Source organism: Emydura macquarii, unplaced genomic scaffold, assembly GCF_026122565.2.
Source record: "Emydura macquarii macquarii isolate MOO-44397 ecotype Brisbane River unplaced genomic scaffold, CSIRO-AGI_Emac_v2 contig_480, whole genome shotgun sequence".
Classification (NCBI taxonomy): domain Eukaryota; kingdom Metazoa; phylum Chordata; order Testudines; family Chelidae; genus Emydura; species Emydura macquarii.
Genome location: NW_027130617.1, coordinates 1,912,501 through 2,023,536, shown reverse-complemented (window position 1 = coordinate 2,023,536; position 111,036 = coordinate 1,912,501). Strand labels below are relative to the sequence as shown.

At 38.2% G+C, this 111,036-nt stretch overlaps 1 protein-coding gene across 1 annotated transcript; it reads left to right on the top strand.

The window, feature by feature from the left end:
- The first annotated feature begins 1,895 nt into the window (after positions 1-1,895).
- On the top strand, positions 1,896-66,796 carry KIF14 (kinesin family member 14). The gene is made up of 29 exons (XM_067538302.1): positions 1,896-3,177; positions 4,073-4,327; positions 7,716-7,803; positions 14,310-14,408; positions 16,899-16,951; positions 17,392-17,422; positions 18,006-18,113; positions 20,082-20,198; positions 21,567-21,685; positions 23,400-23,572; positions 25,611-25,758; positions 25,861-25,924; positions 26,181-26,365; positions 32,613-32,715; positions 32,915-33,075; positions 34,380-34,527; positions 35,086-35,238; positions 36,086-36,212; positions 36,939-37,032; positions 37,533-37,671; positions 40,341-40,441; positions 49,709-49,803; positions 51,771-51,995; positions 52,148-52,332; positions 52,963-53,121; positions 53,555-53,677; positions 59,368-59,442; positions 60,975-61,104; positions 63,176-66,796. The coding sequence occupies exons 1-29, from the start codon at positions 2,021-2,023 to the stop codon at positions 63,559-63,561; spliced, it is 5,001 nt and encodes a 1,666-aa protein (XP_067394403.1). The 5' UTR covers positions 1,896-2,020; the 3' UTR covers positions 63,562-66,796.
- The last annotated feature ends 44,240 nt before the right edge of the window (positions 66,797-111,036 follow it).

Here is a 111,036-nt window from a genome sequence, read left to right as displayed (position 1 = left end):
CCGCCATCAGTGTAGACATACCCATAGTCAGGAGTGATACACATCTGAGTGTGTCTTGTCTGTCAAATTTCTGTAAGAAATTACATGGACCCCAACACTAGTGCCTGAGTGCCTCTTGAATGTTTTAAAAAGTAAGAAGTCTCCCCTCCCCTTTTGCCGTCCTGCAGGACAAATGGTTTGGTTAATTGAAGGTTTTCTTTTTCTTCTCTGTTGTGTATGTGTAGAACATAGTGTAAGAAATACCTTTGACTAAAAGGGTTTAATAAAGAACATCGGATACAGGTAAAGAGTAAAAAAAAAAAACTAGTTTTATTTCTTTAACAGGTTTGCAAAGCTGGGCACAACTCCAGAACAAAAATCTATTCTGAAAGGAGCGCGCCCCTCCTTTATTATTCAGCAGTATATATTTCCTATCCCGGCCGAAAGAATCCCTCCCTTCGTTCCCCATTGGCTGGGTACTAAAAGGTTTACACCTTTCGCGACCGCCTACTACATACATTGTCTTTTTCATACAAACGTCATTCCATGTTCATGCTAATGAACCAATTTTCTATGCAGGGTGTGCGATAATATTCTAACACCTCATTACGCATGCGTCTTTTAAGGTGCCTTTTTGACCTTTTTCTAACGGGATTGTTTGTTGGCATATAGCCTTAGCAAAAGCGGGTAGACCTTGGTTTCTTTGTCTTGTGGTTTGCCCTTTATCTGTATCCAGGCGCTTGATGTCTGTTCGGCCTTCAACTTCTTCTTTATCTATTAGCCCCCCTTCTTTTCTTTCTCACGCATTTCTTAGGCTTGAAGCTGATTAAGTAACTTTCTAAGTTAATATATGCATATAGCAAAAATATTACTTTTCTATACCTACAACTATTTTATTTCTTTTAGACTCTTAACTCTTTCAATAGTGAGGGAAACATAAGCTATAGAGATGAGTTCTGCATTTGATTCTGAACATAATGTGGTTACTAGTCATTCTCATCTTTTCTGGTTCTGAATTTCAGTCTAGGTACAGTTCCTTTAAAAGATCTGCTTCCTACATTCATAGGCTTCCTCCTTTTGGTTGATACTTCCATGGTACCAGTGGAATTTAGTGGTTGTGGGAAATGATGATGATGAAAGGGAGAGGCAGTTTCTTAGGTAGCTACAGGTAATTCCATGGAGGACTTTGAATATCACGAGAAGAGTCCTTGAACTGGATTTTCTTCAATTGGCAACTGGAGTAGAGAGTAGAAAAATAGGGTCATGTGCCCATGGTAACTAGCGTTACTAAGTTGGGCTGCTGTGTTTTGTACCATCTGGAGCTTTTTCAGGATTTTTGTCTAATTTTTAGGGTAGATCAACACTACAGTTGGAGATATGATTGCAGCTCATGTAGTCGTACCCAAACTAGCTTTAATCTAGCTAACCTGGCTAAAAACAGCCATGAAGCAGTGGTGGTGTGGGCTTCAGAATGGGCTGTCAAAACCTGGGTACATACTTGTGTTCTTAGCCTGCACCACTGGATTTTCACTGCTATTTTTAGTGAACTAGCTAGATTAAAGCTAGTACAGGTATGCCTATGTGAGCTACAAATCATATCTCCAACTGGAGTGAAGACCTACTCTGAGACATGAATTACAAAAATCATGATTTGTCATGAATGTATGGCTCACTCTGGCCAAACTTGCATCCAGCAGGGTGAGGTGCAATGTTGTGGCCAGTCACATTTATATCAAATACATTATTTGTGTCTTTTTTTTTTTTTAATGTGAGTTAGAAGGGGGATACCATTTGCTTTAAATGCCAGGCTGGATAGAATATTGCCCAACAAAGGACTTGAATACATTATAGTAAAAATAACTTGCATTCTTCAGGATAATTACAATAAAAATGTTTGCTTTGCTTTTACAGATTCCATGTAAACGCTGGATGGCAACTCAATCTACTGTAGAGAAGATAAAATTAAAAAGCAAGTTAATCTCTTGAAGACGCTTGGGTTGTATATTTTAAATCCTAAAATTAAAACGTGCTTGAAAGCAAAATGCCTATATACACAGTTCCTACTAGAAACCACACTGATGTGTTTGGTGTTTCTTCTCTTCAAAAAAATCTTCCACAAAGTACCTTCACTAAAAGCAACAGGTTTGGACAGCATCTTAAATCACAGGTGCCAGAAAATGAAAAAGATAATTCACTGTGTCTCTCTCTGACTAAGACCAAAGAAATAAATAGGACCTATGTGATTTCGGCCTGTAAAAACGCACGTGATACTTCAGCTACATTTAAACCTGAAGGTAGATTAACACTCCAGAGAAGAACTGGAGTAAGCAAAGAAACCATTTCTACTGAAAAACAGTTGGAGGAGAACCCAGCACAGGACATTGAAAATACCCAAACAGAGAAAACACTTACTCTACAGCGACGTGTAAGGCCTGAAGCAATAGAGAAGCATAAAAGAAATAAGAACAGTGAACCTGGGATAGAAAATAACGATTCTGTTGTTGCACAGACAAGTAACAAAAATGTATTTCCACAAGGCATTAATATTAATGACACCTGTTACATTAAACCTCGTCATCAGTTAGTTGAAGGTCAGACAAATGGGAAGAGATGCTCTGATCTGAAAAATAAAGATTCACTTGCTAATCTTAATGGTTTAAATGGAAATAGGAATTGTAAATATTTACAATCTACGACAACTATTGCTGATGTCCAAATTCAAAATGATATTCCTAGATCAGCACATTTAATAGCAACAAAACTAGTTAACAGGACCCCAGGGATAAAGCTGAATGAAAAAGATAATTTTAATGAACTTACTGGAAAGGAAAGGATACAAAATTCAGTTGCTAAATATGACAGTTTGGAAAGACAAAGGACACCTAAGGAAGGTGGTAAAACAGAAGAAGTTAAAGCTATACCAAAGAATGGCACTCTTCAGGATGCTAAAAGTCCAGCTATGTCTACTCTTAGGAACCGGACACCTTGTCTTCAAGTTATACAGAAAAAAAAACCAAGTTCATCCAACTCTTTGTCCATAAATAGAAGTGCCAGGGCAGAAGGGAATCCAATATTTATGCGACCTGCTGTACTTAAAGAAGAAACTGTAGCTCAGAACACTTGCACAGAGGAAAATCCTCTCCAAGTAGAAAACAGTAAAGTGACTGTGGCTGTACGAGTAAGGCCCTTCAGTGACAGGTTTGTAATCAACTGTTTTCAGAGATTGCTTTCTCCAGTTTAAAATAGTTTCTACAGTATATGTTCAATAGAATGGCTATTAACTTGGTGGAAGCAATGTAATATAATTTTTAATTTGCTAGCAACGTTTCCTGAATCATTTCAGTCAGTTGTCTAGGTCAGTGTTTCTCAATTATATTTTGCCGCGGCACCCTTGCGCGGCCATGCCATACCCTCCGCCAACAAGTCCAGGAAATCTTCCCCTTTTCGGCGGCTAGCTCTCTAAGCTGTTTTCGGCGGCGCGCGATTTCTGTTCATTTCGGCGACGTAGTTCCGCTTTTTCGCCCTTCAACTCAGCCCGCGGAATACTATTTGAGAAACACTGGTCTAGGTAAACAATTACAGTGTATGGTTAGGAAGGATGTAGCAAATATTTTATTTGACCATATTAAAAATCTTCAGCTTGATTCTAACTTCAACTTTTCATTTTAGCTTAGGTCTATTTTATAAACTAATGAGCTTAATTAAATTTGTAATATCATAAATCTGAATATTTTCATACATATCAAGTAGACAGTATGGTCCTTCCATTAAAGATTTTCAGTCTCTTGACATATAATGTATATGAAAAGATCTGAAAGGTTTGAAGAAAAAAGCTTCAAGAATCACATTGATGTAGCTTAGAGATGGGAAATCACTGGTAGAAAATGTTGCAGGTCTGTTCCATGTAAAAGTCTTACATTTATTTTTTTTCTGTAGAATTAAGCAGTTTTTTATTAGATGATAATATTCTATGTAAATGTAAAACACTTTGATTCTTAAGAAAATAATTGATCATAAAATGTGATTGAGTTGTAACGTATTTTGTTTGTAATGTTATGTTTTTCTGTATATTTTGTTTTTGTGTCTTATTTAGAGAGAGAAAAGAGAGAGCACTCCAGGTCATCTCCATGAGTGGTCCAGAGACAGTTGTGCAACATCCAGAAACAAAACAAGCATACAACTTCATTTATGACTTTTCATTCTGGTCTTTTGACAACTGTCATCCTAACTTTGCAAGCCAGGAGACTATATATAAGGCATTGGTAGTACCACTCCTAAAAAGAGCCTTTGAAGGATACAACACCTGTCTTTTTGCTTATGGACAGACTGGCTCTGGAAAATCATATACGTAAGTTTCATTGCAAATGTTATGGTTTGGAAACGTTTCTGTTGGAGCTAAATTTATAAGTCACCTGAATTTATAAGCTTGCTAAAAGAGACCTAGTTTAAATGGGTTTGTAAATAATTGAGCTGTTAAGGTTTTGAAAATATGCTTTAAATGTAACACTTTTAATAGAAATAAAGACAATCATAGCTGGACAAATATTATTAATTGAATACATTGTTATGCTATTATATCAAGGGCTACGTACTTCCATCGTTTGAACTAACGAATACAAGTCTGAGGCACTGGTTTCAGTTAAAGTAGAATTAATATGGTTGGGTCAAGCAACATTGAGAAAACCATACTGAAAAAAGTCATCTTAAAACCAGTAACAAATGTATATCTGTTAAGGATCTTGGATTTGAATTCCTGTGTTGCATATGGGTAATAAGATCAAATATGTATCAATGTGCTTAGAGGATACTGATAGCACTTGGCAGGCAACTTTATCAAACCCATAGAGCAGTGTTTCTCAATTAAATTTGGCCACGGAACCCTTTTGAATTTGATAAATAATTGCGGAACCCCCCAAATCTTAACAGTATTTTTACATATGGGGCCAAAAAAAACGTCGAAATAAGCAAAGGTCAGCGTTTCTCAATTAAATTACACTTACACTCGATACCCTCCGCCGAAAAATCCGGGACATCTTCCCTTTTTCTGCGGTGTGGAGAACAGCTGCTCGCAGAACCCTAACAGTGTTCCCACGGAAGCCCAGGGTTCCGCGGAACACCAATTGAGAAACACTGCCATAGAGGCTTTTGGCTGGAAACGCCTCCAACTCTCAAAGGATTCTTCTTTACTTTACTACTTTATAAAGCCGGGTCATTTGAGATTTTCAGAAGGTCAGAATTGGCTTAATTTGGCTCCCAGTGAAGTTAATGTTAAGGTTAAGACTGAGCACTTCTGAAAATCCCACTTTTTTGTTCATTGTAGTTTGTCAATTTTGTGTGAAATTGACGTCTCAGTGAGTATGGTGCTTACTAAAAAAGCCCTTTACGAGGAAAGTGTTATGGCTATGGTTGCTCAGGAATAAAAGGAAGGAATGTTTTAAGGTGATCCTAGTTTTTATAAAAAACACAAACCAATACCAAATATTTAATCTAAAGAAAGTCAATGGGAATTTTGTATTAGACACACTTTCAACTTGAAATCATCAATTTAAAAGAAAAATTTCACATACTATATTTCCCACTGACTTCCCCAGCCCATTTTAGTGGTTTTACAATCAAATGTTGGGCTATATCTTCACTAGAAATGCTGCAGGTGTGCCACTGTAGTGCCTCAGTGTAGACACTTGCTACAGCGACAGGAGGGGTTCTCCTTTCACTGTAGTTAATTGACTTCCCCAAGAGATGGTAGCTTAGTCAACAGAAGAATTCTTCTGGTGATCTAGCACTGTCTACACTGGGGGTTAGGTCAGCTTAACTTTTTAGTGTAGATCTGGTCTGAGTCTAAGCAAAGTTTTGGCAACATGAGTATGGTGACTAAGGGCTGCTTTTTGTTTTTCTACACTCTTAGCCCAGCAAACCCCACCCCCAGAGTAGATGCAATGAAGACTGTCTACACTTGCTGCCAAATTTGGTGGCAGTCGATGGGAAATTCGCAAGCTACGTAAAGTAAAGCTACATAGAGTAGCTTGCATATCTCCCATTGACTTCCTAACTTCTACTTACTGCAGTGTCTTGAGTTCACTGCACTGACAGCAAATGCCCTCCCATCGATGCAGTGTTACTCCACCTGGCAGAGGTGGATTAGTAGTGTCGATTTCCGGGTTGATTGAGCGGGTCTCCACTTCCACTCAATTGATCCAGATAAATCGATCTGACAGCAGTGAATTTGCTGCCATCAATGTAGACATAGCCTTGGTGTAGATGCAGAAAAACTACTATTGGCACATGCTGCATCTACACTAGGGTCTCCGCTGATCTAGCTATGCTGGTATAGTTAGTTTAGCAAAGCATTTATAGTGTAGACAAGCCACCAAGTTTGCCTAATTTTTTCTTTTTTTGTAAAGTGTTTGTTCCATTGTTACTACCTTTAATACCCAATTCCTCTCCCACTCCTACATATCTATCAAGGGAAATGGACTAGAAGGAAAGAGTAAAACTGACTATATGCAAAGTACTGTCAAATGCACGAAAGTAAACAAATGGGGGGAAAAAAGAATAATTTTCCTCTAATCTTTTTCAGTTATAATTACCTTGAGCTATTATTTGCAAAAGTTGTAACTGAAAATATCTAGACAGAAGTCTGATTATTTTGCCATTATTTGAAACCCTAATTTTTACTTGCAATATTAAGTAAAGTTGAACAAAAAAGATATATTCAATACTTTCTGGAAAGTGTAAAATTGTCATATTTGAGGCATGCTTCTTAAAAGCTTGAAAATGACTTGTTCTCTCCTAACTTTGTCATTTTCTTTCTGGCAAATATTGATTTGTACCCCTCTGTACGTCAGTTCTCAGATGTTGGCACAACATTTGTGCAAGGTTTTAATTAATTTATGATCCCTCTTTAATAGAAGTACACAAGATGTAGTTCCTACATGAACCATGGCTGTTCTGTGTGATTTTTTTTCTTTTTATAAACAAGTTTTTCAGTGGCTGAGTGGGGGAGGACAATGAAGAGGACATGTTCATATTAAACTAGGTTATATTTTACATTGTCATTTTAATGTTTGACACAAACTAGTGCAGAGTTGGGACTGTAGTTTCAGCACAGATTTCTTTGACCTATTCCAGCTATTAATGTAAACATTTAATAACTGAGTTAATGCCTATTTTTTCCCCCAAAATGAAACTGAAACTGAAAGTAAAGATGCAGCATATTTAAGGTTGAGACTATGAATAACTCAAATCAAGGGGGTTATGAACTGGAGATAATGAGGTGATTAACATAGGAATAACTATGCCAAATTTATTTTTGAACAAACTGGTGACTTTAAAGTGAACAAACTGGCCTCTCTATGCATTGATTTTTATAAATTTTGGTGTGTACTTTGAAATGGTGCTAAGTATCACTCTTTCATAAAACTAGCAGTAATGAGTTCAAAAAGTTGGACTAGTAGGCAGGGTTTAAAAGGGAGACCCATAAACTTCAATTTTCAATCTGGGGGATAAATTGGTTTGTATACACCAGTGTTGAAAGATTAGGTATTGATATTTTTTTTCCCTGATACTTAAATCTCTGATTTATTTCTATAATTAAGTATTTGTATAATTTAGCAATGCATCTGGGATTTTAACAACGATAATATGGTCTTAAGTACAACATGATTAATATTTACACTAGAAAGATGCATGTAAATATCCTCTTCTAAAGAACTACAAATGTGTGTCCTCTTTTGCAGGATGATGGGATTTGGGGAAGAACTAGGAATAATTCCAAGATTTTGTGAAGATCTTTTTACTAAAATAGCACAAAGGGATACACAGCAGGTAATGTGTCAGAATGCTTATTTCTATTGTAAATGAATTTAATTAGAAAGCCACCGGTATATTGTTATCAAGGATTTTTATATTTATTCCTTTTATTCTACTTTTTAGTGCTATTTTATTTCCTCCTAGTTTCTGTACTCTGCGGCTGCTTTAAATTATATTTTTGCTATAACTGACAAGCAATATGCTCTAAACAATCCAAATAATATATTGTGCTACAGTCCCATATCAGGAATAATGCAAAAAGATTTATGTATATACTATTGGTGCTGTTCCAAATGGTTTGGAGTTTTTTCATATATACATTTGTCTTTACAAGATATCAATTTACAGAAAGAAGGGTAGATAAAAATCATGGCATATCTGATGGTGATATATAAAAACAAAACTCAATCAGCAAGGATAAAAATAAATGATTAAAAAAAGAAATAATAGATAAATCTGGAAATGCCCACACAACAGAATATATAAAAGAACTGGTAGTGAAAGCTGTAATAAACCGTGAACAAAAATTCAACTGTCACTTGCGCAGTTTTGTCACAGACAATCTTGCAAATGTGGCAAAGATGAGAAAATACTTAGAAGAAGGAACAGAAGGATGCTCCTTAATAACATGGCTGCAGTGCCCATTTAATGCATCTTTTAGCCAAAGACTTAAGTACATCTTCTCCAGGAATAAAAGAAGATGTTTTTGAAGTCGCAAAATACTTCCATAACAACCATTTTGCTTCAGCTTCGCTGAAGAGAGGAGGAGGATCCAAACTAATTCTCCCTCAAGATGTTTGATGGAATTCTGTAGTTGATTGTTTTGAACAATTTATTAATTACTGGCCTATTCTCATAAAACTTTCTGAAGAAAACCATGATAAAATAGATGGAAGTATCTCATCCAAAATATCTAACATTAGATTAAAGAGGAATGTAGAGGATATGCTCAGTATACTGAAGCTTATATCCATAGCCTTAAACAAACTTCAGAGAAATTGTTGCTGCATTACTGATGGTATCGAAATTTGGAAGGCACTTCAAGAGACATTGAAGAAAAATACCTCACCAGAAAGTTAAACTGCAGGCAATAAAGAAGCAAAGGGATCAAGCACTAAATCCACCTCGTTTTCTTGCGAACATTGTTGACCCAAGATATAAAGGTAGATGCCTAACTTCTGAAGAAGATGCTGCTGCCATGGCATGGGCATCTCAAAATCACTCCTCAGTTATGCCAGTCATAATACATTTCAGGGCTGGAGTGGAACCATTTAAACAGTACATGTTTACTGATGATTTGAACAAAGTCACTCCCCTGAATTGGTGGAAATCATAAGCCAGGAACCTTGAAACAGAGTTCCTTCAGTTGCTAAGCCAACTTTTCACAGCTGAAGCTTCCTCTGCAGGCAGAGAGAATATTTTCTTCATTTGGTATTATTCACTCAAAGCTAAAAAATTGACTGGGAGTTGGAAAAGGCAGGAAAACTCGTATTTCTGTTTGTCTATGAATAAAAATGACAGTGGAAGTGGGGAAGATGAGAGCTAGTTGTAGAAGTTTTAAGGACAGCGTATGTTTAGTGATGTGATGACTTGTCTGTTAGAGTTAATAAACTTCTGAAAATTAAAAAAAAAAACTCAGAGTTTAAGAACAGCCATTAGCTGGCAACACAGGAGACTGCTGCAATTGCAAATGTGAAACATTTATGTAGCATTTAAGATTTAGTTTAATAAAATATAAGTGCTATTGTGTGTGTGTGATTTAGTTCTTACCATTCCTAATGTATTGCTGCTGCATCTGCAGCTTGACACAGGTAATGAGTCATATGTACTATTTCCTAAATTAATAAAAATCAAGTTATCTAAAAGATTACACAAAGTATTCCCTCCTAGATGTTGTAAAATGCTGTACTGAGTTGTAAATTAACATGTTTTAGTGATCAGATTTGCGCCATTGTTTAAGAAATGTGAAGAAGTATTAGTTGGAAACTTGATTTAAATCAATTATTTTCTCTTGGTGATTTAAATTGCCTTGATTTAAATCAATCCACCCTGAATTCAATAAATAAATAAAACTATTAGTGATTACAACCTAATGGCAGCTATTTTTGTTGTATTTAAAAAAAAAACAGCTCCCAACTTTTGTTAGTGTGAAATTTAAAAGAGAGATTTAAGAGATCCCCAGTATAAATGGCAGTGGTTACTCTGGGTTTCTCTATTCCTTGTTTTGGCAATATGTCATGTTGTTGGACAAGTCTGCACTGTTTTCCTTTACTCAGAGCACAGCTTATTTTAATGTCAAGACCTCGTTTTCTTGCTATGGTATGTGCTATTGAGAAGACAAGTATAAAATGCCTTCTTAACTTAATGAATGTAAACCCTTCATCATTAAAACTATTACAACAATTAATTTTGGAATAAGCAGGTGAGCATAATAGGAAAAAAAGAAAACCAAGAAAAAGAACCAAAGTTGGAACAATTAGATTAATTGTTATATCTGGTTATATTAAAAATTATTGTGAAGTCATCTTTTAATTCATATAAAGCTCCAGGATTACTTAAAATCAGTTCCTTAGGCCTGGTGTGTACACAATTTTTGTATCTGCATATGTGACTTTTACCAAAATAGTTATACTGACACAACCCCTAGTGTGGTTACAGTTATATCAGTTTCAAGATGCCTTGTACTGGGGTATAGCTTATTTCCCATCCTATATGGGAATAGCTGTACCAATATAAGCACCTATATCCTGATATAATTGCATCCTCACTAATGGGGTTGTACCACTTTAACTATCACTATTATCATAGTGCTAAGAGGCCCTAGTTATGGAGGACTCCATTGTGCTAGGGCCTGTACAAACATAGAACAAAAAGACATAGTTTGCAACCTAAGTATAAGAAAAAAGACAACAGATGGATCTAGAGATACCAATAGAGGAGTGCAAGGAAACAGTGAGAGAATACTGGTCAGAATGAAAGACAGTGATCCTGGTATACCTGCATCTTAACCATTTTTGTAGAGCATTTTAAAGAGGGATTTCAAGGAGGATAATCAGGTAGCTTTATTTATGGAGGTGGGTAGGCTGCGAAGAGCTTTCAAAGTGAAAACAAGTAGCTTATGTTTGATAGATACAGGAGGGGGAAGACAGTGGAGGTGTGTAAAGAGAGGGGTGACATAATCAAAGTGATGAGCTAGGAAAATGATCTTTGAAGCAGAATTCTGAATGAATATCAGTGGGACAAGATTGCATTTGTCAAAGCCAGAGAAAAAGATGCTGTAGTAATAGAGATGCAAGATGACAATCTGGATGAGATTTTAGCTTTGTGGATAGATGAGAGGCTGTATTTTAGAGATGTTATGCAGAAAGAATTGGCAAGATTTAGACATGGGTTGGTTGTGAAGGCCTGAGTGAGGTCCAAGTCGAAGATGACACCCAAGGGTATGGACCCGACTGACAGGACAGGAAGGATGGTGGTGGTGTCTACAGTGATTGAGTAAGAAAATGGTGTGTGAGAGGGGGGAGAGGAGAGGAGATTAAGAGCTTTGTTTAGCCATGTTGAACTCCAGCTAACAGCTGGATATCCATGAGGAGATTTTAGTTTGAACGAAGGAGGCAGGCCTGTGGTAGAAAGAGCTGAGAGTCGTCAGCACAAAGATGCTGTTAGAATTTGTATTTACAGATGAGATTGTCCTGGGACCCCTCTCTGGATAGAGTGCTGTGGAACCTCCACAGAAAGTTGGAAGAGGGAATGGGGGGCATCCTCCAAAGGACACAATGAAGGAGCAATTAGAGAGGTAAAATGTCATAGACGGCAAGCCAGGACCAAGTTTCAAGAAGAGCATGGTAGACTATGTTGAAGTTGGCTGACAGATCGAGGATGAGGATGGTGTAAGGTAACTGGTAACTGGTCAGTTGAGTATAGGGGGCAATAGCTGGATTGAAGGAGGCCTAGGATGGAATTGGAGAAGAGGAGCTCTAGGCAGTGATTGTAGATAGTGTGTTCGATGAATTTACAGATGAAAGGAATGGCAGTTAGAGAGACAAGTGGGATTAAAGGGTTTTATTGGTTTGGTTTGGTTTTTTTAGATAGAAGAGATGAAAGCATATTTGTATTGTGTAACTTTTGTGTTTAGACAAGCACTTAGTTTTAGTTGGTCCACTGAATCCACAGTTGGAAGAGCATTCCATAAAGTTTCTAGGCCCTTAACCCTAGATTTATTATCCAAAGAAAAAATGGCAAAAAATCGAGTCCCAGAGAGCAGATAGAAACTTGGAGGAGAAAGATAAAATGCAATCTTTGTCCCAAAGTTTCTCACAATACTCAGGTATATCATATATAATGTTTTGACACAATAACTTACATGGTGAAATGAAGATAGCTTTTTCAGTTGTTTGGACATCAGCACCTCACATCTGTCTTATCATATAGTTTATATAGATAATGCTACTCTTCAGTATAATAACCATCTCCATTTCTCAGAACAAATGGTGGTTTGTTTTGTTTGTGTGTGTGGTTTTTGTTCCTCTGTGCTATCTTGTTTGCTTCTTTCAGGAAAGGATCAATTATAATTTAGTGGGAAGTTTTTTAAATACTCCATATTGGATCCTACCTCCAATCTAGGGTTCATAAGGCAACATTGTTACATCTGTTGCATTGGTGCTACCTAGAGTAACATAGGTCAAGCCAATTGAAGAAAGCAGTTGCATATGCTGGAGTTTGTGGAAGAGCAGGACAGTCCCATTACTCTAAGTTAGTATGTTAGAAATGATGCTGAAGCTGAATTGTTTATTGAGCCAAAAAGCATTTCAAGGAGAAAAATTGTGGTATTCATGTGGAGAGGAACATTATCAGATGGAGACATTAGCAAGCAAGAAATGATCCAAACTGAAGAATCTGCAACTAGTTGGAAATAAATACTACAACTTCTATAATTTTAGCTTTGGAATTTCTGTAAGGATGTCTAGCAAGAGAGGCACCAGGGCTGTTCAGCAGGTTAAGATGTGTTCAGACAATGACTAATCTGTATGTGATGCTGAATGATAACTTGGTATGTACCCACAGTGCTATCTAAAGAAGCCTGGACTGAAATTTTGTTGAACGATTCTTATCAATAGGAATTCTTCCAGAGATGTGCTTTTCTTGTTTCTATGGCTACTGGGATTCAGGCTTTGCTAAGATTGAATTCCTAATAATTTTGCAGAGAGAGCTGTGTTTTGGTATTGTACCTCTTTTTTTACCTAGAGGAGAGGTGTTTGAAAGAGGACTGAGCGATAAATCTCACCTTGCTACAAAAATACAAGATATAGTCCTTGGTAAGAATGATGTGGGTGCTCCCTAGAAAGATTGTTTTTTGAACCTTTTCTTCAATTTATAAATCTGATATTTGAGAATTTGTGGCATTGAAGGAGATATTAAATGTAAAACAGATCTGGCTTATTTTCACACCTTATTCTGATGCTATTGTCCACAATACGTAAAGACAGAGTAGAGACGCAAGTACATGTAATTCCTCTCTTATAGGACAGGAAATGCTGTGCACAAGTCTTTGGTGACTAAATGTTAAATTTTGCTGATAGGCTATAAAATATTGAAGGTAATTTTCAGTGAAGTTTATACAGAAAATTTTCTTTGTTTAACCTGCTTAGAATTGCTTTATCTATTGCTGAAGTATTTTTCGGCATATCAGCATACATAAGTATATTGGTATTCACAGAAACAAAACCTACTAATCATTTTGCTTTACTGTGAGGCACAGAAATTATAAAAGGTTTGCTACGCATTGAGGAATCTAAGAAATATATTGCTGATTTTAGCAATAAAGAGTATCAAACTATAGTTTCTAATGAATGCCGATGTGGTATAAATGACCGTCTTTGCTTATGAGCTGTGAATAAGTGATTCTGTTCTCATAAATAATCTCAGTTCTGTTTTTCTCTATTAGTTTTTTACTTCAGTCTTCTTTGCTCCTTAAACTATGCATTTCAATTTTATAAATACTATAGGAGTTAAAGGGAAAGTGGGTACTTTCATGAAAAATCTTCATTCAATAAAATAAGATATTTGTGGATACCAATTATAACAATGCACATTCCTTTTCTGATTTTTTTAGGTAAAAAAATCACTGAAGCATGCTAGCTCCACCAGTCAGAACCTTTATTTCATATACTGTATGTATCATACTGTGGAAGTTTATTCCATGAAGGAATATGGGACTCCTGCAGGAGTGAATAAAACATATTTTTATGCATTAAAAGCACAATGTTGGCATTTCTGAGACTGATATTTTTTAAAACATGACCTTTCACAACTGTGGAAATCAGTGGATGGAATTGTAATACGTTTGTATACTTAAGATCTCTTGTCTAGGATGTTTTTTCTGTTGGAACATGACTTCAATATGAAAGGTTGTAATGGTGGTGTAGAATAGTGGCAGCTTCCATTGCATTTGTTGACTGGAAGTGGCAAAAGATGTCTGGCAGAATATTTGACTAAAATATATATATATATTTTTAAATTAGATTTTGTATCATCTTGAAATGAGCTATTTTGAAGTCTACAATGAGAAAATTCATGATTTGCTCATCTTTAAAGCTGAAAATGGACAGAGGAAACAACCTGTAAGTTACTACTAATAATATACACTCTTAATAGATCTGTCAATATACAATCTGTAGTGGCAACTGTCTTCTTACTGTGAGGATATGGTAAGCTTTCTGTCAGGAAAGCTGAGAAGTTGCTGTACAGGTGGGTCATGTAGCAACATCATATGTGGTGTGCTCAGTGCTTTCTTCTTACTTGCTCATTTCCTAATCTTTTACCTTGTTATAAAAGCTACTAAATGAGTTACAGAGAAGATGGTAGACATATTAGACTTCTGTGAAACAACTTTAGCTGTGTACTCAGTGCTTAGAGCTTATACTGGTGCAATTTTTAAAAATACTTACATTGATATGCCAGTTTCAGTAGAATATTGTCAAATTTTAAGATAGTTTTTAGTTTTAAAGTTGTTAAATATTGACTGAGCAATATTCTACACACTATAGATTTTATTTTTCTCCACTACTGCATGATCAAAAAGCTTTCAACAACAAAATGAACATATAGATACTGACTTTTGGGGGTCTCTGCTCACCCAAAAGCTATTACTAATCTGTCCACCTTTCTTCTATTGCTATTGATGATGCCACTGCATAGAAGAAGTTAAAAAGAGAACCAAGGTTATTTTTAGTATAAGTAACAATGTGAGAAAGCGGGAATCTGCAGCTAGGGCTTTAATTTAATTTTGTCTCTTTGCCCATCAGCCGTCCAAGTGGAGGAATTTATTTTTTTGAGGGTTGCTCTCTGAATGTTGTCTTTGAATTATGGTTGCTAACCCTCCAAGATTGTTCTGAAGTCTCCAGAAATTAAAGATTAATCTTTAATTGAAGTTTGTTGTGATGAAACCTCCAGGAATATATCCAACCAAAATTGGCAACCCTTCTTTGTACCAATCTAGTTGAAGCTGATAGTTCTTTAGATAGCATCTGAAAGAAACACACATTTAATCCCTGCCTCAAAATTGTGATTTGATGCTTTGATTTTTGTTCTATCATTTCTCTAACTCTCATTCTAGGATTTTTGGGTTCTTTCTCTCCTTTTGTGTCCTCTTCTTCTACATTTACATTCTGGGGTTTCTTATGTATTACCTCACCCCTCTGCTTTGGAGGAGCAGAGCAGAGGCCTCTGCTTGACACAGACTTCAGCCTGTCCATTCAGCCCTAAAGCCTTGTTTTAAGTAGGATTTAAAGATGTGATGTTAAATTGAGCTAGCTAATTAATTCCTTCTGAAACTCTACTCAAGGCAAGGCAAGCTGCTAAATTACTAAACTGTGTTAAAGAACAACTTGGCCTAGAAGGTATTCGTTAGTTTGGTTTAGCTAATATGATCTAATAATATACCTTTAAATCCTAGTGTAGATAAACCCTAAGGCTTTGTCTTCACTTTAATTAAAAAGTGTGTTTTACCGAGAGAAAGAGATCTTGATGTAAGATCCTGGTGGAGATCAAGGTACAAGTAATTTCTACCTTTCTGTAGCAAGTCAAGGTCAGTCCTCTTTTCCCCCCCCCCTCTAGGTTTGACCTTGACTAGCTACGCTGAGGTAATAACTGGAATGCCTTGCTTCTGCTAGGATTTTACATCAAGATAGTTATCTTGATGTAAAAAACACACCTCTACATCTTCACTGCAAAGTCCTAAGGAATGGGGTTCAGGAAAGTAGAACAGCGAAAGAAGGTTGAGAAGGAAGTAGTGGGCAAACAAGGGGAGAAACAAGCACAGAAGAGGACCATGTAGGATCTTGTGCTGCCTGTAAAAGCAGAATATCATACATGGAGAAACGAGAGAGAGTAAATAAAATGACAGAAGTGGTGGTGGGAGGACTAAAGAGGAGAGGGAGATGACAAAACCAAGAAATGGTGAAGAGAACAGGAGGGAACAGCATTTATTACACAGCATTTATTAGTGAAATGCATTTCTTTTGTATTGAGCACTTTTTAATTCTAGTTCTCTGCAGAACATCCCACAGCTCTGTTAAATTGGGAGGGCACAACTCTGTTAAATTGGGAGAGTTAGGTTGGATGGTGATTTTGGCAGAATATGTTTGCTGATGGACTTAGGCTAAATTTCTATTCAATCTTGGACATGTAACTAAGTGTGCTGCAGGTATTTTTAAACTTCAGTGTCACAGCAGTAGAGAGTGTTTATGTCAAATCTCTGTTATGAATTTTCCTAAATATTGTTTTGTCCAAGCGTTGTTGCATATTTGGTTCTAACTGGTAAGCAACAGTATATTGAAGTTTGTGAGCTATTTTGGCCTGCTTACTTTGAGAACTCATTTTCAGTTATCCTGGTAAAATAAAAGTTTTATTATTCTTGTAATGATGCTACTCTGGAGCATTTTTTTTTTTTTAAATACACCGCTCCTCCCCCCAAAAAACCCTCTCATACTATGACGTAGAAAAATTATTTTTCTTAATTAGTTCGTTGTACTTTTGAGATATTGTTGCATAATTCTTATTAAAAATTTGTATATTTGAATAGCTTTTTCTTTTACAATTATTCTCAACAGCTCCGTGTAAGAGAACATCCAGTATTGGGGCCATATGTGGAAGACTTGACAGCGTAAGCCTTAACTATTGTGATTCCAGTAAATATATTGGCCCGATACTGCAGTAGAATGTGCTGGTTATGGTTCTTATGCCCTTGTGCAGTGCCATTGATTTAATCGAGGCTCTGTGCAGATGTAAGGGTCCATCCTAGCAGGATTGGGCAGGACCCTTGATTCTGCAAAAACTTGAGCACATGCTTAACTTTATGGACTGAATAGTCTCATTGAGACCAATGGAACGGCTCACAGTGAGTAAAGTTAAGCACATGCAGGGCCTAAGATCTTTCCTAATCCCAGTAGGGTGGATTCTTGCATGGAGCCTTGATAAAGTGGGGGCCTTGGTGCATGTATTTGTTTATTTATAATTCAGTAAAATGTTAAAATTAAACCACTAATGACTTTTGTAGAAACATAACAAACTATTTTGAACCAAAACTATGTATTTATTTTATAGGAACATGGTCAGTTCTTATTCTGATATCCAGGTAAGATGAAAAAGTACTAAAAATCAGTCTTTTAATAGCTATAAGTAAAAATCTTTCTCTTGTCTCATGATTGTGCCTTTCTTTACTCCTGAATGCTTGTTTTCAGTGATGGTAAAGTGAAACTTACAAAACCTAGTCTGTTAGCCTATGGCATATTATCTGATCTTGCAGCTTGACTATGTGTGGGCAGACACTTATGCCCATGTGAAGTTACTTGCAAGATTGGGACTTAAACTTCTCATTTTAATTTTTCATTTAAGGTTAGACAAAAGTAGTAGTGGTTCAGTTTTTCTTTTGTTAGCCCCAGGGTTGCGAAAAGTTTGCCCAATTTTGGTGAAAACATACCAAAAAGAGTAAAATGCATCAATAATGCTCAAAACATTGATTAATTTTGGCATCCTACATAATTTACATCCCCAAAGTATTTTGTGGGCTACCAAAATTTTCCTTTTTAGTGGCCCACACGACTGCCAATACCAGCATGTAGATACAGTAATTTGTTCATGATTGCACATCTCTTTAAACTTTTGTTAGCTGCTCAGTGTCCTTTCACTTCATATCCTGTTTCTTATCTCATTATCAGAGTTGGCTGGAACTGGGAAATAAACAGAGAGCAACTGCTGCCACAGGCATGAATGACAGAAGCTCTAGATCTCATTCTGTCTTCACTCTTGTGATGACACAAACAAAGGTATATCGTGGCTGACTTTTCTTTTCTTACTGCAATAATGTGGTGGAAAATTCAATTATTTATTGTGTGCTGCCTAGAAAAGAATGAAATAGGGGAGGGTTGTGTTAAATATACTGGGCTGAATAAAGTAGTAGTAGTCTGGCTTTCTAAGCAGCCAGGTCTGGTTAACTTTGTATACTCACAGTGCTATTTTTTTAAAATGAGCATTGTAAACATGTTTGAATCATACTGAGGGTCCTATCAAATTCACGGCTGTGAAAAATCCATTTCACGGGCTGTGAAATCTGATTTCCCCCATTAAATCTATTGTAAGGGAGGGAAAGGGCTGAGAGTGCCACAGCCAGGGGCTCCTTCCATGCACCATATTCCAGCTGAGGAAGGATGGGACTTCCTGTTTCCATGCAGGAGCCGCTCCTAGGGCTGGGGTCAGACCCACCCCTGGGAACCTCCCCCAGCTTCAGGAAGCTCTGCAGCTGCTGAAGGCGGAGCTTCCTGCAGCCAGGGAAGGTTCCTTGAAGTGGGTATGACCCCAGCCCTTTACCTCCCCAGCTCCAGGCCCAGTGCTAAGGATCAAAGGGGTGGGCTGGATGGGGGTGACCGCGGGGCCCCAGGTGGTCACCCTCCTGTAAAACTGGCCCTGCCTGCCTCCGCCCCCTCCCCCAAATACCATGCTACTCTCATCTCTGCACTGCCGCTAGTAGTGGTGCTGTCTTTAGAGCTGTATGCCTGGCCAGCAGCCGCCACTTTCCAGCCGCCCAACTCTGAAGGCAGAGCTGCTGCCAACAGCAGCACAGAAGTAAGGATGGCAATACAGTGACACACCTACAGTAGCCTTGCACGCCGCCCCCCACCTCCCCGCCCATGAACTCTTTTTGTCATGACCCCCACAGTTACAACACTGTGAAATTTCAGATTGAAATATCTGAAACTGTGAAATTTGCCATTTCAAAAATCCTATGACCGAGAAATTGACCAAAATGTGCTGTGAATTTGGTAGGCTCCTGCTCATACTATAAATCTTTCAGGACTAAGACACTGCTTTTTCTCATGTTTCTACGCTCCTCCTCCCCCCTCCCACACACACACCCACACACACAATGTTTATGGCTCAGTTATAGTAAGAGAAGAAAATCCTATAATATACAGCTTTGAATGTTTATGTCCCAGTGATGTTTCCCACTTACATGACCTGGGTCAGACATGGGATAATGCGAGGTGTTCCCTGGGGACTGTTAAACGAGGAGCTACTGAAACACACCTGTTCACTCAGGTCAGTGGCACCCTTCCCCAGCAGACACAGGCTTTGCTCCCTCCCCTCCCCCATTGTTTTGTACATAGGAAACAGGTACTCTCCACAGAGAGACGAGCATGGAGAATGAGGTGAAGTAGATAGAATCTTTTCCCAAGTCTATGGGCCTACAATTTTCTCCTCCCACAAATATTTTCCTGATCTTCCTCAGTTGCTGTCACCACTATACTTTCCCCTGTCTTCCCCACCATGGCCAGTATATAGGTCAGTGTCCTTTTCACTCACCAGTGGTTTAGTCCTTCACCAACTGAAGCCAAAAGCAATTTCTAATGATTTCAATGGGTGCTGAATTGAAGCCCAAGTGAGCAGCTGTCCTGATATGCTCCTGAGAGGAGGTAGCAAACTTCTAGGCTGCCTTTCACTTTTTTAGAGTTCTACTTATGCTTTCATGCTTATGCATGTGTGCTACTGGAAACTCTCAGGAGTTACTGTCTCTTGATGCTATTTATTATCCTCACCTTACTCCTCTTCTTATTTAAAGTTATACTATATCTTAGATTACAGTCTTGTTAAAAAAGTAAAATGAGAAAATATATAATGTATTGTTTAAAAGTGAACAGCCGGACAGATCTGATGCTTCACAGGGTTTTTATTTTAGTGATGTGTCATTGAAAAACATTTAATTTTGCAGACTAACTGCAGTAATCTCTTTGCTCTAGACAGAGTTTGTGGAAGAAGAGGAGCATGATCATAGGATTACCAGTCGTATAAATCTGATCGATCTAGCAGGCAGTGAACGCTGCTCTACATCTCAGACCAGTGAAGAGAGGATGAAGGTAAACTGCATTTACAGTTTTGTGACAAATGGTTTGTCACAAAGAGCACAGTGTCAAGAGGCCATGAAATGAAAATGCTTTAGGGCTGCACTTGTAAGAGCAGACCTGTTGGTCTCAGTGTTGAATAAATCTTGATGTAGCAGGGTATTTTGCATTGCTGCTCTGGTCTTCACAAGACAGGAAAAAATAACATGTAGTGTCTGCTGAATATTCTGAACCATTCATAGAGGTAAATTTAACTTCTTGCTTTAATTGCTTATCAGTTTCATAAGCATAATTCCCATGACTTAACTTGCTTTCTTTTGGATCTGCTACCTTTCCATATAGAACTTTATATTTTCCCTCAATGTTTACTGTTTAAAATGTCTGTGTGTAAATTATTATTGATCTGAGTCTCACATCACAGGTTCAGTATAAATACTGAATCCATGTGTAAAACATCGCATCTTCTTTAACTCGATTTGATTATACCTAAATATAAATTAGCATTTTAAAAAAAAGACAGGAAATGGTTCTCTTGGGTGGTGTTTGTATAGGAGGCTTGGACGTCTGTTGTTTGTATTCTAGTTCTCTTCCACAATGTTAGCTGTTAAATGCTTTCTTTAGATTTTATCCCATTATCGCAAATTTGTTGTAACTTTACAAAACTTAATTATCTTTTATGTCTGTTTGCCAGAGGCTGGGAATGGCCAATGGGATAAATCACGTGATGATTACCTGTTTTGTTCATTCCCTCTGAATCACCTGGCATTGGCCACTGTTGGAAGACAGAATACTGGGCTAGATGGACCAGTGGTCTGACACAGTTTGGCCATTCTTCTGCCTGAAGTAGGGTAGAAAACACTTGCTTAACTTTGTTTTCATAATGCAAAGAAGCTAAAAATATGAAGGGAGAGTGATCAACGTGTGCACAAGTACTTTTCCTAACCTGCTCTAAAACACAGTCTGTACACTGTTCAGAGTCAGAACTCACCCCTTTCTTGTGTTTGGCTTTATTAACAAAAAGAAATTTACAATAAAATAAAATTTATCCCAAGCCTTCTCCCCAGCCTTCCCCAGGGCTGTTCCTTGAAACTGCTTAGTCCAAAAGGTAGGTTTTCATTACATCGGATTGAAGATTCTCCCAGGCTACTCTCATTTCTGTTATGAGTGGTGGATTTAATACACTACTTCTGCATCAATGAGTCAGCATGATTCACTTAGCATCTCCCAATAGGACTAACAACACCTGTTAACAGGATAGGTTCAGAGGAGAATGCTGCCAGCCTGTTGCAATCTGTTTTATCAATTTGCCAGTAAAAAAAATCTTAGTAGTAATGTTTTATATTCAGAATGATATTGTGCATTTATTTTTTCTGCTTTATATAGGAGGGCATAAGTATTAATAAATCACTGCTGACTCTGGGGAAAGTTATTTCTGCACTTTCTGAGCAATTTCAGAACAGAAAGAGAGCTTTCATTCCTTATCGGGAATCTGTCCTTACATGGTATGTATATTTCATGAAGAGCTACTATAAAGTAATCAGTTGATTCTGTGGAAAACAAAGAAAAGGATGAGAGTCTTATTAGACTGTAGATTCATGCATCTGTAGACTCTCACTTCTACAACTTGTCTGAAATAATTGTGGGTGAAGTAAAGTAATCTAGAAAAATATTATTATTTCCATGTTCGGTTAATTGTGGGTACATTGAGACTGGTATTCTTCCTCAGCGTTCTGTACTGTAGATGAAGAAATGTTTCTGGTGCCTTTCCTTCTCCTAACAGTGCCCTCACCTCACTGCTGTTCCCTTGTCTCCTGGCAGTGAAGAGATCGCTTTCACCTTTCTAACATGTGTTGAACACTAAAACTCTCTCCTACGAGAGCAAACAGTCCCTTATTCCCTGCTTGTATTCTATTATTTGCTGGCCTTTCCTTAGATGTTCTTTTCTCACCCAAAGATAGATTTGTCAGCAGGTTGCTGGCCTAATCGAACTAGTGACTGGGTCAGGCAGGTCACATTAGGAGCACAGTACAAGAGAGAAGGCATGGTTGGGACTCTATGGTCTGATCCCATCCCTGCCTCCTACCAGCCAGAATCCTTCCTCTCTCTTTGGCACAATACTCTCCCAACCCCCATCACTGGCACTTATCTAGTTTCACAGTGTCATGCACCTGGGAATCAGATAACTTTTTAAAGATTAAGGAAAAACCCTAAAACTATCAATTGCGGTCAGCTGAGTAGTTCTTATAATACTGTTGTTCATCTGTCTCCTAGAGATTAGCTGGTAGAGGCAAAGGGCTTGGAGCTTATGCATGCCTGACACCCAAGTTTTAGTCAGAATAGGGCTTTCTGTAAATAAAGGACTTTAGTTTCCATTGCTCCCATTCTGGCAACCAACATAAATATTAAATCTGGATTAGGAAAAATGTAAAAATGCACAGGGAGAGAAGCTTCTTTATTCAGGAATGGAAAAGAACTTGGGCAAAGTAAAAACTATTTGTCCTCCTGCCTTCCTCTCTCATTGTCCACGCTAGAAATGTGTGCTGTCTTGCAAATTGCTCGAAGAACTAGAAATTGTTGGCAAATTTTAGACGAGAAGGCAACAGGGATTGTGTAATTTGGTATGAGATCATCATGAGATAGAAAGTTTGAGAAGCTTGTTGCTATTAGAACCTGAGGAATGTCATATAAATTATAAATCCATTTTAATGCAATTTTGTCAGTAAGAAATGAAAGCAGTTGTCATATTGATTGCACCAAAAATTAATTTATGACCTATTCCCATAACTCTTCAGATATTTCATCTGAAATTTTCCATGGTGCTGCTGCACCAGTGAAAATATAAACAGAGGCAGGCATGTTTTATCTACTAGGTTTGGGCATTTGGGATCAATGTTTTCCAAAAAGAGGAGGGCATAAATGGAAAGCAAAAAAAATGTTGGTGTGTAACAATTTCAATGGTTTGTAAGAGTCTTAAAGAATAATAGGGTGAAGTTATTTAAAGGTATAAGAAGTTAGTTGGTTGAATTCTCTCAAAGCATAAGAAAAACTTGAGATGCATCTGTAAGTAGTAACAGGCTTCTGATCTGGATTTTGAAATCTGGCTGAAAATCATCTTAACATAGGCTTTTTTGTATTTAATCCCTTATGAACTCTGAGACGTTAATTTGGTTTCAATGCTGGGAATAACTGTTATGTTTCATTTTCTTGTCAATGAAGGCTACTAAAGGAAAGTCTTGGTGGAAATTCAAAAACAACTATGATTGCCACAATAAGCCCTGCTGCCAGCAATGTAGAGGAAACTCTTAGCACTCTTCGATATGCTAAACAAGCTCGTTTGATAATCAACGTTGCCAAAGTAAATGAAGATGTGAATGCTAAATTAATCAGAGGTAAGATGGGATTTTTTATTTGCAAGCATTTTTAACTGAATTGTCTATCATAGATGTTTATATTAATGCCCTTTTGTAGTGATTGGCAGCATATTTGAGGTTTATTCACTTCAGTATTTTCTAAGATTTTTTTCTAAATAACTGGCTTTAAACAATTCACAGGCTTACTAATACTTTTAAACTGAAGATACTAAAATTGTATCAAAGAAAAGTAACTTACATCTCAGTATTTTTATGTCAGGTTTTGTTTTTAAGCTTGAACGTATACCATTTGCAATAATTAGTTTGTTTCAATGTACACACTCGTATAGATCTGACCGTATCCAGTTAAATGTATTCATTTCACACATTTCATTCAAGCAAACCTAAGTTTTTCATCCATTTATTTTTGTTCATGAAATAAGGAAATTAACCTTAGTTTTTACATGTAATTCAACATTTTGTTTGAGATTTTAAATAAGAGTCGGGAAACTCAGTATGATTCCCACAGTGAAAGGTGGTCCAGTTAAAGTTGGATTTCCTAAGGTCTGTACACTTAAAAATCTCAGCTATAATGTTGCTTTTATGTACAGTCAGATTGTGGTACAGTCACACATGATGAAGAGCACCTTACTGCACAAGCAGTCATTGAAATCAATGGGACTACTAAGTTGCTATGCAGTGTGAACAAGGAGATGAGAATCTGGCCCTTAATTTTCTCCATACAAAATAGTTTATTGTTCCCTCTGAGTGGGATCAGTAGCAACCTGCTTAGATACATGCTACTGTACTCTTATTTAGAACACTTTTGTATTTTGTAGACTGTAAGTGTTCATTCAACCTGAAGTTTCCCTTTTGAAGAGAAAATAGCTTCTCTGGCATTTAGTCATTGTATAGGGTTAACTGAAAATGGAGACGGAAAGTCTTTTTTTGCAGAAAAGAATAGTCAGACGGACTTACTATTGTGATCTCAGTCAGTCTGAACTAAGAAATAATATAGAGCTGCATATATAATCAGTGTATTACCTGTGGGAGCGTTAGTATTGCAGCCAACAGGCAAGTACAGACTAACTTGCAGTGATACTAGTGATGAGTATTAGGAGTAGCATTGTGGAAACTGGGGTGTTCAACTGGCATTACCCTCATATTACTACTCTATCCCCTTCTTGTTAGGTTTACTTGGGAGGGTTGGGTTACCACTACCTCTAGTGGTGCTTGGGATTCATGCTCAAGTGTTTTTATGTAGAGATGTAATGTGTTTGAGTGACAGTAGTAATTTTTTTTTACTTAGAGTACTTGATTTTTGCTTTGTTTACATTAAAAATAAAAACAAAAGTACATGAGAACTCAGCAGGTGTTGCATAGAGGAAATAAATATAAATGAAAAAGTGATTAGGTGGAATGGTAAATAAAAGGAACCATGGTGTAAAAATGAGATAGCGAACCAGTTGTTGTGTGTTCTAAATTAGCAGCTTCTTGAGGAACATTTTATGCAGATTAGAAGGTTGAAAATCTGGCAGTACTTAATTGGAATCTGTCTACATGCTGTATAATCAAATGAAATCAGACGTAATAAGCTACCTGTAAGACTCTAATTAATCAGTTAATTTAGCTAATGGTTCCTTGGAGGGAAGGGACACCTCTTCAATTGGTGTGACCTGTGTGTTTCAGAGAATGGCATGATATAAATGTGACGTCTAGACTTTATACATGGCAAACTGATTGTTTTTGGTTAAAGACACTATTCATTGTGCTGTTTATCTGAATATTTAATGGTTCACATTTCAGGAGTAGAGTGATGTAAAAAATAAATTATTTTCTCTCTATTCTTAAAAGTAACAAAAAACCCACACTTTTGCAGCTAGATGGATATGTTAAAGCTTAGATGGGATACTTTCTATTTAGCATAAATTCCGTGGGATTTTGCCAAAGTTAGGATAAAATCCTCAGACTTCCTGGTTTAAGAAAATCAGGTTTTTAATTTATTAGACACCTGCTTAATGTAGGGGTCCAATGTTTGGTGTAGAAGCTGAGGTATATTTTTGTTTTTCAAATGTAGAACTGAAAGCAGAAATTGAGAAACTGAAAGCAGCTCGGAAAAGTACTCTAAATACAGATCCTGAGAAATACAGACAGTATCTACAAGAAATAACATCTCTAAGGGTAAAACTACATCAACAGGAGAGGGATATGGCAGAGATGCAAAGGTGGGGTAATCATTTAATGTCTTCTGATTAGTAATCTTGTAAATACTGGAATAAAATATCCCTAAACTAATTATTTTGGTTTCTTTTTCCTAAAATGCTAAGGGCCTGGAAAGAAAAATTTGAAGAAGCAGAACAGAGGAAATTTGAAGAAAAAAAGGCATTACAGGTTCTCTTTATTCCATAAGAATTAAGGTAGTATAGAAATGTTTTTAACACCAGTAAATCTCTTAACACAAAGAATTGAGGTTGTCCTAAGAATCATCTTTCCTAGTCTACATTTCTGTTTTGCAAGGAACAGTTAATATTCATTCTCTTCAATTCAATGGTTTAAAATTAGATATGGTACAGTAGGCAGACTTTAATGATGTATGTTTAATAAATACACAAATCTCTAACGTTTTATTTTTGAATCTATCACCTAGAAAGCAGGAATTACATTCAAGATGGACAATCGTTTGCCAAACCTTGTCAATCTCAATGAAGATCCCCAGCTCTCTGAGATGCTGCTGTACATGATAAAAGAAGGACAAACTACAGTTGGAAAGTACAAACCAAATTCTCGTCATGATATCCAGCTATCTGGAGTGTTAATTGCTGACGATCACTGGTATGTGATATCCTAAAATGAAAGGTCCTTCATGTGACTGTGAGAATGGGCTACTTCTTTCTCTCTCTCTCTCTTTTTTTTTTTTTTTTTTCCTGGAGCCAGTGTCCCTCTTAGGTATGTCTTCACTGTTAGCCTGGGCTAGCTTAGCTCTTTGCTCTTTGCAGTAGGGACACTCCAGCTACACTATCTGTGCCAAACCCATGTAACTGCATCCACAGTGGTGCTGGATTAGCCAGTGTTCGGAGATGGATTTCTGGTGCGATATCTTACACATCTGACTGCTGCATTAAACTGGGCTGCTCTGTGAATTAATTCACAGGATGCGCAGTCTCTATTATCTAGCGTGGAGCTGTTGTTTGACCAGAATGATAGGCATGATGTGGTTTCTTTTTGGGGATTCAGTGAAAGCCACTCTGTGTTGTCTGGTGAACTTTTTCCACTTCTCCCTAGAAATTAAGTTAATCACTGCAAGCATGTATCTGATCTCTGCTATTTAGTGCAGCAAAACTATGTTCTTAGTGTTGACGTAGCTAAGTTGTCTGCTTAAGGCTGAAAAGGTTGAGTGAAACACGGTCATATGATGCTGTGTATAGTAACTTCTCCTGCTTAACAGAAAGATTACCCAATCCTGATGTACCCTGACTACTATCTTTTTTTGTTTATCTAAATGAGAATTCAAGTAAACAAGAAGAGTTAAGATCCCAAATTCAGCAAAGCATTTAAATGTGCTTAACTTTAAGTGTGTATATATTCCCAATGAGTTTGGGACTACTCACGTATTGAAAGTGAGATGTGCTTGAGTCACTAATAGGGATCAGTGTTCTGTTTAGCTCTATAAAACACTTTTTTGGAATCAGCAGGGAAATTTTCACTGCCACGCATCCCTCTTAATTTTGTTCATGTTCTTTGTCAAAGTCAGCCAACATCAGTTGTAATATTGCCTCACTTCAAACCTTTGTATACTCATCTGCAAAACAAAGAGAAATTACCTGTTAGGAAATAAGAAGTTCAAAATTAAAATACATTAATGATTCAAATGAAGGATACGATATCAGTTCTATACAGAATAAAATTTGCTAAATTCTTAAAATCAGAATGAAATATATGCTGTCATATCTGTTTCAGAATTCCATTATTTGGTGTGCCATCTTTGCATGTAATCTCAACCTAATTTCTATTTCAAAATACTTCTGTTTTTGTTGTCTGTGTATATCAGATAAGCAGTACTTCAGAGAATCTGAACAATGAAGGATTGTAAATGAGTGGCTGTTTCATCTAGCTCCCTGGTGGCCTTAGGCAGCCCTGCATGCAACCCCTGACCTCGGTTTCCCATTTTGCATCCCCAAATAAACTCTGCACAGGGTTTTTTCCAGTCATGAGATCATCGAATCATAGATTAAAAGGGACGGCAAAGGTCATCTAGTCTAACCCCCTTGCCAAGATGCAGGATTTGTTGCGTCTAAACCATCCAAGACAAATGACTATCCAGCCTCCTCCTGAAAACTTCCTGTGAAGGAGTTTCCACAACCTCCCTAAGCAGTTTGTTCCATTGTCTTATTGTTCTTACAGTTAAGAAGTTTTTCCTGAGTTGTAATCTAAATTTGCTATGCTGTAATTGGAACCCATTGCCTCTTGTCCTGCAGTCTTTGGCAAGAAATAACAGCTTTACTTCATATTTTTTATGGCAGACTTTCAAGTATTTGAAAACTGCTCTCGTGTACCCCCTTAATCTCCTCATTTCCAAACTAAGCATACTCATTTTCTTCAGCCTTTGCTCATATGACTTACATTCCATCCCTTTGATCAACTTTGTCACTTACCTCTGGATCCTTTCCAGTTTCTCTACATCCTTTCTGTACATTGGTGACCAATACTGAACATGGTACACCAGCTGAGGCCTAATGAGCACCGAGTTGAGTGGTACTGCAATCTAAAATTGCATTTGCTTTTTTTGCAACAGCATTGCATAGCTGACTTATGTTGAGGTTGTGATTTACCACAACTCACAGTTCTTCTTTGAGCAATGTCCCCGTGGGTGCTCCACTTCAGGTTTTGGCATGTCCCCGCACCCTCAACTGGAGAAATTTTATCAGCAGTGCTCGTCTTGGTTGCACACGTGTCGTCCACATCTTGTGGCACCATTGGCACCTCATTCTGTGTGCACAGGACCCGACCCCCTCAGTTCCTTCTCAACCATCCGTGGCCTGAGATGGAGCTTTCAGCAATCCTAACTTTTAGCTCATTTTTAGTGTTAAGATAGAATTCAAATAGCATAAGTGTCATTTAATAGTTACTTTTCCCATTTTACCTAGTTTAAAAAAAAAATATTTTTCTTCCCCTCATAGAATGGAATCGGATGGACACTCACAATGTGTCTGATGCCTGATATCACAGCCATTCTCCAGTGAGGAATAAGATGAGGAAGAAGAGGGTGTCTTCTCCTCTCACTATTCCTTACCTGTTAGACCAGCTTCCAGACCCGTTAGATTGAGGTCCCAATTTAGACATGAAATGTAACCGTGGTACAGACCCCCTTTCTCAATGCAATGGCCTCAGTGGGATGCTTGATCTGCATACACAAGATAATATAGCACATCTCCTAGTCCTTTCAGGGCAAGGATAATTTTGCCACCATGGTCAACACAACCTACTTCAGAACCACCACCCGAAACAACTGAAGAGAGAGAGGAGAGTACAAAGCAGGAAACTACACCTTCTACTCATAACTACAAGATGCATAGCTGCAAGATTGACAGCTTCTGTAGTTCTGCATAGGACATCTTGACTCCACTCCTCAGGCCTGCCAAAGGAGTCTCAATCCATTGTAGAGGATCTCCCCTTTGACAGAGAGAAATTATTTTCTGGAAGGACGGATGAGGTTCTCCAAACGTTGAAGGATTCATGGGCTGAACACTCACTGTCTACACACCTGTAACAAAAAGAAGGCAACACAGGTATCAGCCATACTAACATAGATATAATCAATACAGAACACATCAGCAGCAGTACGAACCACAAAGATACAGACAGAGCTCAGACTATGACCATCCTAACCACAAACTTCAATGTTGCAGTCGGCATCTAGGAAGCAACAATTGTGAAGATTTGGGCGAGGGTCTGAATGACGTCTCTTACCAGACAGTGCTGATAACATCAACCAACCAATTTGGACACTTTTTACGTCCTTTCCATCACATGTAGGCATCTATTACAACAGACAAATGGGCCCTAGAGGTTATATTTTCACTCACATTTACCTCTAACCCACAACCCAACTCCCCCACCCCATCCCTCTTCAGGGATCCTTCTCACGAGCACCTCTTATGACAAGAAGTCTACCACCTTCTATATGTAGGTGCTGTAGAACAAATCCTACCACCACACAGAGAGAGGGATTTTTATTCTCTCTATTTCCTAACTGAAAAGCAAAACGGGTGATAGAAACCCATTTTGACCTCAGAAGGTTCAACAAGTTCATGAAGTCCAATGATTCTCAGGATGGTCACGGTGGCAAACATAATACCAGCACTGGATTTGGGGTACTGGTTCTCAGTCCTCGACTTACAAAATGCTTTCTTCCATATAATAATTCATTCAGCCCACAGACGATTCCTCAGATTTACCTTGGGGAAAGACCAGTATCAATACAAACTACTACCTACCCTTCAGCCTCCACAGCACCGTGAGTATTTTCCAAAATTCTCTCCATAGTAGCTGCACACTACACAGGTGAAGAGTACTATTTCCATACCTGGACAATTGCCTGATAAAAGCTCAGACCCAGACAGAGGCCATTCAGGTTACTCACTGGACAATGGTACTTTTCCAAAGTCTGGGGTTAAAGATAAACATACAAAAATTGACTGAAACCTGTCTGACAAATGGGCTTCATTGGCACTCACTTTGACTCATTGGAAGCCCGAGCGTCACTACCAGAGAATAGGTTTCTCATTATAACCAACTTAATTTTGTTAGTGACAACCCATCCCAAGATATCAGCATGCACATGTCTCTAACTCCTGGGACACATGGGGCTACCACATTCGTAGTATGACATGCATGTCTACATGTGCGCTGTCTTCTGGGTTGGCTCACAACTGTTTACAAACCACACGAACATGGTTTAAACAGAAGACTCTTGATGCCAAAAAGAGTCAGACTTGTTACAATGGTGGACACAACCCAGCAACACAGACTCAGGGATTCCGTTCAGTTAGAACGCACCTTCGATAATGATCACACCAGACGCATCGTTGATAGGTTGGAGAGCACACCTGCGGAATCAAATGGTTCAGGGCTGCAGGTCACAATCCGAATCATGCCTACACATAAATCTACTAGAACTACTCACAGTCCACAATGCATGCATTCATTTTGTGCCACTCATAAAGAACAAGACAATAAGAGTGATGACTGAAAACATTGTGTGCATGTTTTACGTAAATTGACAAAGGAACATGATCTCACCCCCTATGCACTGACGCTATGAAGCTCTGGAACTGGTATATTCAGTGCAATATCAACATTTCAGCTCTAGAATGCCAAAACATTACAGCACATATAGTCATCAGACAATTCGGCCACGACCACGAATGGGAAATGAACAACGTTATTCTGCAAGACATATTTCAACAATGGGGACACCCAGCCATCAACCTCTTCTTTGCAATATAAAATAATCACAAATTCCCACAGTTCTGCTCCAGAGCAGGCCTAGAAAAACACAGTGAGGGATGCCTTCCTTCTCAAATGGGAGACACTATTTTTGTGTGCATTCCTACCAATACCAATGCTATTAAGGAAAATACACACCGACAAAGCAAAGGTGATTACACTTTATTACATACTCTAGATGTAAGATGCGCAATAGTGTTTACCTTGACACAACTAAATCCTTCAGAAAATCCTTGAAGCTCTTCATATGCAGGTTCTTTGAGATGTGTGTGTCTGTGGGTGCTCCACTACCCACCCTTCTTCTCCTTTATTTTGGAGTTCAGTGTAAGAACTCTATAGTAGAGAGAGAACTGAGGGGGGTGGGTTGCACATGCGCAGAATGAGGTGCCAACGGTGCCGCGAGACAGGGATGATGCATGCGTGACCCAGATGAGCCCTACCCTGTTACAAAGATAAAGGAGAGACTGAGTGGCAAGTGTTCATGATTTACCAATTCCTCAGTCATTAGCCATCATGAAGCACAGTAGTGATTCTAGCTGAGATAAAAAAGCAAAATTATTGCTATATATACTTACCAAACCAAAAGTATCTGAATGAATTTGTTCTGTTGAAGAGAAAACATAAATCAGAATTTATTGTATAGTAAAACATATATACACATTAGTGAAACTTTCATGAAACTTTCCATGCCTGAAGAAATTTGCATGAACTGAGAAATACACTGGTAGCCCTTATTAAAAAGATTTTTTTTTTTGTGGGGGAAAATGATTTTGTGTAAACTTTAATATTTCCTTCATTTATGGATAATCCAAGACCTGACAAATGCTTTGTTTGTTTGAGGAGGAGAATGTTGACAAAGGAGACTAACACCTGGTGTCAAGAGCTTTAACTATTAAAAAAATAGTTCAAATTTTGACTAGAAATCTGTATCTTCCAATATATAAGTAGAAAAATGAGCCTTCTAATATAAGAATAGCAGGAAATATATTTGCAGTTTCTTTTTAGTCAAAAGGTTTCCCCTTCTCACTTATGAATTATATTGGTTAAGACTCCCTAGATGAAATACATTTTATCTCTGAGGTGTAGTTGTACATTGGCAAAATTATATAAATGATGTATAATGTGCAGCTCTCATTCTGCCTAGAACTGCTTATGTAATACAAGCCATTTAAACAACATTACTTAAAGAAAAGATCTGAGGAAATGTGGTATGATGTGAAGCTTTCTTTGATAAAGTTTTCCATAACCCTCAAGTACTTCATTCAGTATTTCAGATAGCAGTAAATTACATTAAGTATTTTAGCAGCTGATGTATTTAGACTGAAACTTACCTTGTTCCAAAATGAGGATTGATTGTTACAAAGCAGTATAGTTGATGTGTATGGTGTAAGAACAGAATATTGTAGCATGAACTATACAGTCAATATTTACGGGGGAAGGGAGATTCAAAGTCACATTATCTAAAGCATGAATTTCATGGTTAGCCGGAGTTAAGCTACATAATTTTTTTTTTTTTTTTTTTTTTGGTTCATGATTAGCTATTGCTGTCACATCTGATGTTTCTCATTTTCAGTGTTATCAAAAATGTTGATGGTAGAGTGAGTATTACGCCACTGGGAGAAGCAAAGACATATGTTAATGGGAAACACATTTCAGAGCCAACAATTATGCATCACGTAAGTTGACTGGTGGAGGAATAAATATGTTAATGCATGGCTTTGAAAACACCTGGCATGAATGGTAAATTATCTGTTGACTGCAGATATTAAGAAGGCTCTTGAATTGTTCATCATGACAGATTACTGGATATTTTTATTTTTTTTATATTTGATTGTAAGGCAAGAAACTGATAGTAAATGTGTCTGTATTTTGCAGGGTGACCGGGTGATTCTCGGTGGAGACCATTATTTCAGGTTTAATCATCCAGTAGAGGTTCAGAAAGTAAAAAGGACATCTTGTGGGAGTACCCTTTCAAGTGATGGGCCAAAAGATTATGAATTTGCAAAAAATGAACTGCTGGTTGCACAGAGGTCACAGTAAGTATTGTGGCACCTTCCAGGTTAAAAATAAACTGCTCATCAGTTTAACGCAGCATGCTGTCTTCAAGAAATATAAAATATATTCATATAAACTACATAAGAATAAGTAAAAGTAATAATGACAAGGTCACTCTTTACTTCTCCTAAAATCCGTAAGTTTTAAAAAGTTGAATAAATGGACACACAAAATGATGTTGCAGTGATTTTATAACCATGAAACATTTATTTTCATAATCTCTAGCTGTGGACTCTTTTTTGATTGATTGTTTGGAACTGTAATACTTAATTCTTATGAGATTTCCATGATAAGCCTGAATTCTACTTAAAATCATTTTCTCAGATAGAATTTTCATGCTTGACAAAGGATTAAATTGGGAATTTATTCCACTACAACAGTCAGACTTTCGTAGAGGGTTATTCCAAATACAGATTCTGATATGTTTAATGCAAAATGGGTGAATGTGAAGCTGAGGGGCAGCCTCTTTAATTTCAGCACAGGGAGTTGGCAGAGGCCCTTAATACTTTCCTGTGGCTAGGCTCTATGTCATGGGAAGCACACAGATGAGGAGTGGCGTCATGGGAAGCACACATGAGGAGCAGTGGACAGGAGGGATACAGGGTAGCCATTCTAAAGGCTCCCTCTACCCAACCCCCAATATAGTTTTGTCTGCAGGCTTTCTCTTCCCACTCTGATTAGATCAGAGTAGGAGCAGAGAGTACCTTACTTTTTATAGAGCAGAAACAACACCAAGACGATGATGAACAACAGTTGTATCCAACTGTAAGTGGCCTAGCCATCTTTCAGGGTGTTATGGAGTGCTCAGGTGGGCCTAATTGGTGTCATATGGGACCCTGTTTGCCCACAGAAAGCATGTTATCACCCCACTAGCCCTACCCATGGCACTTGGAAATGTGCAGTCCTCATTAATTTAAGGTTGAGCTCTTCTAATCCATATGACTGTCCATTTGTGAGTTTCTACAGCAGATGCTATTATGAAAGATTTTCAATAAATCAGTTCTTGAAATCAAATGCAGTAAAATAGACTTAAAATCTAGCAGCTGTGGCTAACTAGTCTTTTTTTCACATGTGTGTGATCCTGAAACTAACATGGGGAATTTCTGAACTACAAAAACTTAGAACACCCACCACAATTAAAATGAGAGGTTTTTGGACCTAAATTTCTCTTTTGACAGAAGAAATAAAGTAATGAATATAGTATTTGTTAGTCTTTTTAACTCATATGCAACATACTTAGAAAGGTTAAGCTAACATTTTAATTTAAATTGCTCACTACTTCCAGACTTGAATCGGAAATTCAAGAGGCCCGACTGAAAGCCAAAGAAGAAATGATGCAAGGTATCCAGGTTGCAAAAGAGATGGCTCAACAAGAACTTATTTCTCAAAAAGAAGTCTACGAAAGCAAGATAAAATCACTAGAAGCAGAACTGGTAAATTGCTGTTGCATAATTAAATAAAAAGATTGACTGTGTAATCTTTTATGCTGTGTCGCATGCCTGAACAGCTGAATCCCAGGCTCTAACCCCTCCTCCTTTGAAACACTTATAAAAGTCCAACTATTGCACGAAGTATTCCAGCTATAATGCACTCTTTTTGCATTGGGTTTTCATTCTTTATTGTATTTGTTGTTCTGCTAGTCTGCATGCGACTTGGGGCAAGGACTATTATAAGCAGTGTACAATTTGCCTAATGTATAGAACTGTGTATGCTGGCTTTATATAATTAAATAGAGGCTAATATATGGTGGGAAAGTGATAAATTTATGGTACCTTATTTCTCTGCAAATGTACTATAGGGTATAATAGTTGATGTTCATTGACTGGGATATAACCTCCTATTGCTGTATCTCAGTAATCTATAGTGGCCGTAAATATCTCATGGACGAAAGGAAGACAAGACCCTAATATTTATCTTTAGCGGATGGGTTTGATGAGCTGAAGCATCTGATTTTTTCCATACCCCATTCATTCTGTCCTTTCTTTTTCTAGAGAGAAGAATCTCATAAGAAGCAAATTCATGAAATGGCCAACCAACAGACTGCTAACAAAATACAAGAACTGGAAAAAGCAAAGCAACATCTTGAGATGGAAGTACACGTCAGCAAAAAGCGTCTGGAAATGGAGACATTAGCCACTAGACAGGTAATTTTAAAGAATATACATTTTGTATGATCAATCATATATTTAAACATAACATTTTATTATTTAACTTTATTGGCTCTCCTAAAAATAATCCTTTCCAAAATGATTTTAAGATAGATATGTCTCATTTACCATACGTATCTGACCTATTATTAAATCAGCTACTATTTGGGAAATGAGAAATAACAAGGTCAGCTATCATTTTATGTAATGGGGGCTGTGTTGCTGATATTCCAAACTTAGGAGAACGTTGAGCTCACCAAAAAGTGATGGCTTCAGGCATAAGTACAAGCAATGTCTAGGATGCTAAGTATTTGGGGAAATATCTGAGGAAGCCAGAATACTTTCAGAGCTTGTTTCATCAAATAAAAGCATGAAAGGAGATTGGACAGCACTCCTGAAAATGAGGAATTATTCCTAAATAGTATTAATAGATTTTGATCCAGGTTAGGTTTCTACATTTGCTGACTATAGTAGTCACTAAAACTTCATTATTTTTCATGATTGCTAGTGCAGATTTTCTTTCATCTTTAAACTTCTGATAGATTTTTTTCTTTTTAAAATAATTGATACAAAATTGCGTTCTCTTTTTCTTGACCTCAGTAGTCTCATTTAAATAGTAAATGATCCAACGTATACATGAGAGCATCTGAGCAAAAAATTATATCAATGAAAATTGATACAATTTATATGAGGCTTCTTAACGGATGTAGTAGAGGGATCAGATCAGAAAGAAGTTGATTGTAAAGCTTGCATCTTCAGAAAATGAAATAACCTCTCTCCCTATTTTATCCTTTGCTTCTTGTAAAAACATTGTCATGGATGGATCTATATTTCTTTTCTTCAGGCTTTGGAAGATCATAATATTCGTCATGCAAAGATTCTTGAAGCTCTGGAGGCTGAGAAGCAGAAAATTGCTAAAGAAATAGAAACTCTCCAGCAGCATCGTGGAAATGGGGATAAAACTATAACTAGTATGTGTGTGTGTTTGGGGGGGGGGGGTGTGAGAGGTTGTGTGTGGTGTACTTTCACTCCATTATTTCCTCTGCTGTTGGGCAATGGAGAGGTTTTCTCTTCCCAGTTGCTGGGAGTTTACTTTCTGGCAGACAGATCTCTATACTCTCCGCTTTTACCATCCTCCTTGCAAGAAAATTCTTGGGTTTCTGGCTGAGATGGGATCCTAGTAGTTTAATCTCTTATGCTAACATGTTGTCTCAGTGGTGTTGAAGTTACAAGATCTTCATCTTTATTGTTGGGATGTGATCCTTTCCCTTCCTGAGACATGCATGTAGGGCTAGCATGGTATTTTGATTACATTTGGTTGGGCTTGGTGAATAAACAGGAACATGTAGATTAGCGTACTTCCTCAGCAGACCCAAAGGTTCTTCCATCATCCGACAGTCTAGGCTTTGTGGGAAAGAGCACAAAACACAGTTGTGGAGGTTAGAGGACCAGAACAGGAAGGTAAAATGTATTTGTTTTAAAACCATGCTGGTATGATACTTGCCATGATTTAAATGGCAGTCCAGTTTTGAAATATTCTTTGAAAGTGTTAGCTGTCTTTTTGTATTTTCAGTAAATTGGAAGTCCATGAGACTACCTTGTTCACTGAACTCCTTTAAAGGTCTCTCTTTTCGGTCTCTAATAATTTCATTATGATTGATTGGATCAAACGTAATCTTATATATATTTTTATTTAGCTAAGCCTAACTGGAATTCCATGAAACTCTCTCTGATGATCCAGGAGGCCAATACCATTAGTAGCAAATTAGGAAAGCACACAGTCTTCTGTAGGTGAGTATCTGAGTTACCTAATTCACACATAGGGCACATGTAAAAAATAACTAAACTTTATATTGGATGTGGGTGTATCTTTTTCTTAGAAGACTTTTGCTTAATAGTCTTACCTCAAACCTGTTCTTCAAACTAGCTTTCCCAAATTGAAACAAAAATATATCATTTATTTTATGGCCTGTTGTTTGCAAGATATTTTGAATAAACTGATTTATAATTAAAACACAACAGAAAAACTTATATTTAAGGCTTTGCAAGAGCCAGGATATTTTATACTATTTTGGAATTTCTCCCTTGAATCTGACTCTCTAACATGAAAACTTTACAGAACCAACCTGATTTTAATTAGCCCCGAGATGATATTTGTTACTTAATGAGGCCAAATTTTCAAAAGTAATCTTTATCTGCTATTGGCAAACTATTAGCTTCATAGTGTTCCACTAGTCCATGCTTTTCTTAATTTTGGTGATCATGGTTTTTGTTTTTATTTTTTTAATTAGACATGATATATCAGAAAAAGGAAATGGCGCTGAACCTTCTGTTCGAGTGCAGGTTCGTAACATCAAGCTGGGAATTGCAACTTTCTGGAGCCTGAAGAAATTTGAATACAAGCTAGCAGCAATGAAAGAACTCTATGAGGTCTGTAAGAATTGAAGAAACACTTCACTAATCATAAACATTTACCTTAGGATATTGATGAAATCAGACAGGAATAGAGTCTAGAATTTGTCCAGTTTTAATGAACTAAACATCTGTGCTTTTTATGTGGGGTAGAGGAAATCCTAATTTTTACTCAGTTTTACTCATTTTAGTTTTTACTCCATCCTTTCTGAGGCAAAGCTCTCATTTGCTTAGTAAAAACTGAATAATAACTTTTGGACTTGGACCCATGTTTGTAAGTGGTGCGTGTGCATGCGTGCTTATACATTCTGAGAAAATATTGATTGTAAAGGTCTTGTGGATTTTTTTCAAATGTTCACTAGTTTTGGGATCTTGCTAGCCAAACACATAATTTGACATTCAGGCAGTTACTTGTTTTCATATGTAATCTTAGAGTTTCAAAGTGGGGGATCTTTGTACGATTCTTTATAAAGTGGTTGTGTTCATGGGATTGTAGTGTAAATTGCCTGTGTTCCAGGCCAATATGTCCTAAAGAGCACCATGGATTTATAAACTGTGTAAAGTATCAGAACTGGTAGCTTAGGAAGCCTAGTGAAAAGTCCATCCAATCTGCTGGGCCTCTTCAGGTTCCTTCTACTTTTAGGAAGGCAACAAAAGGGGCACAGAAGATCTTCTTTCTGCTCCATTCCAGTTCTCATTTCATGAGCTTTGCAGAGCATAGTATCCTCTCTTCAGTGTGTGTAATATGTGAGAGTGTAATCACACAGTAAACAAACAGTAGATGGTATCCAGAGGTGAGAGCTGGCTGCAGTGCCAAAAGGGTCCAAAGCTATTAAGTGGGACTGTTTCAGTGTGTGATGCTCTTGATATATGCATACTTGTCCTTTTTTCCTTTCAACATTTATTTTGTGCATAGCCTCATGTATTGTTGGGAAAACAATGTGCTGTGTCAAACATATAATCAAACATTTAGATGTTTGCTGTTTTTTAAATCAAATTTCTTCACATTTAAAAAATGCTAGTTCTGATGGAGGATTCAGGCCATGTCTAAGCTTCAGAATTTTGTTGACACAATTTACGCTGGCATACAACTACTACAGTTAGTATTTTGCTTGTACCCATGCATACTTAGCTCCTTGTGTTGGTGCTGCACATACTCACCGGAGTGCGTGTCGATGCACAGTACTGTGTACCATGGGGAGGTATCCCCGTGTGCATCCCACCATCATTCAGTGCAGTCTCTTTTGGGTAGTTTTGGCAATGCAAGGTGGGGTAGAAATGACTCGCGCAGAAGTGACTGGGAGCAAAGGGTCAATTTCCATAATGCAGTACTCACCATCTCATAATATCTCTATCCCATAATTTTTCGTGCCTATTATCAATTTCCATGAACTTGTGCGAGACTTGTTGCTGACTGCCATCTCTGACAGAAGCATGGAGCTTACACAGCTGTGCATTGTTGTCATGGATGTTGCAAACATGGGATGCATGATTCTCCGGTCTTTGCAAAGCTGCAAGAAGAACCGCAGGGATGATTTCTTGGCAGTCACTATGCTGTGGGACATAGCAAGAACCAATCAAGGTTGTTGGTGGCATTCACTGAACCGCTGCAAATGGTGGAGCACCATTATTGGCCCAAGAAATGAGCACTGACTGGTGGGATTACGTCATAATGTAGAGTTGGGATGATAAGCAGTGGCTGCAGAACTTTTGGATGTGCAAAGTCACATTCCTGGATCTTATGTGCTGAGCTTGCTCTAGGCATCCAATGCAGGGACACCAAACTGAGAGCTGCACTAATCAGTGGAGAAACAAATGGCAATCACACTGTGAAAACTTGCAACACCGGATTGCTATCAGTCAGTGGGAAAATCCATTGTGAGGGCTGTTGTCATGCAAATGTTCAGGGCTATCAATCATCTCCTGCTACGCAATACTAGAGATCAGGTGCTATTACATATGGAAAAATATTGCTAGAATTTTTATGTAATTCTAGGTATCATCATAATGCAAAACATTTTAGTGACATTTTAAATGCACCTAGTCTTTATAGTTCTGCCTTAGGCTATGTCTACTCTAGCACTTTTGTCAGTCAAGGGTGTGAAAAAACACACCCCTGACCAACGTAAATTTTATTGACATAGCACCAGTGTGGCTAATGCTATGTCAGTGGGAGACACGCTACTGCCTCTCGTTGGGGCTGGTTTAATTATGATGATGGGAGAGCTCTCTCCTGTTGGCATAAAGCGGCTACATGAGAGACCGTACAGTGGTGCAGCTGCAGTGGTACACCTGTGCTGCTGTGAGGTCTCTAGTGTAGACATAGCCCTAGAGAGTGAGCTGTAAAGTAGTTTTGTCCTTAGCTCTCCCAAATCCAGGAGGCTGGATAACATTGTCTTTACTAAACTCTTACCTTGTTTGTAAAGTCTAGTGTGGACACTCCATAAAGGTTTGTAGCCTGGAGCAAATGTGCGGAGATGCCAAGTACTTCAAGTTACTTGGCAATCAGTTAACTTGAGACATAAAGGTATAGTGCAGACTTACCCTTAACAAGCAGGAAAACATTTATTTCAAAAGGCAAATACTAATGATAAAGACAGCCTACTTTCTTTACAAATTGCACACTTTTATTACACTGTTCCTTTCTTTAATGTAGCTAAAAGAACTGGATTTCCTTTTCCTTTCAGAGTAACAGTAGTAACAAAGCTGATGATATATTTTATGATCCTAGTGATGAATGGGAACTTGACCTTACAACCACATCAGCTTCCTCCTTTTCCAGAAGAAGGTAAATAATTTATTCTAATTTTTACATTTAAAAAAAATCACATTTTCAAAAACTTGTTGATTTGTATAATTGTTTGAATAAACATGTTCATGTCCCATTAAATATAACTTTACATTCTTGATTTTGTTTGCTGTATTACAGTGCTGTTGTTTAATGTTAAAAAATATTTCCGATTCAACTTGTGTATTACTGAGGAGGGTGGAATTGCACTAATATAATACCTTAATGAGCTCTGAAGCTCTTTTGCATACATTATGCCATGTATTTTAGGAATGGCTGAAGTATGCTCTTCATTCGTATTAGTGATTTTCCTGTTATGAATGTGATGCATTTAGCAGTGAATTTTTTTGTATCTTTTCTTAAAATTGACTTAGAAACAAAGCTAAAAGGGGTTACTCCCCATCTTGTTACTTTATGGTGTACAAAGGAGGCTTGAAAGATGTGGGGTTTCTTTAATGTTTTTTTCCTTATGTTTTCCCTTGGAAATATCAAGAATGTTGAGTCTTGCATCTTTTGCTGGAAGTCTATTTTAAGGCTTGCCTGCAATAAAATTTTTACCTAATTGATTGCAAATTAAGATAGTTTAGAGAGTGTCCAGACTTACTTTTACAACCAACCAATCAATTAATTTCTTAGGTTAAAAAAAAAATAAAAAACCCTTTAGACAAACATTTAGAGAAATCAGTCACGTGGACTTGGCTATGTCTATACCCAGTATATCTAGTAAATTTAAAAAAAAACAAAAACCAAAAAACCCCCGCCTTTATTAATGCAGATTTAAGATTGCCTGTGATAGTTGATGCCCTTCCAGAACATTGAGTTCAGCAAAACTCAAACTTGTGAAAACTGGGAAATACAGAATTGAGGTAAATGCCTACCTAGCCTTAACTCTGCTGTCTTTCAGTGATGCACCAATAAGTCCATAACAGATACTCTCACTTGCCTTTGCTGTGAATTGAATACAAGCTCCTTATATTCTTATACATAGCTTAATCAAACCACACTTATTTCACACCTAACTGCTGGCAATCCCCATAGCAAAAAGACCCCGGGACCTGCTAGTGACACAGTCTACATAACGCAGCGATGAAATGAGGCATACTAGGTCTATCAAGGGACACGTTCACTTCTTTCCCTTTTTTTCTTGTGCTTCTTTCCTGTGATTACACACAAAGGGGTCAGGGAGAGGGGCTTACACCACCCCCAGAGGCTCACAGCCTCCCAGCTCTGATTGTATCACAATCACAACTCTTCCAAGTTGCTACAGCTTCCTCCACCATTCAATTACTGCTACACCTAACACAGTGAATAAAGCTGGAGTACATGCAGATAATTCCCAGTGGCTATTGCCAGCTCTGAGGGGCAGTGCTAAGGTTTCATGGCCATAAACTTGTTTCTGAACTTTTAAAAAAACATTCCCCCCACCGCAACCTCAGTCAACGTTCATACATCATGGAAAATTATAAAATAAAAAAGGGTACCTTTCAAGGCAGACTTAGAGAATAGGCATGTTATAATTTTTATGTTTTTTTCAGAAGCTATAATATCTTCAACATTGTAGGACTATCAAGAAAGCAGCACATCTAACTAAAGAGAATAGATATCATTCATACACAATAGTTACTTTATAATCCTAAATCTTGAAGCTGTTTTTTTTTTTTTAAAGGGAAAGATGAAAAATACCAAAAATGTATTATAGCCTAAAACAGATTTTTTTTTTTTTTTCAGATAATGTTTATAGGTATCAGTAGTACAAAACAGTGTCTGGTTTGAATGTTTTATTTACACTTCTATAATTTAAAAAAGTAAATTGCAGCTAAGTCATGATCTTGTACATGAAGTTCTAGCCTTGTAATAGTGTTTGACTGAATTGCAAACTCCTGTAAGTAGTCACTTATAATGTGCTGACATCCTTAATTATGGCTTTGCTGCAGGGCACAGATATGATACTGTTATTCTGCAGTAAAGCAGTTCGGTTCAGCTGATTGTAAATCTTTGTATGCATTGTTGACAGCCCAAAGTAAATTCTATCCTGAGGTTAATTAAAAGTTCTTTAAAAGGAATATGACAGGCAGTTTCTTTATTTCTAGTCTAAATATTGGTTTAACAATAGAATAATGTTGGAATGGCAACAGCTTTCCTGGTTGTAGTTGCTTGCTGGACAGTAATGGAATGCTATTCCTGTGCACTGTCAGTCTCAGTTGTGTATTTGTTCTGCCTTTTTTAAACAATATCCTGTTTAAAAGTGAATTGAAAGAAAAGGCTTTGGAACTGTCCACACCTGAGTTCAAGGTTCTGTGTTACTTTTGTAACACTTGGTGAAATCACTAATGGTGAAGGAAATTGAATTCAATATACTGTTTAGGAGTTTGAGATGTTGGCTGATCATAGCAGGGAAAAAAGAGAATACTGAGCCTCATGGCATGGAGAGCGAGTAAGAGTTCATTTTAAAATATATAGATTTAGGTAATTAGCAGTTTCTGTTTTTGAAAAAGCATCTGTGTCCTTTTGGTGCCAGCCAGGAGATGTGGGGTTAGTTTGTCCAACCAGCAAATAGAGAAAAGCAAAGCTATTGTGACTTATTCCATTAAAAAGGAAGCTGGATGGCTAACTGTATGAAGTTATTTTCTTTTAACGGGGTCCAAAAATCAGCCTTTTTTCTAAAGGGGCAGGTCCAAGTTTCATGATGCTAAGCTCTATGAACCCAGGAAGAAGCAGTCCTTTGTTTTCTCCAGGTTTTAGAAAGGAAGGCTAGTCCAGGGATTAGAGCACTAGCCTAGTACTGGGGAGACCTGAGTTGAAATCCCTGCTCTGACACACTTCTTGTGTGACCTTGGGCACGTCATAGTCTCTGTGCCTCAGTTCCCCATCTGTAAAATAGGAATAATAGTTCTTCCCTACCTCACAGAAGTGTTGTGAGGATAAATACATTATAGACTGTGAGATGCTCAGATAGTAAAGTAATGGGGGCCGTCTAAGTAATGGGGACTGTATAGGCTTTTCAAATAGATAAATTGAGCATCACTTAGTCTAATTTCTGTTCAAATGAGAGGTCAGTCTAGCTCAGTCAGTGGCTTCTCCACAGGAAAAGTCCTGAATCTACAATGACTATTCTTCAGCTATGGCTACTAGGTTTGTCCTGTTGTGAATTCCCTTAGCTTGAGATTTCCAGGTACTGTCTATATCTCCAGGTTACTTCACTCAATTTGCCTCAGTCTAAGGTCAGTTAAACTGCCAGCCTCCAATGTGTGCAGGTGTTTTTCTTCGAATGCTTGCTCATGTCCATTCCTTGCTAGATTTTGCATAATTTCCACACAGTTGCCAGAAATATTTTTCCCTTAGTAGTATCTGTAGGACCACCCTTAGCTCCCGCTGGAGCCCTGCGCACGTGCCAGTATAAGGGGTACCGCTGGCCCCGCACCCTCTCAGTTCCTTCTTACCACCTGTATCAGTTGCTTGAAACGACGTTCTTGCTCTTGCAGGGCTTTCCCAATAATGGTTTGGACTCTGATCTATTGTATATAGTAAGCAAATGTATTTTGTAGGCATGTATATAGCATAGGTAGTTGTTCCAGTCTTAGAGGTATGTCATCCCAGGGACAGGGCATGACCCAGTCTCCAAGTTCCAAGGTGTGCACCTCCTCAGGCAAGTCTGTGCCTGTGAGCGACCCGCATTTGGCCTCTGTAAAGTGCCTTGGGGAAGCTCACGTTAAGGAGAAGTGTAAAATCTGCAGGGGCTTCAGACCAAGGACCCAGAAAGATAGACACATTTGCCTGAGGGCTCTACTAATGGAGGCAGCCCTCAGACTGTCCTCGGAGCCATTCTGTTCCAAATTGATACCGAGTACTTCGGCCTCCGTGCAAAATGTGCCACTGGCACTATGCTCTTCCAGGCTCTGCTCTCCTTCCCCAGTGCTGAGGAAGAAGTGCAAGAAACAGCATGCCAGGAGAGGGAGCTCTCTGGTACCAAAGAGGGACAAGAGGGGAGTAACGGACGTAGTGAGACCCATGCCAGGCCACTCATCCTCTCCAGAGACGAGGTTGGCTCCAGAGACCCTGCTGACTGCGCCGAGCCCGGTTCAGGACTTATCTCCGAGTCTGGGGAGCGGTCTTGGTACCTCATGCCTGCTGTTTCCCTTGACTCTGGAGGCCTTTCAGGCTGCAAAGGACTTGATGTCCCTCCCAATACCGGCCACCCCCAAGGTCCCATGCTGGCCTGGACTACTGGGGATGGAATGGCTCAAGGGGCAGAGAGCTTCTTCGCGGCACTGGCTGTGGCGGCACCTTCCTCTGCATGGCCCCACTGCAGCAGTCCCCGCCCTAGTGTCGGTCACTGATTCCCCTGGCACCACCTGAGGGTGGAACCAGGCATGGCTTCTTCATGGTCTCCTGGAGAAAACTCCTCTTCAGAGTCTGAGGTGGAGTCCTTCATCCCGTCCATTCGTCCTGTTGTATCCTCTAGACTTCGGGACTGGCTTCGCAGTTGGTGCTTGGCCACTGGGACAGTGGCCCATGCAGTGGCAGTATTGGAACCCGTAGGGCTTTCCTCTGGCATAGGGACCCCCTTCTCAGTGGTCGTACTTGGTCATGTCAGAGAGGTGAAATACGGTACCATCTCAATCGGCACTGAGACACGGTCGTGGAAGTGACCCCAATGGAGGCAGTTCAAGTGGAGGAAGAAGCATTGGCCATTTCCATGGTGTTAGCCGCCTCATCGTTGTCCCCAGATGAAGTGGTAGCGGGCCCTTCTAATCCACTCCCACCAGATGATTTCAGGACCGTTCACTGCAAACTTGGGACTGGAGGTAGAGGAACTGAAGGAGTCCACTTACAGCCTAATTGATATCTGGGCTGCAGCAACTCCCTCTAGAGCAGTGGTTCTCAAATGGTGTTCCGCGGAATCCTAGGGTTCCGTGGGCTGAGCGGAAGGGTTCCGCCAAGAAACTACCGCGCTGCCGAATGTGAGAAAAATCCGGTGCCGCCGAGCAGCTGCTTGCGCGCCGCCGGAAACGGCCCTGAAAGTGCGCCGCCGGAAACAGCCCTGAAAGCACGCCGCTGAATAAAGCAAACACCGTGCCGCCGAAAAGAGGAAGATTTCCTTGACTTTTCGGCGGACGGTATGGCATGGGCGGGCAAGGGTTCCGAGGGCATGGCATGGGTGCGCAAGGGTTCCATGGGTGGAAAGAAATTGAGAAACACTGCTCTAGAGTGACCCTCCCAGTCAATGAGGTGCTGTTGTTGCCAGTCAAGACTCTATGGTAGACTCCTTCCTCTCTGCCCCCACCTTGAAAAGAAATATTATGTACCGGCCACCAGGTTTGAGTACTTGTTTTCACATTCCCCCCAGGGTCCCTAGTGGTGGTAGCTGCGAATGAGAGGGGCAGCCCAGTGTCACCCCAAAGAATCAGGAGGCAAAGAAACTAGATTTGTTTGGGAGATAGGTTTATTCCAAGGGCAGCCTGGCATTGCTGGGGAGGTACGATTTTAATTTGTGGGACTCAGTGGCCAAGTTCAAGGACTCCCTGCTGCAGGAGGTGAGGCAGGAATTCATGCCAATGGAGGAAGGCAAGACAGTGGCTAGGACCTCCCTTCAGGCAGCCCTGGATGTGGCTGACTCAGTGGACAGAACAATGGCATCGGTGTTCACCATGAGGCACAGTTAATGGCTTCAGTCATCAGGCCTCTCATACAAGGTACAGCAATTGGTCCAGGACCTTCCCTTCGAGGGCATCACTCTGTTCTCTGAATAGATGGACTCCAGGTTGCATGGCCTCAAGGATTTGATGGCCATGCTCTACTCTCTGGGCCTGTACATGCCTCTGGCTTCCAGGAAGCACTTCAGGTCTCAACAGCCTCCCAAGTTTTCTGGGCCTCCCAGGATTCCTATAAGAGGAAAGGAAAGAGCTATAAGTGTAGTCAGCTGTTACCTTCCACTTCAGCCTCCCAGTCGGGCTCAAGTAAATAGCTTGGTGGGTGTCGCAGGCCATTTGAGGGTACATCTAAGGATGACATACCAGGCTAGACTCAGGATCCACCCCTTCCCTCTGTTTTTGGACCGCCTGTCTTCCTTCCTCACTGTGTAGTCCCATATAAGATTGGATCTTTGGGTGCTCAGCACTGCATCAGTGGGGTACACCCTACAGTTTTTGTCTGTCCCTTCCTCCCACTCCCTGACCTCATCCCTCTTCAAGGACCTTTCTCAAGCAGCATCTCGTCCAGGAAGTGGAAGCCGTCCTAGACATGGGGCCATAGAGGAAGTTCCTTAAAACTTGAGAGGGAAGGGGTTTTACTCTTGATATTTCCTAATCCCGAAGGCCAAGGGAGGCCAGCCTGCAGCCCGTTCTGGACCTGCATCACCTCAACAAGTATCTCAAGAAATTGAGGTTCTGCATTGTTTCCTTGGCCTCCATCATTCCCTACCTGGATCCAGGAGATTGGTACGCCACCCTTGATTTAAAGGATGCTTATTTTCACACTTCCATCTTTCGTGGACACAGGAGATTCCTCTGGTTTGTGATGGGTCAATGCCACTAGCTATTCACTGCACTCCCCTTCAGCCTGTCAGCAGCCTCACGTGTTTTTACAAAGTGTATGGCTGTGGTTGTACCTTACCTGAGACATCGAGGTGTGCAAATCTACATGTACCTTAACGATTGACTGATCAAAGGCTGTTTGCGACTTCAAGTCCAGCACAGCGTTGGTATAGTACGGGCCACCAGTTGTGTGCTGGGCCAGTTCATAAACAAATGAATATTGACTCCAGTCCTAATACAGAGAATAGAAATCATAGGGTCAGTGTTTGCCTCCATTCAGGCCAGGGCCTATCTGCCGGAGGCCTGGTTCTGAACAATGTCAGATCTAGTCCCCATGTCATAGTTCACCTGCTTATGACTGCCTGGGAGTGCCTCAGGTTGCTAGGTCATGTGACAATGTGTATATATGTGGTGCAATACATGAGGCTATGCCTCAGACCCCTAGACTTGTGGCTGGAGTCAGTTTATACCTCTGCCAGATGCCACTTGGATCAGTTGTAACAATTCCCTCTACTGTCTTAGCGTCTCTGACTTGGTGGGTAGACCCACGTTTGATGATGAGTGGGGTGCCCTTTGCAGCCCCATACCTGTTGATAACCATGGTTTCGGATTCTTCAGACCTGAGTGGGGAGCCCACCTCGGCAGACTCAGAACCCAAGGTCTCTGGTCTCAGGAAGAGCTCTCCCTGCATGTAAACATCAGGGAATTCAGGGCGATACACTTGGCCTGCCACGTGTTCCGTCCCTAGCTGTCAGGCAAGGTCGTGCAGGTCTTGACAGATAATATAGCCTCGATGTTTTATGTCGACTACATACTTTAGATATTAGATGGGCCCTGGTCTTCTAAATTGAAAGGACTAAGCCCTTCCGCTTTTCATAGCTGTGTCTGACAGGAAGAAAGAACTCCCAGTGTCATCCCAAAGGATATTGTCCTGGATAGCTGCCTGCATCCAAGCTAGCTACGAGCAGGTGAATGTCCCGCCTCCGGCTATTGTGACAGGTCATTCTACAAGACCGTAGATGGTGTCAGCAGTGTTTCTTGTACACATACCGATCCAGGACATCTGCAGGGCCATGATATGGTTATCAATCCATACCTTCGCGTCCCACTATGCCATTCCCCAACAGGCCTGTGACTATGCCAGTTTTGGAGAGCAGTGTTGCAATCAGCATGTCTGAACTCCTAGCCCACGTCCAGGGACACGGCTCATAGACTTTAAGGTCAGAAGGGACCAGTATAATCATCTATCTAGTCTGACCTTCTGCACAACGCAGGCCACAGAACCTTGTCCACCCACTTCTGAGTCAGCTAGTATGGAATGAACAAGCACTTGAAGAAGAAAAAATGCTTACAAACCATACGTAACTGTTCTTTGGGATGTGTTGCTTGTGTCCTTTCCATGACCAGCCCTCCTTACCTCTCTGTCAGAGTTACTGGCAAGAAGGAACTGAGAGGGTGCAGGGCCTCTTATACTGGTGCATATGTACCACTTAGAGAAAAAAATCTTCAGCAACAGTTCATATGGTGCATTCTCACCTAGCATGGGATGGACATGAGCAACACATCTTAAAGAACAATAGTTACCAAAGGTTAGTAACCTTTTTCCTCATAAACTCTGATAACACTATAGTGGTAGTATGTTTGATCTGTCTGGATAGCACCAGGAACTTCACATAGCTAAGGGAGAGCATACTACTGTTTAAATCCATGTAAGATAAACCTGCTATCGATAAGTCTGATGCATCCTGAACCACCTATGTTGCTAAGCACAGTGTCTGTGTAGGGGGAAGTTTTTATCTAGTCAGCAGGGATTCTGACCAAATCATCACGGTGCTTAAAGTTGCCCTTCCTTAGGGAGCCATTTGCTAAAGGGATAAGGAGTAGAACAACATGGCATCCCCTTTGTCTGTCCCTAATTCTTCTCAGACACCATAGGAAAGAAGATTGTTTTGTTTTTTTACTGCGTGTTAGTTAGGAGGGAGCCTAGGGTTTATCTTGCCCAGCAAACAGATGTGATGGTAGATACCATGCATTAGCTAATATGTGGTTTTAAAAAAGTCTTTTTTTCTTAGTGAAGACAAGATCTTAGTGGTTAGTCCAGCCTCTTTCCTTTGTGCCTGCTGAGGTATCACTGTTCAGAAACTAAGGTCTCTGCTGTGCAGGCACAGAAAGAGAAGTTATATTCTCATTTTCTGTGGCTGAGTCAAAACAACCACCCACCCAAAGAATTCTAGGATTGAGGGTGTGACTTGTCAATAGGGCAAGTAGGCTAAAACATTATTCATTCATATTGGAAGGATCTGAACTTGGAGGGAGGAGACTGTTGAGGAGGGTAAATTGTAATATTTTGATTGGTCATCAATCCTGCCTGTATCATTGAATTGAAGGGGATCCAGTCTAAGAGTGAGTCACACAGGAGTGCTAGTTGGAAAGTGGGGCCAGATCCTCAGCTGATGTAAATTGTCATAACTCCATTGACTCAAATGGAAGTATGTCACTTTACACTAGATGAGGATCTGCCCTGATCTTTATTTCTTGGCTCAAGTTGCGTGTCAGGGGACAGCGACTACTAGTACATCGAGGGTCTGTGCTGTTTTGATGCAGTCACTGAAAGGTAAATGAGATTATCACTAATCTTAAGGCAAATGTCTGCAATTTTCCACTGACCTTCTGGAATAAATATAAATAAGGACCAGTCTCTCTTGTGTTTTCCTCCTACTCCCCCATATTCTAGGAGCAGAAGTTTCATGAAGAACAGGAGAATTTCTGGATGTTTGTCAGACATAAAATTGCAGCCAATCCAGAATCTACACACTTCACACTTATCAGGTGATTTTTCTTTTGTATGTCAGATTACCTTTCATTTCATAGTGAGAAGTTGGAAACTTATAATTTATTAATAGTAACATATGCTTGTTTAATAATTTGAGCATTTATTAAAAAGAAAATGGGAAGCCTGACATTTTACTAGTAAGATATTCGTATTTGTAGTCTGTTCATGTGCCTGCCTCTAGACCGTATAGCATTCTTTGCCTCAATCTTTGCATCATCCTTCTTGAGGATAAAACCCTACTGAGCAAAGCTCCAGGCTATCACGCTGAGGGGTTTTGGCTGGAAATCACTACACTTATATGTCTACACTGCAGCACTAATTCGAATTAGCTTAATTCGAATTACAGAAAGCGATTTATAGAAAGCACTGCAGACTGTCCACACTACAGTGTTTGTGCTGGTTTCTTGCGTCCACATTGGCCAGCCTTAATTCAAATTAGAAAGCAGTGCAATGTGGGAAGCTATCCCACAGTGCAACTAACCATAGAGGCTGTTGTGATGAGTGTCATCATCCCAGGATGCAGTGCTGCTTCCCCCACCCTCTTCCCCCACCCCCCAAACAAACAGGAAAAGGATTTTCATGCTGTTTTTGTACTCCCCTGATCGCCATTGCTGCAGGCACGTGGAGCCAGCTGAACTATGCTCTCATTTTGACCATGACAAGTCAGTTAGTATATTAATACAGTGATACAAATGTTTCCATTTCACTGATGGAAAGCATGATATAATGTATCCACATGTAGCACTGTGACTAAACTCTTAAGAAAGTATCAATATCCATGATTGGCCACTGAAACAATGTAGCAAAGAATTTCCTCTCACTGCAGGCATTTAAAACTCATTCACCATGCGGGGAGGGGGATGGGTGGTGAAATCTTTCAAAGGGACAAACTTTAAAGGGCTAAACTTTCAAAGGGACAAATCTTAAAGGGACAAACTGCAAAGGGCTTGCTGTGCAGTTAAAACGCATTCACCACGCGGGGAGGAGGGTGGGTGGTGAAATCTTTCAAACCCTTAAAGAGACAAACTGCAAATGGCTTGTTGTGTGTGTGTGGGGGGGTGATCACAGCTTGGATTTTAAACCCATTCACCGCAGGAAATGAAGATTTAAATCTTCCCGGGGCTGCTTTGGGGGAGGGTACTGAAATGAGGCATCATGGGATACAGTCCAAAGGCCAATTAATTTGAATTAAGTCCCATTGCATCCACACTCTCACTAATGCGAATTAACTGATGCACTTCAGGCGCTAATCCACTTGCAGAGGTGGTTTTATTAATTCAATTTTAAAGACTCCTTAATTGGAATTAACAATGCGCAAGTGTAGACGCAGGAGTAATTAATTCGAATTAAGGGACTTTAATTCGAATTAAGCCACCAGTGTAGACCAGGCCTTAGCCACTGAAGGTTAACTAGGATGATACTACCATGCAGATCCTACTGTTGGCTGTACCAGAGACTATTAATCCCAATATAGTCACCTAATGATTCTTTGCTTGAGATGTTGCTACTTACTCAACTTCTCTGACATTGTGTCTGGTTTGTTGGTTTGGTGCTGCAAATTTCAGAAATTAAACTTTAAAACATATGTTTTTCAGATATAAGAAGTTACTTGAGTCTCCCAAATATTTATACTTCTATGTATTCACTCATTTTTGTAACCGCTGTGCTTTTATTTTATCATAGCTACTGTTAAGTGCAATTGGAAAGGATAGTTTTGTGATATTGCATATCACTTTGTTTTACTTTAAAAATACATTTATTTTCTTTGTATGCTTTTTCATTTAGATAATACAAACTTTTATGTATATTAAATTTTCTCAGCAGAAGTATTTCTAATTTATTTTTCCTAATTATTTTCATCCTTCAGTTTAGATAGTTCTTTCTGTCCCTACTAACATGGTCTAAACAGACCCAGTATTATTGTAAGGAACTTTTAATTCATGTTGCTCTTCTATTAATACAGGCTCAGTCAATAAATCCAGCTGCATACGTTCAAGTTCTTCTGAATTATTTCTACCTGGAATTTGCAAAGAATTAATTGGTTCAGCTTTGGATTTCCTAGGACAGAAACATGAAGAAGAACAGAGTATAGCAGACAGTCTTCTAACTAATTTGTTTACTATTTATACTGGAGTAACTGCCATTTCAAATGCCTATGAACAACAAGATGAAGAAAGTCAAGAGAATTGTAAGCTTAATTCTTACTAATATAAACAAAATATTCCACAATGTTTATTCTGTCATGTCGAGTGAAATGATTATTTACACATAGCAAGTATAAATGTTCCTGCTTTCATTTGGAGACCTGAGATTCTGATTGATCTTCCATTTCTTTTGTAGTTTTCTCTCTTGATCATACTGCTCAGTCCTGGAGCATCAGAATTACCTCTGCTTTTGAACAACTTGTGGTTCTAACCAAGCATTGGCATAATGGTTTCCAAAAGTGCACTGATTCTGTAAAAATTGATGAAGAATTGAGACAGGAAGTAAAAAATATGGGAGGTTATTTACAATTACTGTTGCAGGTAAATTATATCTGCTATATTTTCATATAAACAATAGAAAGAAAAGAGAACTATATCTAAATGTATATACTTTTATTATATTATTGGACATAGACTTTGCACCAACAATCTGGCACACAATGCATGTGATCACAAGCTGACTTGGTAAGATATGTGATGATTAAAATCAGCTATATGCATGTTTATCTCCTCTGTGAATGCTTTGCTGGATGAATAAGTATACTGCATTTCCCACAACCATGCTCGATTATTATTCTTTTAAAGGATTCTGTCTCTGGATATTTTGTAACTTGATTGGTTCTGAACAGACATTGACAAGCCTTTATATATAAACTTATTGATTATGGATTTTTTAAACCCATTTATTATTCCATCTACTCTGTACTAACATGTATTTGCAGTCAGTTTTTAATGCTGCAGTATAATTGTAATAATTTTTCTCTGTGGTTGCAAGGTTGGTTCCATTTTTAGTTGAGACAATGGCTGAGCCACTTATCGGTAATGTAAGGATATAATATTGGTAATGCTTCAGGATAGTTTAAACACTGCTTTATATACATGTGATTGAAAACCTTTACACTTTCATCACAGAAGTTTTCTGACTAAATAATTACTATTTTCATTTTTCAGGGTTGTTGTGCAGATATATCCTCAATGGTAACAGAAGCACACAACAAAATAATCCAAACAGTGAAACAAGCAGGAAAACATATAGGACACTTGATAGCACTTATTGGATCTGACCTACACCTTTCTGAAGAAAACAAAGATGATGCAAGTATCTCAAAGGTAAAAACAAAATATTGTTGGATACAGAACGTTTCAAGATTAATATCACAACTTTTTATGGACAGTGATTACTTCATTGGCTCAAAATTAAAAGTATCTTTTGAATACTATAGGAAGTATGTTCTTCACAGTAGCAGTTTGAAGATGAGATTTAAAATAATGTAAATGTCCCCAGTCAGATCTTCATAGTTACACTGTTAGTGTATTAAATGTGTATCTTGGTCATGTAATATCTCAAGATACAGATTTCTGAAAGGGAAAGCATTATCAGAGTCCTACTGACTACACTAGATCTAATTTGGGCATAAAGGTTAGTCTGTCTGTCTGTCTGGTCAATTTGCCTAATATAGCGAAATGTTACAAACTCATTGACATGCAAATGTCAGTTTTTAAAACCATTATTTGAACATTAAATATTTTTGAATATTTTTAGAAAGATTTTATACTTGTCATTTATGATGGAGTACACTTAGGACTGGAGAGTCTCTTGGATTCTATACAGAAAAAAACAAGGGAGATGCAGGAAGAACTTCTGAAACAGCACCCACAAAATGAGGTGAGAGAGAGAGTTTGTGGCTCGGGGGTCAGAGTTTATAGTGGTATCTGTAAATACAGCATAAAAGTAATCTGTATGGGTTGGAAATGTGTATCTTGGTTTGTGAAATCCTGGAGTTCATACAGTAATAGTATATGGTATGGTAGTATAGATTCTGTATGCATGCGTATTTGTTATAGATAAAATCTCTATGAGGTGTATCTTTGTTGTTATAATTGGATCCTTTAAAGGTATTGTATCAACTTAAACAACACGATCCGGTCTGAAAGTGTTTTGCCTACTGTTGTTATGAACAAAACCTACAATACTGTTAACTGGAGACAACTGAGGGGAAAAATATTGACCCTAATCCTTCAAACAAGTTTGCACAGTTGGCCCCTTTTGTTCAGATGGAGTCCATTGAAGTATTCAGTGTATTTTCAGTTGTTTACTCTGTGCATTTGACAGTGCTTTTTGTATAAAATCTCACTGTATCTCCTTTGTAGCCACTCAGCTTCCCTTGTTATTTGTGAGAGTCTTTCACACAGCAAAAAGGGGAAAGAAACATTTAGTGGAAGGAGAAGGGAAAATATCATAAGATTACAAAAATTGGCAGGGAGAGTCAAGGGCTCATAGATATGTGAAACTATTTTTAACTTATTTTTTGAAATTGACTATATTTCATAATACTAATAGCAAGCACATATCTGTTGTTACTGTGCCTGCTGGTAGTATTACAAAATCCTGGCTTTAGACATCTTTAGAGGGTTAAGATAACAGTATTTCCTACATGCTGCTATTATAATTTTAGCTTCATTCAGCATTGTGCCTAAACGGAGTAAGTTTAATGTAGTCCCAAACTACTCAGATGTTTAAAGTTAGGCATGCACTTCAATACCATGCTAAATTGGGACCTCCAAAAGGATAGTGGCTTATTCCGAGTAAGCATCTAATAATATGAATTCCAGAAATGTTTTGTTCATTTTCAAGTTAGCAACTGGAATCAGGAGTAACCATCAAAAGCTTTTTGGGTTGCTAAGCAGCTTTGGAATTTTCATTTTAGCAGCTGTGCTTTATTAAGTTATAGGATCACTACAGCAAATATATTTGACATTTTAATGAGCTGACCCTGCCACCTCCCCAGACTGTAATGTAAAAAGAAATGACACCAATGTTTAACTTTACATAAGACCTCAGAGTTTAATTATTCTTCATAATGTAAGAGGTGTTTTTCATATTCACTTTGAGCAATATGGGTAATATTTTTTCCTGGTGGCAACTGTGATATTTTAAGTATACATTAGGCAATAAAAGAGTTTGGCATGAAAGCATTTGTAACAGTATTCAAACATCATATTTTTCAGAGCAATGTGGTTAAAAAGTTGAGGTTTCTATCTATCTTTTTTTTTTAATGCAGGTTTTTTGGTTAAAATTCGTAGCAGAAAATCATAAACTGATCATTTTAATTGAAGATAAACACGGTTGTCTGGGAAATGGTAGAAACAGTATCTTGACACTTCAGTGAAAATATTTTAAGCCCTTCTTACGTGCAGGAATTTTTTTTAAAGCAAATTATTGAAGAGAGGCCACCTAACAAGTTTCTTTAAAATAAGGTGCATGGTCTTGGTCTTGGTCTTCTCCTATCATGCATATTTTTTAGGTATGTGACAAATCACTGAGATATATGGTAGGGAGAGTTACCTAAAAAGGAAACAAAGAATAGGTTCCGCAGCTAAATTTTTTCATGAAATATGTACTCAAAATAGTCTAAAAATTCAGGAATGCAAATTACAGTAGCCCTGGTGAAGATGCCATTGATACAATGGATAATTCATGTTGACAGTGACTCTGGCAGCATTACAGGTAACATTTTAAAAGGATGAAATGATCTTCAACTAATATTAGGCACATAGTTTACATGCCTCTTTTCAGCTGCAGGGCACACATGCATTCTTGTTCCACCTCTTTCCCTCTGTGAATAAATACTTGTATCTTGGACGGATAGCGTGCAAGGCAAATCCTACTCTTCAGATGTGTTTGAAGCTCTCTTGTCTTCCGTTTACTTTGTACGGGCCTTTCCATAATATGACAGCTTGAATAATCTGCTTGCCAGTGGCAAGTAAGAGAACTTCCTTGGCAAGTGGGGGGTATCTAGGGTATACAATTCTGCAAAATTTGTTTCGATTTTTAAAAAGTACTGTTCCTTATACTTGTGGAGTAAACTTTCCAAATGTGACCCAGAGCAGTGGTCAGTGGCTTCTTTAGTCACTAAAAACAGCTCTCTGCTCTGGTCCGTTCCACTGCTGCCATTCTTAACCCTCTGAACACTGGCCCAGAGTCTTTTCAGTTTCACTGTTGTTGCTTGAGAAACCTGAGAGGAACAATAAGAGTAGCCTTTGGAGCTATTCTCAGAAGAGGAAAAATAAAAAATGAAGACTAAGGTTGAGAAGTGAAGAAACCTGCTCTGCTCACCCAGGACCAACTCCTAACATCTCATCCACAACATTCTCTCCCTTTCCTCCTTCCTTTCCCCATCTTCTTATTTACTCTTTTATGCTACTTTTCTGTAGCCTATCCTTTTATTCTTCTTCGAGTAGTGTCCTTATGGGTTCTCCATTGTAGGTGTCTCTGTGCCCCCACGCTGATGATTGGAGATTGTTGGTTGCAGTCTGTTCTGTTTGCGCATGTGCTGCTCCCCACCAGCCATGAGGCTAGCCAGCACGTGCGGGCATTCCTTTCTCAGTTCCTTCTCAACCATCCCTTGTCTAGAGACGGAGCTAATAGCTGTCCATGAATCATTCATTCTCTTAGATTTGCTAATTTTAGCTTCTTTTGAAGTTCCTTTTTTTTCTTTACTTGTTTGTATATGTTTTGACCATGCCTTTAAAATAGAAAAAAAGAGCAGAAAGGACTCTTTCACAACCCCTGTGGAAATACTCTCCTTCAATTGTCCCCTCAAGGACCACTGAGCCCCCTGAGCAGACAAGGGAGGAGCCACTAGGCAAACTGGAGGAGGAGGTCACTCCTCAGGCCCAATTATCGTCATCGTCACCGGACAAGACAGTGATGCCCCCTCCACCATCTATGGTAGATGACTTTAAACTTTTCCAAGAATTGGCACAGAGGGTGGCAGAGGCTCTTCAAATACCTCTTCAAGAAGTGGCCGAGTCACATCACAAGCTGGTGGACATTTTCCACTCCTCCACAGCTTCCAAAGACCTTGATTAATGAGGCCTTATTGGACCCTGCCAAGGCGATATGGTAAACCCCCACATCTGCCCCTCCAATTTGCAGGAGGGTGGACAAAGAAATATTATGTATTGGCAAAGGGCATGGTATTCTTATTTTCACACCTGATCACAGTGGACGCAGTGAATTCTAAGGGACACCAGCATCACTTTAAATTCTCCATTACTCACTAAAAGTTCACCTACCATCAATTTCAACCTTCCACTAGCAGATGGAAGGATATTCCATCTTTTCCCATCCAGCTGTGAGGTTTCTCAAAGGCATAGCGAACCTCTTCCCACAACCCAGGCTTCCCACTTCTCCATGGGATCTCAGTCTGGTGCTAAAAGGACTTATCAGACCACTATTAGAACCCATGGCCATGTATTCTTTAACTTACCTGTCCATGAAACTGGTGTTCCTTATCACCATCTCTTCAGTGAGAAGAATAGGGGAATAGCGGCTATGATGGCAGATTCCCCCTTCGCTGTGTTCTTTCCCAACAAGATCACATTTAGACCACGTCCAAAGTTCACCCCCAAGGTGACTTCTGCATTCTATATAAATCAGCTTATTTATCTTCCAACCTTTTATCCCAAGCCTCATCAACATAATAGGGAAGGCTTCCTCCATACGTTCGATGTAAGGAGAGTTTTAGCCTTCTACTTGGACAGGACAAAAGCGTTTAGAAAATCCTCAAGACTTTTCCTCTCCTTTTCGGATAGATCAAAAGGAATAGCTATTTCAGCTCAAAGGCTGTCTAAAGGGGGTCTTGGGCTGTATTAAACTCTGTTACCAACTGCATAATGTAACCTTCCCAGTTTCAATACGTACACACTCTATGAAGTTGGTCTTCTCATGAGTCGCCTTCTCCAAGAGTATCGCTATATCACAAATCTGCAGAGCACCTGCACGCACCTTCGCAGAACACTACGTCATCCTGGAGGATTCAGCTGCAGACGCCAAATTCGGTGCCACGGTACTATCCTCCATTTCACACTCGACTCCAAACTCCCAACCACCAGTGGTGGGGACTGTTTGGAAGCCACCTACAGTGGAGCACCCATTGGGATGCTACTTGAAGAATAAGTAGTTACTCACCTTATGTAGTAACAATGGTGCTTTGAGATGTGTCCCCCAGTGGATGCTACACAATCCACCTTCCTCCTCCTCTACTTCGGAGTTCTAATAGTTGACTCTGCAGTAGAGAAGGAACTGAGGAGGGGATTTCCTGCATGTGCAGGCAGGATAGACTGCTACCAAAAATCTCCAATCAGCAGCGCAGTGGCAGAGACACACGTACAGTGGAGCACCCATAAGAGGAAACATCTCAAAGAACCATCATTGCTGCACAAGGTGAGTAACCTTCTGGTCTTCATCTGCCCTACATTCTTCACCCTGCCCTCCTCCTCAAAAATTCACTCATCCGTAATCCTCTCCCCAGCTTTGCATCATTTTTCTGAGTGCAGGTGGCACACTCAAGGCACAAAACAGAACGAAGCAGGGGCCAAGCCTTTCTTATGCCATAGGGAGTCAGTGACCATGGGAAATAGGCTCCATAGCTGCAATGAGTGCTATACAGCAGACCACCCCAGGAGCTAGGGATGCATTTTGAAAACCTCTGTGATAGCCTTTGTGGAGAGAACACAGCTATATTGATAAGGAATTGGAGAATGAAATTGTTCAGTCCATGGCATAATTCAGGCTTGAAAACAAATCTTTTGCACAAAATGTGCAAATTCTTACAATAATTAAATCTCTTTTAACACTAATCAAGAGCACAGTAGGAAAACTGGTGCAATCATGTATGTCTTCTCTCACAACCAACCCTGCTTCCAGAGAGAGGGATTCACTCTGTCTGCCTCTCCCTCTCTGCAACCCAATGTTATACTGGACGTTCCACAACTGGCACTGCTCCCAAGGGAATCAAACTCTCTCTGTTGCCAGAAAATTACATTTGTATTTTTTGTTTTTTTTCCCAAGGTGGGGATTGAACAACCCACCTGCTAAATGCTATTGTCTTTGCTTGCAGCAGAGACCTATGGAATCATAACGTTGTTATACACACTGCCCTCCAGTGAAGCTAACATGAAACCTCAAAAAGAAAAGTGGCATTGCCATAATCCTACCACTGAGAGCTATGATGACGGTGGTATGATTACAGTGGTCACTTCCTTTAGAAAAAGTTTAAAGATCAGTGTCTTCACATTTGCTCCTAGACTAAAGTCTACTGTAGACTTATTCAAATTTTTGCATACACTTCTTATGAACACTGTAAAGTGTTAACTTTTTTATAAAATGGTTGAGAGTTATGATAGAAAATTCACCCTCTAATTATTGCTTGTGCTGTAATTCTCTTCTGAACACTTTCCTCCTTAGTTGCATGTGTTCATTGTCCTGTCTCTGGGATATAGGTTTACAAATTTTTCTTTCTCTGTGCTTTGAATAATGCATACAAAATAATTAAAATTCCCTTTTTATAGGTTCAAAATCAGATGATAAATAATGCTGTGGCTTTCGCTAGATCCCTTGAAAATACAGTATCTGACTGCAAAAAGGTAACGGAAACCATTCACAAAATTACATTTAACTCTTAACTTTAAACTTTTAAAGAAGAAACCATTTAACAAGAAAGAGAATAAAAATCACTACTTGTATGCATTGTGGCCGAGTTCATCTTGCTGTAAGAACTTTATATTTTACATTTCTTGTCTTAATTATTATCTTAACTATCTTATGGTTGTATAAATATAACTTTTGCATTTATTAGAACAGAATTTTTTCATTATTGTGCTTTACAATTTTTAAAGTAACCCTCCAGTCTACTTGAATACTTTGTGTTTGTCAACAAAATGGTGGAGAACTGTAGATACAATTTATTTGTACTTTTAAAAGCCTTGACAAAAACCCTAATGAGGCTAATAAGTAAACTAGGTTGGTTGTGTGGTCAGAAATAAAGTATTATCATGGATTAGAAGCTGGTTCAGTGACAAAAGAAAATTAGGAATAAATTGTCACTTCTCAAAATGGCAAAAAGTTAAGTGAGGTGACCTAAGATTCTGGGGTTGCCTGTTAATAGTCTGATAATAGGGGTGATGAAGAGATTGCAGAATTTGCTATTGGCAGAATTTTTTAGTATATTTCTGACTAGAGATCACTGAGGATCTCCAAAGGGACTTGAAGTTTAGATGTTTGGGTATTGTGTTGTGGATTGAAATTCAGTGTTGACAAATGAAGGGTAATGTACATTGGATGGAATACTTTGAATTTCTCATAGATGTTTGAGTTTTAAATTGACTATAATGACTCAAGAAAAAGACCTGAGGAGACTTTCAAAGGACATATGTGCCTATGAAAATCACCCTCCATGTCACTCTGGACAGCCCAGTGAATGCATCTGCTTCTTGTGCAGCTGCAATCAAAAGAGCAAATAAATTGTTATATAAAAAAATACAAATATTTATAATGGTGTGATGACATTTTCTAAACTAATTGTATACACTTACCTGGCATACTATCTCCAGTTCTGGTTGTCTCATCTTTGAAATGATACAGTTGAAATACAAGTGGTTCAGAGACATACAACCAAATAAAACACTGTCACTTATAAATTGTTAAGCTGTATTTGTTTCGTTTTCATTATTTTTTGTTTGGTCTACCTGAAATAATTGATTTACATGCAATTTATCTTATCAAACACATTTCTATTTATTTTATAGTGTTTTGTGTTAAATACTAGTAGTACACTCAGTATGAGGTAACACAGCCTTGAGTTAGCATTTTGATTTACTTTGAATCAAGAAATGGAATATTGACCGAGTTATTTGAGTTATTCATCCCCTGAATATCAAAAAATGTTCTAGGATCTTAGTTCCAGCAGGTGACTTCAAGACTGGCAGAAATGGCAACTCTTGCTAAAATTGTATTTTGAAACATAACTTCAACAATCCCGTGTCCCCTTAATACATAGCACCAGTGAAGTGCAAAACTATGAACTCTGGGTATGAGATTTGTAGCATCAGAATGCTAATCACAAAGCATTACTGATGTATATTATAGCTTTCAAATAAATTGCTGTTTGTTAATGCAGAAAGAAATGGGAACTCGATTAAAAGAAGAAGAATCTGCCCACCAGGAACTAAAGAAGGCAACTAATGTTGCTTCTGAATTAGATCAGTGCATTGATAAAGTCTGTCAGATCATTACTACTTCATTACAAGGTATGTAGCTGAGTTGCTATTTGTGTTGTATCAGAAAATTGTACGCTAAAGGAGACCTGCAAAGCTTCTTTATTTTGTATATATTGTAGGTCAGAGTGGTGGTTATTTTTAATCCGTTTGGTTTTTTTATGTTCTTTTTTCAGTAGATGCAGACGTATTCCACTTAGGTGTGTGTGTGTGTGTGTGTGTGTGTGTGCCCAGTGCAGCAGAGCTGGAGCTGCCTAGCAGTACCTTTTAGTTTGAGTAGTGTTAGTTGTAGTAGTTTTTCCCTCGCTGGGTTTTAAACATTGTCCGTTGTGTGGGCAACTGATTCCCACATGTGATGCTTGCTCTGTCTTGGCGAGGCCAACATCAAAGCATTGTGCAATCTGCAGATGGTTTAAGGAATGGACTCAAGGGCTGCTATGTGGTTGTTGATACATATGTTCATGAACCATAATTACATCTTCCAGGGTAGATGCAGGCTTTGGTAGGGTGGTCCTGCAGTCCTTGTTTAGATAGACTCTGAGCCCCACTTCCTGGGCGGGGGGCGGGGGCGGGTACTGCTTGTGAGTCACCTAAATAGAATGAATGTCTGCATCTACTCGAAGAAGAAGAAATGGTTAGTTACCGTAACTGTGGCTCTTTGGGATGTCATGCAGATGTATATTTCTCAACCCACCCTCCATCCCCTTGGCATCGGAGTTTTGTTCTGAGCTTTTGGTGCAAAGGAACTGAGGGAGGGTCGGAGTGGTGCTGCTTCATGTAGCCAGGCATACAAGGCATAAACGCTGCCCTCTCTACAGGTACTGCTAGGCAAATTTCTCAAGTTCTGTTGTGTTGGATGCATTCACACTTAAGTGTAATACACTCTGCATCACATAGTGAAGAACCACAGTTACAGTGAGTAACCATTTCTTATGGCTATCAGTGTCTGTCTTGTTTCTCATTTCTTCTGGACGTCCCAGAGTGGTTCAGTTTCTTTTTTTGCCCTTATCTGAAGGAACGTAGGTGTTGAATCTTTAATGAGACCGTCTCTTCTCACTGTTTGATAGACGTTCATGTCAAATAGGTGTTAACAATAACAAAGTTCTAAACTTTGTAAAATATTAAGCAGTCTGATTAATATTCCCTCCCCAGTTAAATTTTTTTTCATTAATAACAAGGATGTCATAAATGTACTAGTTCTCCAGTCACCAGTAGTACTTTTAGGAAGAAGGTAAACCAGACTTGAATTTCTAAGATGACGACAAGCAGGAGAGAAACTTCTTTTTGTTGAAAAAACACTTTCAGGCATATAAAGAAGCAAGTCACCTATACAAGAATTTAAAGTATTTGTTCCATCACTTCAACATTAATAAGAAGGAGAAATTACAAGTTTTAAGTCCGTTACAACCACTGACATAGTTAACTACTGTGTTTTCAAGTTCCTGGTTTCATGTGACCTGATTACCATAAGATAACTTTCCTTGGGATCTAGTCTTCCTTATGTTTAATTATCTATTATGTAAATTACAGAGTAAGGGACCGGGCACAAATGAAAACCATTATTCCCATGATACAGTCCACCAGATCAACCTAGAGTATCAGCATTTCTTTGGTGGCTCTTGCAGAATTTAAAGATTCACATGAAATAAAAAATTAGGTTTCTACTACACATGGTTGAGAAAAGAACCTTCTGAATAGTGAACCAACAGGATACTATCCTACCGAGTCTACAGAAAGACTAAAATGATATCTTTATTCTATTCATATCAATTCAGTGTTGATTCTGAAGCCTAATTTAAAAAACACTGTCAACGTTGTTAACCATTTTACTGCTGATCATGTTATAGAAAACTCCAACTAGCTTCTTTTGGACTGTAAGGTAGACCTTGTGATTGGTCGGCCTGGGACTGTAGACACAATCTTGAGTATCTTTTTTCCCCAACTGACTCCTCATGTTAAGGTCATAATCTCACAGTAGATTTACTAACATACTTACAAAATACAATATTGTTTCTAACTGAAATAAAAGAAAAGATATGCATGGAAGGAACATGTTGCTTAGCAAAGTAGTAGAATTGGTTCTTTTTGCTTTTGTACTCCATAGGATTACACAGAAATACAACTCAGCTCAGAAGACATACAGAAAAGATTTGCACCTTAGTTGGGCATTTTAATAATTACTGTCATTTATTTAACTTGCCGTCTGCTTCAGCAAACAGTCCTACCCGCAGAACAACCAAGTCTTTTATGGTCACTTCTGAATTGGATTTTCTAGCGAAGTCACTCATCATAAGTTTTGAACTTGAACAAGGACATAATTCATTGACCTCTCAGACCACTTGTATGCAAAATAGCAAGACTCAGGAAAAACAGCTTGAAACTGGTGAATCTACTTGTAAACAGAAAGGCGTTCCAAAACGTGAATATAAACTTCAGCCTTCAGCTACAAGTTCAGGGGAATTTTCACCCAGTGGGATACAGTGGGTATAAAATTAAGGAATTAAATATATTAAGACTCCTACACATAAGAAAAAAGTAAACATTATTGATTATCCTTTTTTAAGGAAACAGAGACAAGGAGAGCATCTCGACGTTTTTTTTATTTTTTGGAAGGAAAAATAATACATCACAGCAGATTGAAATGTGTTGGTAATTTTATCATGAGCATGGACAGTGTTGTGTGAAAGTTGAGGACCTGGAGGTACAAGAAGATATGTTATGTTGAATTGCACAGGAACAAATATAAATCCAGAAGACATTGTTAGACTCTTATTTAAGAAAATTACAAATGTGAGTATTTTTATTAAAACCTAGATCTAAGTATAGTACTTTATAGAGCAACATACAAAAAGTAACATCAGACAGTGGGTTAAAATCTAATCTAGGAATAATATGTAAATAAAAAAAACATTGTTGAGAAAAGCTGGGAAATTCAGTGTTAAGAATGGGCATTTTAGCCTCAGTTCACAATGTAGCCTCACTTTAATGCATGATGATTTATTAATGGTGCAGTGTCATTCTTACCACTACGTTTCCTGCCTTTTTTATTTTTGGTTTGCCAGCCTTAATATTTTTGAAGAAGTTTTTTGTTTTTTTCCTTTCTTAGGAAAGAGTTCAAAGGCTACAAAAAATTATTGGATAAACACACATTTGGGGGATAATTTTGTATAGGTTTATAATCCCTTGAAAGTTTTTGGGGTAAGAGGGTTCATAACAGTTAGAGCTGAGATAACAGTAATGCAGATGGACTATAATAATTCATGTAGCAAATTATATAGCAAAAACATTTTCCTTGATTTTTAAATCATTTTTAGTGCTATGCATAGCAGGTTAGAGACATAACACTTTTAAAATATCCAAATAAGTCACCATGTGAGGTGCTTGAGAATTACGTTGACATGGAGGCTACACTTAATATGTGCATACTGAAGTCTTAAGGCTAAGTTGAGCCTAACTCTTTCCAGGAGCACAAAGGAGAGGGAAGGGTACAAGGCACCTTTTCCAGACCCTCATGTTCCTGCACAGGTACTGGGCAGAATCTCATACCTCAGGGAAAGCAAGAACTCTGGGTGAAATCCTGGCTTTGTTGACTTCAGGGGGGCCAGGGTGTATGTCTCTCTCTCTGTCTAATGCTGGCAATGTGCTTACCAAAGTAGTACTGGCTGCCTAATAAGGTACAATGCCTCTGGGAGCTTTGGTTGAGCCACAGACTGGCCCCAGTTGTACTAATATTGAAATATTTACAAGAATATCTTGGTGGCTGGTTTACAGAACACAAAGTGTTTACTTCCATGTTCCTTTGTGAAACACACTCAGCTGCAATTCTCTGCAAGGATAAAAGCAGATACCTTTGAGACTATTTCATATGTTATATGTTCCTGTATAATAGCTACAGTAGTACAAGCAAACATGTGGACCAAATCTAGGCTACAATGTGTCAAATTGATAAGCAGCTTTCCCCCTCTGCCCACCCCCTTTTGAATTGGCTGTCATTTGAAAAGCTATAGTACTTCTAGGTAGAGCTAATGATTGCTATGAAAATCAAGGATAATGGTGCATTTGGGAAGTGTTTGTTCTTGAACACTGGGAGCTGAGAGATCATAACACAACATATTCAAATCAGAGCACCTGATTTATTCAATGGTGTTGTCCATCCTAGTAATAAGAGTGACATTTTGTGCCATTATCAAACCTTTCAACCAAGTATTCAGGGATAGCATGTTTCTTGATATTCTTTCCCCCATTTTTGGAATGTAAAACTTCCTATCAAAGAAATAAAATTATCTCTTTTGATTAAATTCAATCACCAGAACAATTCCATTTTAGTTCTTTGTTCCTTTCTCAGCATCTCACTTTGTCTTTTTAGTCAAGGCTTTATTTGGCTATATAGTATGATGAAGCAGAAATGGTGCTATCCAACTTCAGATACAACAGATAAAACCCTGTCCCAATTAAAGTCCAATTGCAAAATACCAGTTGACTTAAGTGAGGTCAGGATTTCACACGGCAAGCAGCCAAGTTTGAGTAAACCAGAAATTATCCTTATTGAAGTGATATAAGTGAACAAAAGGAGGCAATAACAGAATATAAAACGTTTCTCTCCTGTGACTTTAGTAATTGGATGTTAAGGATTAATATAGGATTAGGCTTTTGTATTTGGGGAGCTGTAGTATACGATAAGAAAGGGAAATATGCAATAGGCCAAAGATTACTTACTCCAGTAAAAGGAAAAAATACACTCCTGCTTTTGCAGTCATTCTTGAAGTCATTTTGTATGCAGTAAAAGATCTGCAAGATGTGATTTGTTGTATTGTGTACAACAGCAACTAGAATACTGTGTGACTTGATAAATTGGCTGTAAGTACAGTCAACAGAAAATCAGCCATATGTTTTGTCAGCAAGAAATTTTTGTTTTCCACTTTGAATATTGTCCAAATATTTTGTGTACAGTAATTCAGAGATTTTAGCAACTACTATGTAAACTATATTTCTCTAGTCTTTGCTATTGGAGAAATAAAAGTTTTGCTTCAGTTTGTAATGTACATACAGTACTCATCTTAAAATTCATATAATTTAATATCTTTTCCAGAGATGTTTTGCTGTGCAGTTATGTTAGGTCAATTTGTTTTTCAGAAATGTTGACAGAATGTTTCTATTGAAAGTACCATTGTCATTGCATCACATAAATTGTGATATTAACTCAGTTAATCGATTTTCATTGAGAAGGAATATAAATATTATTCATGACTTGACAAAATAATCTACTGTTAGGAACCTTTGTGAGGCTTTTAAAAATAAATAAAAAGTAGAACTAAACGTATGTTTACACCTTCTGAAAATGAGCTATTTTGTATTGACTAAACTTTAAAAAATGTAGCTTGTATTTCAGAATCATGTATTGTGTATATAACTGTAAACTATCATAAAGAGTAGAATTGGATTGTGTAAATGAAATCAAGATTGCCATAATTTAAGACACTTGTAAAACATCCTATTAGTTCCCATTTTTATGATTGCTTTGATACCTACCTATGGTACACCTGCTGAGAGCATTACAGTGTATTACAAAAATCTGATAAAATATTCCACAGAAAGCTAAACAAATTAAATGTGTGGGGTGTTTTGTTTTTGTGTTTTTTGGTAGATCTTTCACACTGAAACAAATTTTTTTGAGTTTTGTCTCTGTTAACACACAGTATTATCACACAGACGCAGGTTGGGGAGACTGAGGTCAAGTAATACTGTAAGTTAATGTCTAATGAAATCAGGTCTCATCTCAATGTAACAATACACAAGCTTTTAATTTTGAGTCAAGATTGGTGGCTTTATTGTAGTCTCAAGTTCACATTGCAAAACCTTCCTAGATGTGCATCTGGACAGCTAATTAAATCCTTGTTTGTTTGGCACCTCAATAAAGAGAAGCTTTTCCCAGAGAAAGGAGACTATCTTGTCTGAAATGCTGTAGGTAGGACATAGCATTATGAGCACCCACAATTCACATTCAAGTCAAGGGGAGCTACGGGTGCCTAGCACCTCTGAAAATCAGGCCCAGTATGTCTGTACTAGAGTTATCACTTTTGCAAACGTAATATACAGCATTACTAAAATGCAGTCACCAATGGGGTGAGAGGGCAGCAGCTAAGTAGACAAATTGACACAGCAAATTTTGCTATGGTGGGGAAAGTTAAATTTTGGCCAATGCACTTTTATTGCCTGGCATCAGCATGTTAGTGCTGTGTTCACTTTTAGCCCATTATCTTAACTAAATCTGTATTTGATTTTGTTCTCTTTTTACAGTTATAAATCAACAAAGTGTTTTACTTTTGGGGTATATCTTGCAATTGTACTGTACGTCATCCAGGTGAACTAGTGTTCTCAGGCCATATTGCATTTATACATCAACAAGCTAGCTGAGACTCTAGTAATGTATTTGTGTAATATATCATCAGAGAGGGGGGGTATGGTCAATCTATGGATGTTGAGAAGTTTGGATCCTGGTAGGCAGACTCTGGGATGGACTGATATAGCTATGAATTATTAGTTAAACAGAGGTATACCTAGGTGTGGGTAAGGTTCATTTCAAGATATGTTGACATGGTGGATGTGTATAGCCTGTCCGATATATTGCAGGAATGAAGGAGAGACCAATATTTTCTCCTTGGTTTCTGTGATGCACATTAGAAGATGGCATAATGAATGAGGCCTTTGTAAGATCATCTATATGTGACACAAAACAGGCATAGTCAGTCTTGCTTTTGTGATGTGCTGTCCAGAGAGACCCCTAGCTGGGTTGGGGCTTGAATCTACCTGGACAGTCCCAGGCCAATCTTCTGTCCCTCTGTCAGCAGTGCCAGGGGGAGGGACAACGTTAGAAGTAGCTGCCCAAGAGTTCAGGTTGTAGACAACATCAGGCCTGGCTGTTGAGAATCAGAGCAGAAAGAAGCAAGCAGTGGGAGTCCGGAACGGTAGACACCAAGCTTAATGAAAGCGTGAATGTCTCCTGCTTGAACCTCAGAAGATTTTGCTAAAGGCTGCAAAGGTAAGGAAATCTATCTGAAATATTATTTTGCACAAGGAAAAGGAATAGGCCTTTTTGGTTGGACTGTCTGTCATGTATAAAGCTAATTTTTAGCATTGATTTGATGGCTTGTTTGTTTAGTTTGGATGCTAGCTGCTCATCCCAGTGGGGAAGAAAAGCCCACTCTGCCTGGCTGCTTACACATTAACGTGGAGAGTGTTACTTTCAAAAGGTTCAATTTTTCTTGGTTTTGCAATAAGTGGGAAAATTAATATGTGAGAGAGTAATGAACAGCTGCATCTTCTGCTGGTAATATTGTTTGCAATCCAGTGATGCAGCTGCTTACATCAGCATCCTTATTGTCTTTATGTTCCCTGCTGGACACATGTAGATCACAAAACCACCATTCACTTTTGTGCAGTTGCTATTTTCTGTGCAGGCTCAATACCATGAGTGACGCAGATGAAGTCAAAGAGTCACACTGGCAGAGCTGTGTGAGCAATTTTGCACTGTGCTAATAGCCTGGTTCTAATGAGTACTGTAAGGTTCTCATTTTAAATACCACCAAATCCACATAGGCATGAAGTGAGGTTGACTACTCTGCCGTAGGTCCCTACAAAGCCCTATGCATCACTTTTAAGGGGGTGAGGCATAAATGGTGCATAGGGCCTTATGCAGGCTGTTCGCTCAAGGGTGAATTTCACCCTTAATTGTTTTTTTAAAATTATACATGTGTCGATAGTGCCAGGACAATTGTTAATCAGGTCTCAGTCCTCCTTCCTCACCCAACACTATATGACTACAAAGGGCATGGTAGACTCACCCGCATGACACTGCACATGATATAATCAGGGAGTGTAGTACCTCATATGTGCATGCATTAATAAAGGCCATTAGTATTTTTTCTTTGTATTTCAATTGGACCAAATATTAGGAGATGGATTCTGCTGCTGCTACTAAGGCTGAAGCATGTTAAGATAGAAGCTAATCAGGATTTTTCCATTTAAAGGACCCCAGCGTGGTTACTATCCTCACCACTTATCCCTCATATTGGAAGACAATCATCTTGTATCTACCTTCCCCCAAGATAACTGAAGCTTTAGTATAGACAAGACTTGATCCTGCACAGGACTAGGGGAGGTGCATGTTTCACTAGTAATAAAAATACTTTGAAGAGCTCAGATAGCCTTTGTTCTTTCAGACTAAACTAAAACAATTTAAGTCTTACCATCAGAGGAGAGCAAGAGAAAAGGGAATATTACAAGGAGAAAATGTTGAGAAAGGTGAATGGGAGGTAAAATTACTAAAATCAAAATGGGTTTATTTTTCAGATATGTTTTACCACGTATGGATGTAACCTGGTAAAAACATCTCATCCCCTTATTTCCCCAGGGAAAATATTCTGAATAGATTTCAGTGTTAGATTGCCTTTATATAAAGGTTAATCAGAATTTTATATAATGGTCCTGGGGGTTTTAGTATCCCTCGTGGCAGAAAAGGGACAGGATTTGGCTGTACTGAACATTAAAGAAGATTATTCATTCCTGGTCCTGTAGTCTTCCTTGCTCCTGTATTGCCAAACCTAAGTAAAAAGTCTGTGCTGCCACATATTGGCAAACACGAGGCCTTCCTAAATCATGGCCTGCACTCCACAGTCCGTGAAGGCACTGCTGATTATGTTACTTGGGTGCTGGTGAGAGAACTGCTAATATAAACAAAGGGGAGTTTTTTGTTTGTTTTTTTGAATTTTGCACAGAAACGAGAAGTGGAGTGTTATTTTTGCAGGATTGTTGAGATTTGGATTTCTCTCAGCTTGACAAAGTAAGTCTGCTGTTTTCATAATTCTGCTAATAGTAGTACTACTTTCCCTTTAATTGCAAGGAAATCTTATTAAAATTACAGACCCTGACATCTTAGCTGGCAATAACATGACCTGAGTTGAGCTACAGTAAAAAGACATCTCTGGTGTAACTCCAAAGAAGTCAGGGGAGTTAAGCCAATCATGATTTTGGCCTATTGTGCCTAAAAAACCTGTTTAAAATTTTTTGACATGTGGAGTGTATTTCTGAAGTGTAAAGTGGTGGTGTGATCTTTCAGATGAAGGTTAACTTTAGCTGGAAGAGAAATCTGAGAATGAACACCAGACTGGTTTAAAGTACTTCAGTATGTATCTTAAAGTATTTTGCTTTTTTTCTTTAAAAGTACACCATGTAAATACACTTATAAAAAGACAAGTTATAATCACACCATTTTTAGAACACTCAGCAAAGATTTTAAATTATGACAAACCATTAATGCATTCACTGATGCATAAAAATATCGAAGATGAGGTGAATCAACAAGTTGCAGCTTTGGTTCAGTAATGGCACCCACAGGTAAAAGAGGAGATTACAGCTACTTCACCTTACCAAATACAACACTAGCCTTTTGTGGACTGGGCTCTGCCTCCTTTTCACTTCATAATATACTACAAATAGACCATTCCAATTATTTAGTTTCTTTTTCTTTCTCTTTTTCTTTCTTTCAAAATCAGCGTTTCAAACAGCTTCCAGTAAGGATTGAGATGACATTTAGGAGTGGTTGATTTTGTGTGAATTTTTTTAAATAATAGATTGTTCCTGTCACAATGTGTTTGGCACAGAAAGGACATATTCTGTGTAGTCTCTCGTTTCTGTTTTTAGCATTGTCCTCCGAATCAATTCAGTGTCGTTGTTGTTGTCAGCCATTTTTAGAAAATGTTATTCTGCGCTCTGCTATACATATTCTCATGAGAGCATTGCAAGCTAGGGTGGGAAATGGCATAAAATCCAGTCTGCTCACATGAATTCAATTGTTGCAATGAAGAGAGACGAAAGTCAAAAAGGTATCATTCTCCTGAGAAGCTAGCGTTTAATGAGCAGAAAGCATCATAGGAAGTGAATCCATTCCTGTGACTAGATAAAGATTGAAATATCACAAATTATTTGAATGTGATGCATTTATTTTGAATTACCTATAATGATTAGCTAAGGCCAGGTAAACCCCAGTCAGACTGGTATGGGGATGGACGGGTAAAGGTGAATTGGAGAACATCAGAAAAACAAAATTTTGCTTCTAGAGTGCATTATGAATTTTGTGGCATTTACTTGTAATAAGAAAAGTATTTTATATTGTACTGAATTATAGTGTGTCCCTTCCAAATATCTCAAGCCCATCACAAACGTTCTCATATTAAACGTTATATCCCTTCTATGAGATATGTATGGTAAATGGTAGGAAACCATTGTGACCAAATTGAGTTTAATTCTAATATATAGTGTATAGATGACATTTTAAAAAGGACCAAAGTGAATTAGACTCGTAAGACACATTTAAAAAATGACTTGGGTATTTAGGATACTAAGGGCTTCTCTACATTAGAAAATTGTGCTGCTTCTTACTATACCAGTACCGTTAAAGTGGTACAACCCCCCAGTGTGGATATTATTACAGTAGTATAAAGGTGCTTTAAACTGGTGTGACTATCCCTGTACGAAAAGAGAGAATAAGCTATACCAGTATAAAGCAACCTTATACCATTATAACTGTGTGTACACTATACTGGAATAATTAGGTGTTAAATAAATTACTCCTATCAGACCCCGTTATCTGACTACTAAATCTGTGTAGACCAGGCCTAAATTTGACAAATTAAATTCACATAAATCAAGTTTAACTGAATTATAGTGTTCTCACACACACACACACATGCCTAAGTTTCATGAATTCAGTTTAATATCACACCTTTAGTTAAATTAGTGCAAATTTATGTGTTGACAAGGCCATAGTTATGAAGTAGAACTTACTTTGCTTCCTGCAAGTTCAAGAAATATTCTTTCATCTTGTCCTTTGGACCTCCCGAAAAGGAGATGTTGTAACAACAAATGTATCAAACATTTCTGATATTCGTGTTCTTGTATCTTCAAATTAGTCCGTTGCAGTTACGATACCCAGCCCATGGGACATATTTAGCCTGCTGTAAGATATTTACCCAGTCTCTGGGACTGCTTCTATAGCATGAAGCTTCTATTAAAGAAATATATTTCTTCTATTTTTTTCCCCCACTAAGCTTTTTCAGTTTTTAACTTCATCCCCGCCTTATCCCTCCTTGTTTACCTGTCATGTCCTAACACCTGGGCTGTTAAGAATATTCTGGGCAGGAACAGTTTCCTTTTTTAGTCCGTATGCTGCCTAGCACAATGGCAGTTTGATCCTTGATTAGAGTTCCTAACTACTACCACAACAACCCTTATAGTTGCATTAGTTTTCATGCAGTTTATTTGTGGCTAGGATGTTGAAGGGATTTGGCATTGCTCTTTATAAAATACTGAAATACTGAAGCTGGCGTTCCCTGAAAATTAAATTTACAACCACAAAATCTCAATCCTGGAAATAATTACTGTGAAATACAAATATAATGGTGTAATATTTTTGCTTTGAGGCTTATATTAAGTTCACAGGGAAAGAATGCATCTGCGTTCATCAAGTAATTTTTAAGTGGAGCCATTCCCTTCTCTGCAAACCTAAAAATGAACATTTTCCTTAAAAGTGGTGCTTGAGATGAATGTAGCATGACAGGACTATGAAAATGTTCCTTTAATAATAATACCAATTAAAGTGTTGGAGAGAATAGCATATATATATATGTGGCTGCTCTCTCTCTCTCTCTCTCTCTCTCTCTCTCTCTCTCTCTCTCACACTCACACACACACACACACACACACACACACACACACACACACACACACACAAAATCTGCACCTACATCATCAAAAGTCGAATCCATAATTCACCACTGGTGGCTAATGGTGCAGTTCTATCTGTAACGGCTACTTATGTAGCTCCAATTATCATGGTAGCTGAGTAGCTCACAATCTTAAATATATTTTTCCTCACAAAACCACTCTAGGCAGGGAAATTCTATTATCCTAATTTGCGGATGAGGAATGGAAGCAAAGAGGAGAGACTAGGTAATTTGCCCAAGGTCACACAGGAAGTCTGGGGTGAAACAGAGGCTTGAACCCATGTTTCCCATCTCCCAGGTGAGTGGTCCATTCTTTCTATGATAATAGCAATGGTGGATGAAATAGAGTGTAAACAGGACTCAGGCTATTTTACTAAGTTGCTTAGTAGCATTGCACCTGAGAACATTTGGAAAGGTTGATTTTTTAAAAACAAACGGAGGGCTTGCATCTCATGATCCTGTTAAATTCCTAAGTCTGCAGGATGGTCTACAGTTTCTCAGTTGCTGGGGGATTAGCAGCAGTGGTAAATTATTTGCCTGTTTTTGTTCAGTGTAGAGACTTCCCAATTGTGCAGTGAAGGCTTATTATTAGGAATAATCTACCAAGTGGTGGAAGTTCTCTCATTTTAATAATTTAAAACTGGACTCTCTAAAGTCCTGGAACATGTAATGTAGGGAGCGATCCTGCAGTTCCTGGACTGAGAACTGAATAACCCAGTCAATCTTTTCAGTCTCTTAAGTGACATCCACCCACACTAGATAAGCACATTAGCAGGAAATTTCTGCTAAAATGGCCAGAAATAAAATAGCTGAAAATGTTGCCATTTAAATGGTTAATAATAGGGTTGAGAGTAAAGAAGTAGTTCACACCTTTTATCCTCTTGATAGAAGCAATAGGCACTGTAGTTTTTATCTCCCCTAAAAACATCAAGGTAAAATCACAGGTGAGGATATAGGGTTTGCCTTAAATAGCTCAATCAAGGTAAAAATACCTATCTTGTCTCTACTAGGCATATCAAGGTAGCTATCTTGATGTAAAGACATCTTGTCACCCAGTGAAGGCACAGCTGGCAGGTCGCATTTGGGAAGTCTCCTTTGCAACCAGAGGGCCTGGGAACTTACTTTTCATATAGAAACCTTATGTTCTGCAGAGATGGATGGAGTTCACTTTGCCCAATTTACCAATGCAAGAAAGGAGCTGCATCATCATCTCACCCTGAACTGTCAAAATTATGTGCATTATTAATGTTAAGGGGAACAAAAAGCAGAAGTCCAAGCTAGTATTAATTTAGGTGACCTCCAGATTTATGCTTTGTTTAGGGTTAGATTAGAAATGTCATCTAAATTCTGAAAACTTAAGGGAATATTTTTACAGAAACATTAACATGGGGTGTACGAATCTGTATAATGTATACTGTACAAAGCCCATCAACTTGGCTGTGGTCTTGGAGCACATAACAAATATCCCTTTGAATTGTGTTGTGTGGCTTGTGCTCCTCAACCCTGACTCACTGCAGCAGTGCATCGGCTGCTCTAGTTTATGCTGGTTGCCAAAAGCAGACAGGGATTGCCAATGTACATGGAAGCCTCAGCCATGCCTCCTGAACCAGACTCAAGGAGGAGAATCCATTGTATTGACTATACTGATGAAAGAGATCCTCTTATTCTGAGGTGAGTTTAGGGGGCTAGAAAGCCAGTTAGTGCAGCCATTCAGCAGTGAGAAGCTTGAACAGAGGGGAAAATCCAAAACATATGATGCACACAAAGTAAAGCCATTACTAGACAGCCATGAGGATGTGGAAATTCATGACAGAAGAGTAAAGGTGAGTAAATGATTGGCTTTTACTTCCTGCTAGCCTAGAGTTTTTGTTTGTCCCATTAGGCCTTTTAATGGCATAACACTGCAAAGTTCATGGCCCATGCTGCTCTCAAGTCCCTCTGCTGCTGTGGCTATTTCTGCATTGGTGTGGGTCCTGGGACTCAGCCCACCTTAGGAAACTGCTGTAGTGGGGATCCTGTTCTACAAGGTGCTTGGAGGACTCCCCACACTAAGAGTGGTAGAGCAGCTCTCCTCTGTGTCCTGGCCCAGGCAGTTGCAGCTGTGGGAGCTCTGGCTTGTGCTTTCCTGCATCCATGCTGCTGCCTCCTTTCTATTGCTTAGTGCTGACTCAGAAGGGAGATAGAAGAAGGTGGGGCTCAGGCCCCACCAGATTCTGTAATACAACAGACTGCCACTAGAACTGGTGGAAAAATTAATTGTGAAGAGGTGTCATTGCATACATTAGCATTTTTTTATTGAATAATTATTTGCAAATACATTTTTTCATCATTTACTCAGCTCTGTATTATCTTAGGCTTCAAGGGGAGTACCTGAATTTGGTACCAACAGACATGGAGGTTCAGCAGCTGGCTCCATTGGAGTGGCCATAGGCAGAGCAGCCCCGGAAAAGTCCTGGACCAATGGTGAAGTCAGGACTCAAAAGCAAGAGATGTCTGTGGCTGCCTTGTACACCAATGACATGGACACAGTTAGTACCAGCATCTACCTCATTGGTACCTGACTCAACAGACGCCCACAGGCTGGAACCCCGGAGTCAATGGTATGGGGTTTCTGCCATTCTCACTTGGTACCCGGGAAGGGACTGATGTACCTGTGCCATCCTGCATGCTGAACCCAGCCCTGTGCTCATCTGTGCTTTTCCTAGGGGAAGCAGAGGAGTTCCCTCATGACCTGGAGCAATCCCAATTGGTCTTAAGAGACCTTTCCTTTGGCACTGACAATGAAGAATGGCTCCCCCCACCTCTTCGGCAAGGCACCTGCCCCAGAATGAGCGGTGTCAGCACTCTCCAATCTTGAGGGTGATTTTTGACCCGAGAAAGGCTCGGTACCAGAGCAGGTTGCGTGGCCTCTTCAAGAATATTCTGTTTGAAACGAAGGTCCCATGCCATTTGAGTCCACTTTTAAATGATTTACAAATCAAACAGCGCTCTTTAAGATGGTCCTCACCGAGACAAGGCAAGCACCACGTGGGGGGGTTTCTTGTTGGGGATCGCCCCTCCACACAAAGGACAATGTTTACACCCTGGGAAATGCTAACTATCAACTAAGTAACAATATACAATAAACTAGGCTAGGACAAAATGTGAGGTTGTGAGATACAAGCAGACAGAGCTTTGACTCCAGCCAGTGAGAAGAACAGAGGCAATCAGGGCAGTGCCACCTCATATAGCCAGAGGAGGGGCCACAGCCACAAGGCAGGAATGCCACCCTTCTACGGGTACTGCTAGGCCAAAGTGTGCAGCTCTGGTATGCTGGGCGTGCACACACCTCAGTGGAATACACATCTGCATCACATCTCAAAGAACCACAGTTACAGTAAGTAACTGTTTCTTCATAGTGCTTGATCCTTCTCCCATAACGACATTGGCCATAGTAAAACCCGTAGGGGACTTTAGGGGGCCTTTGGCTCTTTTCCCATACAAGGTTATAGAAAGCTCTGCTGGAGGCAGGCTGGGTTTTTTTGAGAGGGCAGAGAAAAGAGGGTGGTTGATGATGTGGATGTTCATGTGCCGGTTTTGGGGGTGGTGGTGGAAAAGCTCAATTCAATAGCAAACACTCTCTGGTAAGACTATGTTGGACTGAAATCTCGGTTATCTATATTCTGTCAATTTCAGTAGTGTGTAGTTCTCATATTAGCCACTAGATGGAAGTGTTTCACAATTCTATATTAATTACAAGCTCTTTAAGATGGGTCTCGGACTCCTTCCAGGACTAACTATCACTGAAAAGTTAACATTTATAACATAATAGCTGAAAGCAGCTTCTATAAAAACATGTATTTTTATATATTATTAGGACTGTACTTTTTGGTATATCGATTTCCAAGTAATTACATGGAACACATAATAGTAATTACACTGAATAGTAGTATATACATGGAACAGTCATAACTATTAGATGGAAAAGTATACAAACTCTAACTGCAACAAAGGAAAAAAAATTCCTAGTGTTCTTATTTTCTATTTGTTTGTGATCGAACACGAATGATGGTGTATGTCTATAATAATTTTAACAAAACACTGTGCACTAGTATATCACCTTTTATCAGATGATCTCAAAATATTAAGCCTTACTAAACATACAGCCTTAAGTAATGACTTTTCTTGTGATACTTACATAGCCAGTGTGGTACTAGTTCTGTTTTACAGTTGGAGAAAGTGATGCACCAAGAGAGGAAACACCCAATTAAGCAAAGTATTTAAACAAATGCTTAAGTCATCCCTATTCAATGAAGTGCTTAAGCATGACCTTCAATAGTTTGCTGTACTGGGAGTCTAGGTGGCTGTACCCACTCACACCATGAATCAGTGACAAAACTGAGAATAGAACCCATGAATTCTAGTGCCAAATCTCTGTTCTAACCATTAGATAACACTCCCTGTTAAGAAAAAAATAAAGGCATTTGTGAGCTGTTTTAGACAGGTCACTATTGAACAAGAACTTGTTCTAAATGTTTTTTTCCTCATGAAATAAAGATTTATAAATGATTAACACAGGAACATTATGAGGAGAGAGAACTGCACAAGTCTCACAAGAAAGATCATTATGTAGAGCTGTATCTCTAGTAATCTCTTCTTTAATCTCTATGTAAACATAAATTAAGACATCTGTTAATTTAACTTTGCATGATAATTAAATAGTATATCCTTTGGAGCTACAAAAGATTTGATATAAGCTATATGCATCTCTTCCCAGACTCATCTATTCTTCTCGGGACTGAGACTATAAACCAGAGGGTCTGTGTACAGGGAAAGAGAGAGAGATTCCTGGATTAGTGGGCAATCTGCATTTATCCACATCCCACCCCTTAAATAAAAATGGGCCAGAAGTAATCTAACCTGTCAAATACTGTGGTTGCAAAAATTTAGGCCAGGGGTTCAGAACTTGGTTTATTAATTGTATTGTGGTGGTATGGGATTGTTCAGGTATTGTTTTGTCTCCATTTAACATCAGTCCCATGAGATGACAGGGTTAACAAAAAACATATAAATGAACTGAGACTGGCATAAGGAAGGTGAACAGTGCTGTGGAATTTCTTTTCTTGAAGGATCCATTTGCCACTTAATTTGCAGAGTAACTTAATGTAGTGTTTTGCAGACAAATCAGTAATGGTGCGCAAGTAGTTGCATGTTTGGCCCACAAGAACTTCATCTTGTGTTTGCTAGCAATCCAAGAGGAGAAACACTTTTTTTGATTATGGTGTAAGGAGAGTATTTCTCACAATTTGTAAGTATGAATATACTCTGGTCATTCTCCACAGACCAAATGACCTCACTGAACATTACATGGTGGGGACTGTTGTCTGGCTTGTAGGAAAAGGTGTGTGGCCCCTTTAAGGGCTAGATGGGAATGACTTACTGAAGTAGCTTCAGATCAGGTGAGAGAGGGGATGCTGACCTAACTTCCTCTTCACCCAGTGACCAGAAGAGAGGGGAGACTATTTAGGTCCATGATGGTGCAGAAAAAGCCCTCTTTTTACCTGGACCAAGCAGAGCAGCACACACCTCTCACTCATGGACGTATTTATATCTCAGGTTTTGTCATGATCCACTATGGTCATTGCGCTAGTCGCGCCTTTCTCAGGAGGCTGGAAAGGGCTTTTTCCATCACTGACAGTTTGGCCAAGATGAGGTCGGATATTTTGCCTTCCCCACAGTGGGTTGGGGCAGGCATGAAATAGGGGTTAAGCTATGATCTCACAATTCATTATGTGGGGCGGATGTACAGTGCAGGTACTCCAGAGAAAGGGGATGCAGTGATCAGATAAAATGGATTTATAAAAGGATTTAAAGAAGGTATCCTTTAAAGGAATGGAAATGGGGTTTGGGCTACTATGATTGGTTTGACAGTATAAAGCCCCCTTTAACCCTCATTCACACAGGGAGGAGAAGTCCCAGCAGCGGGTTGGCTGGGGATGAGGAGGGCAGCAGCCCCCTGACCCTTGGATACATGTAAATAAATATGCAATTACCTTTACTGTGCACTATCTGCTGGGTACTTCCTGACATTTAGGAATAAAATTGCAGTCTAATTAAACCACCTCTAGTGTCTCCTGTCCTCCTCCCGGCGTAGCCAGCCAGTGCTCCAACTTCCTGCATCCTTGATTCAGCATCCGACTGTCTCTCTTTCTCCACAACAGAGTGGGAGGTTGCTACGGTGAGAATCAGATGAAAAATGCTATATATTTTTATCTGTAGATCTCAAAGCGCTATACAAGGAGGTGTAAATACCATCATCTCCATTTTATAGATGGGAACACTGAGACAGAGGTTACCTGATTTTGTGCAGAGTTACACAGGTATAGGTTTTTTAGTCCACTTTGTGACTCTACAATGTGTTCTGATCTTCACTAGGAAAATTACCTTGTGTTTTGTTTACCCTTAGGGCTGGGCTACATGTGGTTTGTTGTATCAATTTCACTATATCAGTTTAGAAACTGATATAAGTTAAATTATTGCAACCCCCTTATGTAAACATGATTATATGAGTACAAAGGTTAACTCAGTATAGCTTATTTCCAGAAACTGTGTGTAGACCAGCCCTTAGATACTATAGATGTTTAAAGTAGTAATTATTTTTTATTATTTGTATTACCCTACTGCTTATGAGTGCTGCATATAGATTAGTCCTGCAGTTTAGTTGGATAGCGGTCCAAAAGCAAGAACAGCACTGTTCCTGGAATTCATCAGTAGTTGTTATTACTGTACCAGGAACCCCAACAGATACTATTGTCAACTTTCTCCTTTTGACGGCCTTTTTTTCCCCACTGTATCTGATACTAGACTTTATTCCATACTATTAGCTTACGGCAATGGTCCAGGAAAGATGAGACTTCAGTGAGATATACAATACATAAAACACATTTATGACACATTGCAGTGGCAATGCTCTGTTGGTAGGTTACGATGTCCAGAGAATAAAGATAGTGCTGTGCTACGTGCTATAGGCAACCAGTGCTGTGTCCTCAAGGAGCATCTACTTCCACAGGAGTCATCTACATCCAGAAGTCTAGACATCTATGACCCACTCTTCTCACATGCACACATGTATGCAAAATGGATCTCTTTAGAATGCTTTTCTTTTTTCCTTCTAATTTCTCAGCAGTCAGATAACTGAGACTTTCAGAGAGAAAAATCCTCTGGCCTTTTAAAACTTACAAAGAAACCCTTAAACATTTTATATTGTTCTTATATTAACAAAGTAAAATTTATTAGCAGACAAATAATGAAAGTCTTCACAGCATTTTGAACATGCAAAGCATTGGCTAAGTATTAAATAATATTAAAATAGTTGCTTGGGGGACAGGATCTTGTAGATGCACTAAATAACAAAGGAGTTGCTTATGTCGTCAAGAAAGAATGTGATATTTTTGCTGAAAGGCTTCTCTCGTGTGTCTAGGCTTCTGCATGTGAAACCTATGTAATACCAAGGTGCTGGTAGTTGGTACTGTTGCACAATAATCACCCTAAATTTGGATAACAGAAATTCCCCTGTCATGGAGAGTCTGCATTTTCCTATATTTGTTGTGGGGAAGGACTCAATTGCAAGGAATTTTCAATTCAATTCAATTTTCAATTCTGTTGATGTATGAATCAGGTAAGAATCCAGCTTGCTTTCCCATAGCTGCATTGGCGCTGCAGTCACAGCAGAAATAAGTAGTAGTAAAACTTATTTTTGCTGCTGAAGAATGCAAGCTAGACTGAATGCTTACAGGGAGCTGACGTGTTGAGTAAGAGAGTGCTATTTTTACAGTCACTTTTCTGTTCATAACAGCACTTGAACAGTTCTGCCTTTCTGTAAATCAAAATCTATAAACACTTCCCTTGGGAGAATAGTGTTGTTCTTTTTATGACCAAAAATGAGGTCAATATAAGTCATAGTCATACTGCATAGTAGTTTATGACTGACTTATTAGACTCTTGTCAGATTAATCCAATCCTGGTATGCAATGGATCCCCCATGGCATTATGTTTTCTTTGTAAATAAAGAGTAAAAAGCATATATTCTTTTGTGCATTCGTATGTGTGCATGTGCGTGCACGCATTTGTACATCTGATCTGCTTTCGAGTCTATTTCCAAATGTCATAATATTCCTATGTTTCTAAATGTCATAATGTTCAGAGCATATTATTGTACCATATGTTCCCAAGAAGCAAACCTAGGTTCACATTAGCTGTTTTTAGTCTGGGGTTCACTTGCTGGAAGCAATATTTTTTGCATTTTTCATCTTTATTTTTTATACCATTCCTATTTTAGTCAAAAAGCAAGATCACCTTTTATATTTGGCCGTGGAGGGGGTGTCGTGTTAGTGTGCTAAGGAATGTCACATGCCACTGCGACAGCTGTGTTAACACAATTCCTTCTGTCTGAGGATATTTTTATTTATTATTTAAATTACATTAGTGTCCACCATGTGCTAAGTATTTTCCAAATACAGAAGAAGATATCTCTGCCTCTGAGTGCACAATTTATAAAAAATGGGAAGTGTTAGAGCAGCGTTGAAGCTCCTTGGCTTTTCTTTCCAGATCTGCTTCTGGTCTGAATTTATTCCTAGAAATACCAGCCTCAGGACTGATGATAACCTGAATCGCACCACCTACCAGTTTGAAGGTGGGTCAAGGAAGCAAAATCTCCTGAACAGCTTGCAGGCTTCTGGAATGCTACTTGCCTGTCTGCTCACCATTATCATTCATTTCATTTTTAATTTCCATTTGAGAATCTTCAGGCACCAGATGATGATCTATTATTTTTATTGTGGCAGCACTCAGAGGCCTAAATTGAGATCAGGGCCCTATTGTTCTAGTTGGTGTGTACCCCTAGTAAAAGACAGTCCCTGGGCCAAAGAATTTATAATCTAAATAGACGGAGGAGGAGGAAATGGAAGTATTATTATCCCCATTTTACAAATGAGGAATTCAGGCCCTGATTAACTCAGATTAACTAAGAATTGAACCCAGGTTTCTTGATCCAAGTGCAGTGCCTTAATTTCAAGACCATCCTTCCTCTCTGTATTGGTGTGACAATGTTTCTTAGGTAGTCATGTGGAGATGCAGAAATGACTGCTCATTCAAGCTTTATAGTTAAAGACATTGCCTAATTTATTGTACTCAAGTTGAGCCCAGCTCGTCACCTCATCTCTGTAACACTTATTTCCCAGACCCTTGTCCGCATTTATTCAAAGATATTCACAAGCGTAATTCTCTCCAAAGATACTGGTTAAATGCCAACATTGAGATCAGATACTTGAGTGCACCTTGAGAGTAGCACTATTATTTAAAGAGTGCCAGAAGTGTGCTGTACATAACATGACGGCATGGAAGAAAACACCAAAGGATAAATGCATTAGACACAACAGTACTAAAAATTGCACCTGTGATTTATTGACAAATACAGCAGAGACCCAGTTCTATTTTCAATTTCAATATGGGGTGCAACTTGGATTCTGGGCTCTGTCTTACGCAGGTGGGACTGAATAAATGACTGCAGTTCTCACCTTGGCCAGGAGAGAAAACTAGTGAGTTAGATGTGGTCATTCTGTCTGTTCCTGGTCTCCCTTGCCATCATACTTGCTCTCCCTAATGGTTCCTCTCTTCATGCTTTGAGTGCTTTGCTTCAGGAAGGAGAAGATGCAATTTCAGTTTCTGTCCCAAAAATTGGCCTTCATACCAGAGCACAGAGGTGGCTTGTGACAGGGTAAACATGAGACAAATGGAGATGGCCTGCAAAGATGCCAAATGAGCTGCCATCAACATCCTGGAGATGGACACTAACCGGGGGAAGCAAGCTCATTATTTAGCTCCCCTCATGTGGATGAGTGCAACAGTCCATAGAGCTGAGAGCAAGACAAAAGGGAGGGAGGTGCCAATGCTTTCTGTGGTGATGGATGGGAGGGTTGTGCTACCTGATGAGTCTTCCACACTGTTTATCTGAGGTGATCCCAAATCCTGAAATTCGGCTGTTCTCCCTGCTACAGTGTTGTGTGTATCTTCACAAAGCAGAGGCATGTAGTGTGTGCACTTCTGATATATTTCTGATATATCACTATTGTGACAAATCAATATTATATATTGAGATGACATCATATATTGCCTGTTGGATCTAGTGGAGTTTTGGCCTGGTAGGAGAGGTGATTTAAGATTAGCCTGAAAACTGGATTAATTCTGTGGTCCTGTTAATTGAGATTCATATTAAAGAAAAACCAAAAATCCCACAACCCTCCTAAACCCCCCCTCCCCAAATTCACCAGGACGCACCCATGACTCTCCAGTGCCTGGCTCTTATGTGGAGTATTGTCCCTGTGTAGATAGTACAAATGTTGCTGACCATGTTCTGTGCTTTTGTACAGTAATTATTTCATTATCTTCATTTTGCTGATGTATCAGTACACACTGTATACAGTGCTAGTGTTGGTGCTGTATATAATAAGAATGATCAGTTAAAGCATTTGTTGAAGCCCTATAAATTACATGAATTTGCATTGTGGTGTCTGGAAAGTACCCATGCAATTCTATGGAAACCAGAACACTTCCCCAAATATTGCCATAGAAATTTAGCATCATTGCAACATATATGTACTTGTTTACTCTGATAAGGAATGATAGAAGAATAAAGGATGAAATAATAACAGTTAAAGAATTGTTATAGATGGGAGATTTTTAAAAGCAGCAAAGGTATTTAGGACCATGAGTTCCATCAAAACTTTATGGGCCTTGTGCTTCTAAATCCCTTCAGCGCTTTTAGAAAATCTCTCCCTGTTTTTTTAAACATGACACTTCGGAGATATTCATAAAGTGCATTTAATCCTTCCAAATGTGGTCTCAAGTGTCCAAGCTTCTGCCTAAGTGCTTTCTTTGATAGCCGGTCAAGCTTTAAAGCATCAAGTTTGTCAACACAGGGCTGAAATCTGCCTCCATGTAGCACAGCAGTAGAGGGACCCAGAGTTTAAAAGTCTCCAGTCCCTGCTCTAAGTTCTGAGCCCATTCTGATTCTTATTAAAGTTCCTGAAAGTCTTTACCTTATTATCCTTGAACTACATGTAGAATTTGCATGCTCATCAGTGTATGGCCCAATGGTGCAAGACAGAAATATGTATACAATCATTTTCTTTTGGTTCTTTGATTTATAACATTAGAACTTCACTAAGGTCCTGATCCTGCAATTGGTTTGGCATGGGCAGAGGCAGGGTCAGCATGGGCAGGGCCTAAAGCACATTAATGATGGGGAAATTAACGAGCAAGCAAACAAAAGATGGGGCTGCTTGCATGAGTGGTACTTAAAGCAAACAAGTGTGAGGTAATTGGGTGCTGAGTAAATCAGGCAGTCAGTTCAAAACCTGCTTACATACTGGTGTTGAGCCTATTATTAGTGTGGTCATTGGGCAGGAGTGTCCTTTTAAGCCTTTGGTGCAGAACATAATTCATTCATATCAGCATTAACGTTAATGGGAAGTACACGCACATGTAAAGGAGAAAATAGACCCACCATTATCTAACACATTCAATTATGATTTGGGTGATGTTGTTTGGTAGGTAATTCTGCACATTTTGTGGCATAGTTTTTATAGCATGATTCTAGTGTATTAATTTTTCACATAGTCATAGGATATTGCGTTTTTGCAGTGACACTGTCAGAACTTAACCATCGCATTGTCTATTAAAGGTTAGCTTGCAATTCAGTAGCAATAAACAGATGGGAATTTGTATCTCTAGTGTCTATATTTTACAACAGAAGGCAGAGATGGAATGTGATCCCTTGATTTAGAATGATACAAAACATTTAAGTAAGTTAAATTTTGAAGGAAAATAAGGCATCCAAGAAGAAAAGCCTGTGGCTGTTTTAACTGCTGCTTCTATTATTTTTACATTCCCAAACCAATTTTAATTTTAATAAAGTAAGCAACATACTGTCCCTCTGACACTTCCTCAGATGAACAGTTTTTCAAGAGGATTACAAGGCTGAGTAGTCAGTTTTTGAGAGGTAGAGTGTGGTTTAGTTGGTGGGCCTGCTGTGATTGGAATTGATTAATGGGTGTTGTGATAAGCATGGAAACAGATCAGTGGCAGCTTATCCTGCTTTCAGCTGTCACAGCTGTGCCTCTTCACTCTTCTTCTAGCCCTATAACACTCCCTGGCAGCCTTTAAAGTACCTCTTTCCCTGTGGAATTTCTGCAAATCATTTACTCAGATGCCAAGATACCACAGGAGCAGCTGGTTCGGAGAAAAATTTGTTCAGGCTTACATATTTGTTGTGGATAAGAATATTACTTAGGCGAATTTCTTCCTATAGATATAGAAAACATGAAGTGTTATATCCTTCAGAGCAGGACAAACCATAGTTCTAGCGAGCTGATGCACTCCTAGTCAAAAACTTTCAACCTTGCCACACAGGGCGTTTACAAGCAAACTAAGTAATGTCACTGTTCCTGCTTGACAGGTACAGTAAAAAATCACTGAAAGTTAATTTTATTGCTAATGGCTTGATCAAAATAGCATTACAACTTTATTAAATCTTTCTAGCTGCCATATCTGAAACAATGTTCAGTAAGTTCTGTACCTTCACATTTTGAATATAGTGGGATAATATTTGCCTGATGTATTTGTTGTGAACATTGGCCAGAAAAACCATCATATAAGCTCAGGTAGCTGGCTAAGTTTTTTGTGGCTTAACAAAAAGGCAGAATTAGGTGAGTGAGGGATACAAGTCAGGGTAAAGATCTGAGTCTGCCTATATACAAATGCTTACCTTTACTCATGTGAGTAGTTGCATTGACTTCACTGGGATTACTTATGCGACTAAAGCATGCATAAGTGTTTGCAGGAACGGGGCCTAAGAGTCAGTGAACCTTTCTTAGAGGCCTTACAAATGCCCCCAAAATGATTGAGGAGCATGAATAGGGTGACCAGATGTCCCGATTTTATAGGGACAGTCCTGATATTTGAAGTTTTGTCTTACATAGGTGCCTATTACTCCCACCCCACCCCCGTCCCGATTTTCCACACTAGCTATCTGGTAACCCTCAACATGAATAAAATATGTAACTAAATAAGCATAGAATATGAGAGTAATTGTAGCATTATTGTGTATTCATTACACTTCAGCCTTCTTAGTATTTACATGGTAAATATATAGTCTGCATCTGAAATACTTGGGAGTGATGCAATAACTTGATTCAATATTTTAAACTCCAGAGATCTTATGATCCTTCTCTCATGGTTTCAATGTTACCAAGAAACCCAAACTTTTTAAAAAGGAATGCATCTGCATAAATCTGGGTAGGTTAAAATTTGATTGAAAAGCAAATGATGCAAAACAATAGGGTCCGAATTTTGAGTGAGTGGATCTTGATATCCAGTCTGCAACTAATTTGTCTACTAAGGGTTTGGAATAGTCATGTACATGAGTATGTATAAGGAATTTCTTGCAAATCTATTTATTTCAGAGAGAAGATTTGTTAACTTTCCATTGCATATGCATGTACTTGGATTGGTTGTTTATAAATGACCAAGACGCATTTAGTGGAAAAACTATTTCTCCAACAAACAAATAAATTCATTTTGTTAACTTTTTCATTTAAAAAAATTACTGAAAGGAACATATTTAAGGACTTTTTATTTTGAAATCATACTATTTATTTATTCTGCAGTTTTACCATGTGTCAGCTATATCTTGTAATGCCTTGTGTCATACAAAAGCAAACGAAGTCATGTTACATTAATGACTTGTCTGAGATCATATGACTGACTGGCTATAATTCTATGTCCCTTTGCTATAAAAAACATGACCCTAAATCTTAAGCAGCTTTTGAATAAAAGCACCTACAATTATGATATGGTAACAAAGTTCACAGTATTTATAACTTGGCTATTTCAGTTTTCTCCATTTATTGATCTGAATTTCAATTTTCATTTGAATGTTACCTGATTTTTTTATTTCATTGGTTAAAGTCACAAAAAATATTTTTTTTCAGCGTTTACACTTGATTAAAATAGCAGACAGAATTATTTTTCGTAGCTTAAATATAAACAACAAAAATTTAGTTTACTGTAAAAGGAATTAAACATTTGTAAGGAAGTGCTCGACTTGTTAGGTATTCAGTTTCACATCCGTTCAGGAATACCTTGTTTTCATGACAACCTGGGGTTGCTAAAAATGTGTTAAATTAAGATTTTAGTCAAAAGCTGACACAAGTGATAGAGAAAATTTGATCAAATATTATTCACATGAAATATGAGGGGTTGGTTTTCTATATTTTGATCCCTTGCAGGGGGTAGGTTCTTCATGGCTTCAGCATGCACTTTTGTCCTTCCCGTGATTTCTTATTTCAGGCTTGATAGAGAAAGCCTCCACTGTTGTATTATTTCCTTCAGTACTAACAGCTTTTATTCTCCTCAACAAGTGTTTACAGACAAGTGTTGATGCTTATTAATCTGTTTCTTGTCTTACAAATGTGCTTATGCATGATTTGTGGTAAAATTGGCATTTCTGACAGCTCTCAATGTAATCTGCATAGCACTACAAGATTGTTACATTGAACAGATGTGGCTTGGAGTTGTTATTCTTTGTAATTACCATCATTAAGTGAAAGCATGTGTCAATCAACTTTGTACTTTAAACACACCAATCATTTGCAAGAGACTTGCATCTGTATTTCAAATATAAATATAAAATATTTGTTCTGGAGTATTTTATTTTCTGTTGGTTTTAATTTTAAGGTAATAATATTGTATTAAACATACAAATATGCCAAAGAATGCTATAGTAATAAATCAACAGGTTCAATAAATGGCCTCATTTTGGGATCATTTGATTATCCTTATCATATAGACACATCCTCCCTTTGCTGCAGTAGAAGTGGGCATTTGCATTTAATTTTAACTGCTGATATTTACTCTCTGCTATATATCATCAAATTTACTATGCTTCCCCCAACTATAGAATTTGACTGCTCATTTTTTTCAGGGTCCTCTAAGTGAGTCTCGTTTTCTAGGTGGGGAAAATAAGTAGTATCAGTAGATTAAGATACTGTATTTTTGGGCACTAATGCCTGATTCATTACCATTGCTCAATACACTCTCTCACTTTTTTAGGCTTGATCTTTCTCCCACTGAACTCAATAGGAAAGCTCTGTCTGTAAGCTGGATCAGGCCATGAAACTACAGTTGGAGTGGTCTTAAAGCAAACATATCTCTTATCATGATTACACAACAAATGACATTAAAGGTTTGACTTAAACTCACAAAGGAGTTTTGAGTTAAGATTTTCCATTGTCCTTTGCCCTTACCGCATTCTCCCTACTATATGTATTGCAAGGGCCTGAGGTCAGTACGGAATGGTATCCACCATGAGCTTTATCCTGTGCTGAGCACCTTTAGCTCAGCACCAAGCAGGATCAGATTGTGCATGAGCAACCATAACTAGCTTAACATGGTGAAGTGGGATGGTGCAAAATTTGTAAGGGATACTTTATCCTGTAGGTTTTTAATTGAGTAGTTATTCTGCATTGAATAATCTCACTCTAAATACTGATTTCAATAATGCGTGTTCCATAAACTGTAAGGTATAAAATAACACATTATATAACATCTTATATCTGAGTATGTAGCCCATTATGGCTCCTCAATTTTATTAATTATTTATTGAAAAGTTATGCTGTTGCAGAAAGAAAAAAAAAGAAAGAAAGAAAAGACCAATATGAAGGCAAACAGCTCTTCTTTCATCTCACGGAGAAATATCAATAACCTTTCAATGGTCAAAAAATATACTATGTCTCTGCAAAGGAGGATAAATCCATAGATAAAAGGCATCATACAATGAATGGTTCATATGAGGCTGAAATTCATGGGGTACAATAGCTAAGCCAAAGAAGTTTAGTCATTGGAGAATTATGGACAAAATATTCTGTATTAGTAGATTTTTAAGGCCATAAGAGAGATGATCAGCTAATTTGACTTCCTGTTTAACACAAGCCGTTACTTCTGATTGAATTAGACCATATCTTTACAGAAGGATATCTCATTTTGATTTAAAGACTTCAAGTGAGAGAGACTTCACCATGTCCCTTGGTAAATTGTTTTAGTGGCTAACTCCCCTTACAGATAAAACTTTGAATTTTATTTCCAGTTTGAATTTGTCTAGCTTCAACTTTTGCCCATTAGATCTTGTTATGCCTTTATCTGGTAGGTAGAAGAGCCCTCTAGCAACTGACACCTTCTCTGCTTTATCTGTATCTGCCTCATTACCACTGCTGAACATTGTGTAACTACAGTCTTGGGTCCTTCAGTGAATAATGTTAGGTACGTTTCGCCACAGGAATCGGGAGTTTTATCTGAACATTGTCTATTCATTGGACATTGATGTTCTAAATCTCAAGGAGTGAAGATCCAGAGCCGTTACAGCTGAAATCATTGACTCAGAAGTCCATTCAGAATCTGAAAGCTAGAATGAGGTGCATTGGAAGAACAAATATTAAGAGCTCGAAAATGACCATTCGGTTTCTCAAGGAAAATACTCTGAGAAAGAGAGCCTGTACGTAGCCCAATTTACTGATACAAACTCTCTAAGAAGCAAAGTCAGAAACCTAGAGCTGACCTATGGAGAAAGTACTAGCCTAAGTGAAAGTACTGACGTGGCTGCGGGCTCCCTGATTTGGTGGACACAGAAATGTATGTGCTAACCACAGCTAGCTCTCCTTGTGGAGAAAGCCTTGAAAATAAACTGAGTGCTAGATTCTGAATTGTTCTTACTGGGACACTTGAAAGTCATGTCCAAAGGTAATTTGATTTTCATCCTGGATCAGTTTGTGTCTGGGGGGGAACAGTGGCAGTAGAGCTGTAGTGAGCTTTCAGCCAGCTACTGGCTGTTGAGCCAGGCCTTCTGTTTAGCAGAGAAAAACCATTTTTCAGCTGTGCACAGATCTCAACGTAAACAGCTAGGCTCCCATTCTTCTGCAGCAAGGCCTGGAGAGGGGAGGCGGAAGAACGTGAAGATTCCCCTGAATTTTTATGTAGTAGGAGTTATTTTAGTTTGGTTGTACCCCAAGGAACTATCTTGCTAAACCATCCCCAAATTCTATGGCCAGCCCATTGCACAGTGGTGTGATCATGGTGGAAAATAAATGGCTATGTTGATGAGAAGTGAAGTTTTTTCCACGGGCTCATCCAAAAGTGCTAACACTAACACACAATACTGCCCTTTTGCCAAATGGAGATCTAAAGAACTTAGCTCCTAGGTGTTGTTATATCTAATTAGCGAATGGCACATCCCTAAGGCATTGGTGCACAATAGGGATGTATACATTCACATTTTAAAACTCAATCTGCTTTGGGTAATGGGAGTGTATGAGAGAGTCTCATACCCTCAACACTTAGTACAGTTTGTACTCAAATGGCCAAATTCTGCCAAGGTGCCGTTCTAGAACTATATTAGGACTGAATTTGGTCCTGTTTCAAATTTATTTAAATCAAATTTAGTGACAATCATCTTTCATTCTTGAACTCAGACCATCTTATGGCTGCATTTTAACCATAGAGGAAACAGTACAGTAGCCAGTACAAGTGGGGAAGGAACCCTCCCACACAGGCATTGGGATGTGGAGCTATCCAACTTGTAGAATCAATGTGTCACTTCATTTGATACTTTAAAATTTTCCAACATTGGAACCTAATTTGGGTGAATATAGCAGGGATAAATTCCATTCCTAAATTGCTTTATATAGTGCTGTGGAAATTGGAGTCAGAAAACACCTAGGTTTTCGAAGCAGGGTACACCTCTTGAGCCTACAAAACACTAAAAAACAAAAATCACTTAGATGTGTAGAAAGATTGTTGCTCGTACAACTCAGATTCTTGGGCTCATTATTTATTTATTTATCGCATAGTATTTTAGTATTGTTTAGGAACCCTAGTCACGGGCCAGGACTCCATAATGTTAGGTGCACAGATTTAAAAAAAAAAAAAAAAAGTTGCTTCTCCAAAGAGTTTATAATTTAAGTATCAGTTTGCATGCAGAAACGCCTGTTTGGGCATTTGTATTTTTGTAGTGGCCAGCTTTTAGAAGGTAGCCCATTTGTCTATCTTGTCCATCCCATGGAAGCTAGTTTCAGATGTGTTTTTATTTAGTCTAGTTTTTAGTGACACAGATAAGGGGTTTCCAGTATGTAAAAGGAGACTACATTGCATCTGTGGTCAAAGTAGGAAGCGGTGTGACTGAATGAGTTGGGCACAGTCCTGTAGTTGAGACCTGGAGTCTATTCCTGGCATTCGTTCTGTTTGTTTTATTGGATAAATCATTTCAGTCTTGCTGTGCCTTTGTTTCCCCATATGTAAGATGTGAATAATGAGTTGCCCATCTTTTTGTCAAGTTCTTTGCGATCTACAGAAGAAAAGTGCTATCTAAATTTCAAGTGCCTATTTATTGATTTATTTCTTACTCTCCAGTAAGGAAATCACATTTAACTTTGAAAGGTTTCTAAATGTGTATTATTTCAGATCCATAACTTTTAAAATTTATTTTAACAGGAATTTTGTAGTACCTGTTTGCGGAGATGTTTTAAAAAATTTTTGGGGGTTGAATATTTCTTAAATTCATTTTTCTAAACTTTTGTTGATTAGCATGATATTTTTTAGAGCTGCTACAGTAAGTACCCTATAAGACCGTGATCCTTCAATGAACAGCATGTGAGCAAGAAGCTGTGCCCGCAGGGTGCCTCCCTTATGTCAGTGGATCATGTAATCAATTTTAGGATCAGGGCCTTAAAAACAACTCAACATCTGCCATCTTCAAAGTGAGATGGTAACTCTGTGTTAGGCATTTTTAGTCAGTGCTTTCTAGCAAGAGACACTGAATCCTCTTTCTCATTATCTGAGAACTTTATAAAAGTTGCTGAATGTAAATGAAAATGATGCTTAGCTTTGAGTAGTAGTACCCATATTCAGTAAGTTGGTTATTTTTTGTTTTGATGATGTATGTATTCCTCAGAAGTTGGTTTACTTTGATTTAGACTCTGCTTTATGTATGGATAGCTTGCTTTTTAAAACTAGGATTATTAAAGGTGCAAAAAAACTTGAACAGAGGTTCTTCCTCTTAATGAAAATCTATTTTCAAATGGATGAAGGACCGACAGAGGAAAAGAAACTAAAGTTACATGCTAATGCAGCAGACGACTTATTCACTGCAAATTTTAATATAAGATATTAAAGAAAATATTTTAATGTTGGAGACTTTACAACAACATTAAAGAACATGTTATTTCTGAAAATGGCTGAAATAAAATATTAATATTTATTTTCATGTAGAAAGCAGCAGATAAATTGCTGACCACTTGGTCATTGAGTCCCTTTTGAAGTAGACGTGGCAGCATTGAAAAGCCTTTTCTTTTTACAAATGTTCCAAAAATTAAAATTCATACAAACCTATATTGTTTATGGTTGTTTAAAAGAAGCAGACAGTCAGTTTAAAAGAAACTGAAAACAATGTTGGATTTTAGTTCATAAGAAGGGATATAACACAAAGCTTTATTTGACAATGATTTATATCTCATTAAACTTTGTAAATTGCCTTATGACATGAAAAGGACGGATATCATTAACTTAGGCTTGACAAGTTAGAACTCATGGGAATGGGTTAGGAAGGGAAAAAGAGACACATACTCCACCCTTGAGTTTGCATAGACCAGAGGAATAATATGATCATGCTGCACTGATTATTTGCAATTTTCCTGGGAAACAGTCCCGATAGATTCCATAGTGAAGGTTTTGGTTTCATGTACTTCTCATTTTGCCTTCATGGTATTACTTTCGGGAAGCAACTGAAAATGTTGTTTTCAAAGACCTCATACAGAAGCTTTTTAAATATATATAAATAAAATTAGGATAATTTTTTGAACTCCTTTACCTCCATTGGAAGTGATTTTAAAAAAAAAATTAGGTGTGGACTCTTAGTGTTTTTTTGTTTTATTTTGCTTTTCAAAAATATTTGAGTCCCCAAGATTAGCAACACTTTATTTTCAGCTTTGCTGTGTAAGAAAGTGGTGTCATTTAAATTCTTTTCAATAAAACACAAAGTAATTGACAGATAGAAAGAAAATGATTTACTCTGACCCCACAAGAAACATATGTACATTTCTTGGGTTCTATTCCACTGTAAGAAAATGCTGTTAGTAAAAGACATTGCTGTTCTCTATTCTTTGTTGTGTGCAAAGATAGGATGATGCGTAGTCAGTGGCATTAATTTTTCTTGTACACATTTTATTTATTCTATTTTTAATGTAGAAGCACAGACAAATTTAATTATAACCATTTAGGACTGTTGTATGCCCTAAAAAGGACTGTGCTTGAAATGTAGACCAGACAAGTGTTTATGTTGTAAAAATCAACACAGTGGGGCATTTTCTCCTCCTGAGGCGCATATATAACTTCTATTAACATTAATGAGAATTATGGAAATGCAGCTAAAGGAGGAGATAGCCCAATGTATATACTGCATACAGGATATTAACATCCCATAGGACCTAAGAACACTCCTCTACAGACTAGAATCCAGAGATGCACAAAAAACTATCCAGGACCATGACACTTCTTCTATCACAACTCTCCTTCGACTGTAATTAGTTCCTTTGACAAGCCAGTCTTTGTCCCCTTTTTGCAGTGGATTAGATGCTTGTTGATAAGAGTACATGTAATTAGCAGTAGTTGCTAAACATGAATTGACAGTTAAAAGAAAATGAGGTTTCCTGATGTAATGTTTTGCTCTATATTAAATGAATATTAGCAAATATTTTAACTTTGAGTTGGTTTTTTCTTTTATATGTTTTCCCAGGATCTAAACTTTAGCCTCATTTTGCTTGTACACTGAAATTATCTTCAGAAAATGAATTGAGTGCCCTGAATTCTTTATTCTGTAGCTACCACTTAGACAGCTACTTGGCTTAAGATATATTTCAAAACGTGAAGGAAGTATTTTAGCTGGGGATAATGATACTTGACTATATCTGTGCTGCAGGAGGAGATGAAATCACTATATTTAGAAAATATTTTTGCTACATATTCAGGTTAAATGTGTGCACATCCTGGTAGCTGAAACATCTGTTTCTATAGCTTGTTGTTCCTCTTGGCTGCTTTTCAATTGGATTTCCTCAAGCAGGTCCAAAGCTTGTCACCTTAGCCAGGGTCTGTTAACTATCACCACTGGCCCCACATTAAGTAGGAGGTTCAGGGCTAAGCTAATAACTCTCCTGCCTTTCTGACTGATCACAGTGATTCTCACTGTGGCTACTTATCATGCTGGGCTCCTTTGGGAGGGTTATCTTCTTTGTCTATACTTCTGAGTGGAATTGTTTTTATTTTCCCTCATTCCTAGAGTTACATGTGGAAATATTGAGAGCATTGTTGCTTTTATGAAGCAGCTGTTTGATCGTTGTCCATTGTTTCCCCATCATTAGGATCTAAAATAACACTATATTTTACATCTAAATTGCTTATATCCTTTTTCCTGGGCACAGGTATAGCTACTTATTCCCATAAGAGCGAGTGTAACCAAAATCACATTGCAGGGTGGTGGCATCCTGAGCATGACTTTGTAACTCATTTCATAGAAACCCTGATTCCAATTTCATTTTACATCACAGGTGAACTGACTTTGATGTTCTTGTCTTAAGTAGATAGTGGCACACATTATTTTAATAAGTCTTGCATAATTTGGTAGGTTTATCTTTGCCTGTGCTCCCTTTTTAACTAGTTAACAGAGCTCAAATCTGAAGGATAAGGAAGGAAAACTGATGCGTAAATTAAAATGAGACTTTGCACCAATCTTTGAAGGAAAACTATCAATCAGGTACGCTGGTCCCTCACAAGCTATAGGCCTGATCCAAAGCCCATTGAAGTCAGTGGAACAACTCCATTGGAACAGGTCCAAAGTGAATAGGTTACTCTTCTCATTCCCTAGGTGACTTTTCAGAAGCCGCTCTTGCCACTGTTGCAGCACCGCTCTATGGAGTGACCGATGCTGGTGGTGGTGATTAGTCCATGCATCTTCCATAGCAGATGTGCATCATCAGAAAGAACAAAACATATGAGGAACAAATCTTACGTAGCTCCTTTTTCTGCATTTTTGTCTTGTTTATTTTTTGTTAAGACTTACCAGTGTGTCTGAAAATACTGGTCACCTAAGCTGGGGCAGCGACCTATCCTTTTTTTTGTTTTGTTTAAAATGTGTTTGTAAAGTGCTACGCACATATATGGCACCAGAGAAATAATAAAACTGCCATTCAGCCAGACAGAGCAGACTATGTCAATTAACTAGTTTTCAAACAGAATAAACAAAAACATCTTTAAAAAAAAAAAAAAAAAAAACCCACCCCAAATCCCACAAAATGTGTTTCTGCTTAAAGATTATAATGAGTTACAAGCAAAAGAACCAATTAGTGTCCTGGACTGTCAAGCCAGTTTATTGACTGTATTACTCATTTTCGTAACTCTCCGCCTCGTGTTAATTTACAATGTTCATCATATTCCTCCATCTTATGAGTTTGATAAAGAAGTAGCTCCACCAAAGGCAGTTGAAAGGTACTGTGCATTGGCATGATTGTAACTTGTGACTGAAGGCAGGGATGAACTAAATGTGCCATCTCACTGTTACCATCTTCAAGCGGAGGAGAGTCTGTGTCTGAGCAAGGCAAAAGAAACCAGCTCTAAAGTCAACATTCAGAGCGAAGTGGAAAATATCCTAATGTGAAATTGGTTTGAGGAAGATTGAGTGTATGGGGGAAGAAATGTGGGAGAGATTAATTTGATGCTACAGTTACAGGACTGAGATCTGCAACAGAAGCATGTTGTGCTATGAATCGAGCTGTGCAGAGGACAGAAGTTCTGTTTTGCAAAGCATTTAAAGATTTACAAAATGTAGCTCAGTTCTGAATTGCAATACCAAGAGAACACTGAAATTCTCCATTTGTTTCAAGTTGGTCGAACATTTAATTTTTTATTTTGATTTTATCTTGCATTATAATACAACATTAAAAATTTCAAAATGAAAACTCATTTCAAAACAGAAACACATAACATTTGGTTCCAAAAGTGTTGAAACAAGACATTTTGACATTGTCAGAACTTCCCCCCCCATTTTTGTCTAACATCAAATTTTGGCAAAATCAGCTCAGTTTCACAAAGTGCTTATTTCAGCAGAACTGCATATTCAGCTGAAATTTTTCTGTTGACGTTTCTCCAATTAGAACATGACAGCTGCAATCAGTGTCTCTAATCATATTTGGAGTTTCATTGTGATAAGGGCTATAGGAAGACAGGGTGCTGGCCCCAATCCTGCAGAGACTGTCTTCCACGTGTTTGTACAGCCCCTGGCACAGTGGAGCTACTGACTTGAGTAATGTTGCTCACAGACTTTAAGTATTTACAGGACTGGGGCCTAAGAAATGCAGTGATGCCCATGAAAGCTTGCAGAAGCACTTTTCTCCCCCTTTTCTTTCTGTTTTACTTTCCTAACATGTTACTTTGGGATGAGGCCCTGAAAGTAATGCAAAACTCAGTACAAACAATGATACTACAGTGTAGCAGCTAAGTGGATAGTGCTAGGGCTCAATTGTGCCTGCTGCTGAGTGCCTCCTATTTCTCCCTCTAAGGCTAATTACTGTTGTGACTTAGCACTGAGGAATTTTGTGCTCTGAGGGCTTCTGTAGGATTTAAAGCTGGGAGCACTACCACATCCTCGGTGACAATCACAACCTTGGACCAAGAAGCCCGTCTGCTGGCTGCCTTCAATTCCCATTGACTTCAATAAGAGGCGAAGATGCTTGGGACCTTGCTGGATTGTTTCCCTGGTGCCCAGCTGGAAATTTTGGCCAAGGACGCTGGGACAAACCCAGCTTCTAAACAAAATGCCAGCGGATCTTTAATGATCCAAAGTATTTTGCGGATTTCTCTGGGACCAACCCATAGAACACTCAGTTTTTCTGCCTTGGGGAAAACAGAGAGCTGAGGGGGTTGTAGAGTTTGACCTCTGACCTTAGGACAGGCACTGCTAACCTGTAGGGCACATCTGTTTCTCTCTGTTGCCCCAAGCCCTGTGCCTTCTCCCCTCCACTACATGGTGCTACACAGCACAGCTTTTTGCACTCTCTATGGCCATTGCCAGGGAGCAGTAGGGAAGGAGCGGGACAAGAGGTTGTACTTGGCAACAACTACACCTCTAAAAGGGGAGCTGCAGAAGAGAACAGCATCTATATTGGAGTGGGGTGGTGTTGATGGGGACAATACCCAAATGGTGAGTGGAGGAGTGACCCTGCAAAGAAATGTCTCTAAAGCAGGCAGTGCTGTGGGAGGAGATACAGCAGGGGAACAACAGTAGACAGCTAGGACAGCACAGGACATTGAGGATGAGAGAAGAGGAGGCAATAAAGTGCTGTGGGAAAGAGGCTATCAAACATGGCAGGAATGGAGAGTGGGAGCTGCTGTTCTAGGGAGTCTGGTTCCCGAGTTCATTGAAACAAAGAGGAATTTAAAGGGCAGAGGGTGGGGCTAGTGGGAAAACCTGTTTAATTTTTTTTCTTTCAATTAGGAGACTAAAAATTAAGAAATATTATGCAGCGTGTAAAATCTTTCAACCTGTATAGGAAAAGAAACCCAGTTCTATTTTAACTCTTTCTGACCCTCATCTGAAGCCTCTTGAATCAGGACAATAATCTATTTGGATCTGGTCTTTTAAGCACTGCATAGAAATGGAATTGTCTTTTTTTTCTTTTAGAAATTTGCTGGAGACTTGGGGCCAAACTCAGACTCAGTGTAATGGATGCATCTCCATTTAAATCACTGGGATTTTACCCTCGAACAGTGGGTTTGGATTTGGACGATAGAGTACAACAAAGTTCTGAAGCTGGGAAGCTTACTATATTTTTTGCATTCACTTAGGTGATCTATGAAATGAAAATAAATCTAGTTGAGTGGGCTGGATAGTACATTTAAAAACTAATAATGATGAAAACTAAGTGAAAGGAATACGCTCTCTTACTAATGCTATTTCCTTTGTGTAATTGTTTATCTTTTGAACATACAAAACAGATTAAAATAGTGGGTTTATTTGTACCTACTCTATATAGATCTATGTATTTATGTGTCTATGACCATGTAGAGGAAAGAAAGGAAGGGGGATAGGGATGAAAAGAAAAAAGAGAGAGTGAGAAAAGTTATTAATAGGTCTGTAATGGTATGAAGTTTATTCTAGGGATGAGGTAAAACTTAATGGTTCATAAATAGCAAATTCATTATGTTTTTAATACTTAGGTTATATTAACACCATATAACATCTTTATGGTACCATTAGTACCATTTAATCCCAACCTTAATTTGGAAATAAACATTTCCAAATCTTTTTCATGGAACAATTGGCCAAATAAATATTTTTAAAAAATTATCATCTGATTAGTGCACGGCTAGTTAGATCATAAACAGACTTATAAATGTTTTATGTCAGCTGTTACACAGAGTTCTTAAATGTTAACAAATTAATTTATTTTAAAGGCCATATCAAGGTGAAAACGCCCAGGGCCCTGGGCAGCAGGACAATACATCATACAGCCATTTCTCATTCAGTCATAGTAATGGCAGAGGATATGTTAAGACATAAAACGTGATATGGTTTGTTAAATATTCATTTATAATTTGCATTCATTATTAAATCATGTGTTAGAACTAATCTTTAATCTTAAATACATAATATGTCATAAAGCTTATTTGAAAACATAACTGTAAATATTTAATGTTGTTCATGTTGCTTTTTAAAGGTTGACTAGAATATACCAAAATACTTGTTGTTAATGCTATTTAATTATTCCAAAGAGATTTGATCTGCATTGATGTTGATTTCAATAATTCAGTTCCGCCTCTAGGTCAATATAAAATAAATACCTGTTTGGGGAGGTAGACTATTCTATGATTAATGGTAATTTAGGTCCCCAGGTACTCTATGGCAGTACTGTCACTCATTGTCTGAAACCTTCTCAGTGTACTGCGGATTTTCTCCAAGGCTTATTTCCTACTGGTCTGTAATGGCTTGCATGATGACAACAAGCAAGCATGCCTTTTTCTAAACATATTGTTGCACTGCTTGTGGATGCTGGAGGTTTTCAGTGTATGACCCAATGATTTAAATTGTTAGAATTGTGCAGTTGAGATGGGATGGACTGCAGAGTCATTTTCCCTATTAAGTACGTACACTGCTTGTGTTACCTAATATTTGCTGAGCTCCCACAGAACTGCTATTCAATTTGCATTTTGTAAACTGAAAAGTAAAGGCTGTATGCGAAAACTGAATGTGACAGAGGAGTGATTTGTATTATAGGAGACTGGGAGCAATCCAACGAACCATGTAAAAACAGTTCATTAAAATGTTTATGTGCTTGGCTGGTTAATGCAAAGAAAGCTTTATTGCAGTCTTATAAAACGTTGGCAACTTCAGGTTGAAGTCAGATCAATGCATCTGTAATAATTCAGACATATGCTTAATCCAGGGTAGAAGTTTTGAGAGAGGTACAAGAGACAGCGGTTCTTAAGTTTGTGTCCTTTTTCTTTTACCAAATTAAAATGCATCTGAGTATTTTGTTTCTCACAAATAGCTGTTTTCAGCTCTTCACCAGAGGTTCAAATTCTGATGAACAAACCACCCAAGCTCACTGTTGTTTGTCCAACAGGTCGAACCCAAAGAGTGAGTTAAAAGTCACATCACTGAGCTATTGAACCAGCCAAAAGTATCATACTTGTTTCCAGCAAAAGAGCTGCTAAAATCATAAGGTAATGTTAAGGAAGACATTACTGTGTGATTCCCTCCTCCCCCCCACTCAGCCACAATTTATTTATTGTGACAAGACAGGTACAAATCCAAGGGGGAAAAGGCAACAATAGCACAGGATGGTTACATTCTGCCAAAGTAAGCTAAATAGATACTGCAGACACATAGCAATCTATCCTGGATTACAAAGGCACCAGCCATGCAAAAATATCAAATGCCCAGTTCCAGAATGGGCCATATTAACTCTACTGCCCAAGTCACAGTACACAAACAAATGTCAGGCCTGGGATTTAAATTAAAATAGTAAGAGAGGTTCCTAACTTGCAATCAAAACAATTCTGATGAAGGAAAGTGGTCTGGTTTTAGTGCTGGTCCCCAAAATTTGACACTTGGTCTGATTTCTATAATTTGTGATCATTTGCTATTCATCATGAGCTGAAATTTGAGTTTGCATAGAACAGAGGAAATAGGACATCCTCTTTGAAATACCTCAGCAGAACAACAGTGAAATCTAAACTTATCAGTAATTTCCAAGGAATTTGGCATAAGTGAGAGAAGGGACCTCTAAAAGGGTTTATGGTCACTCAGAACAAACACCCAGTTTCTAACTGACCACAATTTCTCCTCCTCATTCTCAAGAACATGGACTATCAATTTCTCTATAAGATGAGGGGGATGTAAAGCAGTGATTTAGCATCTTATACATTATCTCATTTTTATGATTACAAATAGAGCACTTATGTGTATTGACCCATATCTCATACCAGCCATCAGCAGCCAGATCCAGACTCAGACCATTGTTCCAGCATTGGATTAGGCCCTAAAGTATGATCAAGACCAAATTTATCTAACATGATCACTTGATTGTGACTTTTTTTTATTGGCACTTGTATGTATGCATGGCCCAGGCTTGAATATCTGAGAGAGTGGGAGACAACAGTGGAGTGTCTTGGAGCCTCAACTGAACAAATGTCAATGCTTTTTCGTAAGTGTCAGCTGAGGGAACTCTCTCTGTTGAGTCTAATTAAGTTTCCCCTTTGTTTGCTTTAAAAAAACCCGAAACTAGTTTGCTCCCCATATGGGTTTCCCCAAACTTTCAGTTATAATTGTAAGTTTAAATGACCTTCAGTTCTGCAGCATATCAACTTGATGTGTATAATTGATAGCCAAACATTTTTTACAGCCTGTTAAATGGTGAGGCAAAAATATAATATATATAATGTTGATTAAAGTACTTTTGTACAAAGGGGTCAGAGACATTAGCAAGTTAAAAGAAAGTGTGAGCTCTGTTGTTGTACTTTTAACCTGTATGCTTTTAGTTTCCATAATTGATACCACATGTCCACTCTAAGCACTTCTTGTCAAGTTTCAGGCTGCAAATGTTAAACGGATTTAGAATGCAACACACTTATGGTGAGGACACTATGCAGAATGTTCAGCAATGAAGATTGCTGGCATTATAATAGCAATGACTATGAAAAAAATAATTTAAATGACCACAGTAGCCTGTAATTGTATGGTAAAATATAGATTTTTTTTAGGTGTAAAAGTAGTACAGAGTAACAGCAAATCTGAAATGGATTAAAACAGACATTCAAATGATAATTGCCATGTAATTTTGTTTTGGTTATAATTTGTGGTGTTATTTTTATAACTGACATGATACATAATATGTTTTTCAGGGTTCTGCGATAGCTAACCAACAAATGGAATCTGTCACAAAGTATTTGCAACTCCCCTTAGTGAAGAAGGTTGTAATGTTGTTAAAGTATATGCACAGACTGAAAAATTTTCAGCGTATACATTGATGAAATATTTTCCTAACAATGTAATGACTATGGACATCTGCAGTATAACAAGTTCTTTTGCCCACTTAAAAAAACCCCACCAAAAACCCAACCTTTTAGTTTCATAATAAACTAGTGGATGCTGTGCTCAAGGATTTCTTCAGTACATCTTTTTTTATTGTGACGAAAGGTTCTGAAGGCTTTTTTTTAATCTATAGAACTGATACAGTGTGGGCACTAGCACTGCCAGCCTCCCACTGGTGTCCTGTCAGTGGGCCTCAGCTCTAAACTAGAGGCACCAATCAAAATGATAGTTAAGTCTTTGATCTCTCTGGGCAAAGGGTCCGGTTAATGCCAGGTAAGAAGGATGGTTACTGTGATGTGTACACATGTCACATGGGAACTGGACACAGATCAACAATTTATTTAATGTAGACTTCTGAAGAGCCATCAGATTAGTAACAACTTTCAGTCACTGCCAGTCTGGGCTGGATATGAAATAGTGGAGTAGGGGAGAAAAGGTCCATATTTCATTTACCAATTCCCTGATGCATCCAGTTGTTCTGTTAGACCACTCAAGAGTAAGAATCCCAAGTAGAAAAGCTTTGACCATGACTGCAAAAATACGAGTTTAATAGTTGACATAGCAGCATTATTGTGTTGGGTCACTAAAAATACATTGTTCCTTTGATCCCATTTTCCTTTAAAATTACATATTTGCATAAGATATTTTTAATTTTTTAATTCTTTGGAGATATACTGATTCAATTTTTATTTCCATGTATATATAAAACATCAAATACAGATTTCTTTTATTTCCATATGTAAACTGTCTTAAACAGGATTAGAATGTTTTTGGTGTGAGGAGTTTTGTGATTATTATGACTGGTTGGCCATTTTTTATTGATAAAGTCATCTAACAAAAATATGTACCATGTATCTAGCATCCTATTTTTAGATAGTCAATACTAGATTAGGATTATTGATTTAAAACTTTAACAGGAAAGTTTTAACTTCAGTTTTGTAATCCTAGATAACTTATTTTCCATGCAGAGGAAACTAAAACTCTGATTACTTAAAGCGGTTCCAATGTTTTCTCCCCATAACATATCTGCATCTTTAACACAGTATGAAAAACAATTTTTATAAATAGATGATAAACAGATTTAATTCAAAATAGAACATTTACTTTTCACGTGTTAATTACTATCTATAGAGTGCTATAGGTGTGCATGACACTTTTACAGATGTATAAAATGAAAAAAAATTAGACAAATAATCCAGCAAATAATTCCCATTGTGGTAGGAATATGGCAGAAAGTCTGACAACAATAAATGATAGGAAGTGAATGCTTCTCTTGGAGGGTATCTTTTTTTTTTATTATTTTTTAATTTCACAGAAAACTGATCATCTAGATCCCAGATCACTTTTCTCCTTGGTTGATTCTATGTTATTTTGCCACTCTCACTCACTGGAAATTAGCTATGATTCTGACTGAATAATTTTCAACTCAGAAGCTCATTAACTCAGGTGAAATGTTTCTGAGAGAAGTTTTATTAAAGAAGGCACAACAACGCTGAAGTTGGAAATGTGTTTCTTTTTTTTCTCTTCATGACTAGCCCATGTCTATTCTCTATGAAATTGATGTCAAAAAAGTATTATATATTTTCAGTGGGAAATAGAAGGCTGCCCTCTACTATCCTTGTCAGGATGTCGTATCCCTTTAATCATACTTTTCATTTCAGTACATTGAAATTTCCGTTACCAAGGACAACATCATAAATAAAAGTGTTTGTGAAATTTTTACCTGCAGCTTCCTAACTTTGTGCATTAAGCATGAGACTAGCAGAGAGGTGGTCAAATGTGAAAATTTATAATCATTTATTACGTACGGCTGAAGCGAGAAGGGAATAAAAGCGTGAAGGCATACATCTATAAACTGGAGCAGAAAAGCTTAAATGAAAAGTAAAGTGAATTTCTGTGTCTTGTCATAAAGTAATGAGAAGCTAGAGCTTTTATTCATAGCATCCCAAGATGCATTTACTCTCAATCTAGCTTTAGCAGTAAATGCTTCCCTGATGTATTGCTTTGGACTTACAAAGAAATATTTGTACTCTACATAATAGTATAGTTAGGAGAATTACTGCATGGTTGAGAAGATTCTATAAAGGTTTATAGCTGGTGGTGTTACTGTAATTTAATCACAATGTAGCTAATGTAGTACTTTAATATCACAGGTTACTTTTTTATTTACCATTTATTAGTTACTGACAGAGTCAATCATCACAACATCATAAACAGATCACAGAGAATTCTGTACGATCTCTAAAATTCCAGAACAGATGTATTGTAGTTTTATACAACATGTTCCATAATGAGGTGACCATCAAATTATTATTTAACTGGGTAATCATACAAGTCAGGGCTCTTGTTCTCAGTCCATCAGCCAAAGAAAATGCTGTGAACATTTCATGTCATGAATACAATTAGTATTGCATATTGTGTACACATACAAGAAATAAGTCATCAATCCATTACTAGTAATACTGGGAGATGGGTTCTCAAGAATATTAGGAGCATCCAAGTAAAGATTTCTCTATGTACACTACTGTCCCACAGTATCCTAATGAATTTACCTATACAGGTCAATAATTATGCCACCTCACTCCCAGCTCACTTTCTTTCAACATCCTGGGTTGGTATCTCAAGGTAAGTAAAAGTAGCTATAAGTACACAGCATCCATTCTTGATGTTCCATCTATGTTTATACCTCAAAGTATTTCTTATGGTAGTAGTAACTTATATACACTATTTTTAAAAATAGTGGTAACTAATTATTTTATATAAAATTTTTCAGAATCCATTTTTTATTTTAAGATATACTTTTAGGGCTAACTATCCCAGTTTTGTGTCTGTAATCAATGATTCCAGTGGGAAGGGAATATACCAAAAAACCCAACAACCTGAAGATCAAGTGACTTCAACCGCCTGAAAGGTTTACCAGTAAGTCTACTGGTACACATCCTGGTATGAGTAACTGCTATTAGAGTATGTCTCTCCAAATTAAAATTTCATGCATTCCTCTCACTATGAAAAATAGTTCACAGAAGAAAAATTAGAGAAAATAGTGAAAAGGATATCAACTATTTGCCTACTATTTTGAATATTTTTTTTTCCTAACCACTCTTCCTTTAGAGGTTCTCTAGACTACTTGGATCCTTTTTTGATTAAGTCAAATTTAGATTTAAAGGGATGCTGTAAACTTGACTAATTTACAAATTGACTAGTTTAAAAAAAAATTCAGTTTTAGGTAGATGACCCTTTAAATACTATTCCCTAAAACTATTTTTAAAAAATTCCCTAATTTAAAAAAAATGCATAAGGGAGTTTTTCTGCTTCCTTAATGTTTGTAAAGGCCTTTCAGCAAAAGAGAGCCTGAATCACTAATGTCAGGCTCCTGTACCTACTCCACATGAGTTGACTCCTGTGCTGTTGTGGATCCCAATGGGGAAAAGGCTAGAGACCCTTTAAAATACAGTTAAAAATAACAACTTGAATTACAACAATTGAAAGAAGTTAGCGGGAAATAATATTTGTCTTTTTTAATTTACTTTGTACATTTGATAGCATTTTGTGTGTTGTCAGTTTCAGTGTTTTCCTGAATAGTCAGCTAGGCCCAGTTCTGCAAGCCATACCACCTGGGTTGATTTTTGTGCTTGTATGGAGCACAGAAGTGATGTTTTTTTCAAGCTGTCCATCTCTTTTAAGTGTATTTTTCTCTTATGGTTAGGTTAACAATGGCTGAGCTGCAGTCACAAACCACTACCTCAAGCTGAAGATTTAATGTCACAGGAAGTCAACTGATACTCTTCTTGTTCAAATTTTCAATCTATAGCTGATACTTCCTCTTGGACAGTGTAGTATCATTGTTTCTCTTCATGATCAGACTTTTAACATTCATCTTGCTGTACATGTCTAAGATTGGCAAAGTTTCTGACGTCTTTGATCTATCCCTTTTATACTGCACCCATCTGAGCACCCTGATGCAGTCCCCTAATTCATTAACATCACCTTCCTTCCTATTTTCTTACCTGACCATCTTCTTTCCCTTTGTCACCTCCTTTCTCCTTCCATCTTCTGAGCTCTCCCTTGTACTCCTTAGTATGGGAGTTCTCTTAATGTTGTTCCTGCTACCAGGCTCCCATGGAGTGATAATTTCCCCTCTTGTTAACAGAGAGCAGACTGTTTTGGATGATGTCCTTATACCAGTGGATGGGATAGAATGTTGGAAACAGTGTTCCATGACAGTTGTCCAGGGACAGGGATGTCCAACTGAGATGATAAGGGCTCAAGGGGGGTGTGTGTGTGAAAATAGAGAGCGGGGGGGGGGGAAGGATCCCAGCAGAGAAATAGGAAGAATGTGAAACCCACTGAGCTCCAGTTTATTCTCTCTCTCTTTCTGTGTGCACTGAGCATAAAATGCTGCCTGATATAAAAAGAGTAATGAGGTCTCCAATGTATACTTTCTTTTTTTTTAAATATCCAGACAGTTTTGGTATCCTTCGTCTAGCATCCAAATGTAGCAGATTCCTGTCCACTTTCATGCATGGATTTTCAGGCAGGTTAGTGATATATAAGTTTAGTATATGCCCCCAATTTAGGGGACTGATCTTACATAAAAACTGTGGTGGATCTGGGGACCTTTAGGTCGCCCTCCCCAATTTCCAGATGTACTAGTACTTATAAGAACTTTATTTGTAAACTGAGCACATTTGTATGGAAGAGACTTTGAGAACACACATGGAAACCATTTTCAGATTAGAATCTCATTTTAAGATTAAAGTAAGGACGTCAAACATATATTTAATAACAATGTAGTTGTTGTTGTACCCTTCGAGAAAGCTTTGGGATCATCACAGTTCTTTCATGTGCTACCTGAATTATTGTCCTTCACAAAATACAAATGCCAAGTTTCTATTACAAGAAGTAATTGTCACTGCTCACACATTCTCACCTCCTAATCAATGGTTGTGAATAGGTCTCAACTACTCTAACTGAATGGACTTTGCTTATACCTACCTTCCCCATTGTTGTTCCTTACCCTTGGATGTGTATATATATATACCTATTATCTGATTTCTATTCCTTACATCTGACGAAGTGGGTTACAGCCCACGAAAGCTTATGCCTGCAGAAATTAAATTTGTTAGTCTTTAAAGTGCTATAGGACTCTTTGGTTTTTCTGCCTTTACAGTAGATTATGAAAAATAGGGCCTCATCTTGTAATAGTTATTCACGTGGTAAGTCCAATGGTCTTCAGTGAGATTGCTCATGTCAGTAAGGATTGGTGAACTGGCTCAGTAATGTAATAGAAGAAAATTACTGAAAGGTTTTTAGGGATTTGATGAAAATAGTATACTAATATAGGTCTGCCAACGATTTACTGCTCATCTCACATATGAGTTTCAAACTGATAGGAGTCTATGGTGACTGTGTGGGAGTGGCTGACAAATGTGGACATTCTAGTGGCTTCTGTTGAAAGAAGTATTTTGTATTGTTATATTTTCTGTTAACTTTTAATGCCTTAAAGTATATGTACAATGTGAGAGGATTACAGCTGTTATGGGAGGACTCATCATAAAGGCTGACAGACATGATGGGCTGCTTCAGATAGAAAATATTAAAAGTTGGAGGGTATTTCAGAAGACAATCAACTGTGAGTGCAAGGAGAATCTAGAATATTTAAAGGCTGTCTTGGGTTTGGGCAGTTATCTATATGTTAAAGTAAGAGCATGTCTGAATAACTGCACCAGTGCACATTTAGGGCTCAGTTCTCACTCAGGCAAAACTCCCACTGAAGGCAAATGGGATTTTGCCTAAATCAAAAGGGCAGTTTCAGGATCTTAAACTGATATGAAAAAATGTACTGTGAATGGATCATCAAATAGCAACCACTACAGTTTTCTTATAGTTTATCACTGCTTCTAATCCAAAGAGAGTTGATCTGATTTGTGGAAAAATGAGGAAAAGAATGTGGCAAAACTGTTGAATCACATGAGATTAGCTCTACAGGAAACAATATCTAGCATGAATTCACTGACTGGAGAGAATTTAGATGGAAAGCTTTCATAAATTATATCTATACACCACTAATGAAACATAGGATGGATAACCCTCTATTTGATTTTTTTGAAAAGTAAATATATATCTCTAGATCTACAGGGCATGTTTCAAACTGTCTAAATTCTGACCAGAAATTCTTAATTATATTTCAAACTAAAATATAGCTATAAAATGTAGCTATCAAATTTTCACTAAAACCAATTTACTATCTCATCAGTACTATAACCCTTTAATTTGTCTTTACAACATTTTGTTATAGTAGAACGAAAGTGTATTTTATTGAATTAGTTTAATCCAAACTCTAGAGATTAAGGATCGAATCCCAAACCATTCAAATCAATGGAAAAACTCCTATTAACTTGAATTGGCTCTGGATCAAGCCCTAAATTATTAGGCAACAAAAGGAAGAACAATATGATACATAAAACTACACTAAAGATCATAGTGAACGTACACACAGACATTTTGAATTGGCTGCTTGCCCCTTGATATATTGTCAGAACCTTTTGCAGAAAATAGACTTCTCTGCAGATCCAAGATGAATGAATATCTGAAAATGTAGAATTATACATGACAGAAACACTTGGATCACATTTTGATTGCATCCCTGTTTGTTTACAAAGTTACATCTGTATCTCGATGTAATTTTAAACCTTCCATTTCCCATGAGTCAAAGTTTGTCTTCTTGACTCTCATTAAGCAGCACCTTACTCCATGAATTGTTTCATTTAAACGAATGACATTAATTGTGCGGTAAGATACTACTAAACATTAGGAAGGATAGCAGAATTTGGCTGTAAGTGGTATTCATTAATAGCCTGGCAAATATACTTTCACCCCTCATTTATAAATGTCTCATTTACTTCTATTGGAATTTCCATGAGGCCCCATAGTAGCACTTGTTTCTGAGGAAGATGTTTGCTACAGCAGCCTAGGTAATTGTTTTTGTTTAGCTTGAGAGTTATGGTGGTAGATCAGTCCGTTGGCTATAACTCAGGTATCTTCAACAGTTGCTGCTACTTTTCCTTTGGATTGGTTCAATCAACCTTTAGTAAAGAGTCATGGACTGAAGTTATCCTCTGATGTAGAGGAGGCTGTTTAAAGTTATTTGTTCTGCTTTAGATCTTCTCAAGTGCCAGGTAGATTTGTCCCCAGAGCAATATGCATAAGACAGAGCTTGAAAAAAATGGTCTTGTACTTGCCATGGGAGAATGAACCAGAATGCCATTTTACCTCGATACTAAATCTTTAATCATTTAAAAAAGTTTCTAGTATTTATGGTTATGAAGAAAATCTTCTGAATATGAACCCAAAGTTATGCTTTCTCCCTGCGTTTTCACAGAATGCAGATCGATACATTTGAGCAATAGCTAAGACATGTGAACCGTTCCTATGCATGTTGTGAGGTGCTAACTTTGAAGCTTTTTAATATAATTTTAAATGACAACATGGTTCTGTCAAAACAAAGACTTTGGAAAAGCTAATGGAAGTTCTTCTTTAATTAGAGAGGTAAAAGCCTGTATTTTTGGAGTTGAGGGTCCTTAGTTCTGTCACTGATGCTGCAAGGCCATGCACTAGCTGGTGACTATGCTGGCCCTGGACTGGTTAAAAAAAAAATTCTGTACTCTTGTCAAGGACAAGGTTTGATGTAATTCTTCTATAATTTTAGGATGATTGCTCAGTTTCACTAGGTAATTTTTGCAATCCATTAATGCCTACTGCCACAAAACATGCAGCCATTTCTTTCACATGGAATAAATAAGCATAATTAATTCAGTGTGTCTGCAGGTGAAGTGTTTTCTCTTTCTCTGTTTCCTCATTGCATGTGTATTACAGAAAGTATTTTACAACACAGAGACTTATTTCTGTAATGAAAGGTTTTAATAAGTTAATACTAGATGCATGTGGTAAAGTATTTGTGTTCCTGTCAGGAATTTATATAATAAAACTACAGTTCAGGTATTTTAATTACTTTACATTGCATCAAAGTGATAAGCTTCTCAGATTTAGTTTATTTTCTAATGTATCTAATTGACACACTGAAGTATCTCAGTCTGTGTTTTTAGTACTTGAGAATATTTAGCTGTTCATTTTCATTTTTATGTTAAGCAAATGAAAATGCAAGAGTCTCAAAAATGTAACTATTAACAGTAAACAGCATACACTGAAAGATATCATCCAAAAATAAATGTCCTATTACAGGGAATGTTTAAAACAATGTTGACATAAACATACTTTACATTTATTTTTATGTTATGCAGTGTTTAACAGATGTTGAGACATACATTATTAACCAAGATAGAACAGAACTTGATGAATAGTTAAAAGGTTGTCCATGGGCAGTCTTATCAAAGGTCGGAAGGACAATTTTGATGAGAACTGTTGAGGTTTAAAGATGAACAACTGATTTATACCCAAGAGAAAGCCCCAGATAAAGAGGATTTCTGAGTAAATACAAGACAGAGCAACAATGGTTGTGTTTTTCCAAGTCCAAAAAGTAGCCTCTAGTTGATCTGAAGGGTTTGTGGGAACTTCTAGGTAAAACGACAGAGGAATGGTGTCAGATGTTTCTGTTGAACTTTTGGAAAATGAGACACAACTCTGCTTGTATGTTCCACCTATTCCTCTACCCTTTGTCTGTCTTGTCTGTTTAGATTGTGAACTTTTCAAGGCAGGGATTCTTTTATTCTGTATTTATACAATACTTAGCCCAATGGGATCCCAACCTCATGTGGGGTCCATAGGTGCTATTGTAATACAAACAATAAATAAAATAAGTGTATTTTCTATGCCTATTAGTGAAGGATTTTTTAAATCAGAGGAGCTGTACTAAGAAAAGCATAATTTCTTCCCTGTTCCTATAAGGTAGAAATCTGCTACTTGTTCTTACCAATAACAACTTACTACTTCCCCTGTGTCAACTCATCTTTCTTCCATTCCCCACCCACTCCCTGTCCATCTGTGTGGAAAGAGAAGTACCAAGAGTTGAGCCCCTGCTTTTACACCTGCAACAGAGATGTGAAGGAGGCCTGAGAGGTGTGTATCTTAGTCCTCCTCTTGGTCTTATGTAGCTGCATATATCAGGTCTCTATCTGGCCATAAATAATAATGTTCAAATTATTTAAATTTATAACATTTGTCTTAATGTTGATAATTGTCACTGACAGTGTTCAGTACTAATTGGCATGAGCTTGAGTGACCTTGAGATCTGTATTAAGGATGTTTGTTTATACAGAAGTTCTCTGTGCAGAATATTAGAAAAAAGTTAAATAGCATTTCAGCTTTGTAATAATACTTGTGATACTGCTTGGAGTACTATGTGTCATAGTAACTTAATTTGATTATTAGTTATTAATTAAAGTCGGAACATTCCATTTACATTTCATACATTTATTATTAACCCTTATCATATAACCATCATTA

Coding starts and splice junctions, on each gene's coding strand:
- KIF14 (XM_067538302.1), top strand. CDS start 2,021: ATGCCTATATACACAGTTCCTACTAGAAACCACACTGATGTGTTTGGT. Junction 34,528..35,085: donor AATCACTAGAAGCAGAACTG/GTAAATTGCTGT, acceptor TTCTTTTTCTAG/AGAGAAGAATCTCATAAGAA. Junction 53,678..59,367: donor AACAGCACCCACAAAATGAG/GTGAGAGAGAGA, acceptor CCCTTTTTATAG/GTTCAAAATCAGATGATAAA.